This window comes from Malus sylvestris, chromosome 16 (genome assembly GCF_916048215.2).
Source record: "Malus sylvestris chromosome 16, drMalSylv7.2, whole genome shotgun sequence".
In the NCBI taxonomy this organism is placed as follows: domain Eukaryota; kingdom Viridiplantae; phylum Streptophyta; class Magnoliopsida; order Rosales; family Rosaceae; genus Malus; species Malus sylvestris.
In genome coordinates, this window is record NC_062275.1 from 25926904 (window position 1) to 26051471 (window position 124568).

At 36.9% G+C, this 124568-nt stretch overlaps 8 protein-coding genes, 1 long non-coding RNA gene and 1 pseudogene across 12 annotated transcripts; 6 read left to right on the forward strand and 4 right to left on the reverse strand.

Annotated features, from left to right (window-relative positions):
- The first annotated feature begins 7300 nt into the window (after positions 1-7300).
- Positions 7301-9954, forward strand: LOC126609241 (uncharacterized). The gene is made up of 3 exons (XM_050277216.1): positions 7301-7487; positions 7839-8623; positions 9871-9954. Exons 1-3 carry the CDS (start codon positions 7301-7303, stop codon positions 9952-9954), a joined length of 1056 nt encoding a protein of 351 aa, XP_050133173.1.
- Positions 9955-11028: 1074 nt separating this feature from the next.
- LOC126607006 (protein At-4/1) lies at positions 11029-13241 on the reverse strand. Its single transcript, XM_050274423.1, has 6 exons — positions 13109-13241; positions 12930-13035; positions 12610-12817; positions 11735-11868; positions 11550-11645; positions 11029-11417 (listed from the first exon to the last, which is right to left on the reverse strand). The coding sequence occupies exons 1-6, from the start codon at positions 13169-13171 to the stop codon at positions 11272-11274; spliced, it is 753 nt and encodes a 250-aa protein (XP_050130380.1). The 5' UTR covers positions 13172-13241; the 3' UTR covers positions 11029-11271.
- A 7232-nt stretch (positions 13242-20473) lies between these two features.
- LOC126607008 (uncharacterized) lies at positions 20474-21670 on the forward strand. Its single transcript, XR_007617463.1, has 2 exons — positions 20474-21160; positions 21314-21670. It is a non-coding gene; the product is annotated as an uncharacterized LOC126607008 (long non-coding RNA).
- Positions 21671-26992: 5322 nt separating this feature from the next.
- Positions 26993-31406, forward strand: LOC126607007 (transcription factor bHLH35-like). The gene is made up of 5 exons (XM_050274424.1): positions 26993-27153; positions 27286-27451; positions 27842-28072; positions 28291-28461; positions 31167-31406. The coding sequence occupies exons 1-5, from the start codon at positions 27080-27082 to the stop codon at positions 31254-31256; spliced, it is 732 nt and encodes a 243-aa protein (XP_050130381.1). The 5' UTR covers positions 26993-27079; the 3' UTR covers positions 31257-31406.
- A 15807-nt stretch (positions 31407-47213) lies between these two features.
- Positions 47214-48045, forward strand: LOC126609242 (uncharacterized; annotated as a pseudogene).
- Positions 48046-52123: 4078 nt separating this feature from the next.
- Positions 52124-68908, reverse strand: LOC126607005 (DNA ligase 4). The gene is made up of 27 exons (XM_050274421.1): positions 68495-68908; positions 67444-67535; positions 67126-67211; positions 66903-67039; positions 66485-66559; positions 66294-66385; positions 65925-65996; positions 64781-64860; positions 64622-64659; positions 64533-64539; positions 61808-61963; positions 61310-61385; positions 59596-59720; positions 59460-59494; positions 59141-59199; positions 58240-58323; positions 57563-57658; positions 57425-57473; positions 57190-57277; positions 56802-57005; positions 56258-56383; positions 56034-56133; positions 55825-55930; positions 55553-55683; positions 55294-55452; positions 54406-54561; positions 52124-53449 (listed from the first exon to the last, which is right to left on the reverse strand). The coding sequence occupies exons 1-27, from the start codon at positions 68828-68830 to the stop codon at positions 52723-52725; spliced, it is 3492 nt and encodes a 1163-aa protein (XP_050130378.1). The 5' UTR covers positions 68831-68908; the 3' UTR covers positions 52124-52722.
- A 22827-nt stretch (positions 68909-91735) lies between these two features.
- On the forward strand, positions 91736-94441 carry LOC126607572 (uncharacterized). Of its 2 annotated transcripts, none has more exons than XM_050275216.1 (2): positions 91736-91935; positions 92153-94441. In XM_050275216.1, exon 2 carries the CDS (start codon positions 93461-93463, stop codon positions 94133-94135), a length of 675 nt encoding a protein of 224 aa, XP_050131173.1. In that variant the 5' UTR covers positions 91736-91935; positions 92153-93460; the 3' UTR covers positions 94136-94441. The 2 variants fall into 2 exon arrangements, with proteins under 2 accessions (XP_050131173.1, XP_050131172.1); XM_050275215.1 differs by lacking the exon at positions 91736-91935 and having other exon boundaries at positions 92062-92542; positions 93061-94441.
- A 180-nt stretch (positions 94442-94621) lies between these two features.
- On the reverse strand, positions 94622-97445 carry LOC126607573 (uncharacterized). Its single transcript, XM_050275217.1, has 3 exons — positions 97363-97445; positions 95405-95605; positions 94622-94929 (listed from the first exon to the last, which is right to left on the reverse strand). The coding sequence occupies exons 2-3, from the start codon at positions 95597-95599 to the stop codon at positions 94891-94893; spliced, it is 234 nt and encodes a 77-aa protein (XP_050131174.1). The 5' UTR covers positions 95600-95605; positions 97363-97445; the 3' UTR covers positions 94622-94890.
- On the reverse strand, positions 97190-102038 carry LOC126607571 (RNA-binding KH domain-containing protein PEPPER-like). 2 transcript variants are annotated; one of them, XM_050275214.1, is made up of 7 exons: positions 101499-102038; positions 99973-100219; positions 99125-99273; positions 98707-99042; positions 98050-98244; positions 97534-97727; positions 97190-97445 (listed from the first exon to the last, which is right to left on the reverse strand). In XM_050275214.1, exons 1-6 carry the CDS (start codon positions 101892-101894, stop codon positions 97542-97544), a joined length of 1509 nt encoding a protein of 502 aa, XP_050131171.1. In that variant the 5' UTR covers positions 101895-102038; the 3' UTR covers positions 97190-97445; positions 97534-97541. The 2 variants fall into 2 exon arrangements, with proteins under 2 accessions (XP_050131171.1, XP_050131169.1); XM_050275212.1 differs by having other exon boundaries at positions 97190-97727.
- A 16313-nt stretch (positions 102039-118351) lies between these two features.
- LOC126608991 (protein CHLOROPLAST IMPORT APPARATUS 2-like) lies at positions 118352-122260 on the forward strand. 2 transcript variants are annotated; one of them, XM_050277009.1, is made up of 3 exons: positions 118352-120321; positions 121055-121210; positions 121941-122260. In XM_050277009.1, the coding sequence occupies exons 1-3, from the start codon at positions 119227-119229 to the stop codon at positions 121998-122000; spliced, it is 1311 nt and encodes a 436-aa protein (XP_050132966.1). In that variant the 5' UTR covers positions 118352-119226; the 3' UTR covers positions 122001-122260. The 2 variants fall into 2 exon arrangements, with proteins under 2 accessions (XP_050132966.1, XP_050132967.1); XM_050277010.1 differs by lacking the exon at positions 121941-122260 and having other exon boundaries at positions 121060-121200.
- Positions 122261-124568: the final 2308 nt, after the last annotated feature.

The following is a 124568-nucleotide window of genomic DNA, read 5'->3' on the forward strand; positions in this document are numbered from 1 at the left end:
AGAGAGAGAGAGAGGAGCATGCGATTTCATGCAGGATTGCCTGATAGTTTTTGGGCAGTTGCCTAATAGTTTTTGGGCAGAGGCTGTTAATCATGCAAGTTATTTGATTAACAGGTCACCATCTACAGTTCTCGATTTTAAAAGTGCGGAAGAGGTATGGTCTAAGAAGCCGGTGGACTATTCCAAGCTCAGGGTGTTCGGCTGTAATGCTTATGCACATATTCCAAGTGATGACAGGTCCAACTCAAACCGAAGTCTACACATTGCATATTCTTAGGTTTTGAGAAATGAGTTAAGGGTTTCAAGCTTTGGGATTTCAACAACAGGAAAAAGGTTGTCAATCAAGATGTTGTCTTTAATGAGATAACCATGCCCCTTAATAAAGTCGAGAGCAGTAGGGAGAAGACGGACGATGCTGAAATTGAAGCAACAAAGATTCCATTAATCAGTTCAGATGAAAAAGAAGCTCAGGTGGAGCAAATCAAGCAAGAGGCCGAATCTGATGGTTTTGAGGAAGAAGAAGACCAATTAGGAATCGGGTGGAGCAAGAAACATGGCAGATTGAAGGCACTCCAATCCGCCAGACATCCCAAAAGGTTCGAACTCCATCCAACAATCCACCTGCATTCCAGATATGCATAGCACTAGACAAACCTAAGCAGAACAAGAAGAAACCTGACAAATTTGGGTTTGACCAAGATGAAGTTAATTATGCTCTTAACATTAGTCAAGGAGATCCGACTACTTATCGAGAAGCTATAGCTAGTGATGAGCGAGATAGTTGGATAAGTGCTATGACTTCTCTGCAGGGATTGAATGAATAATTTGTATTTAAACTAATCCTTAGCTAATTATTTGAAACAAAGTTTCGAAAATGTTGATTCTGGGATTTAATAATAAAAACGAATTTTAAATAAAAACAACTAAATAACTAGCAAAGTAAGAAAAACTAAAGAAAACGTTTTGAAAATCAATTTAAGCACTAGGGTTCTGCCATCATCACTAACAATTCTATGCAATTTTACCAATTACTTATAAATTTCCACATACATGCTTTAAAGGTTAGGTTTTCCTAATGCATATTTTCCTTGTGATGTTCAAGCGAAAACGTATATCTAACATACAACCCTTATGTGATGTTCAGGTCAAATATAAACATGCAGGACTCATTAAACCTAGCATTCATTTTTGGACCTTCAGGGTGCGTTTGGTACGTGGGACGGGACGGGACGGAACGGGACGAGGCGTTCCGTCCCGCGTTTGGTGCGCCAAAAATGGGTGGAACGGGCTGTTCCACGAGACAGATTTTGAGTGTTTTTGCGTTCCACCTCCCCCCCTGGAACGGGTTTGTTCCACGTTTGTGGAACGCAATGTTTTACCATTTTAAGACAAATATACCCCATGTCTTTTTCAAAAATTACACCTTCATTCCGTCCCGTCCCGTCCCGTTCCGTCCCGTCCCGTCCCGTTCCGTTCCGTTCCGTCTGCGTACCAAACGCACCCTCAGAGCTCCAAAACATGCCCAAAATTAGACCTGGCATTTGTGTCATACCCGATATGTTAACGGGTCGTGTCGTATAACACCCTTTAAAATAAACGAGTAAAATGACCCAACCCGAAATCGACCTGATAATATTAACATGTAATATGACCCGACCTGTTACCTGTTAAGGAAAATATATTTTAAACCAATAAATAATCAAATGAAAAAAATAATACTAAATAAGTATATACATACCATATTGTCACATCCAAAACATAAAAACGCATTTTTCTTTTAAGTATATTTTCACTTACCTAAAGTCTTTAATAGTTTTTTAATTAATGTAGAAGTGTAAAAAAATATATAAACGCTCGTAATGACAAACTTTACAACTTTCATGAAGAGCTTAACTTCGAAATTCGCCACTATAATCATATAAATCATAGATCAAAATTTAACCATTGATTGTTGTTTACATTTACACTTTATTGTTTTCATCAAATTTAGTTTTTTCACATTTTATTTTTTGAAAACTTGATCTATTAAAGAATGCAGGAAGATGAAGGGTTTGGATCGTTGATATTATATTCAAAGTTTTACGGTTAGTGAAAATATTACTTGATGTTTATAAAGTTTCTACAAACTATACGACATCGACTCATATTTCAGTTAATCATAAATATCGAAACGTGATATCAAAGATCTGAACCGTTCATCTTCTTACATCCGTCAGATGATCATGTTTTCAAAAAAGAAAATTTTAAAAATGAAATTCAATAAGAAGAACAAAGTGTAAATGGCAATCGACGGTTAAATATAAATTTAAGGTTTATGAATTATAGTGTTGGATTTCGAAGCTGAACCCTTCATGAAAGTTGTAAAGTTTGTCACTACGAGTGATTGACACACCCCGACCCGGAATGTCTACTTGGACTCCGAATCGAGTTATGTTAGCCAACACCTGGAAGTTGACAAAGCCATAAAGTGTAGTGATGTGGAAAAAGTGAATAAATTAAACCTAAAAGTGTCTAATCAAAGGAGTGCGCGGGTCAGCGGGATTGAACCCTTTTCACACGTGATGTCAGAGCATAAGACAATATAGTAAATAGGATGAGGGTTGTACCACTGAAGGTAACCATCTCCTGAGATTTGCCAAAATCCTTGTATACGCGTAAACACAGCTACTAAACATGGAGGGGCGAAAAACACAGTTGAGTGGGTCAGCAAAACAATACTTATACGAAAACCTTTATTTTTGAATATACTAACCCCTCACCATAAAACAAGTATAGTTTCCTCAAAACATACTACGTAAGTATGTAATCAAATATAACAGCAATATAACCAGAAATATGCCAAGTCATGATATATCAAATGCCAAAGTAATATAATCATGTGATAATCAATTATAAGTAGTTTGCTCATCATCTAAGTTAGCACACGAGTCGGAACTGCCTAAGGCAATTCTACCCGACAAAACTGGGTGTAATCAATGTGCTCTAGTACTACAATCACACAAAGACTGGTGCAGAAGCACGGTCACATATGAGTCAGATTGCCTAATGCAATCTACCCAACAGGACTGGCACCTAACTTGGATCCAAGGCGAGCGAATGGTGTAGATGTGAACATACACGTGAAGGACTGGCCCTAGCCCTGGGTGAAGTACTAACACCGGGGTGCAGTAAGATGAGCATGTACAAATATGTATGAATGTCATGACAATAATATCCCAACCATATAGCAGCATTTATCACAATTCATATCACAATATCGAATACTTGGCAATATAAGCGTAAAAGTGAAGTGACTACGCATTTAGGGAAACTATCAATATGTATAGGTATAAAATAAACTACCCACTCATAGATGCTTCGCCACTGACGAGCCACGCAACCTAGCGAAGATGGAAACGCCACTAATAATTGCCCCTAAGCACATAAAGGTACACTTTTAATAAAACTATATTATAACAATTGAATTTGGGAAAACGGATGTCAAAAACGGATTCAGGACGTCGAATTACCCTAAGAAGGGTCTCGCTTAAATTTCCAAAAAGTCAATAGGATGAATATTCCCTAAAGGACAGAATATTCCCTGACGGATGGAATATTCCATAAGGGAATATTTCATCTGGGTTAAGGGTTATTAGGTTGGGTTAGATTAATAGGTTGGACTTAAGGGTTCTAGGCCTAAAGGCCTAAACTAAAAGGGTTTAGGGCTTTAAGGATTGGGTTTGGGGTTTACGCCTTCACAACAAGGCCCTTAATTTAACAAATAAAATAAAAATAAAAGAATTAAAAAGGTTATAGGTTTGGGTTTGGACTCACGGGCCAAAGGCCTTTTTCTACTTGGCCCCAAGGGCCTGGGTTTGAAAGGGTAAGGCTTAAAAGCCTGGCCTGAGTCCAACATATGGGTCACCAGACCCAAAGGAAGAGGAAGGCCATAATTCGGCTGAAAAACTACACAACCTTTAAACGTTCACAACTTCCTTGTTACTCAACGAAATTGAGTGAAAAAAAAATGAAAGTTGTAGTTCTCGAAGAGACGAAGAGAATGGTACCTCGCAATACGTCTAACTCGCCTTATTTTGGCCGGAAAATGCCTCGAAAGCCGTCGGACTCGCCAGAAATTGGGTAAGATTCAAATGAGTATAACTTCTTTAGTACTCAACGAAATTGGGTGAAACAAAAAGGAAAGTTATGGTACTTAGCGAGACAAAGATATTGATACCTTGCACGCTGGCCAACTCACCGTGGTTTGGTCAAAAATTGGCTCGAAAGGCATGGGTCAAACTTGAACTTCTGGAAACCGAGTTGTTTCACGTCAAAGCTGCCTTTAACCTTGACTAGGGACCCTAAGGATTTGCGTAGAGGCTTTCCCGAGTCCTAAAACATCGTGACTCGGTTGAAAACACGTCAAACTCAACTCGTTCGAGTTCAAACCTTCCAAGTTGGCAAGTCAAAAATCGTCCATTCTTAGTTTGGTTGGTATGGTTGTGTTCGTGGAGGTAAGGTGAACATAATGGTAAGGTTTTTAAGCTCGAACAATGAAGATTTGGGGTTGGTCTTCCTTGTTGCAAAGAAAAGAGAGTTTCGAGAGGGAGAGAGAAATAAGGAAGAGAGAAAGTGAGCCTTTTTCTGATTGGGACAGAAGTGAGGGTTGCTTCTGATTGGGTGTGGGTTTTAAGGGTGGTGAATGGATGAGAGGGATTTGTGGGAAATCAAATTGAAATATTTGAATGGTAAAGGGAACCAAATCCACCAATTAAGGAAGGGAAGGATTTTGTACAATTTAAAATGTATAAAATTTGCCTCTTTGACAGTGTTTCCGACACTGTATATTTGTATGCGCATGTACAAAATATCTGTAGTTAACGTACCTTAACGGAGCGTAACTTTTTCGTTACAGATCTGATTCGAGTCTAACACGCGCTCACGCGTTCGTAGCGATGAGCACTACGAGGGCATGCTAAAAGAGTAAGTCATACATTTCTTTAGGTGATGGTCAACAGAAGTCAAAGTCCTTGCCTGTAGGGTATTTTTTCGTAAATTCATGCTTTTAAAATTAATAAAAATGTAAAATTAGGGACGGGTCGTCACAGTGATTGTATAATTTTTTTTTTTTACATTTTTTACAATTCTACAATAATTATTATTAATTTTATTAATTTTTCCCTCAAATAAAAAACATTATTCATGAAGGTTTGGAGGATTTTAAAAATCTAAACGATAATGTAAGTGTAACCATTATCTACTTATGGAGGAATAATGATGAATCATGAGTGTTTATATATTCTTTCATATTTTTCATACTTGTATGTACAGTGGCGAAGCCACGTGAGGGCGAGGAGTGGCGGCCGCCACTCCCCTCGCCGGGAAACTCCACTGGACCCAGCTCTTCACCACTCCCCTCGCGCACGCCTCGCCGGAAAACCCTGGTGCATCTCCTCTGTCTTTCTGGGCAATCTGCAATCTGTTCTGCGCAGATTGCAGTTTCTTTTTTTTTTTTAAACCAGGCAAACGACGTCGTTTTGGGCCTGGTAAAAAAAATTTAAAAATTGTTATACAAAATGGCGCCGTTTTGTATATTTGAATTAAAAAATATATATATATGAAGGGGGACCGCTTCCCTTCCGCGTGTCACCCCAAAACCCTATATCATATGTCCCCCCCCCCCGACCCCATTCCCCTTTACTGCTTATTCCTGCCGTTTGTTTACCAATCAACACAGAGAAAGAGAGCCAAGCTGCTCCCCAAAATCCCAGCAGCCAAGCCAACGCCAAGTGAGTCCCCTTTAATTTCTGTTGAGCCTTCACAGTTCACAAGCCACTCTCCTCTCCTCGCTCCACCTTGAGCTTGAGCCGGCTTCCACCAATCACCATTTAAAGGTAAAATTTTTAATTCTTAAATGTATAATCCATAACCCTAATTAATTATTTAATACAAATTTCATTTAATTGGTATAGAATCATATGGTAATGCATTAATATGGTTATTGGTTATTGATTATTGATGTGAATCATATGCTTCTATGATTATTGATATGAAATTATGAAATTATTTTTCAGGGTGAAATTATTGATACGAATTGGGAATTAGAAGAATCGTGCTTTTAATTTGCTTCTTACTCTTATCATATGTATGTATAATTGTACATATAGATAAATTGGCATGTCAAAAGCCATCTTTAACTAAAATTATTGGTAATAAGCCACCAGGATGGACGCAATGAGCCATCTTTAACTAATATTAGTACTTTTGATTAATTGAATTGTTGGTTGGTTGGATTAGTTATTATGCATACTATAATAATAGTATAGTCTACTTTAGGATTAAGAGTCTAAGAATTTTTATTTCTTTCCATTTTACAGTTACGTAATGGAACGATACTATAAGAAACAATGCTTAAATCCTCCTTCAAACATTTCGGGTAGTCCTTCTCCTTCAAATATTCCGAGTAGTCCTCCTCCTCCTTCAAATATTCCAAGTAGGTCACAACAAAGTGAAGTCACTGAGTTGGATGAAATATTGGCTAATCTTCCTGCAGACCCTACACATAGACGTCGAATGCTTGATTATCCACCTAATTATCGTGAAGCAATTCGTAGACACTATCTTCAAGTTGATCCTTGTCAACCTAGAGACCACATCATGCCAAGAAAGGTTAGCGACAATCGATGTTTTATCATTCGTTGGTTTGATAAGTTTAAGTGGTTGGAGTATAGTATATCCAAAAATGCTGCATTTTGCCGTTATTGTTATCTTTTCAAATGTGATTTTGATCAAATGGGTAGCACTGGAAGTGATGTCTTCACTGAGATAGGGTTTACAAATTGGAAGAAAGGATCCGAAAATCTTCGAGTCCATGAGGGAGGTGTTGGAAGTCTTCATAATAAAGCTGTACAACAAGCTAGAGATTTGATGGCACAAAAAAAACACATTGAAACATTTGTGATTAAGCAAACCGATGAAGCTCACATTAATTATCGTACTTTATTGAGTGCCTCACTTGAGTGCACAAGATGGTTGTTGGGACAAGATTTGCCTTTTCGTGGCCATGATGAATCGTTGAAATCAAGCAATAGGGGCAATTATTTGGAGCTTATGCAATTTCTTTCCAAGTATAATGAACAAGTTAGGAAGGTTGTGTTTGAGAATGCTCCCAAGAATCTTAAGTATACTTCTTCCGATATTCAAAAAGATCTTGTCCGTGCTTGTGCCATTGAAACTGTAGATGCAATCACTAAAGATATGGAAGGTGCATTTTTTTTCTCTTTTGGTTGATGGAGCACGTGATTCTTCAACTAAAGAGCAAATGGCAGTGGTATTGCGTTATGTGAACAAAAAAGGAGAAGCAATTGAAAAGTTTTTGGGTGTTCAACATGTCTCCTCTACAACTAGTAACTCGCTTGAAGAGACCATTGAGAGATTGTTTGCTACAACAAATTTGAGTATGTCCAAGTTACGAGGACAAGGCTATGATGGAGCTAGTAATATGAAAGGTGAGTTAAATGGTCTTAAAACAAAGATTTTGAACAAATACCCTCAAGCATTTTATATTCATTGTTTTGCACACCAACTCCAACTAGCTCTTGTATTCGTGGCAAAGGAAAATTAGGATGTTGCTAATTTCTTCATCAATGCTAGTAGTTTGGTGAATTTTATTGGATCATCGTGTAAGCGTCGTGATGCATTTAGAGAGAAACAACAAGAACAAATTCATAAAGCTCTTGATCTTGGTAATCTTGAAACGGGTAAAGGGTCAAATCAAGAAATGAGTCTCATGCGTCCATGTGATACACGGTGGAAATCGCATTATGGTACTATAGTTAGTATTATTGTTATGTTTGAAGCCGTGGTGGAGGTGGTTGAATGGATTAAAAGTGATCGCAACCAAGATAATCTCGGTGAAGCAACTAGGTTATTCAAAGACATACAAACTTTTGATTTTGCATTTCACCTTTTCTTGATGAGACTTATATTGGGAATTACAAATGAGTTATCACAAGCATTGCAAAAGAAAGATCAAGATATTGTGAATGCGATGGCGTTAGTGGAAGTATGCAAGCGAAGACTACAATCTTTGAGAGATGATGACTTTGGGGACTTGCTTCATGATGTAGAAAAGTTTTGTGAGGAGCATGATATTATCATTCCTAACATAGAGGATTTGCATTTCGTACCTGGAAAATCAAGGCGTAAAGCTCCAAAAATCACAAATTTTCATTACTATCGTGTGGACCTCTATTTTCAAGTCCTTGATATGCAACTAAAGGAGTTGAATGATCACTTCAAGGAGGTAAACACCGAGTTACTTCTTTGTATGACATGTTTGAGTCCGGTGAATAATTTTGCATCTTTTGACAAAGCAAAAATTGTTCGTTTAGCCCAACTTTATCCTCAAGATTTTGATCGTATAGACCTCATGAATCTTCCAATTCAACTTGACAATTACATTCATGATATGAAGATGCATAGTGAATTTTCATCATTGAGAGGAATTAGTGATCTTGCAAAAGAGTTAGTGAAGACCGGGAGATGTGAAAGCTATATGTTAGTGTATAAACTTCTTACATTGGCTTTGGTGTTACCGGTTGTAACCGCTTCGGTGGAGAGAGCTTTTTCTGCTATGAAGATTGTGAAAACACCATTGCATAACAAAATGGGAGATCAATGGTTGAGTGATAGCATGCTTGTTTACATTGAGAAAGATGTATTTGCTTTTATTGATAATGAGCCTATTATGCGACGTTTTCATGACATGAAACCTCGCCGACAACAATTGTAATTTGTTTGTATTGATTAATTATGGAAGACATTACTATATAAAAAGATTTAGTTGTTGCCATTTTTCTTTAACCTTGCATTCTTTTAAGTTCGCCCCTCCCCCCGAGAAATCCTGGTTTTGCCACTGTGTATGTATGTCTTCTTAGTTCTTGCCTATACAAATACTATATTAGTTTATTTTAATTTTGGACAACAACATGTTAAGTAAAATTTATCCTAGTAACGATAATAAGGAACTCTCATAATAAAATAAATAATGACTAAAACTTTTTTTTTTAACTTATATAGAATAATAATACAAAACTATTTATTTAATATAGAATATATTGTATATATTAATATGGCTATTGTATTTTATAATAAATCTTTAGTAATTAAACTTTAAAATTATCAAAATAATTTTTTTCTTAACGGGTCGAAACGGGTTATCCACGTGTTACCTGCGTGTATACCCGTTAATAACCCGTTGTTATCGTGTTGACCAGAAACCCGTTATTTTCGTGTCGTTTTCGTGTCGTGTCAGAAACTGCCGGGTCTACCCAAAATGACTTGAATTAAAGATTAGGACCTCTTCTTCAAGTTCCAAGAAGAACCCAAGTGCAATCATCTTCCAGCCCAAAAGTCATAAATAAGCTCTGCAGCCCAATCTGCCAACACTGTGCGCTGGAAATAAATAAATTCACCACGATCAGATGCTTCAGGATAAAATCATGAAAATTTGATACAACCTTCTTGACAGACTCACAAATCCGTTCCAATTGGAATCACTAAAAAAATCCACCGTTTGCTTATTTTATGCGCAAAACGGATTCGCATGTCCTACATTGAAAACACATATCAAAGCATCAAAATTTCACCAAAATAGTCACCAACATATACCAAGAATAGAGAAAAATATATAGTATAAAATCGACTCATCAATAGGATGGTCTACTTAACTTTTCTCCGACCAAACCGAGATCGTTTAAATATAGGGATTTAGGGTTTATATTGGAAAGAGAATTCAAGGCTGAAATAACATCATGTATAATTGGCCATAAGCACATCATCAGCAGAGGCAACTACAGTGGATTTTTACCTATTCTAATATTTCTACAGCCTATTGTTATATACCAAGAAGCAACCAAAAGACAACCCCCATCTGTTTCCAGCACAGTCATTTCACCGTCGCCTCACAATTAACTTGCTCCACTGCCTTTAGTATCTAGTTCAAGTTGCTAAGGCTGTTAGATGCCAAAGCACAGTTGAATATGGCCAGGGATCTTATACATGGGGACCCTTAAGGACTTGAAGTTTATTAAGTGTAGGAGAATCCTGGCCGTCCTTTCCTACCATGAAATGTTTCAGGTAATCTGTCCTGTTCAGTTGTACTATTACTCTCTCCGCTAGCATGTTGAGTCACATTCCTTAGAGGGTGCACTCCTGCGTTGAATACACATTCATCCAAGAGATGAATTATGGAGATGAGAATAGGAGATAGAGATACGAGAGCGTTTCTGCAAGGAAGAAGCTCTGCATCATATCGCCCTTCTCGGCTGTACTCACCTAAGAAAATTTGGTTAAAATACTTCTGTACAATATTAATGTATTCAAGTAAGTAAACCTATACATATATGCAAAATAGTAGAGAGAGTCCCAGTTAAACAACTTGGTTACTCATTTTGGAACCACATCAATAGCAGCGGTAGTTCGGTTGTTGCTTCATCCTCTTGTAAACCGAAATGCTTAACACCAACCAAAAACAAACTTTTTCTTGGAGAAGAAAAAGAAAAAAAATGAACAACTGGTGATCTCTAAGCCTATTCTCAGTTGACAGTTGAAACAAGGAGCAAGTTCTCATTATTTGCATGAAGAGTGGGGATGCAGTGGGAGGCAACTGAATAAAGGTTCGGTTGCTTTTGTTTCTTCATTTGATGTGTTGCTTTTCTTCTGGAGGTTGGTGTTCAAACACAGTCGAGTTATAAAAATTTTGAAATCCAAATCAGAAACCTTTAAAGATTTACATCAACCTTTTTCATGTTTTCAAACAAACAGTGCATATCAACTAAAGAAATGCTTTTTTTCATTTGGGATCCAAACACTATACTTCAGTATCAAAAGCACTTTTGTGCAATCTGCATTTTCATAGAAGTGCTACGAACAAGTGCTACTGACAAAACACTAGTGAGTGAAAGTGCTTTATAGAGTAGAACCTCCAAAAGAGCCCTAACTAATGAACTTATCCACTACTTAATAAGCAATAGAAGAGTCAAGGAATCTGAAAAATGCTGTGTTACTTTACTCTAACATTCCACACCAAAAAAAGAAAGAAACTTTACTCTGATACACCAGTCCAAACTCCATACTACGAATTTGCACAACCACTTTGTCCACTAATCTACAGAGGCCCTCCTGTTGAACTAATACAAAATGCATATATGACATCCTTTCAGTCAAGTTCTGGGACGGAATGAACTATCTGAGTTCATCAAACACCTTATGCAGCCACCCCATCTGCATCTAGCCCTTGTCTGAAGGAAGTATCTTGCGCTTTAAGATCTCATTCTCCTTTCTCAGCTTCATAATCTTAGTCTTCAGCATTTCGACCTGCCAAGTTGAGTTTGAGTCTTGTTTCTGTTCAACTAGCTTTGATCTGCTAACTACCACTGTGTGCACCAACACCAAGGTACGAACAAGTCATTAGCATGTAATTGTTTAGGAAGGCCAAAGCAAGCCCGATCAAGTCACATATAAAACAATTTGAACACGAGAGAAACCGAAAGCAATCTCGCACTCACATTCCTTTTCCAAGTCTTGGACTTTTTTATTCAACTCATTTTTCTCCTCCTGTTCAATTGCGAGGCAGTCCTTCAAATCTTGAATCTCCAGAATATCTGTCAAGGAACGATGACGTCAACTTAAGCATGCTCTAAACTATACTTCTAACAGAGATAAAAGCAAAAAGAGTTATTTAAGACCTCACATTTCGATTCCACATCCAACTGCAAGTGGTCCAACTTGCTTGCTAGAACATGCATATGGGACTTATGGGCTGCTAAATCCCGTTGAAGGTGATTAATGGTTGCTTCATTTTTTGCCTTCTCAAGCATAAACCCTCTGATACAACGCAAACAGCTTTAGCTTGTATGTAGAGTAAATTTCTCTTGACAGACATCATACGTGGTAAGTTCGTGAAGCTGTCAATCAAACCCTTATATTTAAACATATCTCATCTCTGATCAACAATTCAAATTGACGGTCTGATTTAAATGAAACAAACCTGCTAACAACCCTACTCTTATACATGTTGATCACAACAATATATTTAGACATGATTTCCGAACTCCCATTACAAAATGCTGCATTTCTACGTCTATTCTTTGAACGGAAGCAAATTAGAATTTCCAATTCTTCACCATGACTAGGTGATAAAATATTTTCAGGGACATAGACATCATATTTCTCTCTATTTCCAGTCATCCTTTGATCTTCTGTAACTTCATCAAAACTCTTATCAACATGATTTTCTTTTCAGTACTGTTGATTCATTTATGTATACTTCTCATCACTAATGTTGATTTTGATTGACAATCTAGCGACGCTAGATACGTGAATAACAAATATCCAAGAACCATATTTTGGGGGTGAACTTAAAAAGTTGCAATTTTTTTTACAACTTCTCTATTTATTGCAACTTCACTTCAATAAGTTCAATCAAATTACTCCTCAGAAGAGATTAAAGCATCAAATTTGGACTAAATTTGCAAATCTTACTCTGTAAGAGATTTAAGTATTTAATATGGACTAAAATTGCAAATCAAATTTAGTTAAGGGGTTAAATTTGATATTAAAACTGACCTAATTTGAGCCGCCAAATCATCAAGCTTGGCAGCATAATCTTGCTTAACCAACTCCATAGCTTTCCTGTGCTCTTCTTCTTTACTCATCCACTCATCCCTCATTTTCTTCACCTCTTCCTTCAAGCTCTGGCTTCTTGTACGCCGCTCGAGCTGATCAGCAACACTGCTGAACGACTCCGTGTACAATCTGCTCAATCGTTCGTTTTCTGCAACAACAAATCAAATCACCGCTTTCCGATTCAGTCATCTTAACCGCTGAAATCGAAAAAGCTGCATTTGATTGTTTCGAAGAAGTGAATCGAAGCGAAGCGAATTGACCTTGTCTGAGATTGTTGCAGGTGAATTCGAGAGCCTCTCGCTTCTTCGCCTCGGCATTGCACGCGGATTTGCTCGACTCGATCTCGGCTGCGCCGGTCTTGAAGTCCTGAGAATTTTGAGGACGCCAAACGGAATTAGGAAAGTGGCACAGTGAGGAGGAGGAGGAGGAAGATTTGTACCTGGTAGATTTGATCCAAAGTGGAAAGCAGAGAATCCATTTCTTCGTCACTGGTTGCCGCCATTTTTCTCTCTTTTCCAATTTCCAATTGCTGCACATTGAGCACCTTTTTTTTAACATAAATATATATTATATATTTATACCACCCATTAACAAAGGAGTATGGCAACACTAAATAGAGTTCATACAACCGTATAGTTTCTAAATATACATAGGCAGAGCCACCCATAAGGCTAAGATGGGTTGTAGCCCAAGGAGGTTTTTTGGCCTTCGAGTCGAATGTATTAATGAAAATCAATGACAAATAATTAATAAGAATGTGTGAATAACACTATCCTTTTTTTATCCTTTTTTAAACTACTTTAACAGCTGATGTTAATGCATGTAGCCTATATAGCTCACTCAATTCTAATACAAGTTATTATTTCATGTATATTTAGTAGAGGATTGATAATAAATAATACTTTTTTATGCTAAAAATAATAAACTAGTTTTATCTCCCCGCCTCCCTTCTATCCTATTCATTAAAGAAAAAAACCATTTATCATTTAGCTTCTTACTCAAGATAAGAAAAAGAATTTTCTTTTAGTTCACAATTAAATCCCTATCTCCACAATCCTTGCTTTTCGTTGTGATTTTCCAATGAATATAACATTTGGTACGTTCTAATCACTTTATTTACTTATTCTTGATTCATTTAGTAGGCCAATTATTTATATTGTCCTTGAAGTTGTCGGTTAGGGCTATGATTTCAAGAATTGTTTGTATTCTATGTTTGCTCTTTTATATTGATTATTATATAAGAAAAAAATTATGGCCCCACCCTTGTAAATATAGGGACAAAAAACTTCTCATAAGTCTGAATAGAAGTCCTCAAAGTATCTCAATATATAGGTACTCACCGGATAACTCAAAGAAAACCTTAAATGTGTGGACTGTATATAGAGACTCAAAGAGTGGGCCCACTGTTGATTTTGAGTGGGAAGCAATTTAATTACACAGTAAATTGATTTTTGTCTTAACTTTTCTTAAGTTGATTTTTAGACGTGTTATCATAAAAAAATTTATGAATTTTTCAACCTAAAAAAAATTCGAATTCTGGTAAAGTTAGATTTCATCATTTTATGCACTATTGGATTAGATTCGCTTACCTTAATCTTATGCACAGAGAGGCTAAGTCTTGTGTTTGTAGCATTTAAATTGTAATGAGTTTCCAGTTTAGGTTCATTTGCTTGTTTATGCTTTCAAATAACAAAATTGTAATGCCCTTACAATTAAGGTATGTTGTTTGTTTATATTTTTCAGTTTTGGCCTCTAAAACTAGCAATGTTAAATTTCATCACCTTTTTTATGAACTTTTCAATCTAAGACTTAAACACAAAGCACAACATTTTTCTTAATCAATTACACACAAAAAATAGTTGTTGTTTGTTTATTGTAATCAAACAAACAATTGAAAAATAAACCTTTAAAATCATGTTTTGGAATTAGAAATGGGGCTCACCCATTTTTAATAAAAAAAAAAGACTGTGGCATCAATTTGATGTGGGTCCCCCTGCTTTTGGGCTAGATGTAGCCTTAAATTCATCAAAGTTGATGGTGGGAGTCCCTTAAAATTCTTAATATGGACTCCCATTGGAGATGCTCTAAGTTATCCCCCCCCCCCCCGCCACTGCCTTCGTATTTGAACGGTCAAGATTAAGTCGCAACAACAACTTGTATTGACTTCTTTCTAGAGCGAGAAAGAAAAAAGGGAAAGTGAGACCGAAGGGGACTGGAGGGAGAGACAAAACACTCTTTATCAACCAAAAGATGATGAAAAGACAATCTGATCTTATATCGGAAATTAAAATTAGATGCAGTTACATAATTTTAAACAAACCAAATTTTTGCTTTTTTCTTTTGTCACTCTCATGTCATCATAGCATACGACCCACAACTCTCACACACAAAGTGCATGGGCTTAGAGTATCTCCAAATGGGATATCAAAACTGCCACATAGACATACAACAATAAAAAAATAGTAGCAAGACTCTCTCCAACCAAGCCTTCAATTTCTTATATGGAGTTAGTCAATTGAAGGCCAACCCTCTTATGTCATCAATTGAAGGCCAACCCTCTTATGTCATTTTTGACAGCTGCTACCATCTATTTAAACCATATTTTATAAATTAAATGTTGTGGTTATTGATGATTAGATTATTACTTAAGTATTGATTAACGTACTTATTTTCTATTGATAAGACATCACATGATTTATAAATTTGGTCTAAAAATTGTCTACCTAGCATTACCCTATTTTATTAGCGGTAATGCAATTCATAATAAATGGTGTTCTATATTCCAAGTACTTGATTGGTGGTCTAAATAATTGGACCCAACAAAGAGATAAAACAATTATAGAATGAAATTCTCATTTAAATTTTCGGGAGGAGAAAAAATTGTACAAAATATCAAATTGCCACATAAACTGTCAAATATTATTTTTATGTTTTACATTTGACATCTATGTAGAGATGCTCTTAGGCTACTATATATTGTTTTTCTTTTCTGTTCAGGTAGTCAACAGCTAGCACTCCATTTTCACTTCAAATCTATATGATAATGAATCATAAACAAAATTGCACTAAAGGTAGGTCGTCTCCCGGAAGTGATGCGCTGTGTGGCCCGGCCACAGTGATATGTGAGCATGGGTAGTTGTTTCTCAATCAGCGCGGATGTAGTATTAAATATTAACAGTGTTGTAGAAACTTCTTATTGAACGACTCTACTCAAAGTTGTTTGGAAGCATCTGCTGACATCAACTTTAACCTGGACACACAAAAGAAGTATTTTGACCTTACAACACGAGTGAGGTCAAAGAAGTTAGGGCATGAAGGTAGAGTTCAAGAGTAGGTGTGGGTTCGGTGTTTTGCCAAAATCAAAAACCCAACCGAAATTACTATTCAGTTTGATTCGGTTTGATTTTCTGTCGATTTGTGTTTAGTCAGGTTGTTTCCGATTCGATTTCAGCCCGGTTCGATTCGGTTTTTTTTTTTTTTTTTTTTTTTTTGTCTATTCAAAGTTCAATTCCAACATAATCGATATAATAAGCATTTCAAATATCTAATAGAATAATAGACAATGAAAATAAACATTCAAAGTTCAATTACAATCAAGTATTCCAAAGTCCAAAGCTTTAAATAAACATCATCAAAAGTCCAAAGCTTTAAACAAACATCAAAGTTCAAATCTTCCAAAAGTCCAAACTTAAGATAAACATCAAAGTTCAAGTCTTCCACACCTAAAATAAACATTCAAAATTCCAAACTTTAAAGAAATATTCAACTTAAAATAAACATTACAACTAAGATCATAAATTCAAGTAAACATCCAAAGTTCCATGTCTTGCACACATTTCTTCAAGTTCTCAAGTTCCTAAAATAAGCACTATTTAAAACAAGTATTCAGAGGGAGATGGTTAAATACCCTATGGCTAACTTATGCCTTAACAATGCATGCTTGTTTCTGAAGGGATTCGATGCCAAAGATAAAACAAATACACATGGCACTGAACTTATGAATCATGATCATGAAGTAAAATCCCACTTTCGAAATTTGTGATTCAATGCAATATGGGGATTTTTCAAAAGATATTAGTGTTGTACTGTGAGCGTGACCACATTGCGAGGACTGCTCAAAGGGCAATCCAAGGCCGGAAACCCGAATTGTCCACTCCATTATTACATGTTCTTTTGAAAACGATGAAAGGGGAGAGGGAGCCATTTTCTACATCATGGTTGGTCGACGTTGAGAGGGTTTACATGCTCCTCAACCTCCATCACCATTGGGTTGCTGTCAAGATGAACTTCAATGCTTCGAGAATCATTGTGTACGACTCCTTGAGATCAACAACCCACACCCGAAAAACGACAATGAAATTGGCTTCAATCTCTTGTGTTGCCCAATGTCCTCTGAAGCATGTTTAGGGAGGTGAAGGAGGGACCTTGGTTCATCGTTGTAAGTCGATGGGCTCCACAGCAAAACAACAGGTGAGTTCAAAATTTATTGGATTGTTAGTCAGTTAAGTTAAGTGATTGAATTGTGTGTGAATTGTTTCTGAAACTTGTTGGTGGCACAAGGGGGACTATGGGATTTTCACTTTAAAAGTGATAGAGTTCTTGTATGCTAGCCTTCCTCTCGATATTATTAAGCTGAATAACTTCCTTGCATTCTGAATGAGGATGGCAGTCAACATGTTGCTTAGGGTGCACAATGTCTAGGGAGCGTTGGATGATTCACTGGTTGTCCAAGTAATCTGTTTAGTGTAGAATGACTGGTGAAGAACAATGGTAGTCGATAAAACAAGTATTATATTGTGAATATGTGGTGGTTTATATATTTTTATTTTGTTCAGACAAGTTCCATTAGTTCGGATGAATATAATTTGTTGTCCAAGTGTTTAAGTTGAAAAAAAAAATTAACTGTTGTTGGGCACCATCTTTGATTTAATAACGGCTCCTTTGTGACCCGATTTCACCCTAAGCTTGTTTTGATTGATTTGTTTTCTGCTGTTTTAGATTTGATCCAACCGATCATATTTGGTCCACACCTTGAAAAATGCGAAAAGAACTAGGTTAGACTATTTTTTAAGGGTGGTGCTATTCACACACTTATTTTTACTACTCACATACCTGTTTTAATTTTCAACTGTCGAATTAAATGAATTGAGAATATCATTGACAAAAATTAACAAGGATGTGTGAGAGGTAAAAACAATTGTAAATAACACTACCCTTTTTTAACTACAATAGGAATATACTTGAAGAATAGTAGCCTTGATTTTATGTCAGAAGCTTAATTGTTTTAAAAAATAGTCATGTGAAAAACAGTGCCCTTGATTACAATAGCTATTAATTTTATGTCTAATTTCTTTATTGAATGTCTTAATGATTTTGAATTTGTTTAAGTATTTACAAAAATATGAATGATGTAATAAATTAATATTAATAGTTTGGATCGTTAAAAAAATTTGAATAAGCACCACAATGCTTCCCTCAAATAAAATTATTTCAAATGTCCCTCGACAAAGGGGCACTATATATATATGTACACGCACAAAATGGGGCACATGATGCAGATGACCATCAAGATGTCAATTTGTTGGTAATGACTCGCAAGTATGATGACTATGTTTCAGGGTAGTTGCTCAACTTTTTTCATGTTCCTCTGTTGATGTAGTTTGGATGCATGCATACAAGTCAAAAGGACTGTTATGTGTAAGTCAAACATCAAAACAAAAATACCACTGGTCTTTCACGACTAATTGTACCAATGCATTTAAAAAAAATAAAAAATCACAAACTATGAAGTCCATTGGATATTTTATCATCCATCTAGGATACTGAAAATGATTGATTAAGTTGAAGACAATATATCGGAACATAATGCGTAGTTAGTAGTGGCTACATACAGAAGAGGAAGCGCTTGTTTCATATAATCTGTTAGTACAAAAAGGCCACACGAAACACATTCATCATGAGGTGCTAATAACGGTAACGAGGTGTTCATATTAATATGTGGAAAATACTACAACATATATAAGGATATATTAATTCTTAGATATATAGAAATCCTACATTAATTACATGATACATGTTATAGTCACGGAGAGGATCCCAGATTAATTAAGGAGGAATCCATGACGAGGCTAATGACGGGCTAGTCAGAATATCGGCTGGTTGATCAGCAAAGGGAATATAACAAACATGATGACTACCAAGAGTAGCTTTTTCACGAACAAAGTGATAATCTAGTTCAATTTGACGTGTGCAAGCATGATAGACCGGATTAGCAGCAAGATAAACGGCACTCAAAATATCACAATGCAATAAAATCAAAGAAAGCAATCCAACCCAAGCCCACCAAGAAGAAAGCAAATACAAGTGGTTTCAACACACGCATAAGCAAGTGAACGATATTCAGACTCAACATTTGAGCGAGAGACAGTAGGCTACTTTTTGGAGCACCAGATAAGATTGGAACCCAAATAGTTCCTGGACAACCAGCCTAATCAGCATCCTAATAAGCAAATAAAGTAGCAGAAGTAGTCTGAAGATGCAGATGTATACCAAAATCTAAAGTACCTTATAGAGGATTATCTTAGCAGCTACCAAGTGAGTAGTATAAGAGAACTCATGTATTGAGCAACCATTTTAACAACAAAAGAGATATCAGGATGAGTGAGAGTAAGATACTGCAAATAGCTAACTAACTCACAGAAAGATGTGGGAGACACAAGTAAAGAACTATCGGTATCAGTGAGAGCAACCTTGGCAGCAAGAGGGGTCAAGGTTGGCTTATAGGAAATCGTATCAAATTTCATAAGCAGATCATGAGCATATCTAAGTTGGTGAATATGTAGGCCAGTGATGTCATGATTAACCTGTAAGCTCAAAAAAGTAATCGACATGACCTTAAATCCTTAATGTCCAACTACTTACCAAGTAGATCAACAAATTGGGTAACCAGATTGGAAGAGCTACCAGTGACAACAATACCCTCCACATAAAGAAGCAAAAAAATAGTGTGAGTGAGGCGCATAAACATAACAAGAGATGAGGCAACAGTACTAGTTGAACAAAACACGAGGAACTTGTTTGAGACCATAGAGAGATTTATGAAGGTGGCCAAAATGGTGAGGACGAGTATGGTCAACAAAGCCACGGGGATGAGCCATGTAGACATCTTCCTGAAGAAAGCCATGAAGAAATTCATTTTTGACATTCAGTTGGAAGAAAAGCCAATCTCGAGAAACAACCAGACTAAGAACATGCGAATAGTGGTATGTTTAACAACATGGCTAAATATCTTGACATACCTAGTTACTGATGAAATCTCTCAGCCATAAGACGAGCTTTACATCTTTCAACAAAGTCATTAAGGTTACGCTTCATATGCAAGACCCTTTTGCATCTAACAGTGTTCTGACTGGATGAAAATGGACAAGAGACCATGTGTCATTATGCAATAGAGCATCCTCCATCATGGCTAGGCGTTAATGATGATGTTTAGAGGCCTGTAAAAAGCTTGTACTTTGTTAATTTTAAGATAAGCTAAAAAAGCATGCAGAAAATGATACCACACATGGCCATCAATACTAGGGGTGGGCAAATGGGTACATGAACCGCAGGTCGGGATGGGTACAGGCCGGTTCCTAATTTTAAAAAAGAGAAACGGGGCGGGCCTTTGAAATTTTCAGTTTGGGCCGATTCCTGAAGTATAGGAACCACGGGTACTCAGACCGGCCCGTTTGTAATTGAAATGGACGGACCAAATTAATGAGTAAGCTACCATCTCTAATCTGAATCGTTAGTTTTAGTTTTACCCTAGGTTCTCAATCTCTCATGTCTCAAGCCCTCGATTATGTCATTGGAGAGTCTACCACTCGCCGTCAAGCGTGCGTCATCCCCTCCTTCGTCATTCTCCGTCAATTCAATGGGATTTGGCAGCTGGGTGAGAATCCAAATGGGTAGCGAACCGTTTTGGCGGATTTTCCTGATCCACATGTGGGTATGCAGGATCTTCTCGATTCTCTTTTTTTCCTCCTCGACGACATCATTATCGTCGGACTGAGACTCCGAGTCACCGGCTCCACCTCCACCACCATCTTTAGAGCTTAACAACCCTTAAGAACCGACCCCTACGCTGCCTCCACCTCCTCTATCATTTCTCAACAGCCCTAATTCCTTCGGTAACCTTCGATTCCCATCAATTTTCTATCTTTTAGCTTTTCGTTGTAATGGATTTTTCTGAGTTGCGCATCAAGTGTTTGATATGTTTTGCATATGAAGGCTGTTTTTGTTGTGATGACTTTTTCTGATTCCCATCAATTTTCTATCTTTTAGCTTTCTGTTGTGAAGGTTGTTTCCTTGATTTTCTTCTCTCACAAAACCCAGCTCTCTTCTCACCCCAAAAATGGAAAAATATGAAATATAAAACAAAACCCAAGTGGGTTTTTGTGCTGGAGCTCTGAAATAGCCAACTGCTCAGAGGAATTAGATAATGCAATTGGTGAGTTTTGAGTTTTTTTATCAAATACCCATGATTCCATTTGCCTTTGATAATGGCTACATGTTTTAAATTTCACTTCTTTTTGTTACAATTTGATTGGCCTGTAGTAGCTTACTAGATTTATTTTTGTTCATTTTGTATGCTGTTAAATAGCAAAATTGCATCAAAATTTCAAGAATTGAGGTACCACCTTGAGAAGTCCTTCTTCGAGTAGGGCAGGGCCCTATTGAAATTTGAAGCTCAGTGGAAAGATCTTAGCAGAGAAAATGACCAGCGGCAGGTTCACCTACAACAAATGGTATCTAATTATTGTTCTCTCAACATAAATCAAGTTAACTTTGGTTTGCATATGGTGCATTTTCGTGTTGATTTGAATGTGATCTGAATTTCAAGTTAGTGCATTGCCATTGGGGTTCTTCAATCTTTACACTTATTCTAGACTTCTAGTTGTTCCAGTACTTATGTGATATTCAACGAAATAAAAAGGATCTATCGGATACTCCTCTCCCACTTGTTTCTGCGTAGTTTTTCCAATTGAAAGCCATGTTTGAATTGAATTTTAAGGAATTTCCAAACACTAAAAAAATAAATGATTCATCTTCTGAGATTTTTTTGCAAAAATTTAGAGATCACACACCCTTTCAATGCAAATTTTATTTGAACGCATTCCGTTTACAAGGCATAACTGAATATCTAAATGTATTCCGTTTATTTTTTTTTCTTTTCCACAAAAAAGAAAGAAAAAGAAAGAAAGAAAAACCAATGTACCCGTGGAGCCTGCCCGAACCAACCAGTTTTAACCAGGCCGGGAAAGGTCTGGTTCCTATATTAGAAAATGTTCTTTTCAGCCCGGCCCGACCCGTCTCTTTTAAATCCCAATCCGATCATGTCCTTTCAAAATTTGGCCCGGCCCGACCCGTGCCCACCCCTAATCAGTACAGCTTTTTGGTTGGATAATGTCGTCACAAAGCCACATGAGCATAGGATGAGTGGAGGTTGTAGTCAATGGAGTTGTTGAGGGAGGAATGGGCGCAAGTCTAATAGCATCTAAGGAAGGATTGGGCACAGGTCCAGTCTGATCTATCATTTTATGAGGCGTGGGCCTATAGCTTAGAGGAATACAGAAGAAGACAACGCAAGCCCTAATGGAGTCATAAGATGCCCACAAGACCCTAGTTTAATCCAATATTGCTTCTGTTGATAGCAATGCTGGAGATGGATTGGTGTTAGATTGAAATAGGAAAAATGACGAAAATTTAAAAATAAAAAAAATATAAAAAAGAAAAGAAACTTGTTGCCAAACCAACCCAAATCGACCAGCCGAACCCACGACTCGCTATAAGTAGTGACCCTGCTTCCTCGCCAGCTGGCGCGCCATGCTAGCCAACTCTCCCACGTGTTTCAGCCCTTAACCGCAAGCATCATCAGACCAGGCCCGCATGCGTAACCATGTTCCAACCCAGTCGAGCAGTACCTGCTACTGCTCTTTGAGCAGCCCAACATTACCTCGCGTGCTGCTGCCAGATGAATAAGAGATAGAGGGCCTCTCCTGCTGCCCCGTTATACATGGAAAGAAGAAGAATAAGGAAAATTTTCATACCTGGAATTTTTCTTTTTTAATGCTCTACACAAACCCTGAACTTTTTTAGGTATTCAGACAAGGTTATTTCCTATTCATATTAAGTTCTTGTGGGAGAGAAAAACGAAACATTTTACTACTAAGACTTTAAAACCTACCTTTTCTTAAAAGAAAATTCCTATGCAATTAGGAAGTACATCTCTGTTTTGTTTCCTAATTAAACAAAAGCAAATGTTGGGGCATTTGTGGAACCATAAATTAACCAAATCCAATAGAAGAATGACACGTGGACAATATGCTCGCTATGACAATTTTATCCTTGACGTCATGAGTAAACCTGTTTGGACTCGATTTTACACCATCGGCCCAAGTAATCGAAGCCGTTGAGTGAGCATGGTTCTTAACCGTCGAATAAGAAAGTTAAGATAATTTGCTATTGTTAAGAGATAATATTATTATTTTTAATCATAATAATTATCTTTCAATAAATTATCTTGATTTTCTTGTACAAAATAAATGGGATAAAAATCATAGCCCCAACGTAGAGACGGGCAGAACAATCCGATTTAATTTGGATTTGTTAGCAGTGTTCCATGTGGATTGGAGCAACTCGGCTTGGATTTTTATCACGTAGCATAGCATGGGATTTGCAAGGCTTGGATAATGGTGAGATAGGAGACCTAAGTAGGGTAGGTTATTTATGGATGTTGTCAGATGAATTGAATTGATGATGGACTTGGCCTGCATGCCGTGTGAAAGGCTAGCAACTATATATATATAATTGGTGGCTATTTAGATTAAGGTTATTTGTTCAAATCCAAGCATGCATATTATCTTAGGATTCGATGTGATAAGACTAAACACAAGGATCGAATTTGGTTGCATTTTTGAATAAGTTCAGAGTCTTGGGAGTAGTAAGGCTTATCTGAGGCTCAAGTCAGTGGAAGAGTTTTAATAGTTTGGGAGTCTTTATCAGCTTATCAACCAGCGTGTACTCGTCCCTATAAATACAAGACACTGTGCAACATTTCAAAACCCTCCCCAACACAACACAAAAATTGCCTTGCGCAAACTCTCGCTCTACGCGAAACCTCTCAACAACCTTGAGATTTTTATTTTCTTTTTCACTGACACATCTTCAATTTGGATAAACAGCACTGTGAAGTCAACCAGCGAACACCTTCAGTTTGGATAAACAGCACTGTTGCCGTAAAATCAGCCGACCGCGGAGCACCTTCAGTTTGGATAAACAGCACTACGTCGAGGCTGAGTGATTATCTATCCAAGTCTTGGTCGAGAAGAATTTTTTAATCCTTATTGGCATAGGTCATCTCATTAGCCTTCTCAGCGAAGTGGGGTGTTACAGATTACTGGGTTCGATGCATTGAATGCCAAGTTGTTTTATGATTGGATATTCACAAGTAAGTTTTAGAGTTCGGCATTCTGACGGCCAAATCACATTCATCATCAAGACGTATATTTCTTTTGAGTACTTGTGTCCGTATACTTTGGAGCCAATTCGGCGTGCTTATACTCTTACGAATATAATCACCGTGACTGAACCCGACGCCGACGAAACCACAAACCTCGCGAGACTAGCAACCTTGGTAGTTGTTAAGGTCAACAAAACCACAAACCACTTCAGGGAACATGGCATTTACTTGCCTTTTATGAAGGACTGTAACATATGTATGTCCTAACTCCTGTAAGTATTAGGCCTTTGGACGACCATATATCAAAAGTGCTTCAAGCCCATGATATCACCTGGCACCAGGCTATACTCGGTCAAATGGTGGCGGAAAGCCGACTCTTCGAAGTCTACCCTTGGGTGTTCGACTCGTCTACGCTCTTACCAACGAAGACCTTCATGCTTACTAGTTGGCAGGACTGTGGGGACTAGTATGCACCAATCACTAGCAGAACATTAAGATCTACCAAGTATGGCCTGCAACTTCCCCTCACAACTGCTTGTTAGGGTTCAAGTCAATAAATAGGCAAGTCAGACAAAAAATCGATAATCGACACTTACTTCTCATAACTCTCTCAAGTTCTTATCTTCTCTCAAACTACTTTTCTAACTCAGACATGGTGGACACCCTCCCCCTTCTTCTGGTGTTCGTTAATTAGGCTAACAACATTTGTTCTCTTGTAGGTAGAAATTCGGCAATTCAACTGCGTACAAAATTTTCATCGACAGAGGTTTCTTTTGAACTTCGTTTCATAAAAGCAAAGCTAATCTTGTAATAAATATTTTTAATTCCTATAATCTCTTTATTAGATTTTTAAAATGACATTATTATCTTTGTACACACATTTTTTCTCTTGAGGAACTGTTGATCCTAAAAACTACCAAGCCTACGTGGTAAGTAGGCTGAGTAATTAATAAGCTAACTACGTCATTCGATTGTGTGTGGGGTGTGCTAACTTGTCGGCCGAGCTCGACTGGAGAGTAAAATGTGTTGATGTTGCGTTAAGCGCGCTGCTAACTTCTTGATCTCGTGACTATGGCTGAGGAAGGAACACGTCTCGGCCTTCAGGTTCTAAAGTCTAAAGACAAGGCTGCTCGTCTTGCGAAGTTCACAGATCATCGGCACCAGGTTCGGTAACAATGATTACATTCGTAAGAGTATAAGTATGCCGAATTGGCTCCAAACTATACGAATATAAGTACTCAAAAGAGATGTATGTCTTGATGGTAAATGTGTTCCGAGCGTCCGAATGTTGAACTCTAAAACTTACTTGTGAATATCCAATCATAAAACAACTCAGCATTGAATGCGCCAAGCCCAGTAATCTGTAACACCTCACTTCGCCGAGAAGGCTAGTGAGATGACCTATGCCAATAAGGACTCGAAAATCCTTCTTGACCGAGACTTGGATAGATAACCAGTCAGCCTCGACCCAGTGCTGTTTATCCAAACTGAAGGTACTTCGCGGTCGGCTGATTCTACGACAATAGTGTTGTTAATCCAAACTGAAGATGCCACCAGTTGCCTTCACATAGTTGTTTATACAAACTAAAGATGTGTCGGCAAGAAAAAAAAAATCACAAGGTTGTTGAGAGGTTTCGCGTAGAGCGAGAGTTTGCGTATGGCAGTTTGTGTGTTGAATTGGATAGGGTTGAATGATGCACACCCTTCTCTATTTATAGCAATAAACTCTCTCATGGCCGAGCTAGAACCACACTCGGATTAGGACTCCTTAACCTAATCTAACTAGGACTCGGCCATTCCTAATTCAACTGGGACTTTGAACCCACCTTTTAAACGAGCCAAATTCATCTCCCAAGTCCCAGCATCCCTAGGACTCCTTATCATACTAGGTCTCGACTACTTCACCTTTATCCAAAATAATCCTCTTCGTAACAGGATTCGGCCAACCTTGACAGGGCCGACCTATGATAAGATTCTAAACAAACACCTTTGGGCCAAGGATTTTTCTGAGCTCGGCCCAAAATAACGTTTTGGGTCCAAACAAGAACAAAGTAACCACTACCAGCATCTTTACACGACTACTGCCATCACCACCATGATCGTTGTTAGCACCACTACCACCACCAAAATCGCTGCCACATTGCTACCACCATTGTTACCTCTACAGCCCCAATCACCAACACCACCATCATGCCACCACCACTATTGTTGCCATCACCATCACCATCACCATCACCACCACCACCACCACCATCTTTGTCACCATAATTTTGCCGATGAAACTACCAACCTTACACCACCACCACTATAACCACTACCACCACTGCTACCATACCAAACTTGTCCACAATTTTTCATACGTACATCAGTTTTAAAAGGAAATAATATCAAACACTCAACTTCCTTATTAATGCATATTTCTCCCGTTTTTTCTTTTTTTGGTAAAGGCATATTTCTGCCGTTGTGCAATAGGCGTGTGGACATTCTCCTCGATCGCACTCAAGGAACAGAAATTTGGAAGTTCCCATCCCAGCCGAATTGTTAGGAAAATTCAAAGAACACGCCAAGTCTTGGTACCAGCCTTATCTTTTTGTTTATTATTTGTTTGTCGTAACCTCAAGAGGGAAAGTTAAGGTAGTTTTCAGCCTTTTTATTTACAGTGCTGTCCTTGTTACGCGGCCTTGTAGACCACATTTTCAATTTCAGACTTACAATGAAGACTCACTCATTGGACGGTGTAGATCTTTTCTAGGAAGAAGCATCAGAGCTTCCTCTTTCCCCACGTGTGCAAAATACAATTCCCTCCACTTATAAAATTCACTCACTGTCTCCCAAAATAATACCTTTGCTTTCATCTCCGACGAACTCTCTCTCTCTCTCTCTCTCTCTCTCTCTCTACAGTCCGCCATGGACAACATTGGAGATGAGTACAAACATTACTGGGAAACCAATATGTTCCTACAAACCGAAGAGCTTGACAGGTATTTGCAAAAAAACAAAAAGCTTGAAAAATATTACTGTTTTAAGTTTTGTTTTTTTCTCTTCCCAGAATTAAGAAGTACATGGTATGAATTGTTACATATATGCTACTTTTGACACCAAATTTTCGGCAGTTGGGATTTGGATGAGGCGTTTTCTGGGTACTACGATTCGAGCTCGCCGGACGGAGCAGCTTCCTTCATGGCCTCCTCCAAGAATGTTGTGTCTGAGAGGAATAGGAGGAAAAAGCTCAATGAAAGGCTGTTTGCACTTAGAGCAGTGGTCCCCAACATTAGCAAGGTTAGCCATACAATAATTAAAGAGAATTGTTATTAGCACTCCAAAAATCTCATTTGGCACTCCAAACTTTTTATAATTAGAAGAAAAAAATATACTGAGGAAGGTAGAATAAAATTTTTGAAGTGCTAATAACAATTCCCTAATTAAATTGTTAATCTTAATAATTCATGCACAATATTCTCTCTCCTTAATTACTGCAAGGTTAGCAGTTGATTACTATTCTTTTATTAATTTGCTTCCTCCCATTATAATATGACAATCAAATAACAACATGACCCTATATTTTATTTTATTTTTAAAGAGAATTGTGTTCATGATTTGGGTTTTATATCTCTTTATTTTTATATTTTTTTTTACAAATTTGGTTTTGTTGTTGGGTTTGGAGGACAGATGGACAAGGCTTCTGTAATCAAAGACGCCATTGACTATATCCAAGAGCTGCATGAACAAGAAAGAAGAATTCAAACAGAGATAGTTGAGCTTGAATCTGGAAAATCAAATAAAAAGTCGGGTTCCGATTTCGAACAAGACCTACCGGTCCTGTTGAGATCAAAGAAGAAGAAAATTAAGCAGCTCTACGACTGTGGAGGATCAAGAATTTCCACAATCGAAATCCTCGAGGTAATTATTAATTAACTCAGTCAATCATCCAAACACAACCTTACAAAAAATGGTTATCGACGCCTTAGAAAAGCTTCGTCGTTGGGACAATGGCGTTTGAACATTAAAAAAGAATGAACGATACACATGTTAATTAATTAATTAATTAATTAGTGATGTAATATTATATTATCATATGCAATAATCTATTAATTAATCATGTGTGACTTTGTTTACAGCTTAGGGTTACATACATGGGTGAAAAGACGTTGGTGGTGAGCTTGACATGCAGTAAAAGAACGGACACAATGGTAAAATTGTGCGAGGTGTTCGAATCTTTGAAGCTCAAAATCATTACGGCGAATATTACTGCTTTCTCCGGAAGGGTCTTGAAGACGGTTTTCGTTGAGGTAAATTACTTTTTCCTTACTACTTTTTAATTAATTTACTTAGTCACTTGCAATTTGTTTGGTAATTTACATGAATAGCAAATTCAGTACGTGTTGGCCGGCTTTTTTTATAGGAGCGATAGTGTCATTGTGACAACATTTGGCCAGTTTTTTTTTTCCTTTAGGAACGAAATGTCACTGTGATAGCATATGATTGGTGAAACACACTGAAATTATGGGATACTTGCTAATTAACAAATAATTTGTTTCTATGCGATAGTGACTCAATTAAATTTCTTAACTTTTGAAAAAAAAAATTAAATTTCTCAATTGTTTAAAAATATTTTGACCATCCATAAAAACAAAAACAAAAAGCAAAAAGATTCTTTCGAACAAAAAAATAATATTTAACCCTAGAGACATTTGTAATTTTAACCATATTATTCAACTTATAATATTAATTAGTATAATTAAATGTTTATTGACATATCAGCTGATATATATATGACATGGTGAAACAAGATGTTAGATTAAAATAAGTAATATTATATTTAGTCGTATACAAATAAGTAATATTACATTTAAATAAAAGGAAAAGAGATCAAGAAAGTGATTAGATGTTAAATTAGAGAGCCAATGGAGTTTGAACACAGATCGTGGTACAATAGTAACACTCTTTTCCATCACTGAGGTAAACGGCCACTTGCGAGATGAAGATAGTGATAGAATGTCATATTTTAATCCAAATAATAGCCAAGATAATAGTAATGAAAGAGGTAAAATTGAGGGTCCACCAGAAGCACAAGAATTGTAAACCAACAGAGAGCACTTTGAATAAAGTGACTGATCTCCATTATGTGATGTGGCTAGTTAGAGCAATCCAGAGTGCCCGAATAAAACCAGTCGATGAACAAAAGTGATCAAACGACCCCATTTTGATTTTCCACTTTAACATGTCTTCCTCTTTCGCTCTAACTTCATTAATTTCGTCGACAAGTTTTTATTTAAAGTTGAAACGATAATATAGTTTAATTTAACTTACGGACGGTTACACTTAAAAGATCTCTTAAATTATGTGAGGAGGATATTCAATCCAAATCACATAACGATCTATAAATAAAGCAAACTTATCTAAACTATAGATTGCACTGTTATTGTGACATGAAATATAAGACCACTTTTTTTTTATTTCCTCCTTTTCTATTTTTACTCAGTTTTATTTTATCTTTTCCTTTTTATGCGTCTTTAAGAAGTTCAAACCTCATTAGGGCATAAAACTTTACAATTTTTTACCATATTGTTATGCTTTTATAACTAAGTGACTTCGCTCCATTCATTTCAAAACCATAAAAACTCAAAATTAATTATTCAAATTTCCTGGTGATATGAATTGTGTGATGGAGGTGATACGTAATGGGAGGATACATTTTCTCATTCGCTAATTAAGAGGGATATAATATGTTAGTATGGAAGTTGACAGGAGACCTATCTATAGACTACCCAAACTCAAATCCAGGAAAGTTGGAAGCTTGTATTGGATAAATTTGTAATGTCGAGGGGTCAATATATAAATAAATTTTTACTTCTCAAGTTTACATATCTTCATTAAAAGATGCTCTGATAGGCGTGAAATCGAATTAACCAATAGTTTGCGAATGATTTGCATGCATGCACGCTAACAACTTATGAAAGTAAACCATATGAAGTGGTCCGGTGGTAAGATCGCGGATTACGGCTTTCCAATAAACAAAAAAATGTGGGAGGTTCTAGATTCGATGTTTCGAGCTGGTGAGTTTGTTTAACTGTGGCACAGTCAATGTGAAATTCCTCATAGCCTTTCCAGGTTCAGAATGGATGGATAATTTGCCACTAATTGTGCTCCTTTTTCAAACAAAAAAATAATAATACATAAGACGCGCTCATATCAAAATCAGTCATATGGGCATTGGGCAGCTAACCAAAAATGTTAAATGGCCGAAGTAGGTTGCCCTAAAAATAGGAAAAAATGACTTATGTGCGATAGTGTTTCTCTATCCTTTACTCAACCAAATAAAAACTCCGTTTATGGTCCCAACTTGTACCATTTCTGCTGCAATTTCTTTTTCTTGTTTTGTTTTGTCATATCTCCAAGGAAGAATACTACAAAACACGACCTGAAAGCTCGATTGTTACATCTTTTTTGTTTTGTTTTGTTTTGTTTGGTTATTTCACTTATATATATATATATATTTTTTTTTTTTTTTTAATTTTTAAACCCTTCCACCATTTGCTCCTTCCTTTGCAATAAATTTAATTTTAATATTTCTGAGTAGTGTTCTGTTTTATTAACAAATTAAATCTCCTTTTCTTTCTTGTCTTTATTCATAAATTGGTTCTTCTTTTACTTCAACTCCATGAAGTGGTGCTGACCACAATTATCAAAACACGCTTCCACTAATTTATCATTTATGTTTTTGGTTACGCCATCGTAAAGATTTTCATTCTATATTATTTATGCAAGTAGTCATGGTTTGTCCACTACGCATTAGGTTAGAACTATCCCATGCATCTCATCATATGCATCATCATCATACTATCTCGACAGCATTCAGAGTCGATGCTTCACATATTAAATTAGTGAATCAAGATGGAACATCTAATTCGGTTTTATATATTACAATCGATATTATTATTCTAAATTTGTACGGCACTAGTTAATAATAGTTAATTTTCAATTGATTTTGCAGGCAGACGAAGAAGAAAAAGATCATTTGAAGATAAAAATTGAAACAGCCATTGCAGCTTTGAATGATCCACAAAGCCCCATGAGCATATGATCATGATGAAGTTCCATTTTTCAAATGATCACCGCTGTTTTAGGGTTTGACCTTTAATTTGTCGATCTTGTTTCTGTTGGAAATGTCTTTTCTTTGCTGGGTTTTTTCCTCTGCGTTTTCCCTGATGAAGAAGAGCCTTCCTTTAAATCATTTGGTCTTGTTTTTTAGCTTATGAGGAAAGTAGTTAACAAGTGCATGTTAATAATTGCATCATGTTGTAGACTGTAGTAAAAGATGTCTATGAATAATTGGTTACCCATATTGCTCGAGAAACCCCACTTTGTCGGAATACTTAGAATTATTCAGATTATGGTGTGGGTGGAGCCAGCAAAACATGAAAGCTACGCGACCCATAACAAAAACAGCTATACAAAAATAATACGTGAAAGGTAAAAAGAAAGCAAAGTGGTATTTTAATGAACCCAAAAATTTATTTAATGTTGAAGGAAGATTTAATTAGGGGAGTTTTAATGAAACACTTCCGGTATTGTTCACTTTTAACGAAAATGACATTTTTACTCTAAAAAGTCATTCTTGATACTATTCACTTACAATACTTTTTTATCCTTCTGATTAAAACTCAAAATTTTCAAGCTTTTGTTCACTAGTTTTCCTTTTAATTAGAGGGTGGATAGGGATAGCAAAGAAAGAGAAAAAGGGGATCAAAGTTTTTTAATGTGTTCTTTTCTCCGCTTTGTACCTTTATTTATACTAGTTCTTGGTATGTAAGATCCCACATCGCCCAGGGGTGAGGATCATGTAAGCCTTATATGTATATTCTCATCTCTACCTAGCACGAGGCCTTTTAGGAGCTCACTGGCTTCGGATTCCATCGAAACTCCAAAGTTAAGCGAGTTCGCGCGAGAGCAATCCCATGATGGGTGACCCATTGGGAAGTTCTCGTGTGAGTTCCCAAAAATAAAAACGTGAGAGCATGGTCAGGGCCCAAAGCGGACAATATCGTGTTACGGCAGAGTCAATCCCGGGATATGGTAGGGGCCCGGGCCGGGATGTGACATGGTAGGTTTTACTTGTCCTCTAATTTCTACTTCTAATTTACATATTATCATGGTAGCAAAAATTCGTCATCTTCGGTCTTGACAAATTTGTACCTACAAAACAAATTAACACCTTTTATCAAAGGTCAAATCCACACGTCTAAGGAGTTTTTTTGGGGAGGGGGTCGGTTTGGCCAATGAATCGATGCCTAAGTCAGTTTCTCTTGAAAGAGAGAGAGTTTTAGGACTTGATTACATAGCTAAAGCTTACCAAAATGTGGGGAGAAAGGGTATTAGTAGAGAGATGGCCAGCCGTTAGCCAAGGTGTGTCATTCGTAGGTTGGAAAAGGAAAAAATTATCCCGAATGTTGGAACCAAATTCGTGCACCTCCATAGGAGCACAAATCCATGTAACCTATAAAAGAATAAACAATCATGAGCTAGCCAAATATCGGAGGGTGTGCCAATCAAAGGCTCTCAGACGGTCAAGTCAGTAAGCTATATTAAGGCTCAAGCAATGGGCAAGAGAATAAGCATGCGATAATTGTGTTACCATAGATGAGCCCTAGAATGGTGTATTTATACCAGTCGAGAATGAGACCTTTTAGGATAGTAAAATCCTTATTAAACCAAAAGAATCCCAAAGGAAGTAGATATTGCACTCGCTTAGAAGTGTAATTACTTATGGTGCACTCCAATCCTTATATTGGAAGGATTCTAAGATTATAGGAAACATGCAGATTCCTTATTGGATTAGGTTTACATATCTTGCGTAACAAGTATGGTCAATATCAGCAAAGTCGTTGAACTTCGCCCACTGATTCTGGAACATGATGATTGTGGAATTGCTGCTCCGCTAATTCTACATATGATCGACCTTCTGAGATATCAGTATTCCAATCTTCCTTACTTCGACCCTGGAAAATCATGGTGCTATACCAAATATATTATTTAATTAAACAATATGTTAGGATTATTTTGTAATATCCTTGATTGGATGTTATTGTGATTTCTTGTTTAATTGAGTTGATCTTCAATTAGGAAAGCATAAAAATAAGACTTAGTATAATCTAATCATTAATTCATTTGACTTTTCTCCTCGCCATGGGCAGGAGGGTTTAATGAGGTTGCAGTCAGTTGTTCAAGACTCCAAGACATTGAATTGCACTTGGATTAGATGTTTGCACTTGGATTAGATGTCGGCATCACCCCCCCCCCATCCACGCCTCTAGTTAAACTAATACCCATCCTAGAACTTTCAATTGGCACCAAAGCAAGACATGAGACATAATTGTGAGATTTGTTCGATAACTAGGATGATTTGTTATGTGGGTTCAGTTTTTCATCCACCACACTTTGATGGTGAAAACTATGTTGCGTGGAAGCGAAAATGAAATCTTTTATGTGGGCACAAGAAGATAAGGTGTGGCTTACTATTGAAGAATGCTGGGAATTTCTTACGATTGAAAAAACCAAAGGTGAATGAGAGTCCTCTATGTTTGTAACTAAGCTTAAGCCTATGAAAAAATGGAGTAATCATGAGCGCAGCTTTAGAACTTTTAACCAAAAGGCTCTGAATGCTTTATTCATAGTCATTTCACCTGAACAATTCAATTACATAAGCAAGTGTACAATAGTGAAAGAACCTTGGGACATTCTTGAAGTTTCTCATGGGGGTAACTTAACTATTAAAGAATCCAAGCTTCAACATCTCATCACAAATTTTGAAAATATCAAAATGTCTAATGATGATAGTTTCTCTGACTTATATGCTAAGCTTAGTGTAATTGTCAATGGCTACCACAATCTTGGTGAAAATATTCCAGAGCATAGCATTGTGAATCTTGAGATCACTTCATGTGAGGTTTTATGCTAAGAGAACATTGATTTGAGGAATCAAAAGATCTAAACACCTACAAGCTTAAGTAAATGATTGGGTATCTCCAAACATATGAGTTAGAGCTTCCTGATTCCAAAGAGGTGAAAAGAATTACTCTCAAAGTTGTTAAAGAAGAAGAAAGCAAGGACTAGTTGAAGACTTATATGAAGATGAATTGGTTGAACTCTTTGAGAAAATTAGAAGGTTTCTCAGTTTCAAGAATTCCAAGGGCCATGACCAACAAACCAACTTAGGTACGAACTCAATAAGTATTTGTTCTTGAGATGTCTCACATGATAACGTCTAGGCCATTTCGAACTAGTGAACGTAGGAGTTCAAACCATAGAGTTCAGTGCCATAAGTGTCATGGACATATTGCTTCCGAGTGTGCAAACCCTATCAAGAGAAAAGAGAGAAGAAGAATAAAGCAATGAATGTTACTTGGAGTAATAGTGATTCTGGAGATGCATCTGCTAGGAAGACGAAAAGGATACAATTGCTTTCATAGGAACTATCGATTGATTTGATATAGAAGGTTCATTTGTTGAAGAACCTAACATGGAGGAAGTCTTGAGAAAATATTTTGATCTCTACGACACCACTATGCAAGTCAAGAAGGAAAACTATATCTTGAGAAAGAAACTTGCACTAGTTGAAAGTGAAAAGAATGAAGCTAAAGTTGAGCATCAATCTTATTTGGACAATGGAGAGAAACTATGTCACACCCCAAATTTGAAAATAAGGATGATAATCGAATTACGGCATGAATAGTATCTTAGTAAAAAAAATTTGAAATATTACAACAACAGTATGATGGAACTAGAGCCATCTAAAAGTTCATTTAGATATGTTTATTTAATACATCCTGAGCTTAAAGAGTTCCACTCTTACCACACACTCTTAAGATACTAGGACACTTTATTTTAATTACAACTAGGAACCAACACACATATGATATGGCTATTCATTTAGAGACAGGTCATCATCATGTTCCTCCATACTGGTACCTACAATAGCTAATAGGGTGTGAGCATTTCATGCCCAATAGGAACCATATACCATTCAAGTTCATTTATCACAGTTAATCAAAGTGCCATGCCTCAAACAATACAGTAAAATACAAATGATATGACAAAGAAGTGCCTATGAAATCACTCCCTTCTAATCCAGCTAACTTATATTTATGGCATCCAAACCCGCACGTCCTAAATCATGCTTATACCACCTGGTTCCGAACACCATAGAATATAAGTTAACTCTCATTCCTCCCTTAACCCTGAATTTTATTAGTAGTTTCAATTTCATTAATATGGACCTTTCCCCCAACGCCCAACTATATGTTCACGCCCTTCCCCTGATGCTTGAACATATATATAATTTTCCAACACTTTGTTTAACCAAAACTTTACACAACCCAACACTTGACTCTGTATCATGTAATGCAACCTGAACATTTCAATTTCACAGATACAATTGTAAACCTCAACATATTCAATCCAGCAATTTTACATAGCTCAACCATTCATCAAAACATAACAGCATTTAACATAGTCGATATATAAAATACACCAGAAAAGAAACTTTCAACGCATAACACAACCATTACAATCAAATAATTCCATTTATCCAAGCATTTCATTACTACTGTATTAGATATAATCACTAATATCACAAAGATTAAACATGATATAGACCTATCATCGGGAAATAGAGCCCCTACCTCGTGTCCAGTTAACTAGAATACCTCTCTAAGCCTCCGAAGTGTCCGGAGTCACTCCCAGGGCTAAAATCACATAAATAATAATAAAAGTTAGCATAAAATTGGAATGAAGATTCAATTTCAGCCTATCAAAAGTTTACCCAAATATACCCCTGTCACAACCTCATGATGAACCAAGCTTAAGTCCCCATATTGTGACCCCATTTTTATCCCTCAAAACTCCATGGAAAAGGATGGAATTACTTGGATTTTAAAGCTTAACAAACCTAGTTTCTAATCTAATAATAGTTTCTCAAAACGGATTTAAGAGACAAAAATAATCAAGCTCCAAATTTGAGTTCACAAACAGTTTTTTTGCACAAAATCTGCAGATTTCCACATTTTTTTCACATTTTCAAATCATATTTTTCCATAGAAGATCTCAACCAAAATTGGTTAAATAAATTGGGCTTTGTTCCTTGTCATGTCTAATTTCAAATATATTAGAAGACTTATTAAAAAGGTATAATGGATTGAGAGAAAACAAGAGCCAAAGTGAGGCTCACAAACTGTAGTTTTCTAGAAATCAAAGTTGCAATGGTAAGAAAATAGAAAATTAACTAATTTGAGCTAACATTTTGTACCAATTGAAGAACAAACTAGGCACCCTCTCAGCTCCCCTCTTTCCGTTTTCCTACTTTTCCCTTTCCAAAACCTCTCGCTCTCCTCTAGTTCTTCGATGAGAGTTAGAAATACTCTCTCTAACCCCATCATTGCATCTCTATTTTAGAATGCCTACTCACCCCTCTAGACTACCCACATCACCCCAAAAATTTATGAACAAGATCATACTCTCTTGGCTCCCCACCATGTGATGGTTGGGAAAAAGAAGAAGAGTTTAGGATGTCTACACATTAGCTCATCCTTTGTCTATTTTTTTTTTCTTATTTAATATTTAAAAGCTAAAATAATTTTGCTACTATCATTTATATATATATACTTTCCAAGTGTTACAAATTGCGAGAATCATTGTTAGAAAAGATTGATATTCTTCATACCACAATAAACACTCTCACATCTGGTGAGAAAGCTTTTGAGGATAAACTGGTTGAGATAAAAGGAAAAGTTCAGGAAGTAAGCGTAGGTTCGGGAAATTTTGACAAGATGCATAGCTATGCAAAAGAGTTTTGAAGACAAAAGTAGTCTAGGATTTGAGTCTGAAATGACTACTAATTCTTCTTCCATTACAGCCTCTTATATTCTTAGCTTGAAGGTAGGTGATGATCAAGGTTTAGGTCTTACTTCTAAAACACCTATAAGCATAGATTTAAAAATCGATAATATCGGCGATATATTATCGTTTTTTTCATATAATGATATTTCGTGAGTATTTTTTTTAATTATCGTTAATATATCGCAATAATATCGATATTATCGATAATATTGCGAGATGAACCTAAAAATATTTGAAAATTTCTGAAAAGTCTCAAACATGCACATAAAGGGATTCGAACCCCTCCCATCTAACTCCTTCAGTGACTTGACCACTATACCACTTACGTTTTTGTGAAAACATGCTAAACTATTTATATATATGGTTTTGTTTTGAATTCTTTTTGCAAGAAACAAATTTGCACATATTCCAAATTTTTTGTGGTATTATATTTTAAATTGTGTCAATTAATTACTTAGTCAATGGCATGTGGTTTTTAATTTTTCTATTTTTTATTTGGTCACTTACATGTATGGTTGGAAAAAATTCCCGAAAATCCCAAACCAAACCGAAAAAGTCCCAAACCAAAACCATCCCGAAAAATACCGAAGTATTCGGTTTCCTATTGACTTTTGGGTTTCGGTTCTTGAAAGCCATTGCCATGGTTGCTAACTACTCTTCACAATACACTTACTCTACACATAGTGATGATGAAGATAGTGAAAATTTTGAACCTCATAGGAACTCTATGCGGTACTTAGTCACTCATGTATCTTACCATGCAATGTATAAAGTGTAAAATATTGTACTAATTCATTATATATAAATGATTATGGTGTGTTTAAACTTCTTTCATTAATTATTATATATTTTCTACACTCACAATGTTTGCCAGCTCGCTATATAATCAACTTAAATCAGTTAAATCCATCATGCAATGCATTTCCTTCCAATTTTTTGTGATAAACTAATAGATAATTGACTAAATAAACATCCTGCAAAGTTTCAATAAAAATTTCCAAGTTTTTCTTACAATTTCCGTGGTTTCCATGTAATTTTTATCGATATCGATATTATCCCGATATTTCCATCGATATTTCCGTGTTTTCGGACTACCGATATTTCCGATATTACCGATATTTTCTTCCTTGCCTATAAGTCAATACTTTAGCTAACCCAATTCCAAAAGGTCTGGGAGTTTCATTCCTATTTGTCATATTTGTGGGATTCATGGTCAATAAGCAAGTCTTAAGAAACAATTTGTAACTCATTTTAAGGAGGTTAATAGGATCACAAGGATTATATATGTTTCGAGTTTGATTGTTCCAAAAGTAATACAAGTTTGGAAAAGAAAAGATTATCATAGTGGTGTACTTGTCAAATCCTCTCCACCTCCGAGTCGTTTATATCAACTAAACTCTCTCTTTGCAAATGTTTTCAATCATGTATGTTTGCATTTTTATATAGGCTAGATATTGCAATTTTTTCTTCTTATTAAAAAAAATTGTGTGAGACGAAATGAAAAACTATGTTTTCATATAAGTTTTGTTACAACCCGTATCTTAGAATACTGTATTTTATTCTTTAACCTTGTGAAAATGACTAAAATGCCCTGATTAGGTGTCTTGAACTTAAATTTCAATTCTCATATTTTCTTAGTTTCTTTAATTGCTTTCATACTCACGAGCATGTGAGTGAAGATCAAAGTTATGAGGGTTAATTTGTAAGTTTAAAGCAATGGAGGGCACTTTTGTAATTTCACTTAAGAAATTACTAAGTGGGATTAAACCCACTCTCGGTCCCTCTCTTTCTCTCATTCATGTTAGTCTCCTTCTCACTCTAAACTCTTTCTCTGCAACACTCACTCTCTCTAAGTTCACTGAGAGCCATCACTCACAACCAACCTTCTCCGTTCAACAACCCAACCCCAAACCATCATTCTAGCATCCCCGTGACCTCAGGATCCCAAACCATCATTCATGTTACTTGGTCATATTGGTGTCCAACATGTTGCTTCACTTCTTCAAATTGCGGATATTTTCACCAAGTCTTTGGCTGCTGAACGATTTGCTGCTCTTACTTCCAAGCTATCAGTTCGATCACTGATGCGAAATATATAAGCACACAAATTAAACCCTCTTTTTATCAATTGTAGCAAAGTATGTAAGTAGGGATCGTTCTAAACCGGGGATTAGGAGGGATTGCTAAACTCTTGAAAACTGACTTAAAAACGTAAAAACAAAGTTTAACACACTAAACTAGACTCAAAGAATGCAAAACTAAAATTTAAAACACTAAAACAAACCAAAAGACTCAAAACAGCAACCAAACACTCAAAACTGCCTTAAAAACACTTTCTAGACAGTTTTGAACACAAACACAAATTTGGACAAAATTGGGTTACAACTTGAATCAAAGCACTTAAAAACACAAACTAAATGGATTTCTAACTAATCTAACACTTTAAAATAAAGGGGGATTTGGTTTTGACGAAATTGAAAACAAGACAAAACGTTGTAATTAAAACAGATTGTAAAACGAATTTGGAGTTTAAATGGATGATGGATTAGTTAGAGGCTCTTTCTCTACACATGACACGTATGCAAACGACTCGATTTCCAGTTATTCCTTCATAGAATTATGAACGACATTGCCCCAAATTAACCGTGACATCACTAGCTAACTCTCAGATTTTCCTTGTATTATTGGATTGGATAGCATCATTCGACAACCCAAAGCATTCTTCAAAAGTCCCCTACATGACATCATAATAGAGATACGATCAAAGATCATTGCGTTCAATGAAAACCATAAGCAATGACAAAGCACTTGCAACTATGACATCATGTCACTCATGCTAGGAATTGAACTTAACGCGATTGTGACTAGCAACCTTTACTACATATGAATATAAGTTTGTAACGATTATGTGAAACATCCTTATACTCTAGCATCAGATTTATGCATGCCAATCAAGTGTCGACCCCTAATTAACAAACACAAATAAATTATTAATCAAATAGTTAAACCAATTGCATTCGCGATTCAAGAATTCATAACTGGAATTTATCAAATCAAATTGCACACATAGTCATGGCTTTGAAATCACCCCTAACCAATAGGGGTTTAGCCACTCATGTTCATAGCAAAACGAAAAGAAAAGAAATTACACATTGAAATCATAGAACGAATTACACCTAGAATGCACCAACAATGAAGCTTGGACATCCAAGGGTCCTTTCTTTTTCCTTCTTGCTGCAGCACACAAGTGGGTGAGTGTATGGATTGTGTTTAGGGTCAGAAGTTATGGAGATTGGTGAAGGATGGGCACGGCAAAGGGAGGTTGGATGGTTTCTGCGTGAATGGGAGTGAATGAATTGTTGTGGATGGATATAGGTTGGTTATCGTGAAGGGTGGATTCCTTAGAATGGTCAGAAAGGGGTCTTATTTATAGGGAAAGGAATGGCTACGAATTTATTAAATTTGGAATCAGAAATCAATGGAAAATAGGCAAGAAAGGTGCAGAAATTAAAGAGAATAGGAAAGGAAATTCAGAAGAGAGTGTAGGACAGATTTAGGAATGTGTTTTGAGGCACAAAATAGGTAAGAATTCTCTCCCCTTGTGCAGCAAGAATTGAAACAAAAGGGAATATAATTTTGGGTCAGAAATAGGTAAGAAAGAATCAGAAATTAAAGAGAAATAGGTAACAAAGATGTGGCACAATATAGGAAAGGTACTTAAGGTCAGAAATTAAAAGGGAAAGAGGATGTATGGTGCGGCAAGGGACAAGGGAGAAAGGGAAAGGTGTTTTTGGTTCTGAAATTAGGGAAACATGGCAAGGGAAATTGTTGCACAAGAGGAGACAAGGAGGAAACACAAAGGGGACAAGGCGCCACCTTTGTAGGAGGTGCTGAAATTGTGTCTTCTAAGCTTCCAAACTGACTTCTAACATCCTTTAGGTCTTCAATTTCGTCAATCAATATTACTCCAAGCATAAGCTATTCAATTCATGCCAAAAACTGCTCCAAAAGGCTCCAAAATGCATCTTTTTGCATACTTTGTCCTTAGAACCTGAAATTGCACGAAAATAGCTTAAAATACTAAAATTACTAAGTACTAGCAACGTAAATGCAAGGAAACAAGCTAATTAAGTCGCATAAATATGCTCCTATCAAATTCCCCCACACTTAGCTTTTGCTAGTCCTCGAGCAAAACAAAACAAAACAAAACACAACCTAGACCTTCCAACAATTGTCTTAGGGATTTCCAATGCATATGACATGCTAAAAATCATTACTTACACAGATTTTAGTCATCTTTACCCTCGAGCACATACTTAATCGTAGTCACCATTCACTAGTTCGCATATAATCCATTAAAACAACATTTTTGAATGTAGTAACATGCCTTAGAGAATTCCCTCAATTCCTTACTAGATATGCACTCAATTTTCACTCAGATTTTCTGACTACACACCCTACACTAGGTATATGTGAGAAGATTGATGTAAACATGTAAACTAGTACTCACATATGTTATAGCAAAGAAAGGACTTTTCTGGAATTATTAATGCATGTATATATATGATCTCATGAACAGAATGCTACTACATAGAAGCGAGAACCAATGATATCATATGCTCATACCAATTCCAAACTCCACATATTGAAATACACAACACTCAAGATAGAAGTCTAAGGGTTGTAACGGGGCTAAGGATATTGGCTAACAAAGAAAGGTAAGGAAAAACAAACGTTCTTAAAGAAATAGTAAGCAAATTAAAGAAATAGTAAGCAAAGTAATGAAATTGACACTTAGAATTACTTTTGAATGCAAAAATCAACTTTTAAACACAAGGGAAGATTCATGCAACACTTAGGGTCAAATTCAAACTTTTGGACCCTTTCTTCAACAACCAACACATGTGAGTTCATTCTCACTTATTTTTCAACTCTTTTTCATACTTTTCACACACTTTTCTTCTTCTTTTTCTTTTTCCAAGAAATTTTTTTTTTTTTTTTATGCCCTTTTCTTTCTTTTGACACACAAAACACACTTTGAAAACCCTTCCCCCACACTTGTTTTTCTGCAAAAATCAAAAGGAATTCCCTCTAAGTCATGCTTCACTATTCTTTAAGAACAAGGGTGTGGACAGTCCTAATCTAGGCTAGGTAGGGATAATGTGGTTAACAAAGAAAATAGGCTAACGAAGGCTCAAAGGGGTTAAACCTACAAAACATATGACAAGGGTGGATTTGGCTATTTGGCTTTGGTGGTAACTAAACAACTTCATCTTGAATATGTGTTATGCAAATCAATAACATGCTTTGAATGGAACGGGCATGAGTTCTAGTATTTGGATCTATAATGATGAAACGCATTCTAAGTAGCAACCAAGCAAAGAATGATGAGATCATGCAATGACTTTAGAAAAAAAGAATGCACAGATTAATAACTCTCCAAATAATGTTTAGGCTCAAGTCTCACAAGGTTGTAACGTTAATTTGAGTTCCTTCCTTCAAGCATGTTACAAAAACTAATTTTTTTTCTTTTATGATTGCATGCGAATTCGTAAACTATAACTACAACCAAGCATAAACCAAAGAGCATATCAAACTTTCATCCATGTTTGTAACTTTCTTTAACAGTCATGTAATTAAAAACCAAATCCTCATCATTGTGTTGGAAGGTACCCTAAGACACAGACAAACACACAAAAACAACTCTTTTTGGCTTTTTCAAAACAATTTTTCAAATTTTTATCAAATTTTCGGATTTTTACTTCAACACACACCAAAACAGCTCAAAATGCACTTAAAACACTTAAAAACAGTGAGAAACAACTTTAGAGGGGATAGGTAATAAAACCCACGAATTTGCATCAAAAATACTTTGTTATCCCCCCGCACTTAAATCAAACATTGTCCTCAATGTTTTAAGCATAACTCACAGAAAGCAAACAAACAAAAAAAAACAACTAAGTATGATAAAATAAAGGCAGCAAAGATAAGGGTTTAAGAACGCAAATCTGAGTGTGGAGTGAAAGTTCCATCGTTCCTAAGTTGAATGCATGGGTTGCATCCCAAGAAGCGCTTGCTTTAACGTCTTGCAGTCGGACGAAGACCTCCAATTAAGCTCCATTGGTGGCCAGGGCATGGAATTGATCTTTGAATGGACGGTGATACTTTAAATGATCCGGCAATGGTTTAAATTCTAACGTGGGTGCCTAAATCATCAAAATCAACATGTTAGTAGAAAACGTATTTGAAATTGGAGAAAATATCTTACCTTTTTGCTCCGATAAGAACTAAAGGACGAACACCACTTCTTTGAACATTTCAGGGACTTTGAATTTGGCCAGATTTACTACGATGGTTGTGATTTGTCCCGTGTCATCAAACTCAACTTCTTTGGGCTTTGTTGTTTCAAATACGTCCTCTTTGATGAATTCTTGACATTCTCCAGCCACTTCTTTTTCTTGAATCCTTCTTTTTGATGTACAAAGTTCTTCAAACAATTCAACACAATTTGAAACTTGGTTTGCTGTACCAAGAATTTGGATATCACTTTGCACCTTAGGAAGAGCTTCCACAATGTCTTTTTCACTCTCTTCTTGCTTGGGAATCAAAAACCTGCGAGGAAAAGGGACATTGGGTGGCATAGGGTTAGAATTAACGAAAATTGGACCCAACTTACCTGTATTGGACAGTGGTGGAGCATTGGGAGGCTGCGGCAAGGGTAGTGGAGCAAGGGTAGGTTGCGGCAAGGGTGGTTCTTCCCTTGCCGTGGCCTTGTCATCCTCTTCTTCTTCGAACAACAGCTATTCATCCATGTTTTGGATTGGTTTGGACGTTTTTGGGCTTGTTCCAACCTCCATGCCACTTTCCAAATTGATAGCATCATGGATTTCAAAATTTTCCTTCAAATTTTCTATAGTTGAGTTGGAGAGTTCACTTTGCTCTTGAATTTATGCCATGAACTCCATAATCTGCCCAATTTGCTCCTCCAATTTGCCCGTCTTCGTGGCTTGATTTTGCATCTCTTTGTTTTGATTTTCTACTTCCTGATTCAAAGAGGTGAGTAATTTATTCAACATATCATTATCCAGAGACGTACCTGAATTGAATTGAGCAGATTGTTGTGGTGGCTGTGATGGTGCATATGGCCATTGATAGAACTCTTCTTACTGCCAATATGCACCATGTTGGAATTGTTGAGGTTCTCCCCACATGTAATCTGAATAATCTCTCCAATCCGAATTGTAAGCATTGGAAAACATGTTGTCCCATGATTGGCTATGGCATTGATAACCCCAAGCATCTTCATTTGTAGCGAATTGAGAACATTGATGAGTTGGATATCCTTGCCCATAGAACACACCACATGTAGGGACACTTTGCATTGTGGTCCTTCCGGCAATCTCTGACAATTGAGAAGTAAGATTCGCCAATTGAGCTTGAATGTTAGCAAAATCCATGTCTTACTTCTCTAGTTCCTGAAATCAAAGAAACAAAACTAAATCAAATATCAAAAGTAAATAAAACAAAGCAAAACAAAATCAGTAACTAAAACAAAAGACACAAAAAAGAAATAAAAAGAAACAACGGGGGATTAGCAAAGTTGCTAATCCCCGGCAACGGCGCCAAAAATTTGATGCGAAATATATAAGCACACAAATTAAACCCTCTTTTTATCAATTGTAGCAAAGTATGTAAGTAGGGATCGTTCTAAACCGGGGATTAGGAGGGATTGCTAAACTCTTGAAAACTGACTTAAAAACGTAAAAACAAAGTTTAACACACTAAACTAGACTCAAAGAATGCAAAACTAAAATTTAAAACACTAAAACAAACCAAAAGACTCAAAACAGCAACCAAACACTCAAAACTGCCTTAAAAACACTTTCTGGACAGTTTTGAACACAAACACAAATTTGGACAAAATTGGGTTACAACTTGAATCAAAGCACTTAAAAACACAAACTAAATGGATTTCTAACTAATCTAACACTTTAAAATAAAGGGGGATTTGGTTTTGACGAAATTGAAAACAAGACAAAACGTTGTAATTAAAACAGATTGTAAAACGAATTTGGAGTTTAAATGGATGATGGATTAGTTAGAGGCTCTTTCTCTACACATGACACGTATGCAAACGACTCGATTTCCAGTTATTCCTTCATAGAATTATGAACGACATTGCCCCAAATTAACCGTGACATCACTAGCTAACTCTCAGATTTTCCTTGTATTATTGGATTGGATAGCATCATTCGACAACCCAAAGCATTCTTCAAAGGTCCCCTACATGACATCATAATAGAGATACGATCAAAGATCATTACGTTCAATGAAAACCATAAGCAATGACAAAGCACTTGCAACTATGACATCATGTCACTCATGCTAGGAATTGAACTTAACGCGATTGTGACTAGCAACCTTTACTACATATGAATATAAGTTTGTAACGATTATGTGAAATATCCTTATACTCTAGCATCAGATTTATGCATGCCAATCAAGTGTCGACCCCTAATTAACAAACACAAATAAGTTATTAATCAAATAGTTAAATCAATTGCATTCACGATTCAAGAATTCATAACTGGAATTTATCAAATCAAATTGCACACACAGTCATGGCTTTGAAATCACCCCTAACCAATAAGGGTTTAGCCACTCATGTTCATAGCAAAATGAAAAGAAAAGAAATTATACATTGAAATCATAGAACGAATTACACCTAGAATGCACCAACAATGAAGCTTGGACATCCAAGGGTCCTTTCTTCTTCCTTCTTGCTGCAGCACACAAGTGGGTGAGTGTATGGATTGTGTTTAGGGTCAGAAGTTATGGAGATTGGTGAAGGATGGGCACGGCAAAGGGAGGTTGGATGGTTTCTGCGTGAATGGGAGTGAATGAATTGTTGTGGATGGATATAGGTTGGTTATCGTGAAGGGTGGAGTCCTTAGAATGGTCAGAAATGGGTCTTATTTATAGGGAAAGGAATGGCTACGAATTTATTAAATTTGGAATCAGAAATCAATGGAAAATAGGCAAGAAAGGTGCAGAAATTAAAGAGAATATGAAAGGAAATTCGGAAGAGAGTGTAGGACAGATTTAGGAATGTGTTTTGAGGCACAAAATTGGTAAGAATCCTCTCCCCTTGTGCAGCAAGAATTGAAACAAAAGGGAATATAATTTTGGGTCAGAAATAGGTAAGAAAGAATCAGAAATTAAAGAGAAATAGGTAACAAAGATGTGGCACAATATAGGAAAGGTACTTAAGGTCCGAAATTAAAAGGGAAAGAGGATGTATGGTGCGGCAAGGGACAAGGGAGAAAGGGAAATGTGTTTTTGGTTCTGAAATTAGGGAAACATGGCAAGGGAAATTGTTGCACAAGAGGAGACAAGGAGGAAACACAAAGGGGACAAGGCGCCACCTTTGTAGGAGGTGCTGAAATTGTGTCTTATAAGCTTCCAAATTGACTTCTAACATCCTTTAGGCCTTCAATTTCGTCAATCAATATTACTCCAAGCATAAGCTATTCAATTCATGCCCAAAACTGCTCCAAAAGGCTCCAAAATGCATCTTTTTGCATACTTTGTCCTTAGAACCTGAAATTGCACGAAAATAGCTTAAAATACTAAAATTACTAAGTACTAGCAACGTAAATGCAAGGAAACAAGCTAATTAAGTCGCATAAATATGCTCCTATCAATCTCTTTCCTTCAGCTTGAGAGGGTGTGTTAAGAGTACATCCTCACATAGCATCAATGTATCAAAACCACCACCAAATTAGATTCTTACTTAGCTGATAAGCTTGTGATGTGTTGTGATTAGTTAGTTGTATTATGCTGAGCTGGCACATATATTTGGGATAGGATATTTATGTATAAATACCTTATGTATGGTTCTTTTAGATGAATGAATAACCACAATTATATTTCTCTCACTCTTTCTCTCTACAATTCTCTTCTAGTTTTCCTCTCTGGATTCTGAGTTTCAACATGGTATCATCACCATTGTCTAACTGACTCTAATCCGGCGTTTCCCTATCTTCTTGAAACTTCTTAGCGTTTCTTGAATTTTCTTACCTCCCAAACAGATCGCTGCTTTTCTGATTTCTTCCTTTCTTCCCTCAATTTAGCAAATCTTGATATGATGATTGCCGCCAATTCCTCCGATTCCACTTCTCAACCTCCTGCAAACCCTAATTTTCTAGCGAATCTCCCTCACAGTGACATCTCTAACCCCTCGATCATGTCGATTGGATCGATTTCCATTGCAAATGTTGCTAGAATGGTTCCGACGAAGCTCAATCGTCAAAATTATATTACTTGGCGCAATCTCTTCATCTTTGTCCTAAAGCGTTTCAAGCTTCTTGGACTCATCAATGGCAAGGATTTGTGTCCTCTCAAATTTTTCTGAAACTCCTCTGGCGAATGTGTACTCAATGATTCTTTTTAAGCCTGGTGTGAGCGTGATCAGATTCTAACCATTTGGATCAACTCTACTCTTTCTGAAGATCTTCTTCCCTTGACCATTAGCATGGAAGACTCTCGCTCTCTTTGGCAATCTCTTGAGCGGCGCTTCTTTAGTGCTTCTCGCACATAAGTGCACAGTCTTTGATCGAAGATCCAAACAATTCAGAAAGGTGATTCTTCCATGACCGACTTTCTGAATTTCATTAAAGATATCTCTGATAAACTCGCAGCCGCTGGCAAACCACTGACTGAATCTGATCTCATGGCGTACATCTTATCTGGACTACAGGATGAATACGAATCATTTGTTGACTTTATTGAGACTCGAAATGAAGCTATGATTGTTGATGAACTTCATGGCCTCTTATTAAGTAAAGAAATCTCTCTTCAAAAATGTAAAACCAGAGCCTCTTCCTCATCTGCTGCACCATTTCATGCCTATGCTGCTCAATCCGCCAATTCTGAAGGCATCTCGAACAAAGGAAACTGGAACAACAACAATTTTTTAAATCGAAATCGAAATCGTTCTAATCAAAACCAGAACTTTGGGGGCAACAAACCTAACAACTGGAACAACAACAATTTTAGTGGTCTACTTGGTGCTAGTCCTTCTCGCCAAAACTATGGTCAATCTTTCTTCTCTGGTCGATCTGTGCAATGTCAGCTATGCCTACAATATGGTCACTGGGCTCCCACATGCAATCGTCTCTCTCAGTTTGCATCCACCTCAACCAACACTTTCACTTAAGCTCCTATAGCAATGTCTGCCATGACTTCTTCTGCACCTTCTAGCTATTGGCTCACTGACAGCGGTCCATCCCATCATGTCACAACTAATCCCTCCACACTTAACTTTGTCATCCCTTACTATAGAAGTGATCAACTCTTCGTTGGAGATGGAAAAGGTATGTGCATTTCTCATACCGGTTCTGCCATCATTCGCAGAAAGCATGCTTCTTTTAAATTGAATGATGTTCTCTTATTTCCTCAAGCATCACATAACTTGTTATCTGTTTACAAGTTTGTCTATGACAACTGGTGTTCCCTGACATTTGATCCTTTTGGGTTCTATGTCAAGGACTTAAGAACTGCGAAGATGTTTTTCCAAGGCCCTAGTGAAGACGGCTTGTACCCCTTCTACTGGAATGCCTCCAATGGTGTTTCTAGCATTGTAATATCTCCAACTGCACTAATAATTGCTAAGGCTGACATTTATATCTGGCATCGAGTACTTGGACACCCTTCTTGGGAAGTTTTACATTCTATTGTGTATAAGAATAATCTTCTTGTAATTGGTTATGTTAGAAATTTGTCAGTGTGCACTGCATGTCAATTTGGGAAAGCTTATAGGCTCCAATTTCTTTCTTTACCTTGTACTTCAACTAGACCACTTCAGCTTTTCCACACTGATGTATGGGGTCCCTCTCCCACATCTTCATGTACTGGTTACAGATTCGATCTAATAATAGTGGATGATTTTACTAAGTACAGTTGGCTTTATCCTCTCTATTTCAAGTATGATGTCTTCTCTACTCTCAAGACATTTCTTTTAAAGATTCAAACTATTCTTGACTTCAAAGTTCAAAGTAAAAGATCAGATTCAGGGGGTGAATTCTTGAATAAGTCACTCCAAGGTTTTCTTAATGATCAAGGCATCACCCATCAGTTGATTTACCCTCACACTCCTGAGCAAAATAGGTGTGCAGAGAGCAAGCATCGACATGTTGTGGAAATGGGCAGAACACTGTTATCTCAGAGTGGTTTACCTGCAAAGTTTTTGAGTTGAAGCTTTTCAAACTGCTATCTATCTCATTAATCGATTGCCTTCTCAATCCTTTGTAATCAGTCCTTAAGAACTCATGCTTCATGCTTCTCCAAAGTATAACACACTAAAGACTTTTGGATGTGCATGCTATCCATGGTTACAGCCTTATTCCAATGATAAATTTGACTCAAAGAGTAAACAATGTGTTTTTCTGGGTTATAGCTTGAATCACAGTGGCTATAGGTGCTTGGATCCTATCACCAATAGACTCTACATCTCGAGACATGTGGTATTTGATGAGTCCTTATTTCCTTATAAACATCTTTCTTTTCTGATTTCATCTCAACGATCATGTTCACCAAAGCACTTCAATCCTCCTATGTCTCTATCTCTTCCATTACCTGTACCACACTCTGAGAAACAACCAAATACTCCAGCTTCCTATTCTGAGCAACAAGATACAACTTCTCCTGTTCCAGATTTGATTCCCTTTCCAACTACATCTTTTAGCACAGGAACATCTCCCACTACCTTACCTACATCATCATCATCTAAATCATCATCATTCCATCCTCCAACTCCTGTCAATAATCACCTGATGATTACAAGTGCAAAGGTAGGTATTCATAACCCAAGGTGTTCACTGCTACTAAACACCAACTCCCATCTGCAGTAGATTCTCTTACCAAGTTATCCATTACTCCATCAACTTTTCTCCAAGCCTCTAAGCATTCTCACTGGATGAAAGCTATGCAATCTGAGTTTCAAGCATTGTAGTCTACTGGAACTTGGGAATTGGTTCCTAATAATCCAACTTACAATCTTGTTGGTTGCAAATGGGTTTTCAAAGTTAAGCACAAACCAGATGGTACCATTGAAAAGTACAAGGCAAGACTTGTTGCCAAAGGTTTTCACCAACAGGAAGGTTTAGACTTCTTAGAAACCTTTAGTCCAGTTGCAAAGCCTACTACTATCAGGATCTTACTTTCCATTGCAGTTAACTATGATTGGTTTATACACCAACTGGATGTAAGTAATGCCTTCCTTCATTGTCATTTAAAGGAAGATGTATATATGATTCAGCCCCCTGGTTTTATAGACCCTTCCAAACCTCATCATGTCTGCAAGCTTAGGAAATCACTTTATGGCCTTAAACAGGCTCCTCGAGCTTAGTATGAGGTTTTCTACAATGTTATTCTTTCTCTGGGATTCAGTTCATCATACTCTGATACAAGTCTTTTCATTAAAAGGGATACTTCCATTACTTTATATTAGTCTATGTTGATGATATAATCATCACTGGAAGTTCAACTATTGAGTGTCAATCTATTATCTCCAAACTGCAAGCTTTGTTCCCTGTTAAGGATCTGGGCGATATTCACTATTTTTTAGGCATTGAAGTTAAAACATCAACAGAGGGCTTGCTTATGCATCATTTTAAGTATGCATTAGACTTGCTCAGAAAGACATATATGCTTGGCGCTAAACCTTGTGCAACACCTATGTCTACTTCCAAACTGGATCACTCAGGCATACTATTTTCTGATCCCACTCATTATAGGTCCACAGTTGGTGCTTTACAATATCTAACTTGGACCAGGCCTGATTTAGCCTTTATTGTAAATCAAGTTTGCCAATATATGCATTCTTCAAGAACCATTCATCTTCAGGCAGTCAAGCACATCCTGCTATATCTCAAGGGCATGGTTGATTCAGGGCTTTGGTTCACTAAAGGCCCTCAATATCTCACTGCTTGGTCCGATGCAGATTGGGTAGGTTGACCTGTGGATAGAAGATCCACCAATGGCTATTGTGTGTTCCTAGGTCCTAATCTAATCTCTTGGAGTGCTAAGAAACAAGCCACAATTGCTAGATCATCAACAGAGGCTGAGTATAAGTCTCTTGCAAATACTGCTGCTGAGATAACCTGGGTGTGCAAGATTCTGCAAGATATATCCTTCCCTTTGCTCAAGACACTGATCATCTACTGTGACAACAAAAGTGTCATTGCTCTTGCATTCAATCATGTTTTCCATGCTCGAACCAAGCATGTTGAAATAGACTATCACTACATCCGCGAGAAAGTTTTACTTGGTCATATTGGTGTCCAACATGTTGCTTCACTTCTTCAAATTGCGGATATTTTCACCAAGTCTTTGGCTGCTGATCGATTTGCTACTCTTACTTCCAAGCTATCAGTTCGATTACCTTCCTTCAGCTTGAGGGGGTGTGTTAAGAGTACATCCTCACATAGCATCAATGTATCAAAACCACCACTAGATTAGATTCTTATTTAGCTGATAAGCTTGTGATGTGTTGTGATTAGTTAGTTGTATTGGGGAGGGGGGTCGGAAACTGTTGTGCCAGCCATCCCGGTGATGGGTGAGATTAAAGGGAGTAAAATTATGAGCAGTATGTTTATAGTACATCAAACTCTGCATGCGCTACTCTTGTATCACATGACCTTGTTGTTTAACGACCTTTTCATGTATTTTAGCAAACGCATTAGGATCAATAGGCCGGTATAATAAAGTCAACGAAATCAGAATTGCCCTCGGCATCTTTCCGATGCATAATGTTAGGAAATCCATTTGGCAAGGAACAGGTGCCTCTAGTTATGACGCTCAAGTATATTCCTTGGAAGGAAGAAGTGGACTGTGGATAATCGACTTGCTTGCTTTCACAACTATTCTGGTTTAACGTTATATAGCATGCTTGGGGTCTAAAGTTGGACATTGTCGAAATTGAGTCCCTTCTTAACTATTCTCAAACTGCAAGTACTAGGTTGACTTTGAATCGTCTCAAATGACCACATATAGCAATTTTGTTTGTGAATTAGTGTTTGATAAAATCTTTAAAATCCTTAACGTAGTTTCTTATGGATGCGTTTCCAAACATCATGCTTTGACTGTTGTATTTGAATTTGTTACATGAAGCCTGTTTCCACGAAAGCCAAGCCTGCAAAGCAAGCATCAGATTGGTTCTCTCTACTTTGATATGAAGCACAAGGAGTTGGAACTTGCAGAGCGGCGCTCAAGAGGCTCTGAAACTTTTAATTGAAATGGTGACGTCAAAAACACGTTTGCTCCAACTTCTGTTGCTTCTCAAAATTTCTATCTGTCGTGAAAATAGTCATTCTTGCATTCTACTTTGAGAAAATATAAGCAGCTTTCGGATTTTATGAAGATGAGCCAACTCACGGTTGTGATCTCCTACGCCGGACATGAGAGACAGTTTCCTTATTAGATCCTCGACTTCGGGTTCATATGAATACCTACCGTTAGTTTTACACGATTTCCTTCAACTTGCACGAGATTTGTAGCTCAAGTCATTAGGAACATTTATCTCGTTGCACCTGTGATAACACTAGTCCTCGATTGTATCATTACATACAAAAGAGACCACTAATGCAGAAAACAATTTACCAATCCTTCAGCAGCTCACTAGCAATATCCTTGTAGCTAACTTTCTTTTTCTTTGAAGGTCCTGCATTCGGTATCGGATCCCGTGCTGGTTTCTCATCTCGAGTACTCGTATATGTAGTTTCAGCTTTTTTCATACCAAGACTTGGAATCATGTCAAACAACATGGCTTCAACAGGATCAGCCGTAGCTTCAAGTTCCTCCGGCTTTTCACTTTCTTGGACGTTATGTTTCTCCATCATTTTGATTTCAGGAATTTTGTAAGGCTCTTCAATTCTAATGTCCTCAGCGACGTCTTGCTCAACTGCTTTGCCTCTTTGTAACAATTCAGAATCTTTCATTGCTTCATTTTCTTGGATGTCTATACTTTCCTGACCTACCGTTCCGTGAATTCTTTCTCCCAGATCAACCTCTTCCCCAAGTGATGTATTGTCATGAGAGCCACTCTCTTCTGACTCGTTGCCAGATATTTTAGCTGGCTTCCTTCCAATACGCGCCCATGCTCTTCTAGCTTGGTTGACAGTTGATTTTCCTTTGTTCAAGCTTGTGCGAGCAGGTCTTCCCCTTTTCCTTTTGCTTCCCCTCTCGGGTGAGTCCAAGATCTTACAGTTTTCTGGAGCCGCTTTTACTTCAATCTCTTTTCCTTTCCGGTTAGGAAAAGAAGAACTGTGGTTTTCCACAGCATCCACATCACAGAGTGCTTCTTCTAGACCCATGTCATGTTTCCTACACAAAACAGAAGCAGAACTGAAATGTTATCCACGGTAAAATCACCCCAAATGCGCTGTTATCATAAATGGAATTTAAAGGAGCGCACACACACGCGCCCGACCAAGTCTGCAATATACCTATCAGAGATGCACAGTAGTTTCCCGTAAAACTTGTTCCTTGTGCTGTGCTCATGGTAGGAACCAAATAAAAAATAACAAATATGATTCCCCGTGTTATGAGGAGTTTTGATACGCATGTCAATTGCAGAGAAACTCCCATTTCTAGAGCTCTGCCTTGAACCCTGTTCCCTATCAGCTTACTTTTTCTAAGCAGTTGATTTCGAAGAATGACAATCTAGCACTATAAATGATGAAAACAACTACACAACAACTAGCTTTAATCAACATTCGTTAGCAATCCATTTTTATGTCTTATTTATTTTCCTTTCAAAAGATACTGATGGAGACACTGCAAAACGACCAAGTAGCATCCTTCACCTAAGGAAGTTGCACTGTCAAAAATAAATAAAGGTACACCTCATAAACACCTCAAGATTATAGTCCAATAAGGATCACCTGTGTGCAAGGACTTGCAAAAGAATTTTGATGTTCTTGGCAAAGAATAAGATATGCTTCCATAGGAAATAAGGGAGACTGGATTTGAAGCTGTTATTCTCTCTAAAGAAAGGGTTTTAAGTGACATAGGTGATCCCGTCTGGGACCGTTAGTTTCGATGTCGTAAATCTCAAATTGAAATATGGCTGAAACTTCAAGTTATATATACCTGTGGACAAGTTTGTGATCTGTCTTCTATATAATTCAAATCAACTAACTTGACTTTCTATGTTTATTATGACAATACTTATAGCCCAATATCCAATAAGTGAAACTGAAACAGCAGTAGTGGAAATGGTTTGAGCTCAGTGGAATGCCACACCCAATGCAATCATATTTTAAAATAATCGAACTCACCATTCTTCAACGTTGGATTCTTCCAACCCATAGGGTTTTAAGCTATATGTTTCCTCTTGCAATCTTTGGTCCCTTTCCAAGCAGTCTTCCAACCATTGAGATCCAACAATATGCAACCCTTTGCTATGCAGATATCGTTTGTCTGCTTCAGTGAAACTGTACAGAGAGAGCAATTCAAAAGATATAGAGGAGAAAAGGTCATGTACTGTAAACAGAACAGAACAAACAATTCATGCTCTTACAAAGGTAATATCAAAATCTCATTAACAAAGCCTTACAGTATCATTGAAAAAGACGTAATAGATCATTGGTAGATTTGAAGAAAGAATAAAAACCATACCCTTCCTGTTTCTTAACCTGATATTTTGTTTTACTGCCACATTAGCTATTAAGCATATTCTAAGAGAACATGCATATGGCTGTGTTGAGAAAGAAATGACACCACTCAATTGATCATAAATAAATCCTAATACACAAACATTATTAAAATGGAGACACCATTACTGTATGAATCTTGATTAATTAGTAATGCCAGAAAAAAGCACATCTGACGACATTTCAGGGAAAGCAAATGAATGAACACGTTAATTGATGTGAATATCCTTATACATGATATAGCAACGAGAACCAAAACTAAATTGATTGCACACCCATATTTGAATAATTAAAAAAAAAAAGGGGGAAAACTGGAGGTACCCAAGCCTCCAAAATTGATGAAAACAACCATTAAACAGATTCGACAAAGAATCATAAAATAGGTTAATAATGCTTCAATCGCAAGTAATGATCCACATATCTTATTATCAGGAAATGCCAGCAATTATCCTGAACTAAAGAATACTTCCCTTCCCTTCAGTCACGACTCACAACATTATGAACCGTAGTTACCTTCGTAATAAAGTTTCAAATCCATCAGGACCCTGCACGGACAAGACTACCAAATGGGTCGCATGAACAAGACTGTCAGTGACTCTGCCACCACCCCTGAGAACTTCAATCCTCAACCTTCTCAGTGTGAATCCTAAGACAACTTCCCAATCCGGCTTCCTTCAACATTAATCAGAAAGCAATTAACAAAAAATTTTGATTACAAAGGAAATAAAAGAAAACCTAGTAAAGAAAGCTTAATGTATCCAACAGATCTTACAAGGAATGAATTGAGGATTTAAAGTAAATGCAGCAGTCATGAAAGCGAGACCATCTCTCCACCGGACAGTATTTTTTCTTGTAATAGTTAACAACTTCGGAGTCCTCTGATCTATGAATGTTGATTAAAAGCTGAAAAAATGAAATAAATAATTACCACGTTGTCTGTTAAAAACTCTATCTGTTAACTCCATCAGAACCAGTACTAAATAAATTAGACATAATACAGCCAATTCACTGTTATGAGAGAAACTAAAAATTCTATGTATATACCTGCTTTATCTCCGCAAGGTCAAGATCCCAGTAGTACGAGTCAGAAAAATCATCAATCTCTTCTTGTAACTTCTTCTTAGAAGAGTCAGATAAGAAGAGATAGTACCTACACGTGTAAAAGCAGAGTAAATAAAAGCATTTACAGTCGGAAGAGGAGACACATTTTACAATGTCTTTTCAATACAAATAGATTAGATAGTGTCACTAACTTTGGCTGTAATGGAAGGAGTTTCTTTTGAGAACAACAATCCAACACCCAAGAGATAAGAATGATATCTCCATGATGCTTTGCTGCCTGATACTTGATCCCTGTCAAACTAACTTAATATCAATAAAACTAATAGAAATTGTCCTTGTGTGTGCATGTAACTAAGTCATGAAATATATATATATATATATATAGAGAGAGAGAGAGAGAGAGAGAGAGGGAGACCTTTGCCATCAGCTGCAACACAGTGTGTAACAGCATTATTTAAATTCATAGAGAAAGTACCCCCATTCTCAACTACTAGCTTGTGCAAGGAATCAAAAGAATGAGTGGGAGGCACATTAACAAAGTCTGGGAAGTTAAGAACAAAACGGCAGAAAAGATGGAACAATTTTATAAGTCACTGAATAAATGGATGCAATCACATGGCATGCTCAAAATACCCAATGTTAAGCCTATTTCCAAATGCATACAAATAGTATCGCTGTTTCTTTTATTAAATTTTTGTCTACAGGTTATTAAACACATGTACATCATCTCTCATCCAGCTAATACACGACCCAAACCCCTTAATGGAAATAAGAGTTAAGTACAAAATGGAGAAAGTATCATCACAAGAAAAAAAAAAGTTGACAACATATACATTAGGAAAAACAAAATAATAAAAATTATGTGATGCAAAATAAAGACTGAGAAAGATCAGGAAAAGTTTTTCAATCACTTGACTCATATATAAAGCAAATAACTCAGCGATAACCTCACAGGATACAAAACATCATATTTGAAAATAGTAATGTGTCCTCCTTCACGCCCGAAACATCAGTCTGAACAAAATGAGAGGCGACAATAGACAGATTTCTTTTCTCTTCCTTTCTAGGGGACTTCTTGCTTTTCTTTTTAGTATCCTGCAGACCACCATAATCCGTCCCCCTTTGTGTGGTCCCATTGCCTGCTTGTACAAGCTCTATAAATGCTGCAAGAAGAAAAGCAAACAACCAAAAATTTAAAGTTTGTGTCCGTTAAGAGCTTACTGCATCTTTGAATACTGAAACTAAGAATATAGAGAGGAATCCTAGTACTGAAAATTGAAAATATACTGGTGGCCGAAGTAAAGCTAGAATCCCAAGATGCATTTGGAATAAATATGATCCTCTTACACTGCACATCAAGGCATTCATGCCAAGGTTTATCATATCTAACACGATCAATACGTGGAAATCTCAGGCTGTACGGTGCAGCAAAAACCTGCAAGAATGCAACAGCTAATAGATCAATAAAATCACCAAACTCATAATAGAACCTAAACATATACAGTGGCCTTCCTAGTAGATCTATATGTAGTATCTGATTAATAAATGAATCACAAATGTTACTATAGCTGTTAGGACCCACCTCAGACTTTATAGTTCTGATGTCACTCGTTATAGAAAGTATTATTGATCTGCAATACAAAGGGGGAAAAGAAAAAGATGATTGATATATAAGCTGACAATGAATACATCACAGACCTATTCCGAAAATCATACTAACTTCTCAGGGCTTTCAACCCAAACATCTGGCCTCTCTTTAGAATTGTTTCTTACTTGATAAAAACTTGGTGGTGCCTTTTTTGGGTACTCATATTTCCTGACAGAAGAGAGAATAAAAATTTATTTGCAATTTTGCACAGATAAGGAAAGAATAGCACTTAACACCTAGTATTTGTCGACACAAGATCTAGTATTTTCTTTTCTTTACCAAAAAAATAAAAATGATAGGTATTGCATATTTAACAATCGAAAGAATAGATCCCTTGACCTATCACAATAATCCTAACCCATTTCCCCACCCTCCCTCACCACTTTGGGCTAAACCCAAGGGCTTAATAAGGTATTGTATTTCACCGTATAAATTTCCCCGTACCAGTAATTAGCCAAAAAAGTCCTATTAGTGTTGGCTCCAAGCCTTATCTCAACTTCTCAACAGAATTCATGATAAATGAAATCAAACCGATCTGACCTAAAATTACAAAACTACACTAAACAATCACCAAAGATATCAATTTTAAGTTCAAAACCATAAGCTTCATGGCCATCAATGCAAAAGTCACAGCACATACTGTTCTGGTTGCTTCAATGGCCATTTCATATTGCTCGTTGGATATTTTTTTGAATAATCCCCTGCAGAGCAATCACAGCGTTTTTAAGTCATATAACAAAACAAAATACCTCAAATACGGCTTTAATTTTGTTGCAACAGCTTCTATCTCTTCATCAGAAAGTCCAGTGCCCACTCTGCAAAAGGATACAAACCTGCGATATGAAAACCTAGTTAGAAACATTCGATTAGCCAGAGTGCATACAAGCATAATAAGCACCAACAATGATTTAGGCAACAGTGTGAGACACTTACACAACTTATTGCTTGTTAGTTGTTTTAAGTATCAATAGAGTTTAAAATCAATTCCTCTTGATTATGTTATTCTCCAAATTGGAGGATATATGTAGCAATACAAACTATCCAGATCAAGTATGAAACACAATACAACAAGTCAAATATGACTGCTATGAATCTACTGCCTACAATCTACATTTACTCTGTAGAATCAACTCTATTAATTACATGGGGTTACTTGTCTGATCTTTAGTCAAGATTTCTTCTTCAATTAATATCAACCAACAAATATATTAGCAAAAAGCCAACCCTAAGTCAGCTAAATTCATATTCAAGATCAACTCTAAAACAAGCTAGGTAAAATTCCAACCTGATATATAAAGGTCAACCAAAAGAAAGAAACATTGTACCAGCAAACACATTTAATTAACTCGTAGATGCTCCTCTTTTATACTTTCTCAAGTTGCCAAAATATTAATTTATGCCGCAACAGATACATGTTCGCACTGTATAAACATGCATGCATGTGCGTGTATGAGAGAGAGAGAGAGAGAGAGAGAGAGAGAGAGAGAGAGAGAGAGGAAAATATGATACTCACTAATGATGAGAGAATGCTTGGTAAACATTCTCATAAGCTTCATTAACAAATCAAGAAAAATTAGATGCTAAACAATATTTTCATATATTGAAGCTAATCATTCTCTGAAAATCAACTAACCACTGAATAATTCTTACCTTCTAGGATATGTATTTGGAACTGGACGCTCAGCAAGACCCACCAAGAACTGAGCTACCTGCAACATATGAGAAATTTATCAAATGAACTAAAATTCAAACACATATATAAGTGCACCCAGTTCTCTCCTAGGGTCCTTAAAATAACATATTGTTTCACAGCCCTCATGGCAATACATCTCAGTCGTCAGCATCTCAAGGGTCGAAGAATATAAACTTATTTGAGGACCCTAAGATAGTACATGATATACGCAGGTGCACAATGTTTATTGGGTGGGAAGGGAAAAGACTAGTATATTAGCAAGGATTGCAAACTGACCACTCCTCCACGACGTCCAGAGCCATAGTATCCTCCTAAACACAGGCATGCAAACATTTAACTAAAAAGCATGGCAGATACAATAATCCAATAAATTTCTTCGTGTATAAGAATTTAAGAAAAAGAAAGTACAAACCTATGATAAGAACGTCCAGATCAGAACCTGCACGAATGTAGTCTGGCTTTAATTTTAACCATTTTCCACTACGATCACTAGGTTCCCATTTCGAACCAAGGTCCTTCAAAACAATCCCCTCATCTCTAACAGGAAGAAAAATGATATATAAGCATAAGGAATATCCATGAATAACTCAATTCGGAACAAAACACAACAATGATTCCGGAATGAAGAATTTAGACGCTATAAGAATATGAGGAAAAGGGCATAGTTTCATATTTTTCTCATGTGCAACACCATCGATATGAAAGTTTCTATGATTTTAAAGGTATTTACAAGAAGCGTACGAATAAATCACTTTTAACCTTAGCTGCTAATATTAAGTTCTTGTTGTTTATGTCCAGGGAAACAATTGGAACTCCACAAATTGGTCCGGTCTCATTTTTACAAATCTAAAAATCTGGACCTAGTGGTAAAATTTCTTCTATTAAATGGAGAAAGATTATAAAATTTATAGAAACTGAAAAACAACGTTCAAGAAAAGATGGCCAAATCTCCATGTATGCTTAGGAAACATGATGGAAATTACGACAAAAGCATTATGAACCTAAGATTAATGCCTAATGGTCCTAATTAAACTCAAATACAATAAAAGGAATATCCCTAAATCTATTTTCCATTGATGCCCATAAACACACCAAAAATCTGCTTTACCATAGGAAAGCCACTTCCACTCTATCGTCTACAAAGATTTTGCTATCTCTTCATCGAACAATCTAAAGAAATACCAACTGCATCAGAATAGCGTTATCCTCTCTTTGTAGGCTTCTACCTCCAAATAGTTTCAAAACTAATTCACATAAAATACTCCTAAAGGCCTGAACCAAGGGTATTAATGCTGCATATTGTAATTTTACCGGGCTTAATGCAATAATGACATGGTCAAATTAAGAATGAGCTAACAGATAACGATCAAACATCAGACATTGCACTTCCAAAACGAAAGAAACAACGTTTCAACGAGTTGAAAGGAAAATGCATTGATGTCCCTATGTCTTGAGAACATACCAAAAAGATCTTGTCAACGGGACCAAATTACCATCTTTATGCAATTAGATAGTAGTATTATATTTACAGTCTTCACATGAGTGGTCTAATATCTACATGCAAGTGAGTTACAAACCGATGTTACCACAACCCACAAAACTTGGCTGGGGAACATAGGTGTAAAGTGTCTTATCTTTTGCACCAATGAAGTAGCATCGACTACAGATAATGTATATAACTCTTACATCTCAGTAGACATTTATGAGAAGGCCTCATGTTTCTACCTACCCATTAATGTATATGACAAGATGCTATTAAGGCCTTCTCATAAATGTCATTCACGTTATTACTATGAGGCCTTCTCATAAATGTCCTTCACATTATTCCTATTGTTCCACCACACAGATTATTTGATTTTTGCATTTAAAGACACATGATACATCAGAACAATCATTGCATGTTTCTATCAATAGTTCCTAATGCACCTTCATGTTACTCCTATACGAGCTACAATAGTTAACCTGAGTCACTTTACTCGGACCTTTTTTTAATCGGCATAGCAATGCAAAAGAGAAGAAAAGAAAATGGAACAAGGAATTAGACAGTAGAGGAAATTAAAATCAATCTTATATGATAAAAAAACCACTTGCTATTCAGTTGGCCTTGTAATACTTGGAAATCTGACCTATTTTCGATGGTATCTTTGAAAAACTTCTCAACATCATCCACACTACTAGCAATAAGCGACCAGCAAGGTTCCCCTGCATTCCCATCACAAGTAAGAGACTGATCGAGTGGTAAATATATTAAACTATTTTACAGGAATGATTAGCTTTCCAGAAAAAAAATATATACTATGTTTCTATGCAAAGAATTACCAGTAGTGGAGAGAAGAACCTACTACATCAGCATTATAATATCAGACAACAATGACGGGCATCTAGTCATTAATTGTGTATTTCATCTTTCTTTTGTTACATATTTTGTAGAAAATACCTTTTACGTGAATGAAAATTTTCCAAACTCAGATGAATCACATAGCAAGTTTACGTACATAAATCAACTCAGTAGCAAGCAAATGAAAATATAAAAATGCCAATTAAACTTGCAAAATCCACTGATTCGTACTGGGTTGAAAAACAAACATATTAACAAATTCTGAAATCTCTAAAAGCATTTTTACCTTCATTACAGTGAGCGTTAAGACCACGATTGGGTACTAAAATCTCTAAACAACCCTTCAATGGATTCACAACTTTCTGGAGAAGCTCATGTCGTTCCTTCAAGCTCTGGTGAATCACACTAGTATCTCCAACATAGAGGATATCGAATGCAACATCTAGATAATCTCATGTCAAGGTACACATAATTAACATTTTCATAATTGTCCTCCACATTTTTTATTTGCGGATTCAGTGATAATCTTGTTAGGAATTGGCTCGTCAATATTAGTGTCCTATTTTCTTTAGAATTGTATTAGGAAAGCTAAAGGCACACATATTCTTGTTCTACAAGGATTACGAAAGAATTAAGTTTTCTTGTACAATTAGATTGGGAATCCTAAAAGCATAAAAAGCATAGGAATGTAAGTATCCTTTCCTATCCCAAATAGCATAGGAGACTTAATCAGAAAATAGGCGTGTAAACCGCATCCTATACTTATAAATAGGGTGTGGCAAGGAGCAGAGAATAAGAGACAATCGAGAGAAGTGGGAGGGATTAGTCCTAGGGTTTACAAAAGCATTGCATGCTCTATTATTAATTCAAAGAGAAATCACGATTAGACGTAGGCAAAAGTTCTGCCGAACCAAAATATATCTTGTGCATTTCTAATTATTCTCTATTTTTGCTAAGTTTAGTTGATTGTCGGATACATCAAAGAACAAGTTCCATAGGGGAGACGAAAATCTTACAATTGGTATCAAGAGCTTGGTTCGAGGTGTTTTGTGATGTCAAAAGAAAGGAGTTTGTGGACCTAGGAAGCTTAAGGCTTGCATTACAACCTTTTGATGGCAAGGATGATTTCACATACTAACAAAGGATGATGAGGAATTAGCAAGAGTTGGATGATGCACTCCTCAATGAGAAGCCTTCGACCATGATAGAAGCGGCATCGACCATGACTTTCAGGAAGGCCAAGAGTTCCATCAAGCTCATCTCACAAAATCAATCCGGTCCCAGTTGTTGCAGGTTTATATGGGTAAAACCGTGTCCAACAAACTGTTTCTCAAGGATGAAATTTGGGCTTCAACCAGAAGGAGGTGAAATTGAAGATCTCGCATGCAAGTTCCAAAATTGCATAGTCAATCTTCAAAAGGTCGAAGAAACTTAGAAAGATGATGATATGGCTATCATCTTGCTGAGGTCTATCCCTTATCTTTCAAGCACTTTCGTACAACTCTAAGGAGATCCTGCAGCTTGAGGACACAATTCATGCCTTTCAGTTATATGCTAAATTGATGATATAACTGAAAGCTCTCAAGGCCTTTATGCAAAGGCAAGGAGAGGGGTGGGAAATGACAAAGGAAGAAAAGAACAGCAACAAGGGTGGGTTGAAATCCATGAAGAAAAAGGAAAAGGAAGGTTCCTTCTTACCGATCATTGGAACAGAACTGCAAAATTAGGAAGAAGAAGGAAGCTCAGGTTCAGCTATTGCAGTCACTTAAAAAGAGAGTGATGGGGAACTGCCAGGTTTGTACATTCCATATGTGTTCAGTAAGAGAATTTGATAACTACAAGGAGGTCAGCAGCAGAGAAGTTTTAATGGGGAGTGATTCACCATGTTTTATAAGGGGGATCAGCACTGTCAAGATCAAGATGTTTCATGGGGTGATACGAACTTTAAGGAACGTCACATATGTTCTTAGATTGAAGAAGAATTTGATATCCTTGGGTACTTTAGACAAAGCCAGGTAAGGGTTTGGCTCTGAAGCATGAAAACTCAAGGTTACCAAAGGTCACTGGTGGTAATGAAGGCTGACATACAACACAATGTGTTATAAAAGCTTATCGAGACTACCATAGCTGGGGGAGCAGCCGTTTATACAAAGCAGAGTACAGAAGACAAGACTAAACTCTGGCATCACAAGCTAGGGCACATCAGGTTTGCAAGAATTACATAAGAGAGGCCTGCTAAAAGGTGTGTCACTTTGCAAACTGGAATTTTATGAGTACTGCATTCTCGGAAAGCAAAGGAAGGTATCGTTCGCAAGTATTAGTGCAGATAACTAAAGCAAGGAGCAACTCAACTATATTCACTCAGACGTCTAAGCCCTTGCGCCAACAAACTCTAACGGTGGATGTAGGTATTATGTTACTTTTATGGGTGATTTTTTCTAAAAAAGTTCGGGTTTATTTCATGGAGCATAAATCCACGGTTTTTGCAAAGTTCAAGGAATGGAAGACACAAACCAAGCATCAAACTAGAAGAAACACAAGTACATGAGAAGTGACGAGGGAGGTGAGTATACAAGCAAGGAATTTGTGACTACTGTAAGCCGGAAGGCATCACAAGACACTTCACAGTAAAGAAGAATCCCCAATAAAATAGACCTGTTGAGAGAGTGAACAGAACTCACATAGAAAGAGAGAGAAACATGTGTTATCATGCAGGATTGCCTGATGGTTATTGGGCAGAGACTGTTAATCATGCAAGTTACTTGATTAACAGGTCACCATCTACAATTCTCGATTTTGGGAGTGCAGAAGAGGTGTGGACAACTCCAAACTCAGGGTGTTCGGTTACAGTGTTTATGCACACATCCCAAGTGATGAAAGGCCCAAGCTCAAAGAACAAGTTCCATAGGGAAGTCGAAAATCTTACAAATTCTCACCACCAATCAAACATAAAAGCTTGGAAAAGCTGGACCTGGACTTCAACTTTGAGTAAGGTCAGACCAAAAGGATACAGCACAACTGCATGAGGATGGGAGGCAGCATAAGCTGGACTCGTACTTCATAGTTTACGAAAATAAAAAAAGAATATTATAAAGAAAACCTGTCTATCACTGTCAAGCCCGTCCCTTGCTGCCTTGGCTGTAAAGTAAAACAAGGAGAAAAAAAAATATTAAAGCCAATCCAAGCAAGGCAACAGAGTCAAAAGATAATAACAAGAAAAATTTAATCACGAAAAAGAAAAAAATAATAAAAAGAAAACCTATTTCTTGATTTGAACCAAACTCAGCAAAACGACTAGAAGATGTGTCCCAGACCAACATCTCACCATCAAGAATACACCTGCCAATATTGCCAGGGAAGAATGTATAATGGCTTAAGGTAATACAAAAGATTAAATAAAACACCAACTCTCTGCATTTTCTCATACAAACATGTATGGGGTTAGACTCTAAATGATACATAGCTTGTTAAACCAAACGCCTATGTTAATACCTAGTTTTCATGCAAATAAGGATTTCAAAAAATAGTGCTCGCACATATTGATTGGTTAACAAATTAGGGTACAAATAAAGGTGCCACTTTGGGCATCTTTTGGTGCTCACTAACAAGGAACAGTAAAGCCTTCGAGAGAATGTAGCTTTCTAAAATTGAGATGAATCCCAATTCTTGTGATGGAAGAAAAGGGGAGGTTTTCCATTTGACTGATTTAAGTATAGTCATCACTTATCCCACAAAAACAGACAAAGACACCTTCAATCACAATTAAAAGACAAAAGTTGGTATTACCTATATGCCTGACCAGATTATTACAAATTAGTACAACCTATATGCATAACAAGTTGTTTATTAAAGCAACTTGAGGGGTGAGGTTTGAGGGTCTTTCTTTGTTTTTTCCTTGTGCTAAGGATTACTGAAAGCATAAGGGGTTTGTACATCTTTCCAGTGCACGTCTGTTTTTTCATAACAAATGTGTCTCTTAACTAATCACTCCAGCCCATTTTTCCCACAAATTTTTTTCTTCTCGCTTTTTCTCCAAGTCATTCTGTCCATTCACACAAAATCTATGTAGACATATTAAAGAAGATTATCTGTATTACAGAGTACTTTATCAAGATACCTCACATCGACAAACAAAGCAATAAAAGAACAGCCGAGCTCTCTCACGTGAGCTTGTAACCCAAGTGGGGGCATTAAGATGGTTTTGGTAATAGTGGATAAAAGAGGGCCCTTACCAGGCCTTATGCAGTGGCTTATCCTTTAAAAAAAAAAGCAATAAAGAACAGAAAAGGGCAACAGAGCAAGACATGTCATATTTAGTGTATATTTCTATTAGGGACACAAGAAAATCAGACAAATGCAGCCAAAAAATATCAAGGCTCTAGACAATTTGACATAGCTATTACCTATCAGCCAGCACATTTTCTACGATAATGTCTGACATTGCATGTGTGTATTCAGAGTGCTCAAGAAAATTCCTGCGCAAGGGAAACATATTGAGTTAAGTTCTCAAATACTTTTGCTTAAGGAACCACTGATATGACAACGACCCAAGCTTTGCATAATTTCAGAAGGAAAACCAAATTCTCTTATTTGAGTAATCCTGCCATAATTTGAACCTACACTTTGCAATCAAATAAAGTAATTTGTAATTACAATTAAAGAATGCCCATGAGAATAAAATAAAACATTTCCAAGATAAAGATTGAAGATACAAGTAAATAAGAAAGAAATTCAGAGTAAGGTTTGGGATTACTGGTTAAATTTTCCTCTACCTTGAGAAGTAATGTACTTCAGTTCCGTTCTTATGAATTTGGATGCGATCGCCATCGAATTTACACTCAACAACCACTTCCTTACCATGAAACTGTGAATGCAGGGGAAGAAAATAAGAAAGATATGAAACAGAATCACCATTTATGCAAACATGTACGTGTGAGTAATTTGTGTTTCTATTATATGAAACCTTTTTCCATGCAATATTTGCATCACCAACTCTCATAGCTAGTTGTGGGCGCACAGCTTTTCCAACTTCAATGTCCTGCAGTTTGATACAAAGTACTGTTCTTAATTCATAAGCTGTATCTTTTGGATACATATGAACATTTTGGCGGAAAGAAAAAAAAACTAAAAAGCATTTTGACATTTATAAGATCAGAAAGAGCTTCATATAAATTAGAGCTTCGTAAGACATGTCTTCACAAGCAACTCACAAAATGAACAGAGGTTTTTATATCTTTGGCATGCAACAATAGCTTCAAATAATTTTGTCATAGTAGCTTCAGCTAGTGAGTAGTAAATACTAGGAACATGCCTAAATAATGTTGCTAAATCATGAAATGTTCAAAAATATATAAAAACATGTTTAAGATTTAAATAGAGACCTGGCGTTTATGGCGCTGATTTCTATCACTGAGCTTTTCACAGACCAATTTCAAGTCGCATGTGACATTAAACAAATCTTCAGCATCTGGATGAAATTCGTGAAAGATGCTCTTTTCACTAGTTCCCAGCTTCAGATCTACAGGAGATATAAGAACATAAAAAATTGGAAACTTAAATGAATAGATACCTAAAAAAACATATCATGAAATTTGTAGACAATACCTTTAAGAATGATCATGACAATCCACTTCATTTCCTGTGCATTTGTCTTGTTTATCAAGGTTGAAAGAACTGAAGTCTTCTCTGCCCTGTTGACATGGTTGTGTCATTTAAGTTGCACCAGATAGATTGCGAAAAAATACTGTCTTCATACAAAAAACGTAAAGCGAGCAGGGAATATGGAAAGTTGCATCCACAGACTTGCTATATTAATGTTTAGCTCATATCTATACAAACTTGCTCACATGATGCCTCATAATTGATATTAAGCATTTACAAGGTCCTATTACGAATTCGGAAAGAAGCATTGTAGTAGTATACCTGTTTTCACTCGAAGCTAAACGATCAAGCAAGTCATTTAACTCCTTGATTGTTAGTCCACCTGAACTCAACCCCTGTCTACGTTGCAACACCTGATTCACAAATAGCGAATGGGAAACAAGTTATAAACATAGAACTCCAGAACCATGCAGTGGCGGAGCCACTATAGGACAAGGGTAGTCATGGGCCTATCCTGCAATTTTTTTTTCCCTTTTCTATGTATAAGATATAGCATAACCTCCTTTTATTTCTGGTAAGTTTAGTTGCAATCTTGAAATTCATGGATTTGGGATTCTCTTATTCTAGTTATAATGATGTAGCTTCTTCCAACTTGTTAATTACTTCACGTTCATCTTTGGGCGGAGGAGATTAATTTAGGTCAAAGTTTTTTACCGTGGTAATTGAATCTAATTGTCAGGATTTATCGCTTACTCTAAGAATGTTGGCTGATATTTTTCTTTGTTGGCTTGAACTTCTAGTCCATCTGCTCTTAAATATTAGTTGGATTATGTGACTATATGGTTGATGCGGTATCGGTATAATCTACCTCTATCTTGCATATTAACCTAATGGTTGATGCGGTATGATATTTTTCTAAGTTGAGATAAATAAATCGAAATACAACCAATCTATCTCATATTTTAGGCATTAAAAAATAAAGTTTCATATTTGTGAAAGGCCCCCCGTGATGTAAGATATTGGCTCCGCCACTGGAACCATGCACCAAGGTAAACTACAATGAGCCACCAAGGTGGAAAATCAACTCATAATAATTTACTGCACGTAAAATTTACTGCAATTCATTTGAAAAATCATTCTTGTTGGTTTCATTTCTTCTACTTCATACATATTAACTCATATGAACAACAAACCATCAGAAAATTCAGAAATTATATAAAAAAGCATACCCCGCCAAACCCCAAATACAAGAAACACAAAATTCCACCGACCCAGGAGCCAAAATCCCAAAATGAAACGAAACAAACCGAACCCACAAAAATTCCACACACAGAAAGAAATGCAATTTCAGAATAAACCTGAAAACCTTTACCTCCGCCGCCACGAGGGAGAAGTTCCCGGCATTGGCGCCGGTCTTGGCGCCACCTTTGCGCCAATTAATGAGGCGGAGAGCGTCCTCGGAGTCTCTGGCGATGCCGAGGGCGTCGATGAGGCAGGTGGCAAGCACGGACTCCTTGAGGCCGTAGGAGCCGCGCTCGCGGTCGAGGCTGGGAAGAATGAGGCGAATGGCGCTGAAGTAATTGGCGGGTTTGCAGAAATTGTCGAGAAATTTGCGGAATTTGGAACGCTTTAGGGTTGAGGTTTTGGATTTCTGCATCCAGTTGAAGAGGCTGCAGAGCACGCTGAGCTTGGTCTCGTCGGTAGCCATTTTTTTGAAGCTTGTTTGGTACGATGAGTGGTGTGAGTTTGAACCTTCGGGGCAGTGAAGAACAAAAAGAACCACTAAAAGTGTCTGGACGTCCCCTTTTTTTTATAATAAAAACTAGTATAAGGTCTAAAAAGAATCGGATAAACAACTACCAAGGAAATAAAAGGTCCAAGCAATATAAAAGTAACAATCCAAGATACAACGAGAAGCTCACACAAACTTAGACTCGAAGGCAGCAGAAAACAGACAATAAAAAACTCTAATCTCTAGCAGCAAAGACCACATTGCCGCCGTTGTCACATCCTTAGAGGAAGCCAATCTTCAAATCGAGAAAGTAGACACCATATCTAAGTCTCCTTCACGAACCCCTGCAAATATATACAAACAAAGTAACATATGGGAAGAAGGTGAGGCTAAGGGGTATGTAAAATATCCAACACTTGGCCTCGATGGAGATCCGGCATGCTGGTTAGGGGAGGGGAAGTGTGGGAGGGAAGTGGATCTGATATCCAATTTCTGATCAGAACCCGCTGATCCAAGCACATGGTGGGATGGGGATGAAGTATCACAGCTAGGGAGAAGGAAGGAAGGAAAATAAAGGACAAAAAGCAATAAAAGCAAGCGAAAAACGCCGGTTAAGGGGCAAGAAGCCCCGGATAGTTGAAGACTCGGCTCAAGGTAAACTGAGATTAAACTCAGAGAAGAACCGAGAATTAAAAAGGAAGGCAGAAAACTGGAAAAGATGAAGGAAAAGGAGGAGGGAAGCAGGGAAGGGGAGGAGCAGAAGAGATGAGGGGAAGGAAAAGAGGGAAAGTGCAAAGGAAATAGAACCTGAGAAAACTCAGGAGGAAAAGGAGAAGAGGGAGTAAAAGAAGAAAAGAAGGAAGGAAGGGAGGATGCTTCAGCCAAAGGCTGGGACCAGCGGTGAATTTGCTGGAGTCTTTCACATAGAGAATTTTAGAGAGAGAAAAAGGGGAGACTTATTAGAAAGAGCGTTTTTTAAGTGTTTGGAAGCTTGTTTCGTACCCGTGAGTTTAAACATGGAAGCTTTCACTGATTATTTCAGTTGAATAGAATAATTTGTCATTAGATAGTATTGACTAAATTAGTCAGCCATATTATTTATATTGTGTTTGATAGTGCACCGATAAGAGAACTTCGAAGTATTATTGTTTTTAAGAAAAAAAAATAATGATTAATGAATACAACTTGGACTAACTTCAATTTAATTAAAAAAATTAAATTAAACTATTATTTAACCAAAAAGGATTAAAAATTCATCTTCTTAAATCCTACAAACACAAATACTCACGGGCTGAATTAAAAGCCCAACACAATAAAAAATAAAATTCCAAACTTGCCCTAAATAAAAACTACCCAAACCCGTTACCGTATTAAACATGAAAGTGATGAACTGTTGTCCACCATCCCCACTTCCATTTTGCCTCTCTGACATCCACCATTCCCACTTTCATTTTTCCTTTACCCAATTCCCAAAAACTAAAAATATTACTTATAATGGAAGGTTGGAAGTGAACCCACTCATGGTGGTGGACAATGCCTCACCTTTTTTTCTTTTTCTCTAATGTGTTTTGACTTTTTGTTTGAATTTATTTCTTTCTTATTCTCTCTGTTTTTCTACCTAGTACATTTTTTTCTAAACTACAAATAACCCCTTCAACTTATGTCATGTTTACTTTTTCTTTGGTAACTATACAAATTTGATACTTTGAGATTCTTCAAGGAAAAAATGATCAAATAGCTAAAATATTTCCATAAGTAAACAAAGTTATCAATTATAAACAAATGAAAAGTCTCCAAAATGTAAAATCTTCAAACTGAACATTACCATTACCTTTATAACTGAGCAATGAGCACTGCCACTACCACTTTTTCTAGAATTAAACACTGACTATTTTCAGAGGGTAAATCAACAAATACATCTATCACTATTGTAGTTCCAAAAATAGTGTCGATTATTTTGATTCTAATTCAGAAATAGTGTTGGTTATTTTGCTGTAATTTTAGAAATAGTGTGGCCTATTTTGGTTCAGTTTTAGAAATAGTGTGAGTTATTTTGGTGTAGTTTCAAAAATAGTGTGGTCAATTTGCTGTAATTTCAGAAATAGTGTGTGTGTCACATCCCAGCCCGAGCCCCCACCACATGAAGGAATTATTTTGTAAAACATGTTCATTTGAGCAACATCATATAGCATGCAATTAACAATTAAAGGCGGAATCATGCTTGTATGCACTCAAAAACAAAACATGACCATGAAATTCAAAGCCTAGTAGATTGGTGAACCAATAATCAACTCAAAACATAAGTGAGTTGAAATTATTACCTTTGTAGATTCCTCTTTGCATAAGCAAAGGCTAATCACCCAAAGAGATAGGGCTTTCATTCCTTGCTTCTTAGATCCATGGATTTGGATGGAAAATTAGGTTTCTCCAAGTTCCCAAAATAGGGAACCTCTAAGTCTCTTCACCAAGGTTTGATTGTAGAAGAAATAAGTGACCTTGGAGTAGTAGGATTGCTAGATGTACCCTCCAAGGTGTTGGCCTCTTTAGAGAGAAAATGGAGAGACAATTCTCACCAATTTTCCCCCAAAATAAACCCTTAATCACTTAATGAATATTTGGCTATAAAATCATTTATATAGTCACTTCTTTAAGTGACCTAAACAACCAAAACCCTAATTCATTTCATCATGGCCGGCCATTTAGGGGATTTTGGGCTTTTGGGCTTTAATGAATCTTTATTCATTAAATTGTCATACAACTTAAGTTAATGGGCTTGACGTTCGAAGCCCATTGGGCCTTAAGGTCCAAAACTATCCCGAAGTCTTTAACGAACTTATTCGTTTGATTAATTAACATATTAATTAATCCTTGCCATAAATAAATGATTAAACCATTTAATCATTCTTACTCATTTCCGTTTAATCTCCAATCTCTACCTTTTACGGTGTGCGATCCATTAGGTTCCTTTTAGCGAGGTAGTGGGCGATTAAAACCATTTTACATCGATTGTGAATTGAAACTATTTTCAATTCTCCCTTTCCCTTTAGTGATTACACACGTTTAGGGCTTCCACAAACCATGAGTGACACCTAGCAGCATATCATGGTTACCCAAGCTAATCAGAAGAGGTGGAGAACCTATTCAGTTCGGGATTACAAATGCAATACGGTCATTCTCTAATCTAATACTCTTGACCACATTGTTTGGTATGATAGTTTATTTACTCATGTCTACTATCCAATGTAAATCGTTTGCTTATATGATTTCCTTGAATGTGATTTGGAACGCATTCCCTAATCTCATTCATACTCTGGCCAGAGATTCCAAATCATATCATAGAGTATTCTCCCTCAACTGTTTGAAGGTTAGAGATCCCTTGTTGCGCATTCACTTGTCTCCATAGCTAAGTGGCTTAACCCCAACGATGCCGTGGACACCCCGAGGGGGTGACTTTGACATAATCAAAGATCAAGGACTTAACCACAAGACAACTGTGATGCCTCAGGTCAAAGGACTACTTTGCATTATCCCAACCATGAGTTCTCATGTGACATGGAATATAAGAACTCTTCGTTGATCACGTTCAGTGAACTCATTCTCTATTGAGCACCTACGTACTTGTCTTGATGTCACACACACCAATGATTCGAGACTAATCACTCTCCCTGAGAGAAGACATAGTACGTACTGATCTTAACGGACTGTCAACGCCCAATTGACAATCCTATGATCAGGAACGTTTAGGATGTGTCTACGAAAGAATGGTCTCATGAATCTAACTTCATTAGATTACATTCTCCCAATCACATATTCCTTGGACTTTATCGTTTAAGCATATAACATTTATATGAGACGGCTCAAACAATAATGTATGCCCTTTATATGTAAAACTAGATTAGTTTAACATGTGAAATGTCCGTAAAGTATCATCACATGATTGGCTTTAGGGCACATTTCCAACAATCTCCCACTTGCACTAGAGCCAATCAGCTTGGTCATCTTGATGATACCTCTTCTGTAGTCATTTCATAAATAGCTGAATAGTAGGCCTAGGCAGTGGATATCTATGTGTGTTATCCACAGAAGCAACCTTGAGAATAACGACGTCACCATTATACATGATTCTCAATCATGTGGTTCAGTCTCTCATTTGTGTTCGGATCTTGATGAGACCTTGATTCCCAGGCTTGAGCTATCGCCCCATTAGTGTCATACACTTTCTGGTTGGAATCGAATAGAGAGTTCATAAATGAACTTTCCCATCCAAACAACATTGTTGTAAACTTCTATATGGCAATATATCTTGCATTCATAATGGAACACACTAAAGTCATTACTTTAATGTTTCCATCCAAATATCTCTTTAGTCATAATAAAGAGATATTTGTTTATCTCTTCATTCATAATGAAGAAACATCCAATGATGGATCAGATTCATAATCTAATACATTTACGCTTCCATTACGTTACTCTAATTCTTCCTCATTCTTTGAGGAATCTATCCTTAAGTATTTCTTAAATACTTAAGGACTCACTTGACAGTTGCCACGGTTCTGATTCTGGGCTTGCACTGATATCGTCTTGTACCGTTCTAGGTACAACTCATATCAATGTTTTTCATACAATATGAAATACATAAATCACCTTTCTGCTTATGCATAAAGGATTCAATTTACGTATTATTTCTATGGGAGTCAAAGGGTACGTTCCCTTTAAGAAGGGCAACTTGCTAGTCTCACTAGAATCGTCCTTCTTATTGAAGTTTATCATCATATGAGAAACTTCCTAGCATCCATTGTCTATTATTAGGGATTGATATAATCCAATTATATCATGAAATATATCATTATAGATTTCCATCCCATGTATATAGACTATATCTCCCATATACATTCTATCTTCATATAATGTATTAAAGTCATAACTTTAACGAAGAAGTATTCTTTTCATTTCCAAAATTAATATATCATATATACTTAAATTTTAGGAACATGATTAACTCCCACTAATCTTTTGTAAAACTCGTAAACAAAAGATTCATTTACATCTTGATGAGAAATCAAACGATTTGATCCTTTTTCCTCATAAAATGCAAATAGCTCCCACTAACTTGCTAAGATCCATGATGGATGGATCTCTACAACTTACATGTCTTGTGATTTATAGTTTTGGACATATATTATCAAGACTATCTTAATAATGGTTTCGGAAACCCATATTATGTCAAAACATTGAATCACCATTTTAGTTGTAGCTAGCAATCTTCGAATTAATTGAAACCAAGCCTATCTCAAAGATGGTTTCTTCAAAGTCAACCATTCTCTTTGATTGTAGTTACCTTAAGCTACCAATTAGCTATGAAGGTTTCATTATTTCGAGTCAAATGGTACTTTACCATTTCCTTGAGTATATATCGTATATGCACTCAATGTAGTCATAAGGATTTTCATTCTTATCGACTACCTTGGAGCTTGTGGTATAGGAACTAGGTTGTTATATTTGTTGATTACTATCTTGTCTCTCAAAGAACCCATTCTTTGAGTTCTATCTCTCGTTCATTTGCTTTTAGGCAAATCACATTGTAGAATTACAATGAACTACCCAACAAAACAACATTTGTTAGTTGGTTTATAGAAGCGATATCCAAAAGTTATTTTAAGGATATCCTACAAGATTGTTATCAAACAAATATTGCTTATTAGCACACAACCCCAAATCTTTAACATGCTTAAGATTTGTCTTTCTTTTCCAACTACATCTTATGGAGTCATGAAAATATTGGAAGATCTTCTCATCGACAATCATATTGTTTTAGAAGTATATATCCTATATATGGGTAATAGATAACATTTAACGAACTAAATCTTATTCAAGTTCGTTCTTCTCCTAATGGAGAAATACATTATCTTATGATGCTATTTTCCTTGATATCTTTCAAGGAAACTCATCTAAAGTGTTACCTTTCCTTGGATCAAATCTAAGGAGGTAAATACTTTAGATATCTTACTCATCTATTTACATTTCTTGAATTCTTTGAAACCTTTTGCAAAGTATTCGGACTTGTGTTTATTCAAAATAAACTATAGTCCAACCGAGAGTGATCTTCGGTGAATGTCATATAACATGAGTAGTATTATGTTGTGGACAAGTGCCACTAACATCTAAGTGAATTAACCTCAACAACTTTGTGATTCTTTCTTCTTTCCAAAAGAATAAAGATTCGAACATTTCGCCTCTATACAATTTTAACAAGAAGGTATTGGATCCGGATCTAACGATCCAAAACATCCTTGTTTCACCAACTCGTAACTTATGTTTTAGAGGTATCACAATTTAGTTGGGATTAGTCACTACCTTGCAACCTTTTGGGTTTTAAGCATCATTATATTCTAAACAGTTAACACTACCATATCATCTCTACTATAGAGACAATCAATTAGATTACTATAATCCAATTTCTTTGGTAGTTCATATGAGGAAGTAAGTACTATCTGCTTTTGCAGAGATCTATATCTTATTCACGTTCCGTATGTGAAGCACCTTTTCTTCTCTCATATATCTTCTACTTCTTATTAGTCACACTTTTACAACGATTTGTAAAACATAGTTACTAATACGGAATCATACATTCAAGTAGAAGAACCAACTGTTTTGAACTATTCAAGAACATTTTACAACACCTTCGAAAGGTGTGTTCTTGACACTTGCAAGACATTTCTTGCAAATACCCCTTCCAATGTCCATCCTTTCATAAAGAAAGTTTGTTCCCTTGGAGTTATTTATCTTCTTTATTTGACTTTCACCTTTGACTACATTAGTCATGGTCCCTAAACTCCCACTATCTCTTTTGAAACCTTTTTCAATTGTGTTATACACATCAAACAATTTGGAGAGTATGTGGTTATTGTTCATTACATAGTTTACCATAAACTTAGTGAACCATTAGGATAGGGAAACAAAGGTGAAGTCCTTGCCTAGTTTCCGTCTCGTTAAGTGGTTTAACACTTCAACACTTAATGATTCAAAATCATCATAAGTCCATGTTAATGGACTATTTTTTGTCAACCAACCATTATGTTCTAAACATAATTACAAACTTTCAAGAGTTGTACAAGGCAACTCTCATTTCTTCATACAACAATTTGTAAGTGAAGAATCATGGCACATAAAGTGTCCATGCCCTTGTGCTTACTTCTCAAGTTCTTTGTTCAATTAACAAAGAAATAAGCACTAAGTGTTTGTATTGACTAAGGGTTGTTCAAAGCAACTCTTATTTCTTCATACAACAATTTGTAATTGAAGAATTATGACATTAAAAGTGTTGTCCTCTCTATGATAGACCTTTTCTAACATATTCTTCTAATGATACATTATCAATAGGAAGATTGTGAGGATGAGACTACTTAGGTACATTTACAAGCCATTAAAGACAATCTATGGTTTTGTAGTACCAAGTCCGTAAACTAAACGTTCGGCTTTTATTTGTCAAGTGTTGGATAGCGTTTGCAAATATATTGGTAAACAAATACATAACGAATATAGATTGATTGATTTTAAGCCATTTGATTCGGGTCTTTAAATCAAAATAGCACCACCCACTATTTTTGGCAAATTCCATATCCCTCTTTGGAATTCGAGAGTTTTGGATGAAACTCTTAGTAGGTTATGGGAGACTCACTACTACCAAGCCCACCTCAGAATTATATCATGTTGGCTAGCGTTAATAATAATGAGAGAGTACGCTTACTCATTTGCAACAACCTCTTGCAAGTACCCATCTAGTTTGGCCTCTAGAAAATGATGCCTCAGAATTATATCATGTTGGCGTCATTGTACTTAGTTAAGTCATTCCCACCATGCCTAGTTCGTGTAGGTGTTCAAGCATAGCCTCAGAATTATATCATGTTGGCTAAACTCGTTGCCTACCTCACTTCATCATGTATGTATATAGAACTCCTCCTGAGTGTAAGCACGCACTTTGTACTCCCCCATTATAGGGTGAAGCCGGTGTACGAGTCACAAACGATCGGAGCCTACCACGGTGGAAGGCCACGAAAGAGTGTTCTAAGCACTCTCCGCTTATCAACTTAATATTGGTTTGGTTGAGGGTTTTAGGTCTCATCACAAATCAATATACATTTTAATCTCTATTAAAACAATTTTGGTCCTATTACAACTATTGGTCCATATGATTGTTTTAGTTGTACATAATACTCCCACTATGCTTTTAAAACGGTTTTTAAAGCAAGAGTATATGTTACTACTAACATAAGGTTTGCATTCATTTGATGGACTATATAGTTGCCTTAGGGCCTTAGGATGACTATGAACCTTTGTTTAGATTCAACACGAGCCTTGTGTTGAATCTCGGTCTAGGGATGGAGATTGATTTTAGTTACGCGTTTAATCACATTAAGGCGTGTTGTCTTAGGGGCGTTGGACCCAATTACTTCATTTTCATGCATATCACATAAAGCAAGAAAGAAATACTTCAAAGTAAAGGATGAGCTTATGCTCATTACAACATTTACATAAAACAAATTACCTTAAAGTAAAGAAGGACTTATGCCCTTTTACAACATTTGATCAAATCAAATTACAACCAAAATCTAATCTACACATTCCCATGGTTCAAACAAATTTGAAACGCCTTTCACATAGCTCAATTATATTAGGCTTAGGTTCATAATCATCCTTTAATTAATTAACGCTTTAACTAATTAATTGAATGCAACATTTTCATTTGGTTTTTGTATCCATAAAATTGATTTAAGTGGAGCTAAACAAAATGAAAATCCAATTCTCATTTAAAGAGACAAAACAATTTTGTTCTCATCCTATTTGGGCCATCATGCAATAACCACAACTTTTTGGGCCATATTGCGAAAACATAAACTTTTGGGGTCACTTTGTAAAAACACAAAAGTCACTACTTCATGTAAATACAACTAGAACCCAAAATTTAAATAAATTCAAAAACTTCATTAAAGGAGCAAAACAATTTGTCCTTTAGCGTTTTTAGGCCTTAACGTCAAAACGTAAACTTTCGGGTCAAAGTACAAATACACAAAAGTATCAAAACTTTATGTAACTGCATAAAAGCCCCAAAAATACCCTATTTTATTAGGGTGGCCGGTTTTTAGGGATAAAAAGGAGTGGTGGGTGTTTTGATTTATTAGTTTTGTCAAAAACAATCAAGTAGTGCTTTCACCTTTCATAAAAATAATATATGTTTTGATGATTGATATTTCTTTCATCATTTATACAAATATTTAACACTTTAAATACTTTCATAAAAATAATATATTTTTTTGATGATTGATGTTTCCATCATCATTTATACAAATATTTAACACTTTAAATACATGATAAATCATTTGAAAAACATATATCATAAACTTTATGAAATAAATCAAAACTTTGAATCAAAACACAAACCTTTGTGTTCTTGGCAAGAACATCAAGAACATATGAAGAACATCCATGAAAACCCATAAGAGCTCCATGAATGTTTTCATGCAATAAAACTCAAATTTTTATCATTCAAAATGAGGCTAACATCCTAGGGTACTTAGGGGTTCCAAAAGTCACCTTAAAACCATTTTAACAAGACAAACATGAACCCAAAAAATCACCCTTTGGATTTGGCCGAAAATCCCCAAAATCATGACACCAAATTTTAGCTCCAATATTCATGCTCATATGAACTACATCTACAACATTTGAGATGGCAAATTTTCAAACAAAATTTACATTCAAAGAAGCAAGAATAAAGCTTGTAACAATTACAACTTTTAAATCATAAACTTATGAACTACAAAACCCAAAAGGATTCACCAACTACTAGACCTAGGCTCTGATACCACTTGAAGGAATTAGTTTGTAAAACATGTTCATTTGAGCAACATCATATAGCATGCAATTAACAATTAAATGCGGAATCATGCTTGTATGCACTCAAAAACAAAACATGACCATGAAATTCAAAGCCTAGTAGATTGGTGAACCAATAATCAACTCAAAACATAAGTGAGTTGAAATTATTACCTTTGTAGATTCCTCTTTGCATAAGCAAAGGCTAATCACCCAAAGAGATAGGGCCTTCATTCCTTGCTTCTTAGATCCATGGATTTGGATGGAAAATTAGGTTTCTCCAAGTTCCCAAAATAGGGAACCTCTAAGTCTCTTCACCAAGGTTTGATTGTAGAAGAAATAAGTGACATTGGAGTAGTAGGATTGCTAGATGTACCCTCCAAGGTGTTGGCCTCTTTAGAGAGAAAATGGAGAGACAATTCTCACCAATTTTCCCCCAAAATAAACCCTTAATCACTTAATGAATATTTGGCTATAAAATCATTTATATAGTCACTTCTTTAAGTGACCTAAACAACCAAAACCCTAATTCATTTCATCATGGCCGGCCATTTAGGGGATTTTGGGCTTTTGGGCTTTAATGAATCTTTATTCATTAAATTGTCATACAACTTAAGTTAATGGGCTTGACGTTCGAAGCCCATTGGGCCTTAAGGTCCAAAACTATCCCGAAGTCTTTAACGAACTTATTCGTTTGATTAATTAACATATTAATTAATCCTTGCCATAAATAAATGATTAAACCATTTAATCATTCTTACTCATTTCCGTTTAATCTCCAATCTCTACCTTTTACGGTGTGCGATCCATTAGGTTCCTTTTAGCGAGGTAGTGGGCGATTAAAACCATTTTACATCGATTGTGAATTGAAACTATTTTCAATTCTCCCTTTCCCTTTAGTGATTACACACGTTTAGGGCTTCCACAAACCATGAGTGACACCTAGCAGCATATCATGGTTACCCAAGCTAATCAGAAGAGGTGGAGAACCTATTCAGTTCGGGATTACAAATGCAATACGGTCATTCTCTAATCTAATACTCTTGACCACATTGTTTGGTATGATAGTTTATTTACTCATGTCTACTATCCAATGTAAATCGTTTGCTTATATGATTTCCTTGAATGTGATTTGGAACGCATTCCCTAATCTCATTCATACTCTGGCCAGAGATTCCAAATCATATCATAGAGTATTCTCCCTCAACTGTTTGAAGGTTAGAGATCCCTTGTTGCGCATTCACTTGTCTCCATAGCTAAGTGGCTTAACCCCAACGATGCCGTGGACACCCCGAGGGGGTGACTTTGACATAATCAAAGATCAAGGACTTAACCACAAGACAACTGTGATGCCTCAGGTCAAAGGACTACTTTGCATTATCCCAACCATGAGTTCTCATGTGACATGGAATATAAGAACTCTTCGTTGATCACGTTCAGTGAACTCATTCTCTATTGAGCACCTACGTACTTGTCTTGATGTCACACACACCAATGACTCGAGACTAATCACTCTCCCTGAGAGAAGACATAGTACGTACTGATCTTAACGGACTGTCAACGCCCAATTGACAATCCTATGATCAGGAACGTTTAGGATGTGTCTACGAAAGAATGGTCTCATGAATCTAACTTCATTAGATTACATTCTCCCAATCACATATTCCTTGGACTTTATCGTTTAAGCATATAACATTTATATGAGACGGCTCAAACAATAATGTATGCCCTTTATATGTAAAACTAGATTAGTTTAACATGTGAAATGTCCGTAAAGTATCATCACATGATTGGCTTTAGGGCACATTTCCAACACCACATCCCTTGCTCGACTCCATCGTAGCACGATATTGTCCGCTTTGGGCCCCGACCACACCCTCACAGTTTTGTTTTTGGGAACTCACACGAGAACTTCCCAGTTGGTCACCCATCATGGGATTGCTCTTGCGCGAACTCGCTTAACTTCGGAGTTCCTACGAAATCCGAAGCAGTGAGCTCCCAAAAAGTCTCGTGCTAGGTAGAGACGAGAATATATTTATAAGGCTTAGAGGATCCACTCCCATGGGCAATGTGGGATGTTACAATCCACCCCCTTAGGGGCCCGACGGCCACGTCGGCACACTTCCGGGCAAGGATTGGCTCTGATACCAAATTTTCACATCCCGGCTTGGGCCCCTACCACATCCCGAGCTCAACTCCACCGTAGCACAATATTGTTCGCTTTAGGCCCCGACCACGCCCTCACGGTTTTGTTTCTGGGAACTCACACGAGAACTTCATAGTGGGTCACCCATCGTGGGATTGCTCTCGTGCGAACTTGCTTAACTTCGAAGTTCCGATGGAACCCAAAGCCAGTGAGCTCCCAAAAGGCCTCGTACTAGGTAGAGGTGAGAATATACATATAAGGCTTACAGGATCCACTTCCCTGGGCAATGTGGGATGTTACAATCCACCCCCATTAGGGCCCGACGTCCTCGTCGGCACACATCCGTCTAGGGATTGACTCTAATACCAAACTAACACACCCCGACCTGGGAACGTCGAAGCATGATGGCCATCACTGTGAGGTGACGTAACCATAAGGGTAAGTGATGTGAAAAAGTGAATAAATTTAAACCTAAAAGTGTCTAAAACAAAAGAGTGTGCGGGTGAGCGGGACTGCACCCATTTCACACGTGATGGTAGAGTATAAGAACAATACAGTAATTAGGGTGAGGGTTATACCACTAAGGTACACATCTACTAAGATCTTGCCAGAGTCCTCGTTTACACGCAAGCACAACTACTAAACCTGGAGGGGCGAAAAACAAAGTTGAGTGTGTCAGTAAAACAACGTTTTGTAAAAACCTTTATTTCCGAATATACTAACCCTTCGCCGTAAAACAAGTATAGTTTCCTTAAAACATACTACGTAGGTATGTAAACAATAAATCAACAGCATTATAATAGTATTATAACCAGAAATATGCCAAGTCATGATGTATCAAATGCCACAATAATATAATCATGTGATAATCAAGTATAGCTAAGTGCTCATCCATCTAGGATGACACACGAGTTTGAACATATAATTTCTGACACAAACAAGACTGGGTGTAATCAATATGCTCTAGTACTACGATCACAAGAAGGCTGGTGCAAAAGCACAATCACATACAAGTCAGATTGCCTAATGCAATTTACCCGATAGGACTGGCACCTAACTTGGATCCAAGGCGAGCGAACGGTGCGAAGTGAACATACATGTGAAGGACTGGCCCTGGCCCTGGGGCGAGTACTAACACCGGTGCAGCAAGAATGTACAAATATGTATGAATGTCATGACAGTAATATCTCAACCATATAGCAGCATTTATCACAATTTACATCACAATAACGAATACTTGGCAATATAAGCGTAAAAATGTAATAACTACGCAATTAGGGAAACTATCAATATGTATAGGTATAAAATAAACTGCTCACTCACCTGGAGTCCGCGCTATAACTCCCTAGCACGAATATGAAGACGTCACGAACAAACGTCGCCTAGAACAAATATCAAATCACAACTCAGGATTCTTATCGATAGAACACATAACTGACATAAAACACATCCCCAATGGCGTTCTACAATGATTTGAAACTTATTGACCAAAAGTCAACTGTCGGTCAAAGGTCAACGGTAGGGTCCACAACCTTACATAACTCGATCTGGAAGATCCGCACCTCGGATTTCCGATCCGTAACTTCCAAAGATTCACATTATGCTTCTAGAACAATATTCTAAAGTTTTAGAACAATCCAATGGTCGGATCTCCTCCAATTGCCAAAATTAAGTGGAGGTCAACACTTTATTTTGTGAACTAACAAATTCAATTCGGGAAGATCCGTACTTTCTCGATCCGTAAGTTCCTATGATCCTCAAATATTACGTACTATAAGGTACCAAGGTTTGGTGACGATCCAACGGTTGGATCGCCAATTCATGCAAGGACCCCATAAAGGCCAACTTGGTGGTCAACTACAAAACTACATGAAAACATCGTAATTTCACTAAACGGATGACAAATATGGAACCGGGGCTTCAAAATTAGCCTAAGGTGGTCAAATAGAGTCTTGGCCCACGCGCCACCACACACGTCACCACACGTGGTGGCTGGCTGCTACAATTCACCGGAAAATTCCACTATTTCCAAAAATTCTCAAATTTAAGAGATGAACAACTTTTATACCTACCACGAAGTCCAAAAGTGGACGGAAGATGGTCAATTTTGCCCATAAAGCCGGCGGTGCCTAAAACTTCTCAGCGTCGATTCATCATCTACGGTGGACCAACGGGGTCAAGGTTAGTTGGGATTTACTCCTGGGATGATGGGCTACAAAGCCCAAGTGGTGGCATCGGCTATCGTTTTGCCAATTTGCCTGAAAATTGAGAAAAGTGGCTGGACACAATTTTGACGGGTCGGATTTCGTGGCTTCTCCCCGCTACATGTGGTGGTTTCTAAAGGTGGTTCTTGGTTGGGTTTTGTAGAGGGGAGTGAAAGCTTCAAGATGGTTCTGGTGGTGTCAAAAAACTCCACCGGAGTTGACCGAAATCTGCCTTGGAAAATGGGTGGTCGCGAGTGGGTCGACGGGGAAAGTTGGGAGCTTTCTCATTTTTTAATTTTTTATTTTTTTTTATCTGATTTCTGAAGGTTTTCCTTCCTTTTATGTGATTGGTCCCCCTTATTTAAGCCTAAAATCTGATTGGGCTTCTTTCCCACAAGGTGGGAATTCAATTAACTTATAAACCAAAATATAAATAACCAATTTCAAACGTCCGTAACTATACCGTTATAATCCAAATTCGCAAACGGCTTTCACCTATGTGTTTGTAATGACGAGTAATACAAGGGTACACTAAAATCATAAGTCCTACGTCTCTCAAATCAATGGTCAACGGAAGTCAAAGTCCTTACCTCTAGGACATTTTCGTAAATTCACGCTTTTAAAATTAATAAAAACGTACCATTAGGGATGGGTTGTCACAATCTACCCCCCTTAAGAAAATTTCGTCCCCGAAATTTAAAATCATTAGTTATATAAAACTCAAAGATAGGGAAGAATAAAACATGTGTATGTAACGAAGAAATCAAGTGAGAGCGATTGCACAAAAGGGAAAATGTCATTCCGTCACGATCGGAGTGCAATGATTCCTCTCTCATGCCTCCAACTCATATTTTCCTTCTTCTTCAGTACAATACTATAATATAATGGTTTTCGCAAAAACAAAACGTCTAAAATATTTATATGTACTAACAACCTGTCGAAAATACATATATACAACATAAAGTTAAAGTAGTTGTACTGATAGTAAAATTGAACATAATATTTTTCTACTACGCTCCCGCGCGTCACGTACTCCGAAAGTAAGTACATAATATCCTTGGGTTGAGCCCAAGCAATAATTAGGTAAAATACAACAAACACATAAGTAAGTACTAGGTAAGCACTAATGTAAAAGAATCTACCTATTTATTTGCTTAACGAATCCAACAAATAAGTCTTTGATATTACGGTCTGCAGCACGCGATATCGACAACTCACTGTAGTCATGATAAGCAAGTAACAAATTCCCGAGAGTGCAATATTACCATCATGCCCCCCATTGGGAAATACACAAATAACGTCTAGTCAAATCTCTACCGTGCTCACGCACTACCCCCATTTAGGTAACAACAACAATAAGATAACATTTCTATAATGTGAACTCTCACAATTGAACACTTGTTCGCAAAACTCCTCTGTCAAGCAAGTGCTAAGCAAAGAATCTTCATTTCAAATCTCCATAGTGTCACAATAAAGACCAACAATTTTGTAACCGTAGTTATAAGCATTTCTAGTGAAGATAAGTATCAAATACGATCATGCTACAACTAAAACGTAACACACCAAGAAAGTCTGGATAGTCCGTTCAAACTGGTTATTAGTCTAAGAGAGATATATAGTCAACTACAACTTACTACACGTGGCCTTCAAGAAGGCTTCCCAAACACTTGGAAATAAAACATGCATCCCGATAAGATACGATAGTGACATACCTGTCATGTAGTCGAGCTAACATAGTGTGCAATGCTTTAGCAAGCAAATTCATAATGAAGTTCTCTCGAACTTAGTGAGAAAGTGACTACATCAAGAAATCTAAAAGAATACTAAAAAATTTGAGGATCAAAGCAAGTCCATCAAATCTAGAGTACACGATAACTGGATTGGAAGCATAACATCAGCTACAATGGTAGTTTTCGAGATATTCAATCACCACGGTAAAGATTAGTTCAACTGAGCATTTGCTAGGTGATTGAGAAATTAATTATTACGACTGCACTTCCAACATCAACGGTTCTTCCATTCAGTGCATCCACTTGAAGGCAATACGAAGTGCAGTAGGGTTGACATGTACCCAAGGTTAACTAGAATACCTTTCAGCACCAATTGGTGAAAATATTGTTCTTTTGAACCAACGAAAAGCGAATTGACTTGTCACATCAATCAATAATCCCCATACATCACCAAAATCTCCACAGAGAAGTGTCATCCAGCTTTCGAATAAAGATGATGGTTGTTGACTTTGGGTCATGAATAAGATGGTTCGTTTCGAATAGTTCTAACCGTTGGAAAATAAAAGCAATACTCCGACATGTTGCCTCTACCCGGTCGAAACATCCAAAGGACACGTCACAATGGATTTTGAAATGATCAAAGTTAACAAAAGGTGTAAAATAAGGGTAAGATGAGACAACACTTAAGTTGTCAGAAACTTTAATCATTTGCAATAACCCAACCTAAATTAACTTTCCTCGGTCGTAAGTGAGGAGAGACACTGTAGCTGAAAAGATCGCCAACAATTTGTCGATAAATTGACAAGATCAAGATATCATAGTTTTGCAATACCTTGCAAGAATTTCAACCTTCTTCCAATAAACCTTTTTTTGGAAAAAGGAAAGATTGTCGTTTACCAAGATCACGTCTTCCAAGAAAGTACCAACTAACAAGGGTTACTTGAGGAAATGGTATAAACTGAATGTCGGTGTTCCCAAACACTCAATTTTTTTATGCTGAAATTGAGGAGAGAGTCGTTGGTAAGACTACTCCGAATTTCGTTAGGCTATGAAAGAATTCTCGATTTCCAAAAGTTAATCCGAGAGAACAACAACTCGAAGTAGGACTAATGGTTTTAGTCGTCAACCGAGAATATACATATAAGGCTTAGAGGATCCACTCCCCTAGGCGATGTGGGATGTTACAATCCACCCTCCTTAGGGGCCCGACGTCCACGTCGGCACACTTCCGGCCAGGGATTGGCTCTAATACCAAATTGTCACATCCCGGCTCGTGCCCCCACTATATTCCGGGCTCAACTTCGTCGTAGCACGATATTGTCTGCTTTGGGCCCGGACCACACCTCACGATTTTGTTTTTGGGAACTCACACGAGAACTTCCCAGTGGGTCACATCATGGGATTGTTCTTGCGTAAACTCGCTTAACTTCGGAGTTCCTATGGAATTCGAAGCCAGTGAGCTCCCAAAAGGCCTCGTGCTAGGTAGAGATGAGAATATACATATAAGCCTTAGAGGATCCACTCCCCTGGGCGATGTGGGATGTTATAGTGTGTTATTTAGGTTCAGTTTTAGAAATAGTATGGTTATTTTGTGATAATTCCAGAAATAGTGTTTATTTTGTTCCCTTCCCAAAATAGTGTGGGTTATTTTGGTTTAGTTTTAAGAAATAGTGCGGAATTTTGATGTAGTTTCAGAAATAGTGTGGATTATTTTGGTTCAATTTGAGAAATAATGTCCATTATTTTGTTGTAATTTCATAAATACTGTTTATTTTGTTCCATTCCAAAAATGGTGTGGGTTATTTTGGTTCAGTTTCAGAAATAGTATATAAATTAGTATATAAAATAATTTATGTCGACGTGATTTAATCATAACCGTTGATGACACACCCCGACCTGGAAAGGTCAAAGCATGCTGGCCATCACCGTGAGGTGACGTAACCATAAGGGTAAGTGATGCAAGAAGTGAATAAAATTAAAACTAATTAGAACTATACAGTGAAAGAGTGTGCAATTCGTGGGTTGAACCCACTACAATTATTCAAAGCGTAATAGACAGTGAGACTACGAAAGAGTAGTCAAAGCAACCAAAGTACACTTATTACATAATTTGGCCTGAAAGTGGCCAAACAACCACGGTTGAAATTTTCCAGAAAATTGAAATTTTCTTTCCAATTTCCAGAGTTGATTTCTAACTCGTTACTTATCCAAACTCAGTGATTCAAAAGCCATTTTGAAGTTAGGAATATAGAGAACAAGTTTGTACCTACAAGGAGCCCAGATGCGGTCGAGGTTGACCGGAAAAATGGCTTGAAAGTGACTAAATGGTCACGGTTTTTGGAATGAAAAACGCAGATCCTCATTCTTCTCGAGTTTTCAAAACACAAACAAGGGATCACTAACAACCCATAGAAGTGAAATGAAGGTTCTAAAGGTTTCTCAAGGCTTACCTAAGCCATAAATGGCTTGAAAATCGATATGTCGAACTCACCGAGTCGACCTTCAGAGTTAATGAGTCAAAACTCGTCCACACCAAATTTCAAGGACATGACTGAGTTCCTGGGACTGAGATGAGCACAATGGTGTAGTTTGTTTGTCACTTTTGTGATATTTGGTGAGTTTTTGTGATGATGGCAGAGAGGAAGAATAAGAGAGTTTAACGTGGGAGAGGGAGAAGAGAGAGAGAGAGATATGAGGTTTGCTTTTCTGATAGGGTGACAGAAAATGAGGAAGAGATGGGATAGTTGAAGGGGTGAAATAATGAAAGGGGATGCACGGGATGGGATGAAAAAGAAATCCAAGGGATATGATTTCAGATTTCCTACAGTAAAAGGAAATCGAAATTTATCCGAAGTAGATATTTTTACACTTTAAAATATATGCCTACTCGTATTAGCGTGTATAATTTAAATGCGATAGCGAGAACTAAAATGGAAAGCAATAGGGATAAGTCCACGTCACTTGCCAATAAGGGCATAATCGCCAAATTACATATTCGGGGAGAAATTACATATGAAAATTAGGGACGGGTCGTCACAGTTTAAATAAGAAAGGAAATAAAGGGCAGTGATTTGGAGGAGAGAATCCTACTCACCTTTCATAAAGCTTGTCTGAGGAATTGGTATGCGTAACTATCTTGTTTGCAACACTTGTAATTCTGAATGAGAGTTTTGTCGAACTTAGAATGAGTGTTCTGAAGTATATTTAATTGACCTTAATTTACTATTTCTCCCTTTGTTCTGAAGCATTTTTTCCACTTGGTTTTTGCTAACCTAACGAGATTTTGATAAGACACCCACACTAGGATGGTCATACCCTTGTGTGCATTTTTCTTACTGCTTATATCCTAAAGAAGTAAAGTATCCACATGTTGCATCAGCTCACATTTTTCTCCTTATATTATGGGTTTTTTCCCTTTGGGTTTACCATAGTCAGGTTTTGGAGAGACTTACTCTTATATGCAACCCTTATTTGAAACTCGTGATTGCTACTTGTGCCAACTGGACGAGACGACTTCATCAACTACTTCTACATTTGCCTGAAAATCTGATGCACAAACTACTTAAGTATTTACACACTCAAGGGGGAATGTTGTATTTATCACGTGTGATTGTGTAAATGGTATTATGTATAGGAATCCTATAAAATCTACAAGATATTTCTTTTTAGTGTTTGTATTACTTGGAGAACAAATTTGTCTCTCCCTTATTAATATAAATAAAGGCACAAGACATGAGAAATATCAGCACATATAATTACTCAAGCCCTTTTTTCTCTTTCTTCTCTCTGTCGATTTTCCTCTCTTTTCTCTTTCCAAACTTATGCCACGACATTCTTTAATTTATATGTTTACGTATAACTTATTTTTTTCTTTTCTGAAATAATGTTTACCTATAACTTCAAGGCACGTTTGGTGGGCTGGACATAATAAGATTTTGTGTTATGCATGTTTAAGCTAGGAAGGATTAGATTGGATAGGTTGGGTTTTTTCTTTTTTTTTTGCTATTATTTGTTGTGGACTAACTCAACTGGATACCATTGGATTCAAAACTATCAGCCAGGTCAGATCCAATTTTTTGCTCTTTCGTTTTGTAAAAAAGTCACATCACAGCTGCTCTCGCGACACACACACTCCACACCGTCACGCCGCTCACAACAACGTTAGCGACCCGCCCACAACGGTGGTGCGACAACCCACTCAAGACGCAACTCACGAAGTATGTATTCTTCTTGGGAAGTATCAAATTTTATTAGGAATGAATGACAACAGTCTGTTGTGTTCCGGTAAAGGTTAAAGTAATACACAAGAATCTAGGTATTTTCCATAAAGCCGGTTAGTATACAAAATATTTACAACTTATTCAATATTAATTGTAAAACAAATAAGCGAGTGCTGGATTGTCCTAGTTTCTAAGGCCTTTCTCTTCAACTTGCTGTATCCCAAGTTCAACCTATTTTTCTTCCCCCTAGTATGGATTAGTGTAAATTGATTAAAATTGTAACACATACACATGGAATTTAATATTACCTTTGACGGACATTATGAGCATTCTACAAATTTTTGTATATTACAAGAATAGTGTCATAAAACTTACTAAAAATTCAAAATCTTTCAAGAGTTTATTGCAACAATTAGACCTAATAATTTCTTGCACTACCGATCACCTAACACGAAATGACACCAAAAATAACTGGTTTCAAGCTTTTAGCCAACACGTTAACTAATCGGGAAGTTATTAGGTCACCCGTTAAGAACACGTTAATAACAGATTTACAAACGGTTAACCCGTTTCAACTTTGAAGAAGAAAATTAGTTTGATAATTTTAAAGTACTAAAAACCTTACTAGCTACTATAATAGCTATAGACACGCAAGTGAGAATAAAAAATTCCGAAGAAGATTAAAACACCAACAACAACAACAACAACAACAAAGCCTTTTCCCACTAAGTGGGGTCGGCTATATGAATCCTAGAACGCCATTGCGCTCGGTTTTGTGTCATGTCCTCCGTTAGATCCAAGTACTCTAAGTCTTTTCTTAGAGTCTCTTCCAAAGTTTTCCTAGGTCTTCCTCTACCCCTTCGGCCCTGAACCTCTGTCCCGTAGTCACATCTTCGAACCGGAGCGTCAGTCGGCCTTCTTTGCACATGTCCAAATCACCGGAGCCGATTTTCTCTCATCTTTCCTACAATTTCGGCTACTCCTACTTTACCTCGGATATCCTCATTCCCAATCTTATCCTTTCTCGTGTGCCCACACATCCCACGAAGCATCCTCATCTCCGCTACACCCATTTTGTGTACGTGTTGATGCTTCACCACCCAACATTCTGTGCCATACAACATCGCTGGCCTTATTGCCGTCCTATAAAATTTTCCCTTGAGCTTCAGTGGCCTACGACGGTCACACAACACGCCGGATGCACTCTTTCCATCCAGCTCGTATTCTATGGTTGAGATCTCCATCTAATTCTCCGTTCTCTTGCAAGATAGATCCTAGGTAGCGAAAACGGTCGCTTTTTGTGATCTTCGCTAGATTGCTTAGATCATTAGTGTGGATAAGTATATAAATGGATAGAGATAGGAAAGCAAACACAAGATGTACGTGGTTCACCCAGATTGGCTACGTCCACGGAATAGAAGAGTTCTCATTAATTGTGAAGGGTTTACACAAGTACATAGGTTCAAGCTCTCCTTTAGTGAGTACAAGTGAATGATTTAGTACAAATGACATTAGGAAATATTGTGGGAGAATGATCTCGTAATCACGAAACTTCTAAGTATCGGAGTGTGGTGTCGTCTTGACTTGCCTTATCCGTCTCATAGGTAGATGTGGCATCTTCTCTGGAAGTACTCTTCCTCCATCCAGGGGTGGTATCTTTAACTGGTGGAGATGCACAAGGTAATGTATCAATTTCACTTGAAGCTTACTTGTAGTTTCAGGCTTGGTCAAGCGCGATACAAACCATGTAGTAGGAGTCCCCCAAGTCGCCGAGCTAGGGGGTCTGCTGAAAGAGGTGACAGACAAGGTAAGCAATCAGAGCTCCGACTGATTGTTCACCTTCTCCCCATCTTGCAGCAGCATGAAGGATAAAGAGAAGAAAAATGAGAAGAGATGATATGAGATACTTTTGCTTTTGAAGAAGTAACTTTCCACAGGCTTATTCTTGAACTGAGCTGGAGGGTTTTCTGGTTTCCTCCAGAGTATAAGGCCGACTGAAGAATTTGAGGGTCAAAACAAGTCCATCAAATCTAGAGTACGTTCCACCCTGCTGATATGGGATACTTTTGCTTTTGACAGAGTAATGGATGTATCGGCACGTGTGCTGTTACGCTTGTCTCCACATGCTTCCTTGTATCCTTCGCACTTGCCCTATCTGTTCCTCAAGCAGATGCGGAATCTTCCCTGGAAACATAAGATGTTGAAGATGAGTACTCGAGAGCAATGCCAGGTAAGTAATCAGGTAAGGGGTTCCAGGCAGTCAGTTCCTGGCTGGAAGCTTGATTCCAAGTGCTGACTGATTGCTCTCTTTCTCCTTGTCTTGCAGGTAAAAACAAGGCCAAAAGAAAAGACAGGGAAAAAGCATGATATGGGATACTCTTGCTTTTAACCCTGATGATATGAGATATTCTTGCTCTAGTATAGCTTGTTTGCAGAGGTATTATCGGGGGGAAAGAAAGCTGAATATTTCGAAAGGCTTCGTTGGGAGTGCCCTCTCAGATATGATGAAGGGTTGAGCATTTTTGCAGGTCTGCTTGTCCGTTGGGGATGGAGGTCGACATATATAGGAGTCTCCCTAACAACAAGTAGTAATGCTATTCCTTTACCCTGCTTGGTCATAGCACGGTAGTGGGAGCTGCCAGTTTCACATGTTTTAACTCTGTCAGAGCACTTTGAAAAAGTGGTCTGTGGTATCTGGCTCTCGAGATTCGGAGAACGATGCCTCTTCGATTTTTGAGAAAGCAATCATGCTGGGGGTCTGACTCTCGAGATTCGGAGAGCAGTGTCTCTTCGATTTTTGAGGAAGTAATCATGTTGGGAGTCTGGCTCTCGAGATTCGGAGGGCGGTGCCTCTTCGATTTTGGAGCAAGCAATCTTGTTGGGAGTGTTGTCTCGAATGTGAGTAAAGGTTGGGCATGTTTACTAGTCTACCTTGCCACGAAGCACAAAGGTTGACACACAGGGACTTTCCAATTATCCAGCAATGGTACTGTTCCTTTACCCTCTCTTCGATTTTGAGAAAGTAGTCATGTTGGGAGTCTGGCTCTCGAGATTCGGAGGACGGTGCCTCTTCGATTTTGGAGCAAGCAATCTTGTTGGGAGTGTTTTCTCGAATGTGAGTAAAGGTTGGGCATGTTTGCTAGTCTACCTTGCCACGAAGCACAGAGGTTGACACACAGGGACTTTTCAATTATCCAGCAGTGGTACTGTTCCTTTACCCTTGTGGGTAATAATATGGTAGCTAGACCTTCAAAATTTATGTGTCTAAACTTTGTTAGTGCTGTTTCTTTGCTATTCTTTTACCTTTCTTGGTCAGAGCACTGTAGTGGGAGCTGCAAGCTTCACGTGCTCAACTTTGGCAGAGAACTTTGGCAAAGTTATCTGTGGTACCCATGAGCTATTGTTGCGTGTGGGAAGTGGGTGATTGAACAGTAAGATTCATGTGCTTTCTACTTCACCAGAAGTCTTCGACAGAATGCCCATAATTTCTGCAAAGCTGAGTGTGCGTGTGACAGGTGCTGACAAGGCTAGAAAAGTAGGTGCCTCTTCGATTTCTGAGATCGGCCCTCGTGGTCTCTGAGCAGCCCAGCTTTTGAGAAAGCGAGCGCCTCTTCGATTGATTCGGAGAACGATGCCTCATCGATTTTTGAGAAAGTAATCATGCTGGGGGTCTGGCTCTCGAGATTCGAGGAGCAGTGTCTCTTCGATTTTTGAGAAAGTAATCATGTTGGGAGTCTGGCTCTCGAGATTCGGAGGGCGGTGCCTCTTCGATTTTGGAGCAAGCAATCTTGTTGGGAGTGTTAAAATTGCTATTCTTTTACCCTTCTTGGTCAGAGCGATGTAGTGGGAGCTGCAAGCTTCACGTGCTCAACTTTGGCAGAGAACTTTGGCAAAGTTATCTGTGGTACCCATGAGCTATTGTTGCGTGTGGGAAGTGGGTGATTGAACAGTAAGATTCATGTGTTTTCTACTTCCCCAGAAGTCTTTGACAGAATGCCTATAATTTCCGCAAAGCTGAGTGTGCGTGTGACAGGTGCTGACAAGGCTGAAAAAGTAGGTGCCTCTTCGATTTCTGAGATCGGCCCTCGTGGTCTCTGGGTAGCCCAGCTTTTGAGAAAGCGAGCGCCTCTTCGATTTCTGAGATCGGCCTTCGTGGTCTTTGAGCAGCCCAACTTTTGAGAAAGCAAACGCCTCTTCGATTTCTGAGATCAACCCTCGTGATCTCTAAGCAGCCCAGCTTTTGAGAAAGCAAACGCCTCTTCGATTTCTGAGCAGGCGCCTCTTCGATTTCTGAAGCTCCGTCGAGTGCAGATTTTTATAGGGGCTGGCATTAAGTTCCAAAGCACACTTGAATCTCCACCAGTAGAAGCTTCATTCTTGCACTTCTAAGATCTTGATTTGTCCGACCTCTTCTCTCTTCAACACCTTTGAAAATGTCTGGCCCCTCCGACCGTCGTTTTGACTTGAACCTTGTTGAAGAGGCAGCCCCGCCTTCTCCAGACAACATATGGCGCCCATCCTTCGTCTCCCCTACTGGTCCTCTTACCGTTGGGGATTCCGTGATGAAGAATGATATGACCGCTGCGGTGGTGGCCAGGAACCTTCTCACTCCCAAAGATAACAGACTACTTTCCAAACGGTCTGATGAGTTAGCTGTTAAGGATTCGCTGGCTCTCAGTGTTCAGTGTGCAGGTTCTGTGTCTAATATGGCCCAACGCCTATTTGCTCGAACCCGCCAAGTTGAATCATTAGCGGCTGAAGTGATGAGTCTCAAACAAGAGATTAGGGGGCTCAAGCATGAGAATAAACAGTTGCACCGGCTCGCACATGACTATGCTACAAACATGAAGAGGAAGCTTGACCAGATGAAGGAAACTGATGGTCAGGTTTTACTTGATCATCAGAGATTTGTGGGTTTGTTCCAAAGGCATTTATTGCCTTCGTCTTCTGGGGCTGTACCGCGTAATGAAGCTCCAAATGATCAACCTCTGATGCCTCCTCCTTCTAGGGTTCTGTCCAGTACTGAGGCTCCAAATGATCCCCCTCCGGTGCCTTCTCTTTCTGGGGCTCTACCGACTGCTGAGACTTCTCCTAAGCAACCTTTGTGAAGGCTCCCTCTTGTGTGTTTATTTTGACTCATGTATATGTACATATTTGTAGCTTATCGGGGATATCAATAAATAAGCTTTCCTTCATTTCAACGTATTGTGTTAAATACACCAAAGCCTTCTTCGCTAAGTTCTTTGAATTTTCTTTTGTTGAAGCTTGTAAGTTGAAGCTTTCTGAGTGGAGCATGTAGGTTGGGGTAGTGTTCCCTTAATTTCCCGAGTGAGGAAAACTTCTCGGTTGGAGACTTGGAAAATCCAAGTCACTGAGTGGGATCGGCTATATGAATCTTAGAACGCCATTGTGCTCGATCCTGTGTCATGTCCTTCATTAGATCCAAGTACTCTAAGTCTTTTCTTAGAGTCTCTTCCAAAGTTTTCCTAGGTCTTCTTCTACCCCTTCGGCCCTGAACCTCTGTCCCATAGTCGCATCTTCTAATCGGAGCGTCAGTAGGTCTTCTTTGCACATGTCCAAACCACCGTAACCGATTTAAAAGTACCAAAGCACATTAACAAAATTCATAATAGTTAATTTACAATTTGCGAAAAATGTGAAAAAAATTTAAAAACGCACGTGAGCGCATCCTCCTCTATGCTTTGGTAATAGGTATATCGTCGTTTGAATTTTTAAACACGAAGACTTCTTTGATATAATAAAAGAACAAAATTGTAACTGAGGGATGAAACAACTAACAAGGCCATTTGCCAGCATAAGCATTCAGAACTTGATGAAAATATTACCAAAAGAAGAGCGGTGATCAAAATGTTGAGCCGTTGAACCCGAAGAAGGACCGTTGCTGCAGCATAATACAGACTCGTTAGTAATAAATCAACATCAGATAATATTTGTTTTGGTCGAACTATCTATTGAAAGGCCCGTTTACCACTAAACTTTACCTACCTTAGCCAAGCGTAATTTCACTACGACAAATGAAAATACAAGAATTAATCTGGTAAAGCTTCTCAGAACCGGTCCCTTTCTGGTATGGTGGTTTTGCGCTACGGCAAAAGCTTCCTAGAGTAATGTTGTGAATGCCCTTGTGAGAAATGGCAGCTTCTCCTCTTTTCTTGTGATTCGGGGAAGGGGAAGCACAATATGGAATTATGCATGGATGTGGAGATAAGTTGCTCTACCTCGAGAACCAGAAGTCCCACTGGTAATTCATGTTGCTATGCAATACGAAGAGTAGTATTCTACATTTCTACTGTACTGGTAGAGTGCAGCTGCGAAATTCAGCAATCCAATACAACAAACCAAGTAAATGGGCTCACCTCAACGTCATAAAATTTGACATACAAGCGGGAGCTATCAATGGAGAGCTTAGTTTCCAGAACTTCTGCAATGGTTGAACTCAGTTTGCCGTTAACACCCGGTCCAATGCCCCCAATGGAGATCAGTTCTCCATACAAAGCTGGCTCTTCTGTACTGGCAAATGCAATCGACAGAGTCCCGTTGAGCAAAATCATCACATACTGAAGAACACGGAACCAAACAGAAACATAAATACACAACACCAATACAATATTGAATTGCATGGGAAACAAAACATTACTATTCATTGAGTACTGTCATTGAACGCTTAATGTGCATGCCAACAGCAAGAACAAAAAGGATACACGACAGCGAAGACAGAGAGAGAGAGAGAGAGAGAGACTTCACGGACTCGGGTTTGCCAATGATTTTAGAAACGGCTTTGGTGGCGTCCTTGAGGATGTCAGAGGCCACCACTCCGTCCACCGGCACGTCCGTAAACAGATTCAACGTCGGCATTGTTCTAAGATTTGAGAGAAAATGAACAAACAAGGCGTTTCTTTTTATATACAGTCTTATCTATCTATCTAGCTATCTATGTTGTTGAGGAATCATGTCCTCGTCATTTTTGCTTTAATTTTATGTTCTTTTTATTTTTATTGGAATTCCTCAACAAAATACTTATTTAATAGTTGTTCATTTCCAGCCAAATACAGATGACCGTGAGGATTTCCATGCCACGGTATAGTGCACACGACCATGTGCATAATGATGCGTACAAGTTTCTCTCCACATGTGACATGTGACAATGTATCCTTGGTGTTACTGTTGCGGTGTACCCACGTTATAAAAGTTGTTGTCATTCACAAGACAGAGTTAACTCTTGTTTCGCTTCAGGGGGACCAAAGTAATTAAGCCTGAAATAAAAATCACCCTGAGAGAATTTTGATTGTATGTTGGCAAATTTGAGAAACTTGGAATAATTTTAACTTGTTTTGTTGGATTTATTGATCATCCAGCTCAGAATATTTAAAGCCGTGCGGATATGAACTTTTGTGATCCTCCTGCTAAATTTCGCTTCTTGAGCTTTCTTGTGTTAATCGTCTCTTGACATTTTGGTTGTGCTGTACGGGATCGTACGGTTGATGTTTCCTCCGTTCATCACATCCTTTTCTTTTTTCTTTTTTTTTTCTTTTTTTCTTTTTTTCTTTTTTTCTTTTTTTCTTTTTTTCTTTTTTTCTTTTTTTCCTGAAGGCATTTGCTTTGCAGGGAAATTTCAGAGAGCCAAATTTTTGGACATGTTAACGACTTTTCTCCAGTATTCTTAACTTGTTGAATTCAAAGCGCTCGAGGAGTTCAAGCGCTACTCGAAGGTCCGAGAACTAGTCTCGGACGAAGGGGGGTAGCAAGAGGGTTATTTGAGGCTTTACATCCAGGATCTCTTTGAACACCTTAAAACAGTGGAGACTAAAACATTAACTTTAAGAAACAGGTATTCTAATCATATACATTAGTTTCATTATGTCATTCTCTTCATGGTTCCAGCTGAATCCTTTAAATTAACAATCTGTTCGCTTTTTCAGGTACCTTTTGTTTAATTATCTTATTTAATTTTAAATCACAGTTCAGATAAAGCGTATTACAATAAAATTATTATTACAATTGTATTCTTTCTTTAATTTAGTAAATATTAGTATTTGGCCTCATCTCATACATGAAGACAAGTAGAATATCCACAACTGGATTTTTTTTTTTTTTTTTTATTTTTTTTTTTTTTGTGGTGATGGATAATTTATTAACTGGAGTTCTTAATTTGTTACTAGCCTAGAATAATGCTTTTATTCAAGAACAGGATTACAAATCCAAAGTTTGATAAAAGTTGAAAAAATGAAACATAAATATTCAAATGCTCATGAAGCAACACGAAAACCGCTACTATTTCATTACAGTCTTCTATATCCCTTTCAAGCTTAGTTACCTTGGAAAGCTACCAACACAACGAATCTGATGATTCAGATGACAAAACGGGACCCCGACCCCTTCTTGGCAACTTTATAAATACTACCTCCAACATTAAGTTTTCATTGATTAGAATCATTTGGAAATAACTCAATTCAAAGCAGAAAAGCCACCATTAGTCCTTGCTTACCAATTAATTCAGAGCCTAAACATGCTGTAGCCTCCTCCTGGACCAGACGATCCATAATTGCCGCCGTAGGGTTGTGAGGGTAGTGACGATGATGGGTAGGATGGAGCACCTAACTGAGAGTAGGATGACCTCAATCCAGTATCCATCACGCCATGGTTACTTGTAACTGGTTCCTTGCGACTGTTTATAACCTCCTGAAAACACACAAGATAAGATACCAAGTATTCTTAAAATTTCCGAGCCGGGATTCACTCTTTTCCTCCCTATTGAAATTCCATATTCTTCAATGTGTATAACTTGTCAAAAATTCATCTCCACCAGCATGCTAATATGCAACATTTTTTTTTTTTTTTTTTTTTGAAAAAAATTTCACCTTCTGTAACTAAAACATATGAATTAATCTTTCATGATCTCAAAGAGTCATAATAGGTCTATATTAAACAAAATAAATAAACAGTTTGTTTATAGCTTCTTGCCTCCTCGATATTAGAAAGAAATACTCATTGGGAAGCATACCTGAATCAGTTGTTGAGCCATCTGAACCTGTGATGAGGTGCCTTTTATTTCTACAGTAATTTCATCAGGTAGTCCCCTACTCTCTTGCACAGTTAAGATGGCTCCGCTACTGCGACGAATGAATGCAATATTTGACCCTTCAACCCCGATAATGTCCTCAGCATAAGATAGAGGAATTTGCATTGTTTGTGCAATCTGATTATAAAATGAAACAGATAAAATAATATTACCGAGACTATAAATGCAAAAATTGATGCACGTGACACAGGCCTGATGCAATCTGATACACTTTAGTATTTCCAATTGACAACAAATTTTACAGACGTTATACATCAAGAAATTTTTACTCCAAATAGTAGAGTCATTTGGTAAGACATACAGCCTTAATTGTATATGCATATTATCAGACTCTAGTTATAAACAAGACATGTATATTGCTACTGATACTAAGTAAATCAAGGTCTAGACAGTAAAGGATCCCCCAGCATCCTTCTAAGAAAGCAAGATATACAACACTGTTGACCCCATTTAACTTAAATAAAAGTTAGAGTCAAGTTCAACCATCCTTGTGTGTGTGCATGCTGTGAAGACCCAAATGAGCTCATTACAAGGCAGTACGAAGTTTAGCTAAAATGTGAAACAGTTAGAACAACCAACCTGAGTAACAATAGGAGCACCGGGACGACCAATTCCCGAAGAACGGATAGAAGAAAGAGAAGGATCTTGTCCATAAATAGACCCTTGCCTGTAAACAGAAGGGTCTTGTCCATAAATAGAAGGATATTTTCCATAAATAGAAAGATCTTTTCCATAAAGTGAAATTCCAGCAGAAGGGAGTTGTGATTCCAATTGAGTTTCACGTTCAAGAAACAAAGACTCCCTCTTTGATGAGAGAGGGTAATTAGTGCTCACTCCAGTTTGAGAAGCAGTATGCAGCAACGACTTGTCAGCCCAGGTAGTATCTGGTTGGCGCTCTTGTGAGATTGTCGAATGCTAAAGATGCACGATCCAGTAATTAATACACAGCAATGCAAAGAATGAAAATACAGCAGACATCAGTGGGAATTAAGCTTACCGTCTTCTCAAAAAGCGGAATAACACTATGATCAACCAAAAACTTCCTCAGGTGAGCCACTACCGCTTCTACAGCTTTGAGAACCTTTAAAGCTTCTCCCTGCAATTCAACAATCCTCTCATCTGCAGCAGTATAGGATGGAACCTCCTCTGCCAAAATAAAAATAAGGTATCAGAGAAGGAAGAAAGGTTTATAACTTCATAGCAAGGACAGAGGCAAGGGCACTTGACATGGATAAGGAATGTGAATAGGGGAAGAAAAGGAATAGACACTAGTTTCATAAACAAGGGATCTGAAGACAATGAATAACATGACAGAGTATTTCTAGCAGGGATAACAAATATGACCAACGCTTGTTTTTCAAAAATAAAGCTATAGCAATTTTTTTATAAGTAAAAGCATCATCCATTCTGAAGTTAAAGGACTCTACCATAGAAAACTGATTCACAACTCAGATCCAGGAAAAGAAAAGGGAGAAGAATGTATGTTAAACTCCTCACCATACTAGAACAATAACATACTTATCTTCACTAGCATGATCACTTAACTTACAAATTATCAATGGAAAAGCTAAGCCTCGATAAGTAGGAGCACAGAAGTAACTCAAAACAAAAAAAACAAATACGGAAACTTAATTATCATTTCAGTTCCAATTTCCAATAAGTAAGCCCTTCTCTCAGTTGTTCATTCTATAACCAATCTGACCACTTTAGCTATAAATCATAAAATAAGCAATGAAACACATTATCCTTAGAATTGGGGAAACAATGATGAAATAAGTAGATATTTTCAACCATTGGAATTTTACTAAATAGAAAAAAGTGTATCATTTAATAATAAGAGCATACCTCCAGACAATACTCGCACAGAAGATCCGGTACTCTCTTGTATAGATTTGATTAATGATCCTTGTTTTCCAATTAAATTAATTGCTTGGGTAGATGCTACCAACAACCGGATGGAACAGAATGCAACTCCAGCAGCACCAGACCCCTCACTCTCAGTTAATCCAGAGACACGTTTGAATATTCTTATTACAGCATCCATTGCAGGGGACAGAGGTACCTCTGGCTCTTCCCTTGCAGAGATCAGCACCTATAAAGAAATGTGTATTAGAAAGATTGCAGCATAGAAAGTTATCACTATAGGCATTTTGTGGTTGAATGGCATCACACACTGATAGATCACACAAGCAAGTAGAAAGAAGCTTCATAGCCAATAAAATAGTGATGAACCACTTTGAGATTAACATTTGGGGCTGTGGAACTTCAACAGGAATACAAGATACAGAACTAGAGATTGGTTCAAGCATACAAGGAAAAAAGGCGATATTTGGAAAATTAATCAGGACTAATGAGTTGGTAAGGAAGTTGATATGCCTTCGTGATGTTGATAACCGTGGAAACTTGTTAGGAAGGCATCAAATCTTATAAATGCCAATTAAACAATGCTTAAAAACAAAGATTTAGTTTTATAACTAGATATTTATAAAACTTCCCAATAGTTACTCATCTTATGGCCCTTACTATATTTTGAGTGGTTGAAATTTGAACAAAATCACAAGCCCGATGCAAAAGAGTTCACATTATAATAGGTCATCTTGACATAGCAGAATACCAGATACTTATTGTCATTCTCATCTTATGCCCCCATTAACAAATTGAGTGATTGAGTAAAACTATGAGATGGAAGCAAATGACTTAGGCTAGCAATGAGTCATCTTCACATAGCAGAATACTCAACAATGATCAAGTCTCGTTTCAGATTTGTGATTGTCATATATCTTGATTTCTTTAAAAATTCGAGAAAGATCTTATATATGTCTGTTACTAAACAATGAATGATTGAACAAAACTACGAGCTGGATGCAAAGAATATCACATAACAGAGGGCCATCTTCACATAGCACCTAATACTGACTATGCCCCGTTCTCGGATTTCAAGTTGTTCCGGTTTCTCTTCAATACCCGAAAACAAAACTTCAACCCCTACCTCAAAAGATCATTCCTTTCATAGCCTTTTCTAAGCAATAACACCTAAGCACCTACGAACCAAATGCTAATATTAAACTAACTTCACTTTTAGGGTTTCTGTTACCTCGTGACACAGATACAACTAAATTCACAAAATTCAAACTTAAATTTTCAATATTTAATCTCCCCACCCACTTGTTAGCAACAACAAAGCTTAATTAGTGACCCTAAACAGTCATTAGACCACAATTAACCAGAGGATTACACAAAGGAAGCTGAAAAGCACAAACCCTAGATCTCAAAACAACCATAAAACGGTTAAAAAGTAGCACCATGGAGCAATCACAAGAAGAACACAAAAAAGCAAACCGTAGAAAGGAAGAAATCGAGGAAAAACTCACGATGCGATCAGGATTTCCAACAGCGCCGTCCAGGACCCGAATGCGAGCTCGGGTCTCCTCGCACATCTTCTTAATGAGCTCGCCTTTGCGGCCAATAATGCTACCGACCTTCAGAACCGGCACAATTAGCCGAAACACGCAGTCCCCGGGCCAACCCGGCCATCGTTTATCAGCTATTGAGGTGGAATCGTTGCCGACGTTCGTTGGGGTAGTGGCAGCCCCGGTGTCCGAATTGGGACCAGATTCGGGTTCGGGATTTTGGTCCGGATTGTTATCTGTTGTTGGGTCGGACTCGGGCACTGTAATTGGGGCGGGGGTGGTTTCGGATGTGAGTGGCTGGGCGTCAGCTTCCGCAGCGTTGACGAAGCCGTTCTTGGTGGGTTGTGCGGTGGTCATATTAGAGAGACAGACAGACAGACAGACAGAGACGGTTAGGGTTAGGGTTGGGGTAAAAGGTTTAATAGGGACAGTGATGCCTGAAAACGGAAGAGGGGTTTTGTTGGTGGTGTTGCAGCTGGGTGTTTGGAAGTAAGGACCGAATTGGTGGTTGGACTATGGAATATAAAAATATGAATGGCACGTGCTATAGCACGTGATCTCCCTCTTACACTTCAACAAAACCCAAAGCCTCTCCTTAGACTAGAAGTAACAATTTCGTACACGACTTGTTAACCCAACTCGAAACATCATGAAAATAATAGATTTGGGTCAACCCATTAATTAACAGGTTGTTATTAGATCACACGTTAAGGACCCGTTTAATAATGAGAGCAACTCCAGCGTATCAAGGCCCCCTAGGGCAACTTTCTATTGAATAGCCTACAATGAACCGTAACTGCATTTAATGAACAGTAATTATTTTTTGCATCTCCATCTCTAAACTGAATAGCCATGACAATATGTAATAAAATATTAGTATTTTTTTATTTTATAAAATAATAAAAAAATAATTTTATTTCAAATTTCGGATATGATATTTAATCAGTCTCGTTGTACCACATTTCATTAAATAAGAAATTACAATCCAAAGTATTTGATAAAATATAAAATTGTAGTGTAAGGTGGAAGATAATGATAAGATATTTATAGAAAAATTAAATCTTTTTTTTTTTCAGATTTTTTTATTAATTGGTTACTTATTTTTTATATTTTTTTATTAATTTTATAATGTGGCTGACGTCAGCCTTGCATCATGTGGCCTCAGGCTCTTAGGCCACCAATTCAAGCCAGGCCCTTCACTCGGGTCCCTCCCGAGCCCAATTGCTCACATGGGCTGGAGTTGCTTGCTGGGGCAATTGGGTTGGAGCAACAGCCGATCCACCAGGCTATTGAATACGGTGGAGCTACTCTGAGTTCTTAATTGTTTTATCAGCAGGTATCACATTTCAACCTGATAAGAAAAGAGTTTTTTTTTTTTTAGTACATCGATATTTTTACACTAAGGGGAGAGGGAGTTCGGCTAAGCCACACCATGGGTAACATAATCTGGTATCGAATTCGCCATCCACGAGATTCGAACCTAAGATCTCTCACTTCCAATTAAAAAGGAATACTACTAGATTGTAGTACTGAGTAGCATCCCGATAAGAAAAGAGTTACTTTGATAATTTTAAACTACTAAGAAAAACCTTACTTCAATAAACATAGTGAGATTAAAATATTCCAAAGCACATTAGAAATACCAAAGCCATTTAAATATACCAAAATCCATTACAAAATTTCATAATAATTAATCAACTAATTTTTTTTTTTTTTAAGAGAAGTAAATTATATTTTTATCTCTTAACTTTGGATCATATAATAAACTCATACCTCATCTTTTAAATACAGAGTGTGATATCTACATACCATTTCGTACTTCTCACACAGTCGTGATTAATTTATGTCATTTGATTTTGTTCAATTCATTCGATCTGAGGGCCGGAAATTAAGAGGTGTATGATAAGTAAAAAAAAACTGTGTGGATATCATATCTTAAACATTACAATGTAATACATCAACTAATGAATTTGTTGCAATGTTAGACCCCTCGTTAAATTTTCTATTAGTTTGGGCAATAAAAGATGATGTTGCAAATATAGGGTCAACATTTTTGTTGATATGGACGTTAAGAATGAGCCATGTGAACATAAAAATAATAAAAAATTAATATTTAGAAATATTTTTAAAATATTATAAATTAAAAAAGATATTTTTCAATTTGGGCCCTTCACCACCGTCGCCTCCACTGTCACCCCATCACCACCGCAGCTCCTCATTTCTCCGCCCTTTTCCTCTCTTTGCTCCCTTCTACCTCATCTTACTCCTCCTACGACATCCTCTTTTTCCCAAACCAGCCCAGTTTCTACAACGACGGTTGCTCCACCTCCTTGATGATCCGTGTTTTGAGATGGGTTCTCTAAGCAGCACCAAGAACAATTGTCGTTAATCAGGTTAAACCACCTCACCCTTTCCCAGATCCACCAGATTCAATCCCACTCCCAACCCCACATCTCCTGGGAAAACTTATCATTGTCTAATACTCTCAGCTTCCTCAGCCCCAAATCCATCACGATGAAGCAGGTGAGTTCATCCGGTTACCAATACCCACTAAGCTTGGCAGGAGTGTCAGGCAACGTCACTGGGCAAATGGGTAGCTGAGATCAGGCTCCTTAAAAGGTTGTGTTTGGAGGTCAAGAGGCTCGGCATGGAGGAGGGACTCGACAAGAAGACGATGACGGTGACGATCCAGTTGTCATCGATTGAGTAAACCCATCTGAAGAATCCAACTGCAAGCCCCTGTTCGCCGTCTCGTTGTTGAAATCGGCCACCAAATTGCGTGTTGCCATGATGGGTTTGAAGGAATCGCAGTCAAATCTAAACGAGTCGGAAAAACCAGAGAAAACTGCACGGGAAGTTTTTCTTTGTGAAATTCAAGGGGGAGGATTAATTTTGAGAAAACTAATAAAAATGATTTGGAAATGGAAATGATAAAATCTATATATATAAAATCAAAAGACAAAAACGGTGAAACATTCAAAAATTCAAAATTAACCCTTTAATTACAGTTATGAAAAAGAAAAATATAAAAAAAATAGGGATAAAATGGTAAAAACGCGGGGTAGGAGAGAAAAAAGATGACACAAATTAGACGAGCAAAGAGTTGGAAAGTGTATTTGAAACAGTTGTTGTAGTAGTCTCACTCCAACTTCCCCACACAAACTTCCCCATCCTTGCGCTCCAACTTCTTCCCGTTCCTCCTCCACTCTCTCTCTATGGGTCTTACTCCTCCATACAAAAACCGAATCGTTGCCTAAAGTAACAGAGTCCATCCCATTGTCGCCAAATCCCATCATCTTCTCAAACCAGTAGTTATGTTGGAGAGACCTCGACGCTCTTGCCAAGGCATCGCAATGGGCGCCATCATCCTTTATTTCCAATCTGGTCTCGGAATTGGTAATCGCCAATTAATTTTTGATTTTTTCCTTGATAATTGTCAAATTAGCTCAAAATTGCCATGAAGATCCAATTAATTTCTGAATTCTTCCTTGATAATTGTTGAATTAATTCGAACTTGCCCTGAGAGAGGAAGAAGATGAAAATAGTGACGTACAACGTGAACGGGCTCAAATTCCTGAATTTATTAGATTGGCTTACAGGAACCAAACTGCAACCCGTTGGAATTGACCGCCGCCCTGGTCATGGCAGAGGGCTACGAGTCCTTCTCCTACAGCTGCACCTCCGAAAGAGGTTGCACCGGGTACTCTAGGTAAGTGTTTGTTGAAATGCCTCAACCACACACACCACACTCTTCAAATGTTGCACCTTTAGTTTCGAATTTTGATTCTTTTTTTTTTTTTTGCATAAAATGTGGTTTGGTCCGATGTTTTGCCGGTTGAAGTCGACATTATCGGGTGACGAAGAGGCGTTGCCGGTGGCGGTGGAGGAAGCATTCACTGGAGTTCTTGATAGTGGGAAAGGACAAATGAATGCAGTTGCGGAAGGGCTTAAGGAGTTTTCGAGAGATGACCTACTGAAGTTGATGGCAAAGGGTGGTGTGTTGTAACAGATCATGGGCATTTTGGTACGTTTGCCTTAGATTCACACTTAAAAATCAATTCTCTGTGATTTCATTTTTTGAAGAAAGTTTAAAGATTTGTATTTACAATGGTTGTGTAGTTCTCTTTTCAATTTGAAAGGCCTCGAGCAGGGAAAAATGAAACAGAAAGGACACAGTTTAAGTTCAAGTTTTTCAATTTGTAGTTCTCTTTTATGTCATTCAGAACGTTGGGCAGAGGAAATCCTCAATCTGCAAAACACGTTATTGCAGGTTTGGAGTTACACTTTATGTTTATTGTAATTAGTTGAATGCAAGTGTATTATGGGACATGCGTACTTTCTGTGCAGACTGAGTTAAAGAAGTAGCGTATGGCTTTGGAGTTGGAGGAAAAAAAAGCCCAAGCTGAAAGAGAGAAGATGGTGCAACAGCAAGCTAAGAAAATTGAGAACCTCAGCTCAATGGTGTTGTATTCAAATAGAGATAGAATCGTGATTGCTTTAAAAAGGTTTGCATGACTAATTAATTTTCATTTCGAACTTCTGTATAATAGTTTATGCTTATATTTATGTTCGATTCCTAATTTTTTTTTGTTCTAAAAATGATAGATACCTACTTAAAAGTATAAAATTCTATTATCTATAAACACAAAAGATGTGCTTGATATTATAATGTGCCGTTGCCAATGAGATAAGATTTAGTTAAACACTCTCTATTGAATCGATAATGTTAGCACGTTACAGGTTAGGAGACGTGGTCAATGACCGCCAGTGCCAACTCAAGAACTCAAGACAAGCCTCCAATTTTTCCTTCACACACTTCTTCTCTTTTATTTGGAGCAATTGGAGATGGAGACCCAAAATAATAACTAGTCAAGGTATACTTCAGTTTTCCATTTTATTATTTGTCATTTGCAGAGATATAAATAGAGCAGTTATGTACTATGAGTATCAGATTTCTTTGTCTACATTGCGGGTAGTCAAATGGTTGAAACAATTTGTTGTTAAATGGCTTTATTTGCATTTTACAACTTTCATTGGAATAATATTTGATTGAGTTAAAACTTTGATTTATGAATTTACAAGTTTTTATTTGTTTCTCTATCATATGGTTGGCATCATTTCAGTCCAATAACTCTCGAGATATAAAAGTTGAGGAATTTAGCGCTGATGATTTCCTTTTTTCCTGCTGTTTATAGATATGCTTGTCATTTTATTCACTTTTCATGTTAACTTTGTTCTACAAGCTTCCTGTGGCTTAAAGCAATGAAGTTATTCATTTTAAAAAAATATATATATTTAGGTGTTTTATAAAAGGTATTTTATGTGCATAAATGACACACCCCGACCGAGATCAAGACATGTTGGCCGTCACGTGAGAGTGACGTAGCCATGTCCACAGTACGGAAGCAATTAAGATAAGAAATATACGAATATTTAAAAATCGAAACTACTAGAGTGCACTAGAGAACAGGAAGTGTTAGGAGTCAATTACAAAAGTAAATACTCCTAATCAGAGCATAATAAGTCTAGGTGCAGTCCAATAGGACAAATACTAGTTATACAGTACCAGGAATGTCCTACTATTATTTAGATATGTCAGAACCGCCGAAATCCTCAAGGCCACCGACATCAAGCTTACCTAAAACATGGAGGGGCGTAAAACTGGAAACGTGAGTGGGCAAAAACAAATGTTTTACAAAACCATTTCATTTATCAACATATCTAACCCCTCGCTGTAAAACATGTATAATTTTTCCCAGAATCAAGATATATGCATGTACATAAATATATATATGAAATTATATCAAGGGGTGTGCTATCCACACATCCTATTTTACTTCTCACACACCCTTAATAATTTTTGTCCGTTGATCTTCTTCAATTCATTTGATTCGACGGTTGAAAATTAAAAAGGTGTGTGAGAAGTAAAATAGGGTGTGTGGATATCATACCCCTATATCAATTCAAATCATGCTTCATATAATCCTATTCATACGTATGCCATGTCAAGATATAATAGAGTAAGCAATTTAGGTATGAATAATTTCATATAAATATAACATGTTAGCCGAAACCCCTATGGTAGTCTGTACGGCTGAATTCATAGCTCAAAAAGCAATCTAGTCAGAGTGACTACAATGACCTATTCGGCACTATACTGCACAAGAGTCGGAACAAAATGAAAAGGTATGTACGACAATAATGGGTGTAATATAATCATGCTCAATACTACTCACACATAAAAGCTAGGCGATAAATTGCTAGTCACCTAAGAGTCGGAACCACCTAAGATGGTCTATGCACCTAAATTGGATCCAATATGAGCATATGGTGTGGGAGGTGACATAATAAACAGGCATGTGCCATATGTCTGGCTAAAATCACAATCACCCTAGGTGCAGTTTGATGAGCTCAACGTTATTCAATTTCATATCACATCATCGATGATTCACATAACCAAACATAACTTACCTGAGCTTACCTGAGCGTCCACATCACCACAATTATATATAATACATCATATACAAATTCATATACGAATTATAAACTTATATGCATGGCATTCAAGGCACAATCTCATTTAAACACATTTTTTGGGAAAATATCGAGTATATAAATATATATTAAAAACCAAAAGCCCACTCACTAGTATGTCGAAGGGTCGTAGCCCCCGAGTCGCCCTTGAACACGCTCGTCCTCGGGATAAGTCTCACCTATATGCGAATTAACTATAAAAACGTTATTTAAAGCACATAGGCAAAACTAGCTAATAACTTCTCATACAATGCTCAATTTTGGTATTTGAATATACCACAGTGACCTACACAACCTTAGGATCATTCCCAAATTTTTAGAATATTTTTTTGACCCCTTACGCGCCGCCACGCGCCGGCGAGTGCACTGTAACACTCACGGCCACGCGCAGGGAATCCTGACGGATTCTCTCACTGCCGTTAGGAATATTCTGTTAAAACCCAATGGTAACTGTTAAAGATGACTGACGGCGTTAGCATATTCCGTCAACCTTGATGGAAGATACTCATTTCTTCTCCGGCGAGTCGCCAGTCTCCAACGACTTCGCCGGTTTCTGGCTAAAACTTTAAAACACTTATTCTCCTTCGTTTTTTCACCATTTTCCACAAAATTGGTACCAAAATGAAGCTAATAACATGTAGAATCATGTTATATAAGTTTCAAGGCTTAACTTTTACTAGATTTTCCCCGAGAAAGCTCGATAGTTCGGCTTACCTAGATACACGTCGATCTCAGTCCTCCGACGTCCATTTCCTACCAATGAAATACCTCGAGACTCGTGAGGACCTCCTTAAGCTTCCTATAAGCTTCAAATTCCATGAAAAACAATATTTCACGTATGCATGAACAATGACAAAATCGGTGGTTCATGGTTCGACATGAAATCAGAGGATTCCTTACCTATAAATGGTACCAATCGATTCGTCTGAGATTCACGAACACAAATGTGTGCTTAAGTCCCTCGATCTGTCACGTTTCAAAGGATTTTGGGTGACGTCCGTACAAGAGAGAAGAGAGAGAGTGAGTCTGAGAGAGAGAGAGAGCACGGGAAGGAAAAGAGAGGATGTGTGTTGTGTGTGAGCTCCACTTGGTCACCACCCAACCAAGGAAATAACATCTAAGTCTCCAAAATAAGTCACACACATTAAAATTTCAACATCCAAGTATAAAACCGTCATTTTACATCACCGATAATAATAATTCGAGACAAGCTGTGACAATAAAGGCTATTAAGCTTAACAAATTGTACCCTCTTGCTAGCTTCATCAGCTTATGTTTGTGAGGCAAAAATGAGATGACTTGGTAGTTTAATCAGTTAATATTTTGATTAAAACAATCCATTGTTGTTGCTTATTAACTGTTATTTAATTGAATTTGGTTTTCTCAAGATTCAGGATTATGTTTACTTCGCGGTGAATTAGAGACGTTTGATCGACCATGAGGCAACGTGGGATGCTATTAAATATTAGTTATGGCCTAACTATTGAATGCTTTCTCTTAATTTCTTTTTTGTAGAACAACATTGTTAATTGTCTTCATATGTTCAGATTTATTTCTTATGCTTTCTGTTACACCATATGTTCAATAACAATGATGTAGCCGGGTTTGCTATGCAAATATGTTTTATGTTACACCATAGGTTCAAACATGAAGTGTAAGACACATTACATTTAAATTTGACAGTGCAAACGTTTGTTCATACAATAAAACCCGTAAAACTCACAGTCAATCTATTTGTCTTTATCCATGTATGTTTTCTCTTCATATTAATTCTATTTGTTTCTGCTTAGATGATTTTGTGTATTGCATATCCCAGATATTTAGCTTGCGTAGTTGCATGTCAATTTTATTCAACGCATGTGAATAAAATAAAATAAAATGTCCATGAAGTGGCAAGTGGGCCTTTACCATAATGGTGGAAAAGAGTTGAGCTCTTGCATGATGGTTTGTGTTCGAATCTCACCGGTGGTTAATCTAACAAAATCTATTGTTTAATAAAAACAAAAACAAAAATGTTCATGCAGTGCTATTCTCCATTGATACCCAAATGCTTTTTTTTTTTTTTCATATTCTATTCTAATGTGTATCTTCTGGAAAAAATTGATCAAAAGAAAGAATAATTTATATTGAATTTTGTTTTTCTTGATCAGTTGCATATAGTTTTCATGAATTTTCTTTCATTCTTTGTATCTAAAATGGTGAATGACAACCACATGCCAGTTGCCAAACGCACAAAAAATAAAACAAATAGTTGTCGAAAACAAAGAAATAAAAGGGGACCCAAAATCAAAAGTAAAGAGTACTTAATACCAAACTAAAATTTTGGTTTTAACATAAATAAAATATATTTAGTAATCACTTAAAACGGTCTCTTGCATGCGTGAGAGTGCCTACATTTTAGTTGATCATTTGGCAATGAGCAATAGGTTTTGGTGTAGAACCAATAAGTCTCCGCACGTACTTTATTTGCGATTCAAGAGAAGAATCTAATCTCTCTTTTTCGAGCCTTTCGATTTCAATTACAGTTAAGTTTTTGCCTAAATAGTTGGACAAGGCCATCTCCTTTGGCAATGAGATCCTATTTATTTTCAGTAATCACTTAAGAAATATACGAATACCTAAAACAACACATCTTTGGGGCGCGTAGCGCCCGTGATGCAAAAATGCCCCTCGCATGCGCTTGCGGAGAGACTAATAAATGGTAAAGTGAATAATACTATGATTGCTTTTGTAGGTGTCAACTTCTACTTGGTTGACTCATTACTTAAGGAGATCAAACCACACTTTTATATTTTATTAATATTTTGGTTAGCCCTCAATTCTTTTAACCGCTCAATTCCCACTATATAAGAACTTGCTTTCATTCATTTATCGAACTCACTAGAAACGTACGTTGGCTGCGATGCATGCATAGTACAGATTATATTGCATGCATGGTCCGTGTATATGTGTGTGTGTATATATTATACATAAATAGAGGGACAAAGAAAAGAGAAAGAGAGAGAGTTAGGTTTGAGGTTTGCGGAGATGTTAGTAGAGTTGTTTTGTCAAAGTTTGAATTATCGAGGTGAGTGGTTTAGGAGAGTTTAAAATATTTTTATTTTCTGATAAACGAAAACTATGAGTTATCATGTGATTTTACACTATTTCCAAATATCTCACTATTTCAAGTTAAACATGTTAAATTTTGTGAAGTACTTTCAAATTTATTATATATATGATCAGTAAATTGTTTGAGATGTTCATAGAGCATGAGAACTTTAGTGTTCGGTTATTCGAGAAATAAATGTATGGCACACGGGGATATTAGGGCAGAATGACCAATTTTGGGTCACGTGGTGCTACATATTATGAAGGATAACCAACATGTGAAGGGACGATGTGATATGACACTATTTGTATATTGATTTGATATTATTATTTATTTTTTAGAGTGGGTAAAATGGCATCGTTTAACTAACATATTACATATTCTACTCACTGAACGACAGTGGTTGTTGCTCACCCATCACCTTCTATTTTACAAATGAGTTATTTGGCAAGACAGGTACTAGACGAGCTGAAGTTGTGTTACACGAAAGATTTAAGAGTTTTTATTTTATATTTTTGTACACCCCGTAAAGCTTTTGAAGTTATTTATAAGGTAAGTTTGTTTTTCATTTTTATTTATTTAGTTTTTAGCTCGCACATTTATTTTTTTGACCGATCCTAGGTCTGGGGCATGACAAATGTATGCGTGCACCAATTTTTTCTTTCAGTAATATGTATTAAGGTCATTTGTAAGTAATTTCAATATTTTCTAAAAATCAGCATTGCCTCATTATTTTGTATTCATTATATTTTACTAAAGAGATCTTCATTTTTTTGTAAAAATGAAGACTAGTTGTGGCGCTCATTATACATCACACTTCAACGATCTGAACCGTCCATTTTTAAAGTTTCATTCATAGATTATTTTGCAAAAAATAAATTCAATCTAAAACTATTTATTCATTTGTTGTCATGATGAAATTTCAATGTTACTTAGAATGTAGTATTCGTCAATTTCTTTTAACTCAATTAAATGCCTAATTTTTTTCAAATTTAGCTAATTTTTGTACTGATGATCTATAAAGTGCAACCTGAAAAATAAACTATTCAAATCGTTGAAGTTTGATGTGGAGTAAGCTCCGCAACTAGTTCCTATTTATATATATATCAAAAATTAAAAATTAAAAAATTAAAATGCAGCCCTTTAGATAAAGAGCCTATCTATGTATATTTATGTATATGTCCAAATGCTCCTTGCCCTAGGCATGTGATTGTACTATGCATGGACCTTTCCATAGCAGATGGTCCGGTCTCAGAAATATAGTTTGTTTGGCTTTTTCACTTACGTATTTTAAATCAAGCAAAATCCATGCTGTCTATTCACATCTTAGAAGCTCAATACTTCATGAAGAATATAGGCAGAATGGGGTAGCTGCCCGCATTTTAGCCTTCAAGTTTCAGACTATCTTGAAAATAATGGGCCATTGCCTTTGGAATTTAGCACGAGTAGCATTTTCATGGCCATATTCCATTCCAGAAAGGATATATTGTTCATCAGTTTGTGTCATTTCCGCACTTACTATTTTCTGTATATATACACAAACAGGTTTCTTGTTTTTCTTAGGTATACAACCTATTTTTAGTTAATTGTTAATGGATCTACTGGTTCCATCACTTGATTTCTCATATTATTTAGAGTTTTATGCTGAAATTAACAAGGTCTAAGTTAGTCGCATCGGTAAACTTGACTAATCAAGGTTAATAACTATATCCTCAATTATATTTGGTATATGATAGATATACAGTCTCTCTTTTGACCAACGAGATAATAATTCAATCATCAACTTCTATGTCATTTAATTTACAAAATTTAATTTAAAATTTTAGTTTCCTTAGCATTACTTTAAATGATACGCTATTATCAATGGTTGATGCCGACAACCTAATTACTGACAGTAGAGATAAATATTGTCTCTAAACATGCAAGAACCAAATGAATCTTGTCAACGCGTTGTGCAAACTTAAATGGATGTTGTTTTGTTCTAGATATTATTATTATGGTTAATTTTTGGAGTTAGAAAAAACAAAGATAAGAAGTACTGAAGTGATATTAGGTAATGAAAAAACTCGTGAGTCCGTGAAGAGAGTGTGCTCCATCTCTATTTACATCATGTCATGTTGAAGATACTAATGTGAGTGTTTACTAAACCAGAAAAAATAGGGAAAAAAGTTCAAAATAGTAATGTGAAAATGTCGTCATATAGTATTATAGTTTAATAATATTTTTTTATTTTATTTTGTAAGTGGCAATTTTAAGTTCGAACTATGTAGACTACAAGTTCAATATTAAATTACTATAATTAACTAAGTGTGTGATGACTAACTTAAGTCTCTCAACCCAGAGAGGGGAGTGTAGGGGAATTGTGGGTTCACTGATCCTTATCTTTTCTGAAAAGAGTAAATGTCTCGCACGTACTTATTAATGAAGAACTAATCTCGCATAATTTTTCATTAGTGTAATTGGTGTATGGAGGAGGAATGAGTAGTTATGTTGTTGTTGGCTGGACTTGTTTATCCGATTTGAAGGGCTGTGGGATTTCCAACTCACATTTGTGAAGATATTAAGATAAGGAGTGAGGTGTGGTCATTCGGTCAGTCTCTTGATGGGGATCTCTTTCTGCATGCAGTACTCTTGACTCTTGCGCTCAGAAGAACATGGACAATGCCCCTGCCCCAGTTGCCCACTTTTTATCCAGCTTATAATTTTAATTTGAGTCAAAATTCAAACTATGATTTGAAATGCCTCTCAGAATTTGTTTTTTACACTCACTATTTTAAGAAATAATTTTATTAACATTTTATCCTTAAGATTCTGTTAGAAAAGTAAATACTATAAATAAGGCCAATTTTATTGTTTAACTTCTTACATTACTGTTGATTTTCGTTATAATTGCATGCAGAATAATGTTTAGCTCATTTAAGATCGAGAGACATAATTTTATATTTATAATGAAAATGGTTCGTGTTACATCTCTAAATTCTAAATTTCAATTTGAATCAACCAAATTTTCTATGATTCTTCACGACATATGGTACTTTGCAACCAAATTTTTTGTGATTGATTACTTTTATGTTTCGCGGGATGGGAACCTTGCTGCTCATGCAGTGGCGGCACATGTTGCTAGCCACGGTGGTTCCTTCTTGTGAGATTATTTAGACCATGAGTTTTTGTTTAATATATTAACAGAGGATGTAAACGTTTTTATTCGATTATGATTTTAATAAATTCTACCTTTGGGAGAAAAAAAATTGACAATTTACAAATAAAGATACAAGTTATAGCGTTAGTTGATTTTTTAATTGATTTGACTTCCTAATCATTACTGTTGCTGAATGAAGAACTTGTCTGCAAGTAATGAAATATTATTTGTTTGTAAATTTGTGATCAATTATTGCTACCCCGTTCCATGATTTATAGGTTTTTTTATATTTGAGTATTTGGCTTTTAGGTCACCAGGTCGTGCACTGTAAGTTCATAATCCAAAATTCTACGGTTCTCTTCTACATTAGTTGTTTTTTCCTTTCACAAATTCATATCTTTATTTCATAATTAATTTTGTTTATAAGTAGAATTCTTATATGCTACAAGAAAGTTTATTCTTTGAATCTATAATTTTGGTTATATGGTCCAACCTGATCGTATTATTTGTTATTTTGTCATATAAATTTATCTTTGTATTTTTAATAAATTACTTTAAAACATACCAATCTAGATATATATATATATATATATATATATATATATATTTTTTTTTTTTTTTTTACCAGCCTGAAGTAAAAATAGGTTCTTTACAATAGGTAAAAGAAATATGAGTACACTCTTTGACAATGAGCAGTGCCGACTTCGAAGAAGAATTGACAACGAACCAACTAGTGTCCATACCAACATGAATTTTGTGCACAACACATCAGCAAATATGCAAATTCCAACAAAGTAAAATACTCGTCACAAAGAAAGACTCATAAATAATATCACTAAAAAAGTACACAAATGCAAATGTGATATGGCTATCACTTATAATCTCGTGTATAACATCAAAAAACTGAAACCATTAAATAAAGGCAAGTCCTAAAAAAGTACACAAATGCGAATGCGATCTCGCTATCATGTTTGTTTCACTCGTTATAAACTGTCCTTGACACACGTCGAGTGTATTGGCTGATTGAGGTAGACTAGTGGGTAATTATCAATCTTGTTCTATGGTGCAAATTTTGTGTGATTTTGGTTAATTATAAGTGGAATACAAGGATAATGGGATGGGGGCCGGAAGGCTGTGCAAAAGCCATAACAATTTGATATTGTAATCTTCAAGTTATTGAACCTAATAAGCTCAACGTATGATTCTCATCGACCGCACATTAAAATTGACAGAGGACACCAAACAACAAAAAGGACCTTCAAATCATTGCCAGAGATCCAAAAACCCACCTTATTTCTTGATACACGTGAATATCATCCAAACCCAAAAAAAATGCATTCTAGTCAGCCCTATAAAATCTCGAACGCCCATTTGGAAATCGACACGTCACCAGATAAGAAAAGGGTTTTCCATAAAATCTCAAGTGACTTTGCAGGTGGTATGGGTGGCATACTAAGAATCATCCAAACAAGACATCCATGCTTGTCCCATGGTTAGATCTGATGAGATTGAGAATATTTGGGCTATTCAATCGTAATAATATAGTTTAAATTCGTCTTTGACAATAATCGAACCTAAAATTTCTCACTTACAAGTGAAGAAGAATATCACTAGAACATAATACTAAATGGTATCCATCAATGCAACTTTTATTATTTGTTTGCATAAATAATGTGAGCTTAAAATCTTGACCATGATCTCGCTCATTTTACGCTAGTTGAGGTAGGAGTTGATTTATATTTTCAACCTCTCATATGCTTTTCAATTTATTTATTTTTTTATTAAATTAAATGAAAACAACAAACATAATTAAATAAAAGTGTGTATAAAGAAAGCAAAAAAAAAAAAAAGTGTGTCTATCATATCATTCCCCCTTGAGTTATACTTACACATACTTCATCAGAACAATTTTGTTCCATGCCTTTAGCTAGTGTTATTCTCTATAGGTTACAATCATAACACAATGAGACATTACAGACCATTTTAATAACTATTTCGTTAGTTTTTACTTTACAATAAAGAGGAAATACAAGGAAGAAATGAGGATGAATAAGGATAGAGGAAGGATGATGGGAGGATATAGAACAAATGCAATTGGGATCGTATACTACATGAAAATCAAAAACAGAAAAAATGAAAACAATTTCTAGTTTTTTGTTTTCACTTTTGTATGTTCATTTCATGCACATTTATCATTCTCTCTTCATTTTCTTGATTCACCTATCATTCCATCTACTTTCTTTTTAGAGTAAATTGCAACAATGGTCCCTCAACTTTAACCAAATTTGAGCAATGATCTCTTAACTAAAAATCAATTGTCATTGGTCTTTCAACTCATAAAAACATGCAGCTATGATCATTTTTGTCAATTCCGTTAGAAATTTCGTCAAAATGAGTCACGTGCTATGCACATGAGGTTGAATTAAGAGGCAAATATGAAAAATCAAATAAGAAAAATTACATCAATTGTCCCTCAACTTTAATCCAACTGGAGAAATTAATGGTCTCTCAACTTTAACCCAGTTGGAGCAATGGTCATTCCAACATAACTCATTTTAACATAATTCTGACAGAGTTGACGAAAGGGACCATGGCTACACGTTTTGATGAAGTAAGGGACCAATGGTAATATATTTTTAGTTAAAGGAGAATTGCTCTAATTTGGTTAAAGTTGATGGATCATTGCTATAATTTAGGGAACTTTAACAAAAAGCTCTATGTACTGTTCATTTTAACGAAAAATCACATTTTTACATTAAAAAGTCAATCATGGTACTATTCACTTTACCATTTATTTTGTCTTTATTATTAAAACTAAAAGTTTTCAAACCATTTTCATTAGTTTTCCTTATTCTTCTTTTTATATAATTGAAGACTGAAATACGAAAACAAATTTATTATCGAACACATCATAGATTTGATGTTTTCTTTTATGAATATTAGATTTGGTGTTTGCGGGTGCTTTTTTTTTTTGTTTTGTTTTAATCAGCTTCAGAAAATATTTTTAAGTTGTTCAATGATTGGGTTGTTGTTGCTCTATTATTATTTAATCAAAAAATAAAGCTGTGGTTGCATGTGATCCATCTCATATAAACACAAGTTGAGTGGGAAGACTCCAAATAAATTCAATTCTTATGTTTCTCATTTGAATTAAGGGAATTCCTACCGAGCCATAGAAACAAAAGAAAAAAAAAATCATAAATACAAAATGTAATTATGCATTATTAAAATGAAGCAATTTTTTTTTTCCCAAAAAGTAACTAAAATAATAAATGTTACATAATTTTTTTTCTTTCAGGTGAAACAATATCTTTATTGAAATTAACCTCCAAGGGGCCAAATTATGGATGAATACAGCCCTAATGAAATCTGAGGGTTCCTCGAACCATGCTTTTGAGTCATCACTATGTAAATTGAATTTTAGCTAAAGTGTGAGCTACTCCATTACAACTATGAGGAAGATACATCCTTAGCTATAAATCCAAGACTCGAGAGATCCCCAAAGTATTTCATCTGTAACCATTTTAACAAAGTATTTTGTTTTACCCAAACCACTTGAACAAAGTTAAGGTCAGAAGAAATTAAGTTTCATCAATGAATTTATTTAACTATCAAAATAAAAAAGTTATGATAAAATCAAAACAAATTGTATTTTATCTTTTAGAAAATAAAAGAAGTATGAATTTAATTGATGTGAAATTAGCAAGATAAAAGAGAGCATTTTTTCTCACCACCCTAAACTTTAGTGTATGCTTACCATATACCTAATTATTTTTCAATTGTCGTTTTACTTAACATTGGTTAACTTTTTTTCATAATTTAAAAAGTAACATTTAATATGAAATTTAACTAGAGTTAAATAAATAACATGTAACAAATAATTAGGTACTATAATTATGGTTGCGAGCAAAATGCACTCAAGGTAAAATGATTGAAACGGTAAAAAGGTAGCGAGAAAATTAGAGAAAAAGAAGGCAGAAAAAAGAAAAAGGGTCCCACAGCCAGAACTGCTGAAGCTGAGCATTGTCTCTTCCTCTGTATCATCTCCATCACTCATACATGGGCACTTCCCGGTCTCTCAGTGCCCGTCTGGCCTCTTTAGAGAGGGAGAGAAGAGGGGAGAGCGACATAGAATCTGTCTTTTCATATGCTTGTGCTATATTTACAGGCCTCCCAACGGTTCTTTACTTCCTTTTATTTGGTCCGCCTCGTGACCTACTCTCCAAAAACTCCACCTCCTCTGTCTCTGTCTCTCTCTCTCTCTCTCCCCTCAATCCCTCTGTTTTTGGTGCTGAATTTCCACAGCATATACAGTATTCGATTTTCTTTATTGGGTAACTTTCCTCTCTGGGAAATTTCCATTCCTTTTCTCCATCTGCCAAGACCCAGTTACTAATTCCCTTGATAGTTTCAGTCACTTGGGTTTTCTTCTCTCTATAGGGTTTTGGGACACTTTTTTTTCAAGAGAGAATAGAAACGTACTATGGACTTTTTGGGGTTTCGTTTCTTGGGTTTTTCTGAAACAACCTTCAACAGTTTTCCCATCAAATTTTGATTTCTTTGCTCCGATTTTGTGTTAAAGTCCCACATCACATCGGTGGGTTCAAAGAAACCCAATAGGTTCAAAAAAACCCATTTCTCAGGTGTTCTTTCTTTTTTAATCACACAAAAACTGCTTGGCCTTTTCCCACTTTTCATTTCAAATACCCAATACCTTTTGTTTCGTCTACTTTTAGGGTTTAGGGTTTTGTACCTTTTCAAGTTCCTTTCTGTCCTTCTAAAGCAAAGATTTTAGCAACTTGAATTTCAACAATTCCATGACTTCATCTCACCTGTTGTGTATGCTCTTCAATTCAACAGCCTGAGTTTTGTTTGTGTTTCTAAGTTCTCTGTCTTTGCCTTTGGTTCCTCGGAATCATCAAAAGATGTCTTCGTGTCTAAGAGGCGGCGGAAGAACCTATGCCTTCGAGCTTGACATAGTCAAATCGCCGTCCACATCAACCTTCACCTCCACCTCTTCTCCGTCCTCAACTCTCTCGGAATCCAGCAACTCCGGCCTCGCAATCTCGACGAGAAAACCTCGTACCCCTCGAAAACGGCCAAACCAAACATACAACGAAGCCGCCGCATTGCTCTCCACAGCGTACCCCAACATCTTCTCTTCCAAGAACTTCACAAATCCCAGAAAATTCACTAAACCCCACGACTCTTTCTTCGACCAATCCTCAGAATTGCTCCTGCCCTTCAGAGTCATCGAAGCCGAAAATGCCGGGTTCTTGCTCCACCTCCCAATCCGGGAAAAACCCAGTTCCCAATTCGAGCCCAAGTCCCTGAATTCGTTCGAGAAGCCGTGCCGGAGTCCCGGGGAATTCGATTCCCAGCCGAATTGCAATTCCGATTCCATGGAGTTATGTGACGGGTACAATTTTCAAGAGGAAGACTTCGATGCGGAGTCGATTCTCGACGAGGAAACTGAAGAGGGGATTGATAGCATCATGGGAAGTATGAGTGTGAACATGGACTTGGAGGATGAGTCTAACAATGGAGGTGAGCAAATGAATAATTCGAATCCGAACCCGAATTCGAACTGGAATTCCTGTTATGGGTACCCAATGGGGCTCGGATTTGGCGGGAAATTCGAATTCGGGTTCGGGTCGAGAAGAGGAGTGAGGCCGTTGAGGCACGTCGATGATGGGAACTGGTGGAGTTTTCCCACCGTCGATGTTCTCGAAATCTCGCCCAGATTTAACAAATCTCAGTCGTGTTCCGCCCCAGCTCCAGCCGCGGCCACAGCCAAGAAGAAGAAGAAGAAGAAGGTGGAGAAGCTGTTGGTGTTGGAAACGAGAACCGCAGCGGAATTGCCGAAGGAGGCGAATCCGATTCCGAAGCCCCCGGTGGAGGAGGAGCCCGGGCTGATGCTAAAACTGGACTACGACGACGTTTTGAATGCTTGGTCGAACAAAGCGTCGCCGTTTTCGGAGGAAATGCCGGGATCCGATGCGGCGGGGAATGATGTCTCTGTACGTTTCTCATCTCCTGCCAGGGAATCGAATTCCCGGAAAACTTAAACGTGTTCAAAGTCTGGAACTTGAAAAAAAAAAATATAAAAAAAAAAAAAAATCAGTTCCCCCGTTTTTTGTCAGTCTAATAAAGTCGGTGTGCAATTTATTTTGGGCGTTAATTTATTTTTTGTTACCGTTTTACTTCATTCATTCTTTCTTCTTTAATGTATATAATATCGTTATTAAAAAAATAATTTCTCAACTTCATTATCCTTAAAACTTCACTTACAAAAATTTGGATGAACAGTTGTTTAAGTTATTCTTCTGACTAATATTGTCTTACGTGATACTGTAATTGTAATGAGTCATATAATTGCATTCGCTAAAAAAAATTCTGAATCCTGACGTAACAATTTTTAAGCTCAAATGACAGAGAAGTCACTTGTATTTTTGCCAATCAGATCTCTTTGCCGTAAGTGCCAAAGTATTTATTTGTCTAAAACTTATTATTTTGTATCATTACTTTTATAATCTTTTGTATCATTTTTGGGTCGAAATCATAGTATTTTTTGTGGTTTTTCTTTTTGGACACAATGATTAATATTTATTATTTTATTGAAGGCGGTATTGGCCATTTTATGGCTCCATAATCTATTGGGAAGTCAAGAATGTACGATAGAATGATAGAATTGTCCTTGTTTTTTTGTCTATAACTTATTATTTTGTTGATCATTGGGTTTGTTTTGGGCAGGCCAGGTTGGCGCAGATTGATTTATTCTCAGACGTCGGAGGACTGAGAGAGGCTAGCGTGTTGCGCTACAAGGAGAAACGTCGTACCCGTCTCTTCTCTAAGAAGATTAGATACCAAGTTAGAAAAGTCAATGCCGATCGACGGCCTAGAATGAAGGTACATCTTTTCTTCTAAAACATTCTTGTTTTTTTATCTGCAAGTAATAATAATATATACTAATTTATCTAGACGACGTGGAAAGAGATTTGAATGTGGGTGCAAATGGTGAAGCGCACTAATATAGTAGATTTAGCACCGAATTGATGAATTTGAGTCCAAGATAAACGAAAAAGAAAAATAAAGATGTCATGATTCTTACTTTACAACATGTTTCTCATGATTTGTATTTATGTTTTCTTCTCCTTTTCCCCTCCCAAACTCTATCTCCATTCTCTCCTTCTTGCTAGAAAAAACTTACTTGACAAGTGAGTGAGCGAAGATCTTTTTTAGGGCTCATGAACTATTACCAAAGATTCATCATAAGTTAGGGTTGCTCAACTCAAAAATCTCCTAAAGAAGGACGTACGGACCGATCATGGCACTACAGTAACTAAAGATCAACATAAACACCATCTTATTAACAAATTGGGATTCAATTGAGAAACAAATTAGATTGGCTTGATAGAATAACAAAAACTTATTTTGATACAAGTGAGATATTCTATTTTAATCTAATTCGAACTTTGGGGAGAAAGACTTTAACTTGTAAGAGTGCACGTTCCGTTCTAACTAATATGACTACGCTCACGTCTGCAACACCAAACCTCATTTTAGTTATACTTGTTCCCCATCATAGAAACTATATTTTTGTTTCAGGGACTGATGTTGGTTTCTTTATTTGTTTCAGGGAAGATTTGTTAGAAGGCCACATTCTAGCACAAATGTTCAAAGACAAAAGGAAATATGATGATTTTCTCTTTGGATCATGGCCATAGGACACACTTTCTGGCCCCCTCTTTCTCTCTTTCTACCCTTTTCCCTTTGTTGTATTAATTAATTAAGTAATTAGTTCTCCTGTTTTGTTAATTGTTTTGACTTTTATGTTTCTCACACTAGCAAAGAAGCCAAAGAGATGAAGACTAGACTGGTTACTTTTTTATGGGTAAAGAGATTTTGTTGTAGGAGGCACAAGTAGCACATAAATCAAGTTATTTTAGTTGAAATTTATTTTGGGTTGTTATCTTCTATGATATAGTTTCGGTTTTTATATGCATAGATTTGCATTCCAACTATTTTTACAAATGACTCATAATCAATCCGTATAGTTTTACTAACTAGATCTCACGTTCGTGGTATTTCTCTTCTAATGTTGTCATGTTGTTTAAAGTTTTATTAACTTGGCTCCTCAATGAAATGAGGAGGAGTTTCTCCTCAAGTTACTACGTGATCGATTTATGAAGTGAAAGGAAGGCCAACCTTGTTTGTTGTGATCACGTGCTCTATTTTGGTTTCAATTGCCATCCTGCATTCCACTCACAATTGGCACGTGATCTTAGCTTTTAATATTCAAAATGCACAATGGTTTACTAATTAGAGCAAGATATATTTCTCCATCGTGTTAATCTAGCCATAAAAATACATTAACATGTAATGACCTTAATTAAAAGCAAATATATCATTATAAAATATAGTTCTTAGGGATAAAATAAGTAGTACAATTCATCGCTCATCAAGTGACTTAATATGTCTCAAATTATGCAGCTACTGCTTGTTTGTTTAATTACGGAATTTTGGTTGTGAGGTTAAGTAGCACGTGAAGGAGCTATTTTTGTTGCAGTTTACTTGGGTTGCTCTCTTGTATATAATGGTCTCGGTTTTCATGTGCGTATAATCCTTGTTTGGGAAAACTAGATCTCGAACCTTCACATTTCAACTGTTTTACATACCTCTTGTAGTGAATCCTAATATGTTTACTAACCAACTCGTACGTTAGTGGTATCTCTTTTTAAATGTAGAAAACAATCTTAAAAGTTTGAATTGTCTTTCTCTACTCCAGGCGTTCAAGGCCCAATATGAGGTTGATTATAGTTCAAGACAACTAGGTGCAGTCTCTACGCTGTTTGGTTTATCATAAAAATTCATTTTCCCTATGTTTTTTTTTTTTTTGAACAAACGATATTATTTATACTAAGGGGTGGAGAAGTGGGCTAAGTCTCACACTGAGCTAGCCATAATAGTGTAGTTCAAATTCGTTTTTGGCCAGAATCGAACCTAAGACTTTTCACTTACAAGTGAAAAAGAATACCACTGGACCATAGTACTAAGTAACATGTTCCCTGTGTTTCTTTACCCTCCTATCGCGTTTTGAAAAAAAATTCAAATTGTGTCTTTCCTAATTTTCAATTCCCCCATTTTTACTACAAAATTCTACAATCCCAATTTTAATGGTCCGATCAAAACAATTTCAAGTCAGCAGCAGACCTGACTCGCTAACGAAAATTCTCCCTACACATATTTTTTCATAAGCACAAGGACATTTAATTAAATCTTAAATGTTATTTTTTGTCCTTTCATGTGTAGAGGAGTAAAGCTCGACTCACCAATCACCATAAAAAAAAATAATCTATCTCGCATTATGACGTTGTTTCCTATGAAACACATCAAGAAAATAATAAATATAAAATTTTGACCGCATGATCTGAGGGGACGGCATGGATTAAATGGTCCATATAGATTCGGAGAGACAAATATCCGTTTTAATAGATGAGCGAGACGACGCTGCTTTGTGTCCTCCAAATTATTATTCTCTCTTCTTTTTCCCCTGCAACAGCAAGCAACACACTCACCAACTCCACTCCATTCACAGTACCTCCATATCCACCTGGTACTCTTCTTCCCTTAATTGCTCTCTCAATTTTGTTTTATATTTAATTTTAATTTATTATTCGATTGGTAAATTACGATTTCCCCTTGATTTTTTATTGATTGTTAGATTGTTTAAATTTTGATTGACATAATTTGGTATTCAAATTGGGGGTTTTGCTGGGTTCCTGGGTTGTTGAGCATGCACTCAACGCCGTCATTGGGAATAAAATTGACGGACATTACATATTTGTGTTCGAATTTTCGAGGGTAGTTTTGCATACAATCAATGCGCCTAGGGTTTCGAAGAAACGATTGAATTAAAAATAAAACAGATAAAATGCAAACAAGTGAACGAGGATCAACCAAAAGCTCACTCATCCATTACTTAGTACTACGGTCTAGTGGTATTCCTCGTATTTGTAAGTGACAGGTGTTTGGGTTAATATTTAACTTTGGACTTAAAGGAAGGAAGACCAAAAGAGCTCAATAGAGGAGATTTTGCCCAAGGCTTAGAGTCAAGCCCAAATACCCATCTTGAGACAATATGACGGCTCCCCATTAAATGCAAAGGTTATGTGCTTACAAGGGAAGTGACAATCGATGGAAATCAACCAACTCTCGACCCAAAAGCACTTTTCCGAATGGCAGAACATGTAAAAATGCTGATGAC

Bases quoted from the DNA above. Each gene is read 5' to 3' on its own strand.
- LOC126607006 (XM_050274423.1), bottom strand. From the start codon at position 13,171: ATGGCGGCAACCAGTGACGAAGAAATGGATTCTCTGCTTTCCACTTTG. The intron at 11,869-12,609 runs GTCAGTTTTAAT...GCGTTGTATCAG, and splicing joins GATTTGGCGGCTCAAATTAG to AGGGTTTATGCTTGAGAAGG. The intron at 11,418-11,549 runs GTGAGTGCGAGA...TGGTGCACACAG, and splicing joins CCAAGACTTGGAAAAGGAAT to TGGTAGTTAGCAGATCAAAG.
- LOC126607571 (XM_050275214.1), bottom strand. From the start codon at position 101,894: ATGACCACCGCACAACCCACCAAGAACGGCTTCGTCAACGCTGCGGAA. The intron at 99,274-99,972 runs GTATGCTCTTAT...TTATTTTGGCAG, and splicing joins TGTGCGAGTATTGTCTGGAG to AGGAGGTTCCATCCTATACT. The intron at 98,245-98,706 runs GTTGGTTGTTCT...TTTTATAATCAG, and splicing joins GTGCTCCTATTGTTACTCAG to ATTGCACAAACAATGCAAAT.
- LOC126608991 (XM_050277009.1), top strand. From the start codon at position 119,227: ATGTCTTCGTGTCTAAGAGGCGGCGGAAGAACCTATGCCTTCGAGCTT. The intron at 120,322-121,054 runs GTACGTTTCTCA...TGTTTTGGGCAG, and splicing joins CGGCGGGGAATGATGTCTCT to GCCAGGTTGGCGCAGATTGA. The intron at 121,211-121,940 runs GTACATCTTTTC...TATTTGTTTCAG, and splicing joins ATCGACGGCCTAGAATGAAG to GGAAGATTTGTTAGAAGGCC.
- LOC126607573 (XM_050275217.1), bottom strand. From the start codon at position 95,599: ATGATTTTGCTCAACGGGACTCTGTCGATTGCATTTGCCAGTACAGAA. The intron at 94,930-95,404 runs GTGAGCCCATTT...ATTATGCTGCAG, and splicing joins TCAAATTTTATGACGTTGAG to CAACGGTCCTTCTTCGGGTT.
- LOC126607005 (XM_050274421.1), bottom strand. From the start codon at position 68,830: ATGGCTACCGACGAGACCAAGCTCAGCGTGCTCTGCAGCCTCTTCAAC. The intron at 67,536-68,494 runs GTAAAGGTTTTC...TTTGTGAATCAG, and splicing joins TCTCCCTCGTGGCGGCGGAG to GTGTTGCAACGTAGACAGGG. The intron at 55,931-56,033 runs GTTAGTGACACT...TTACACGTGTAG, and splicing joins CTCCTTCCATTACAGCCAAA to GTACTATCTCTTCTTATCTG.
- LOC126607572 (XM_050275216.1), top strand. From the start codon at position 93,461: ATGTCTGGCCCCTCCGACCGTCGTTTTGACTTGAACCTTGTTGAAGAG.
- LOC126607007 (XM_050274424.1), top strand. From the start codon at position 27,080: ATGGACAACATTGGAGATGAGTACAAACATTACTGGGAAACCAATATG. The intron at 27,154-27,285 runs GTATTTGCAAAA...AATTTTCGGCAG, and splicing joins CAAACCGAAGAGCTTGACAG to TTGGGATTTGGATGAGGCGT. The intron at 28,462-31,166 runs GTAAATTACTTT...TTGATTTTGCAG, and splicing joins TGAAGACGGTTTTCGTTGAG to GCAGACGAAGAAGAAAAAGA.
- LOC126609241 (XM_050277216.1), top strand. From the start codon at position 7,301: ATGGCAGTGGTATTGCGTTATGTGAACAAAAAAGGAGAAGCAATTGAA. The intron at 7,488-7,838 runs GTGAGTTAAATG...TTATGTTTGAAG, and splicing joins TGGAGCTAGTAATATGAAAG to CCGTGGTGGAGGTGGTTGAA. The intron at 8,624-9,870 runs GTGAAAACACCA...ATATTTCTACAG, and splicing joins CTTTTTCTGCTATGAAGATT to CCTATTGTTATATACCAAGA.